Below are 144,179 nucleotides of genomic sequence, written 5' to 3' on the forward strand. Positions count from 1 at the left end.
TTACCTGGGACTTCATGTTCTCCTTCTCTTTTGCTCTCCTATAGCTCAGTGGTGGTCTTGGATACCTTTCCCTGGCTCTTCCTCTATGCCAACCCTCTCCTTAAGATTGGGACCCCTCTAAGTTTAGGGCCCCATGACTAGCTCAGTGAGCCTCATTTCCTTGGTTTTCGTCTCCTGATGCATACCTACAAATCTGCAGGGCTCCAGTTGCATTTTATGATTAACATACATATTTATAAATAAAAATATTTTCCCCACAGTATATTGTAAACTCCTTTGAGACAGGAAATACAACTTCTACAAGATGCGTTATATCATGTACTGTGCAAACAGGGGACAATTTTAAAATGTTAACCGAATGACATCTATTCTTCTCTACTCTAATGGGAATGTTCGCAACTCTGTCCTCAGTGTCACAGGTGAAAATGTGAAACAGCACTAGATGTTCCAAACTTGTTTGTTTTTCTTTCCCAAGAGGACTGTCTTGCGCTTCTCTAAGCAGTTTCATCTCATGGCTCACCAAACTGTAACCTTAAACAATGAAGTTGCCTGGCCAATGACGTCATAGAGCTGAAGTTAATAACAGGACAAACCAGGGCTTCCAGCCTCACCTGTTAGCCTAGAGAATACCAAGTTCTCGTCATGTTTTCTTGGCTTTATTCCACATTCATTTTTATTAAACACTTTTTTGTCATTGATAACTTGGCAAAACAATGATGTTTAATGAGAAATACATGTAAAGTACTTAACACAGCAAACTGTGGTGGGATGGATTCTTTTTATATGGCCTTTCTAGCCATGGTCTTGTAACCCTCACCAAAAGATTGAGTGGGACTATGCAAATATTATGGAGCCCTGGTGGCATGGTGGTTAAGCACTCAGCTACTCACCAAATGGTTGGCATTTCCAATCCACCAGCTGCTCCTTGAAAACCCTATGGGGAAGTTCTACTCTATCTTATAGGGTTGCTGTGAGTCAGAATTGACCCAATGGCAACAGGTTTGGGGTTTTTTGTGCAAATAAGGTGCTTGTGGCCCACCAAGGGGATTGAACGGCTTGCTAATAATACAATAAGATGCATGGCAAGCTTGGGGGGTGGGGCCATGCAAATAAAGAGTATTGAACCCTAATGAGGGGATTGGTCAGTTTTGCCACCCCACTAGCCTTAAAATGAGCCATCCCAGAGGTGGAAAGGGGGACCTCACTACCATCAAGAATGCACAGGAGCGGAGCGCTTTCTTTGGAACTGGGGTTCTTGTGCTGAGAACCTCGTAGACCCAGGAGAAAGAGAGCGCTGTAACACCAGAGATGGCGCAAGATGGTGAGAAGTGGCAACAGAGAAATAGTGGCAACAGAAGCAGGAGACTGGCATGAGATGACACACTGGGATTTCTGGTCCACAGAGCAAGGTGGATACCATGGGTGTGCTGACTTATAGAGCAAGAGAACAGAGCACCTTCAAGCAGGAGGCTTGCTGGTGAAGTGGGGTGCCTCTGGGTACTTTGGTGGTGTTAGGCTTGCTAACCCATGAATGAGAGAGCTGAGCACCTTCAGGTGGAGGCTTTCTGGGGAAGTGGGGTGACTCTGGGCACTTACTGACGGAGCTAAAGAGCGTTGTAACACTTGCCTGAGCAGGGCAGAGGCTGGGCCGAGGGTCTGAAGGCATGGCTAAGAAGAGGCTGCCCTGATTGAAGAATTATATCCTGAGTCATTCTTGATGCAGAGTGAGAAGGCTTGGTTATCCAGGTATGGCCAAACCCCCAGAGAGAACCTGGGTAAAACCTGACATGGCCTGCACAAGGCTAGTAACCTGGGACGTCATGTTCTCCTTCTCTTTTGCTCTCCTATAGCTCAGCGGAGGTCTTGGATACCTTTATCTGAGGTATATTGAATATACCATGGACCTGTTATAATTGACTCAACTGAATGTGGAAATTATCAAACATTATCATTAAATCCCATGATGTAAAATTTTGCTAAAGATCATTCAAAAGCGGTTGCAGCAGCACATTGACAGGGAACTGCCAGAAATTCAAACCAGACTCAGAAGAGGAAGTGGAAGCAGGGGTATCATTGCTGATGTCAGATGTATCCTGGCTGAAAGTAGAGAATACCACAAAGATATTTATCTGTGTATTATTGACTATGCAAAGATGTTTGTCTGTGTGGATCATAACACATTATGGATAACATTGTAAAGAAAGGGAATTCCAGAACACTTAATTGTGCTCATGAGGAAAGTGTACATAGATCAAGAGGCAGTAGTTCTAACATAACAAGGGGATAGTGTGTGGTTTAAAGTCAGGAAAGATGTGTCTCAGGGTTGTATCCTTTGACCATACTTACTTGATCTGAACGCTGAGCAAATAATCCCAGAAGCTGGACTACAAGAAGAAGAACAGGGCACCAGGATTGAAGGAAGACTCTTTAACAATCTGAGATATGCAGATGATACAACTTTGCTTGCTGAAAGCTAAAAGGGCTTGAAGCACTTACTGATGATTGAAGACTACTACCTTCAGTATGGATTACACCTCAACATAAAGAAAGCAAAAATCCTTACAACTGGACCAATAAGCAACATCATGATAAATGGAGAAAAGATGGAAGTTGCCAAGGATTTCATTTTACTTGGATCCACAATCAACACTCACGGAAGCAACAGTAAAGAAATTAAATGATACATTGCATTGGATGAATCTTGCAAAAGACCTCTTCAAAGTGTTAAAAAGCAATTGATGTCAACTTGAAGACTAAGGTGTGCCTGACCCAAGCCATGGTGTTTTCGATTGCCTCATAAGCATGCGAAAGCTGGACAATAAATAAGGAAGACCCAAGAAGAAATGATGCTTTTGAATTATGGTGTTGGCAAAGAATATTGAATATACCAGGGACTGCCAAAAGAATGTACAAATCTGTTTTGAAGAAATATAGCCAGAATGTTCCTTAGAAGCCAGGATGGGAAGACTACCACTCACATACTTTGGGCAGGGTATCAGGAGGGATGAGTCCCTGGAGAAGGACATCATGCTTAGTAAAGTAGAGGGTCAGTGAAGAAGAGGAAGACCCTCAATGAGATGGAGTGACACAGTAGCTGCAGCAATGGTCTCAAGCATAACAATGATTGTGAGGATGGCTCAGGACCATCTGTTGTATGCAAGGCTGCTATGAGTCAGAACTGATTTGATGGCTCCTAACAACAGTATGACTTCCTTAATAAGCCCCATAACTGTGAGTATGGTCTGTGTGTTCTGTGTGACCATTGTGACAAATTACCAAACCCAGCAGAGAAGTAGAGAGTGCCTTAGGAAAGATGGCTGGTGTCAGAATTGGTAAAAAGGTTGAGGGTGAAGGTGTGTCTGACCACCTCATGGCAATCAACCTTGGACTGTTGTTGCAGATAATGAGTCTCCTCCGACCTTGTGAAGTTAGATGAGGAGGCCTGATGCCCCCACACCACCATTTTCACACGAACCTTCTGAGTGTGGGCTATTCTTATCAAAATCACTTGATCTTTGGAGAAGTAGGTTTTCTTCATCATTCCCTGATGTAATCATAAAACACTCTGTAAGAAAAAGTAATGACTGATTTGTTGAACATGCTAGGCTTGATATTTTTATTCATTTTTCAGGTATGCCTTCTCTTGTTTTCCCTGCATTTTCTACTTTCTAACGTGGTTGCAAATATTAGCACGGTAAGAAGTACATGAAAAGAGAAAGTATTTTCTGTGCGTTATTCATGGCCTCCATTACTAGAAAAGACTGGCCTAGTTTTCTGTTTCCACAGTGACATTTTGCATGGCCCATGTTCAGTCTGACTGTTAAAAGCCATGGCATGTAATATTTTATTCATCCAAATTCATGTGACCCTAAAACTTGGCGAGGAAGCTGAAGCCCCTCTTGGGAAATAGAATTCCAAGAAGTTTGTAGTCTGTTTGGGTAGTATGCCCATTCCATTATGCGATGGATCTCAAAAGTCCCTGTGATGGAATCTGAGGCAGTAAGATGTGGACATTTTCCTGTATTAAACTTGCTTATCCTTCAGTCAAGGAAATAACATTACCTTTTCCTATTCAACCAGAAACCAACTGCATCAAGTCAATCCTGACTGTGTCAGAGTAGAACTGTGCACCCTAATGTTTTCAGTGGCTGATTTTTCAGAAGTAGATCTCAGGCCTTTTTTCTGAAGAACTTCTGGGTGGAACTGAACCTCCAACCTTTTGGTTAGCAGCCCAGAGCATTAACTGTTTGCATTACCCAGGGACTCCCCTAGGAGCTTTAAATGAGGACTAGCAACGCCAACGTCAACCTAGTCCAGTGGTTCTCAAATTTTCATCTGCATCCAAATCACATGGCAAGTTTCAGACAAAGGCAGAAGCCAGGTCCTCTCTACTCTCCCTGTTGCACACTGATTCTAATTCACTAGGTCAAGGGAGGGAGATGTCCCAGAATCTACCTTTTCAACTAGTGCCCCAGGCGACATGGAATCAAAACTGGTAGAATCCAGTCATAGACTTTCATTCAATAAGGATTTACTGAGCATACAGGAAAAAATTACGTATCCTGGGGAATCAATTAAAAAATAAACAAAAATGAGTGTATGCTCTGTATGAGAAAGAAAATACTAAACACCAACAGAATAACAACATCTTCCATTTGTCTAGCGCTGACAGTTTTCAAAGTATGTTCACATCCATTGCTTCCTAACAGCAGCAGCTATGTGAGAGGGGCAGGGCAGCGATTAGTATTTCCACTTCACAAAATGGGAAAACTGAAGTAATTTCCCCAAGTTTCCACAGCTACTAGATGATAGATGTATATAATACCTAGAACTTTTTTTTTTTTAGTTTTTTCTTTTTTTTTGAGCTATAGGTGAAGGTCTACAGAGAAAATAAGTTTTTCATTAGACAATTAATCCATATACTGTTTTGTGACATTGGTTGCCAATCCTACAACATGTCAACACTCTCCCTTTCTCGACCTGGGCTCTCCATTTCCATTCTTCCAGTTTTCCTGTCCCTTCCTTTCTTCTCATCCTTGTTCCTGGGCTGGTGTGTCCATTTAGTCTCAAATATGTGGTTGAGCTATGTGTATTATTGTTCATTTTATGGGCCTGTCCAATCCTTGGCTGAACCTTAGGAGTGACTTCAGTACTGAGTTAAAAGGGTGTCCAGGGGCAATACTCTCAGGGTTTCTCCAGTCTCTGTCAGACCAGTAAGTCTGGACTTTTTTTGTGAGTTTGAATTTTGTTCTACATTTTTCTCCAGCTCTCTTTTGGACCCTTTATTTTGATTCCTGTCAGAACAGTCAGTGGTGGTAGCCAGACACCATCTAATTGGCTGGACTCAGACTGGTAGAGGCTATGTTAATTGTTGCCCATTAGTCCTTTAGACTAATCTTTCCCTTGTGTCTTTGGTTTCCTTCATTCTCCTTTGCTCCAGATGGAGTGGGACCAATGGAGTATCATAGATGGCCACTCACAAACTATTAAGACCCTAGCCATTACTCACCAAAGTAGGATGTAGAACATTTTTATAAACTATGTTATGCCAATTGAGCTAAATGTTCCCAGAGACCATGGTCCCCAGCCCTCAGCCAAGTAACTCAGTCCCTCAGGAGTTTGGATGTGTGTTTGAAGTTTCTATGACTTTGCCTAGGTTAAGTTGTGCTGATTTCCCAGTATTGTGTAGTCTTACCCTTCACCAAAGTCATCACCTATGTATTGTCTAGTTAGTGTTTTCCCTTACCCACCCCTTCCCTCCCTTGTATTCATCAAAGATTGTTCCTTTCTCTGTATATTTTCATGTGTTTTTATAATAGTCTCACACTGTATTTGTCCTTTTGTGATTGATTTCTTTCACTCAGCATAATGCCCTCCAGATTCATCCACCTTGTGAAATGCTTCACACATGCATCACTGTTCTTTATTGTCCATTGTATGTATGTACCATACTTTGTTTATCCATTCACCTGTTGATGGGCATTAGGTTGTTTCCATCTTTTTGCTATTATGAATCATGCTGCAATGAACATGGGTGTGCATATGTCTGTTAGTGTGACAGCTCTGATTCCTCTAATATACATTCCTAGGAATGGGATTTCTGGATCCTATGGTATTTCTATTTTTAGCTTTTTAAAGAAGTGCCATATCATTTTCCAAAATGGTTGTATATTTTGCATGCCCACCAGCAGTGCTTAAGAGTTCCAATCTCCCTGAAACCTCTCCAACAACTGTTATTTTCTGTGTTTTTTTTTTTTTTCGTGCCAGTAATATCTCATCGTAGTAACAGCTAGAACTTTTGACTGCTGGGGCTAAGGTAGGAAACTATAGTGATAGGTATGCTAATCCTTTGAAAGACAAGGGCCTGAAGCTGTACTTACAAGGATGCTGATTGCTATGTTTATCACAGGGAAAGAATGAAAACAATGTAAATGTTCATCAACAGGGGAGTGGTTTAAAAAAACACAAAACAACTATAATATATTCATACAATGGAACACTCCATAGTTTTTCAAAAAGATAAAGAATTTCTTTTTTTTTAACATAGAAAAATATTTATGATATATCGTCAAGTTAAAAATAAAAAAGTCATGGGAGTCTATGCAGAGAATGGTTCCATTTAAGGGAAAATTTCCACACATCTACAGAGAGAGATAAAAAGAAAGAGAGAACTACAAGAGGCATAGATTGCCACTGTTTTACTTGCTGCCCCAGTGCATAGGTGCTGCTGGGCTAACATTAATCAATAGGATCTTGGCTGGACCCTCTATGGAACAGAAAAAAAAAAAAAAAAACCCTTGCTTTGGAGTTGATTCCGACTCATAGTGACCCTACAGTGCAGAGTAGAGCTGTCCTATTAGGGTTTCCAAGGAGCGGCTGGTGGATTTGAACTGCTGATCTTTTGGTTAGCAGCCAAATGATTACCACTGCGCCACTGGGGCTCCCTATGGAACAGAGTGCTCACACTGTGCCACCAGGGCTCCCTATGGAACAGAGTGTTCAGGAAATAATTTCTCTAAATTAAGTTTTGTATGAATTTGAGAAGTGCCTGGAATAGAAAAAAACAACTGTATTGGGGGGATGGCTTTTGGTAGGGGTTCTTCTCAAGACCATCACAATTCTGTTCTTAACCGTGATTATGACACTTACTATTTCCCTTCACCTGACATACCAGTATAACACTCACGTGTGTATCCAACACAGTATTATGATTTTTTTAATCAGTTTATAAGAGCCAGACATTATTTTCAAAAATGTAACCTCTTAAATGAATAGAATATTTTTTAAAGTAATCATTGTTATATACTTGTTAAAAGGGGGTACATTAGCAAGAGAATTCTGTTTTGGAGAAGATGAATCTTTGGGTCTCAAAGGGCAGGAATTGGCTGGGTGGAAGGAAAAAAAATAAAAGCGCATTATTTCTTTGAAAAAATAATGATAAAAAAACCTTTGTAAACTCTTCATAGCAGGATAAAGATGATACTTCAATGATATATCTTGTATGCTTTTTCAGAATTCAGTAATGTGTATTATCGATTTCATTCAACTTTCAATGAATCATTGTGTGCCTCTTCTGAGCAAGGCCTGAGTGTGTGAGATGACAAGACCCAGGAGATCAACAAGAATGCAGTCCATCTTGTTGTTGTTGTTAGGTGCCGTCAAGTCGGTTCCAACTCATAGGGACCCTACGCACAACAGAATGAAACACTGCCCGGTCCTGCACCATCCTCACTATTGTTGTTTTGCTTGAGCTCATTTTTGCAGCCACTGTGTCAATCCACCTCGTTGAGGGTGTTCCTCTTTTCCACTGACCCTGTACTCTGCCAAGCATGATGTCCTTCTCCAGGGACTGATCCCTCGTGACAACATGTCCAAAGTATGTAAGACACAGTCTCGCCATCCTTGCCTCTAAGGAGCTTTCTGGCTGCACTTCTTCCAAGAGAGATTTGTTTGTTCTTTTGGCAGTCCATGGTATATTCAATATTCTTCACCAACACCACAATTCAAAGGCGTCAACTCTTCTTTGGTCTTCCTTATTCATTGTCCAGCTTTCACATGCACACGATGCGATCGAAAATACCATGGCTTGGGTCAGACGCACCTTAGTCCTCAGGGTGACATCTTTGCTCTTCAACACGTTGAAGAGGTCCTTTGCAGCAGATTTGCCCAATGCAATGTGTCTTTTGATTTCTTGACTGCTGCTTCCATGGCTGTTGATTGTGGATCCAAGTAAAATGAAATCCTTGACAACTTTGATCTTTTCTCTGTTTATGATGATGATGTTGCTCATTGTTCCAGTTGTGAGGATTTTTGTTTTCTTTATATTGAGGTGTAATCCATACTGAAGGCTGTGGTCTTTGATCTTCATTAGTAAGTGCTTCAAGTCCTCTTCACAGTAAAGAGGACTTGAAGCATTGCATCTAGGAATCGTCAATTAAATCTTTTTCAGATTTCATGTATATATGTATGTATGGTGGCATAAAGTGAATACTTTAAAAATGTATGAATCGTTCATCTATACCTGTGTGTGAGCTGTAGTCTTCACAGCAACAGACCCACAGAGCTCAGTTAAATATAAACGCAAGGAGGTTACTATAAGGTGTTTAAGATAAAATTACTAGTCAGTTTTTCTCTTAATATAAGTGCCTGTTTGAGTTTACCTGTTTGTTTAATAAAGTTTGTATGCTGCATTTTAAAAATCAGCTGGCAGTCTTACCTTTTATTTTTCAAACTGCAATACTGTTCAAAGTAAACTGAGTATAAATGCATTCCTCAACGATAGACCTTGGTTTGCAGAAAGGCTCTGAGGTGAAAAGGCTAGGGTTTTTGGTGACAGAGTTATTATTTTTAACAAAATGAAATGCGGTTAATGCTGAAATTTATGTTTTTGGAAAAATAAAAAAAAGGCTGAAGACTCTTTTTCCACTCTGTTAATGAAGACAAGGATTTCCTGGGTGGCATACACTCAAGTGCTTGACTACTAGCCAAAAGGTTGGTGGTTTGAACCCACCCAGATGCACTGTGGGAGACAGGCCTGGCGATCTGCTTCCAAAAGGTCACAGCCTTGAGAACCCTATGGAGCAGTTCTACTCTGCGCCTAAGAGTCAGAATTGACTTGACTACAAGTAACAACAATGAAAACAAAAGCCTAAAGAAAAAACATTTAATTCCTATAAGAGTTGATTGTAACATTTTTATGTATGGACTCCCTGAAGAATCTAATCAAAGGAAAAGTCTGTCCCTTGGAAGGTGTATATATGTTCATATCAGGTACTATTGTAGACGATTTCGGGAAGCAAGAACCTCCAAAGCTCATCCATAAAACCAAAAAACCAAACCTGCTGCCACTGAGTCAGTTCTGCTCATCCATGAGTACTGGTCAATAAACCCTGTTCTAGAAGTTTATTCTTTTCAAGCACAAATCTGGAAATATGTTTCGGCAAATAATTTTAGAGCATATGCAAAAGCATTAGGTTAGATGTGGGGGAGGGGCAGCGACCTGTGTTTTAACAAGTCCTCCAGGAGGTTCTGATGCAAGCTAAAGTTCGGGATACACTGGCCTAAACCAATAGTTCTCAACCTTGGCTACCGAGGAGAAATATTTCAAGAAGTTTTAAAAAACGCCGTGCTCTGGCCCTAACCAGGAGGCTCTGATTTATTTGGTCTTATGTAGGAACTCAATTATTGGTGTTTTAAAAAGCTCTCCAGGAAATTTTTACATGCAGGGATGGTTAGGACCCACTGGCTTAAACACTAGAAATGTGCTTTCTGGTTCCTGATAAACATTTATAGCTCTGAAAGGAAGAACATCAGTTACCCACGTGCATGTATCTATGGCTCCCAGCATGCATAGTGGCACTAACTAGGCTAGGGCTTTAAAGTTGTCCAGACTGAAGAAGCAGCCCTGACACTGGGGGCTATGTTCTAACTGCCTCCATACCTGCAACTTATTTATTGCTCAAGAGCAGAAGTCTCAAATCCTGCTCTCTAGTTGATGAACATCAATTTCTTTTAGAGTTTTTGTTGTTGTTGTTGTTGTTTTAGGTGAAAATTACAAAGTATAATTTCTGAATGGTTTGGATGAAACGAGAGGATAGGAAATCCATTCTTGGGGTGGAGGTTTTAAACTTCTAATTTTGTCCTTAGTAACAAATAGATTTTTTTTTTTTAACAAATAGATCAATTTTTGTTACTGATCAGCTGCTCTGCTAACAGTTTCTGAAAGACACATCTATTTCACAACTAATGGAGAAATCTTTGCTTTGAAGTGTTTCGAGGCTTCAATTCCCATGAGAAACAATTTTTTGCAAGTCACTGTCCTCGGGGGTATTTTCACAGAATCACTCAAGTTAGATCAAAGACACTGCCCAGCCCAACAGAATGATTTTTATTAAATGACTGAATATATAACTGTTATTTAAAAGAGAATAATAATAGCCATCATTTTATGGAGCATTTATTATAGCTGATCACTGGACATATTACATGTATTAGTCAACATATACTTCACAGAACCATTCAAATTTGTAATTATTATTCACACTTTATAGTTGATTGTCCAAGGTCACGTACTGAGGGTTCATACCTAGATCTTTCTGATTCTAGCATCTATGGACTTTTCAGCATATTACACTATCTTGTATCCTATTATGACACATAAAATCCTGATATTCATATCATGCTTCCATAAATGGAGAAAGACTCATACCACAGAACTGCAAACTCCCCTTACAACTAAGCATATAAAATGTTTGAGAAACTAGCTGCAAAGAGGTCATCTTCCTGTCTCTAGTACCTATGAAAGCTGCTTCTCTTTTCAGCAGGTAAAATGCTCTCATCCAATATTGGATTTATCTTGGCTGTTGCATGAGAGCCTGTAGAATGGGCTAACACATCCATACTATCATCTAGTACTGTATCCAAGTAACAGAGTAAAATACTGATCTGAGTTATCTGCTTTCTTTGGTAAGTGGAAGAAAAATTCACCACATATTAGGCATGAAACTATCCACTTAGGGCCTGATTAATGTGATATGTCTTTGCGTTGATAGGAATAAAGAGACATTTGCCAAATCTTTGCTCAGTGATATGAACCTGGCATGACAATGGCCTGTAGGAAGAGAGAGTTCTGGAACCCACTTGTTACTTCACAACACCAGGAGTCTTAAAGTATTGCCCATTTCTAAGGGTTTATTTGGTTTATAAGGAGCCTTGGTGGCATGGTGGTTAAAGTGCTCAGCTGTGAACCAAAAGGTAGGCTGTTTGAAGCCACCGGCTACTTCCCAGGAGAAAGATGTGGCAGTCTGCTTCTGTCTGTAACAGTTTACAGCCTTGGAAATCGTATGAGGCAGTTTTACTCTGTCCTTTATAAAGTCACTATGAGTCAGAATCAGCTCGATGGTAGTGGGTTTTGTTTGGTTTGGGTTATTTGGCTTATAATGAAATAGTCATAATGTGATCCCTAGGTATAAACAAATAGATGTAAAGCCTTTATTCTAAAGAGCTTCCACATCTATCCACTTAATCTCTTAGAAGCCTAAAGAAACACTCTACAAGCTCCTAAGGAAGACATAAAGTTCTTTGGCCCTATGTGGTTAATTGGCTTGTTCAGGTTTACATGTGACAGACACACAACTAAACAGTTCTGCATTCTATTTATAATCCTGTTTCTCCTCCTCACATTGTAAATGATCATTTCTGTATCTGTCATGACACATAGCTGACATTTGCCTAAACACCTAATGCTCCTTTTTGTAAACTTTCAGCTTTATCCTGGTGGAGTATAGAAATGCATTTCATCATAAGAAAAAAAATAGAAAAAACAAACAAATAAATAAAATGACCAGTTTAGGGAAAAGAAAAAAATGTTAAGCAAAAACAATATAATAATCTTGGCCCACATTGTTGTTTTCTCACCATATCCATGCCCTTTAAATGTTGGGTTTATGCTTCATGCTATTGTGGAAGTGACAGGATGTTTAAGAAAGAGGTTATATTACTTGTTAAAAATACTGCTTTCTCCACCCACAAATAAAGGTTAGCTTGTTATTACCAGGTGCCTTTGAAGAAGGTTAGAGTTTTTAAACCCTACAATATCCATTCATTCTGGAATTCAAGTTCTTAGTACAAATAAAAAGAAAGATCCCTGAATTCAGCAGCTGTTGTATCAAATGCCAATGACATTCACTTGCATATTGTTTGTGCAGTTCTGGGAAATCGGATGTTGAAATAACTTTTGAAGTCTAACAGTATTTTTAATAAAATGAGTGGTGAAACATTCTAAATATTCATCATTCAAATTAATCATGGTACTATCACTTGATAAAATATTGGTATCTCTTTTGAAACATTTTTCAAAGAATTTTTATAATATGGGAAATGTTCACAAAATAATTCTAAGAGAAAAAGCAAGATATAATATTGTGATACAGTATCATTCCAATGAACCAAATACGTAAATATGTAAAATATTAGAAGGTAATTTAGCAGAATATTAGCAGTATTTATGTGTGGAAGGTAGGGTTCTGAGTAATGTTCATTGTCTTCTTTATTTTTTTGATATTTTTTAATATTTTACAATTGACACATCCATTTTTAATCAGAAGAAAATATTATTTTGGTCTATCAATTGGAAGAAAAAGAAAAATTATAAGGAAACTGATGAATCATCCAACGAATAACCAAATGTTGACTAATTAAAATGATAAATGTCCCCAGTCACTCTCATTGGAGATAATCATGCCTGGATGTACAACTTCTGTGAAAGTATGCCTGTTTTATAAAACACCACAGGTTCCTAACACCTTCTTTTGGCATTTGGTGTAATAAGCTATTGGTTTATATGTATCCATTGTCTTTCCTGCTGGAAATAGGGTAGAAGATGCCTGATACAAAGTGTGTACTCAATATATATGTGTTGAATGAGTGAATGAATGAATAGGAGATGATTCCTCAAGTTGTAATGAGTAAAGAGGTCACTGCTTGCCCACTTTCTTTTACCCTTTTCATCTTGGATTCCTTTAGAAAAACCAACCAGCAGTACATTTATAAGCATCTACTATATAAATGTTTTAAGTATAATTTTCCTTAAGCCTTCTCTAGGAGGATTAGCTTTAATAAACTTAAAACAGCTTTTAACTAATACTAAAACAATATATGTCTTACTCAGTGGGGCTTACTTATTTCTGTCCATACAGAATAGTAAGCATCAGACCTCGGACTTGCAGACAATTGTCTAAAAACACTGAAGACAATAGCCACTCCTCCCAGTAGCATAAGCCTTCCTTGGTGTAATAGAGTTTGACAGTCAAGTCTATGGACATTACACAGTAGATACTGTTCACAGCACTGCTTCCAACTTCCTTGTTGGCAAAAAATCTGGAACTCTGGAAGAACCATGCTCAGAAGCAAGACCTCAGTGAAAAGGGAAAGCAGTGGCGAGCAAGGGACACTCCTAAATCTGAAAAGAGTAGTGACCAGATCCATCCACTTGAGAAAAAAACTTATCCTTAACAAAAGTTGTATTTTTATATCCTTGGGGCTTTGAGGCTATTCCTTAGTCCCTATTTTTCATAGTCTCTTATGAGTAATTCAGGATCTCTTTTTTCAACAGATGTAAATAAGTCAGCCATGGTATTTCAAGAAAAAGTATATTAATATATTTTAAATTTACTCTTTAATTGCTTATTTACTTTTTGCCATGGTTTGAGACTACAAAGAATATTACGATGCACTCTTGGAAACTCTATGGGGGCAGTTCTACTTTGTCCTATAGGCTTGCTATGAGTCAGAATCGACTTGATGGCAACGGGTTTGGTTTTTGGGTTTTTTTTTTTTTTTCATAAAACGCATAAAATATAATAGCAAAAAATAAATTAAAAACCAGGACAAGATAAAAATAAAGTGGAGTATATACACAGACACACAGACACACAAATACAGCCTCCCACACACATACACACACACACACACACACTGCCCCTAAAAATACTCAGGCAATACCGTGCAACATTCAACTATAGGTGGGACACGAATTTGCCTTTGAGTTTCCTGGAAACCATGGCCCAAAAGAAAAGTCAGTTACATAGTATTCATTGCCTAAAAGAAGAAAATTAAAAAGTTTCTCAGGCAAAGATTTTATAGCACTCAATTTTTTTAAAGAAATTACTCAGTGAATTTTGTATACTAAACCCATTGCTGTCTAATCGATTCTGACTCATAGCGGCCATATAGGACAGAGTAGAACTGCCCCGTAGGGTTTCCAAGGAGTGGCTGGTGGACTCGAACTGCTGACCTTTTTTTGGTTAGCAGCCGTGTTCTTAGCAACTCTGCCACCAGTGCTCCGTATAGGGAACACTTAAAGATAAGGTATACAATGATCTCAATAATATCCCCAAAGAAAATGCAGATTTCATAAGGGTGCTTCTTTTTGTGTCTTTCAAAAAATCAACTTCATAATGCTAAAAAGTAACCCAAGGAGATCAGTCTGCAGTGATTCAAAACAACAGTGCCCAAGGATGTTGCTTTCTTAGATTTTGGCTTGAAACTTTAATAAAGCCTAAAATCAGGATGGGTACATTGTCTAAATTTTGATCTATCATCTATCAATACATGCAGGTATGAAATGTTGCTGATTGAAGGAGGCCCCAGGCAAATCCTTTAAGTTCAACCCAACAAATGGTGGAATTGATATTAATAAAATCAAAGGGTAAACCAAGATTTCAGCCTGATGGGCCATTCTGCCTTGGTTGATAAAGATACCTGCACATAAAATTAGAGTGTTGTTCAAACAACAATCTTCTGGACTACTTTTGGACCAAATTGTTTTTAAATACATGCAGGATTTTAAAAAGGTTCAGCTTGTAACATTTGTGTGGGGGTAAAAGTGTAACCAAATAGGGCAAAATATTTTGACATTATTCAGTGAAATAATAACTGATCAAATTTGACCTTACCAGTTATAATCAGGTCTTGGCAGCATAGCCTTTCTGAATCCATTTCCATTTCGAAAAGTGGAAATATATGACCAAAGATTAAATGACATAAATAACTTGAAATTGCATTGTACACTGTAAAACATCAAGCAAATGACAGAGGTTATTATCATATTTGCTAAAATTTTGTAAATGATTGACCACCAGACCTTTGCTTAGACTAAATGTTCCAAGTACGACTCTAATAATTTCCCCCTAAATTTTTTTTAACCAGTTTAGTTCAGCAAGTATTTATTTGAGCATCTACCAAATGCTCTTGGTGGGGAAAAAAAGAAACAAAAACATGGCACCATAATACAAAGGGGATTAGGATGAAACTTCTAGAACAATGTGCTATCATTAAGTGATATTGTTTTGGACATAAGGGCTCTGCAAGTTTAGAGCAACTGGAGTTGAGAGCATCAAGGGCTGATCGGGAAGCTTCTTGAAGCAGGAGACATCATAGAGTGTTCCTCCTCTTCTTAACAAAGCCCTCTGTGAACTTGTCATATGTTGTCATTAACAAGCTCTTGTAAATGTTCGAAGAATTATTTTTATAAAATTGCTCCAGATTGAAAGATGTATTCCAGTTTCAATGCAAAATTAGATTTTGCTGCCTGACCTCAGATCTTAAAAGATAATAAGGTTTGAAATCCACAAAATGTTTAAGAGTCACATCTACACCGTGAAGTTGAGGAAAATAATTTTCCCTCTTATACCAGAAGCACTGTGTATGACTGTTAGATGTCAAATAGATCAAGGTACTAATTTAACTGGGTGTAAGGATTTGAAAATTCTTGCATTTCTTTTCAATTTGGGCATTGAGAGAGAGAGAGAGAGAGAATTACTTCTGAAACCTAGGTAGATAAGAAATTTGACCAAAATTGGATTCTTATACTCAGAAAATGAGATTGTCTAAGCAGAGCCAATTTAGAGAACAATAAAGCTGCTTATTGCTCAACCCAGTTGAGACGAGCCAAGCCAAGCCAATCAGAAAATCCAACCTGTTATCTTCAAAATAACAGCCAGGGATTATTGTAAGTTCATTTTTATAAAACTATTAAATTTTTGTATTTTAGACTCAGATCTCATTTCAATAACAACAACAACAACAAAAAACCCCAAACCCACTGCCATCGAGTTGATTCCAACTCATAGACACCCTACAGGACAGAGTAGAACTGCCCCCTAGAGTTTCCAAGGAGCACCTGGTAGATTCGAACAGCCAGCCTTTTGGTTAGCAGTCATAGTTCTTAACCATTACACTACCAGGGTTTCTCATTTCAATAATGGTACCTCTAAATTACACTGATCATTTATAAGCAAAATGGCAGGATCATCAAGTAAACCCAAGATTATTGATCTAGGTCCAACAGAGAATCTCAAAGACCCCTCCTGCTGAGCATCCCTACTACTTTCATGTCTCCTTGTGTCTCTCCTTGGTGCAGCTTCCCTCTCCCCTGCCCTTAGCTACACCATTGGCTCCAGAAGAGAATGGAGTTTAGAAGCATCAGTGACTGGCTGATACATAAATTTTCAAATTTTAGCAGAATTCCCTGTTACAGTAAATAGGGAGAATATTTTTTAGATTTCCTTGGGTAGTCCTGATTTTATTTTTTATAATAAAAGTGATTAGTTTTTCTATTAAAAAATAAAATAATTTTCAGCAGTACAGTTTACTATATCAAATTTGCAAAAATATAATTTCCTTTATGTCTCAAGACTCATTTTAATTTCTATGTCATGGCCTCTCTTCTACCTGCCAGGAAACATTTTCAGGTCCTTGCAGTTTTCCTCCCACACCCTTGTCCTGGGTGGGGTCCAGTTTTCAGTGTGAATGAAGCCCCATCTAGTTGGTGGGACATGCAGGTGCCACTGAGATGTCCACAAACCAGTCTGGCAGTCCCTGTAGGCCTGGTGGTCCTCAGTTGCTGCCAGGCCATGACTGGGAGTAGAAGTCTTTCTGAAGTTCCTACCTTCCCATCTATCTGCTGAGACATACCTTACTGCCATGCCCACCAGAACTGTTACATGGGGTATGGGGTAGAGAGAAGAGAAGACCTGTCTTCCCAAGAAGCAAAGATCTTGTCTTTCTGCTCTAGGGACCAACGCCTCCCCTGTTCTGGTGGCCTCCACACCTCAGGATTCGTAGTTTCTTCTCCCTTTTTTTTTTTTTCAGGAGAAAACCCTTTTCCTTTCATGTTTTTGACAAAAAATACTTTATTTAGACCCAAATCCTCATTTCTTCTACCTGCATCCAAAATCCTCTCTTCACTCCAGGACTTTAGGAGTGAATGAAAGACTGAAGTTTCACAACCTTGTCCTACCCTCTGCTCTGCTACTTCTCTCCGCCAAGGCAAAGAGCACCAAGTTGGTTCTCTGTTGAATGGGGTAAAAGGAAATACAAGAAAGTAAGAAATATGGATTGATTGTCTCAAAATATTATTCACTCTCACCAGATTAAAAAAAAAAAAAGTTGCTTTTGGGTCAATTCTGACTCATAAAGACCCAATAAGACTGAGTGGAACTGCCCCATAGGGCTTCAAAGGAGCAGGTGGTGGATTCAAACTACCAACTTTTTGGTTAGTAGCTGAGCTCTTAACCACTGTAGCACCAGGGCTCCACCCTCACCTGTATATAATTATGTTTTCTTCTCATTTGCTTTTTCATAGTGATAAAGCTGGAAAGCTGGCGAACATCAGAGTTCAAATATTACAGGTTTCTCAAGAATGATCTTTTCAAGTATTTTCCAAAGCTACTCTCAGACTATAGATTACTTTGTTGTTGTCAGGCGCCATGGAGTCAGTTCTGACTCAGGGGAACCAACTCAACGGACTTGTAATTATTTTCACATCACTTAGTGCTCCCTTCCCTTGCAGAACACCGGCCTTCCAATCCTGCTAACGCACAGGGCTACGCAAACCAGTTATTTAGAGTTTATCAATTGCTTAATGCTTATTTATGCATTTCACAATCATCTCTTAATTGTTAACATCAAATGAGGTATGTAGGAGTTGTGTCGTAGCCTTATTATTATTATTTTTTTAATTTCCACCCACTTTCTGCAACAAGTTCTCACCTCAACAACATTAAGGGAACAAAACCCCTAACTAACATGTGCAAAGGTCAAATGATAACTATAAAGAATTTTTATATAAGGTCCATCACAACATTTATGACAGACTTTTTTTTATTAATAATTAAAAAACAAAAGTGATGTTAAATAAACTACTTTGAAAAATCCAACTGGCACAACTAAATATACAAATCAGCAATTAGTTGCTTATTTTATACATGTATGTGTGTATTATGCATACATAAAACAGAAGTTTCACAACCTTATCCTACCCTCTGCTCTGCTACTTTTCTCCACCAAGGCAAAGAGCACCAAGTTGGCTCTCTCGTGAATGGGGTAAAAGGAAAAAGGAATGCAAGAAAATAAGAAATATGGATTGATTGTCTCAACATATTATTCACTCTCACCAGGTTTTATATATATAGATATATAAAAAACACGTTTATTTATTTCCCACTTAAGATTTATAGTTATGTTCTGGGCTTGTTTAGAGTTGATCAACTGATAGAAAATATATTAATAGTATAAACAGCATGGTATTTATGAGAATGATTAAGGTAGTTAATATATTTTAAAAAGCTGTAGCACTTTAGCAGCATCGTTTATTTATATTTGATGTATCAATTATACATATTACTTCAAAAAGTCAGCAATCCTAGTTGCTAATTTTTTTTAGATTCTGTAATTAACATTTTACAGTACTTGCTTTGGAGTCCTGGTGGCTCAGTTGTTAAGAGCTCATCTGTTAACCAAAAGGTCAGCAGTTCGAATCCACCAATCACTCACTGGAAAACCTACACAGCAGTTCTCCTCTGTCCTACAGAATCACTACAAGTTGGAATCGATCTCACGGCAGCTTTATCACATATCTATCCATTTATACTTGCTTTATCACATATCTACCCGTTCATTCATTCCTCTAATCATCCATCAATCTTACTTTTTAGAAGACATTTTATTGAAATTTTTGGTGAAAGTTTACACAGCAAATCTGGTTCCCATTTAACAATTTTTATACATATTATTCAATGATATTGGTTGCATTTTTCCACATTTTGTTAACATTCTTATTATTTCCATTCTTGTTGTTCCACTTCCATTAGTCCTGCTTCCCTGCCCGCCTGACTTTCTCATCTTTGTTTCAGGCTGAATATTTACTGTTTGGTCTCATACAAACCTGTTGCTGTCAAGTTGATTCTGACTCGTAGCGACAGACTAGAATTGTCCCACAGGGTTTCCAAGGAGCTGGGCTGGTGGATTCAAACTGCCAACTTTTTGGTTAGTGGATGAGCTCTTAACTACTTTGTCATTAGGGCTCCTGGTCTCATATAGGTAATATATATATTTTTTAATTTTAAAGAGGAGTACAAAACTCATGGGTAATATTGTTTATTTTATGAACCAATCTGTTATTTAGCTGAAAGGTGACCTCTGGGAGTAGTTTCAGCTCAAAATTTAAAGGATATCTCAGGTAATATTCTTGGAGGTTCCTCTAGTCTCTACTGGTCCAATAAACCTGGCTTTTTTATTTTGTTTTGTTTTATTTTGTTTAAGAATTAGAGTTTTGTTCTACAATTTTCTCCTATTCTATCTGGGACTATCCACTGAGTCCCTAGTCAGAACGGTTGGTAATGGTAGCCAGGCACCCTCCAGTTCTTCTGGCCTCTGGATAGATGAGGCCATGGTTTGTGCAGGCAACTGGTTCTGTAGACTAGTTTTTTCTCTGAGCCTACCTTATTTTTTTAAAAAAAAAAGTTGTAAAATTATGGATAACATGACATTTGCAATTTTAACATTTTTCACATGTATGATTCAATAAAACCAATCACATTAATCGTGTTGTACAACCAGCACCAATATCCCTTGCCAAATATTCCATCTCATAGACAAAAACTCGTTGCTACCTAAACAATGATTCTCCACTTTATCCATCCTCTAGTTACTATTCTATCTGAAAATAACAGCAGCATTTTCTTACTAAATGCATTCATAATTTAGATTTTTCAGTCAGATTGGCCTTCCTGCAAGTTAGTGTGGATGATGAGCTGTTTGTTATTGCGTGTGGCTTTTCTCTATTTATATGGCAGCTGCTCCTTCTGAATCAAAGGGAGGAATTGGGCTTACACGTAAAGTGAAATCCATTAAATCCAGTTACTCACAAGCAGGAGGCATTAAGGCGAAGCTGGCCAGTGCTCATTGCTTTCATCCCTTTTCTCCAGTTTATGCTTACTTTTAAGAAAGTAAATGCCCATTGGTGAATTTAATTTCACAACCAAAACTAAGGAAAAAAATATTTTAAGTAAAAAAAGTAAAGAAACACCATACATTTGCAACATATTTGAGCACCAAAGACTAATAGTCTTCATGTAAAGGGATTTCCAAAATCATTAAAAAAAAAAAAAAGAAGAAGAAGAAGATGGATAAAGGACCTGGTGAGGTGTTCATAGAAGAAATACAATCCAAAAAAACCATTGCCATCATGTCAATTCCACCTCATAGAGAAGTGCCCCCACAGGGTGTTCAAGGCTGTAATCTTTACGGAAGCAGATTGCCACATCTTTCCCTCAGAGCAGCTGGTGAGTTTGAACTGGTGACCTCTCGGTTATCAGCAGAGCTCTTACTCACTGTGCTACCAGGGCTCCTTATAGAAGAAATACACATGGCAAATAAATACTGTGTAATGAAAACTAGATTTCTCACTATTAGAGAAAGGTGCTATCAACAAGGAAAGGCGGAAGGTTAGGATGAATCCTGTGCTATTAGATGGGTCAGTAAGAACTTGTGGTTTTTAATATATTTTCAGACAGATAGAAATAGGAAGACATGTGTGTGTTGTTGTTGTTGGACGACATTCAGTTGATTTTGACTCACAGGGACACAGGTGTATTCCCTAGCTCTGTTTGCTGAACGAGCCAAAAGCAATGCTCCCTGAGTGCCAATGAACACATCTGGCGTACAAATCTTGGTTTCCAGATTCAGAACACCTTAGAGAAAAGTCTAGCTCCAGGGCTGGGGCAAAGAAAGTATAAGATGAAAGTACTAGATCAATCTGGGATACCCTGTAGTGCAGGAAAGTAAGGAACTGCTCACTAAATGTGGGACTTACGTAAAAAAGATAGTCAACTTGCAGAAATTATCGAACAATATTATTACTATCACACACATGTAAAATTTTGCTGAAGATCGTTCAATAGCGGCTACAACAGTCTATCCACAGGGAAATGACAGAAATTCAAACAGGATTTAGAGGCGGGAGTAGAATCAGGGATACCATTGCTGATGTCAGATGGATCCTGGCTGAAAGCAGAGAATACCAGAAAGATGTTTACCTATGTTTCATTGGCTATGCAAAGGTATTAGACAGTGTAGATCATAACAAATTATGAACAACATTTTGAAGAACGGGAATTTTAGAACACTTAATTTTGCTCATGAGGCAGTTGTTAGAATAGAACGAGGTGATACTGTGTGGTTTAACATCAGGAAGGGTGTGCGTCAGGGTTGTATCTTTTCACCATACCTATTCAATCTCTATGCTGAGTAAATAATTTGAGAAGCTGGACTGTTTGGAGGAGAACGAGGCATCAGGATTGAAGGAAGACTCATTAACAAACTGCAATATGCAGATAACAGAACATTGTTTGATGAAAGTAGACTTGAAGCATTTACTGACAAAGATCAAAGACTACAGCCTTCAATGTGGATTACACCTCAACATAAAAAAAAAATAAATAAAGAAAACAAAAATCCTCACAACTAGACCAAGAAGCAACATCGCCATAAACGAAGAAAATATTGAAGTTGTTAAGGACTTCATTTTACTTGGATCCTCAATCAACACCCCAGAAGCAGCAGTTAAGAAATCAAAGAACGCATTGCATTGTTCAAATCTGCTGCAAAAGACCTCTTTAAAGTGTTGAAAAACAAAGATGTCACCTTGAGGACTAAGGTGTGTCTGACCCAACCATGGTATTTTCAATCACCTCACATACATGTGATAGCTGGACAATGAATAAGGAAGGCCGAAGGAGAATTGAGGCCTTTGAATTGTGGTGTTGGTGAAGACTATAGAATATACCATAGACTGCCAAAAGAACAAACAAATCTGTCTTGGAAGATGTACAGACAGAACGTTCCTTAGAAGCCAGAATGCTGAGACTATATCTCACATACTTTGGACATGTCATCAGGTGGGATCAGTTCCTAGAGAAGGACATCATGCTTGCTAAAGAAGAGGGTCATCAAAAAAGAAGAAGCCCCTCAGTAAGATGGATTGATACAGCAGCTGCAACAATGGGCTTAAGCATAACAACAATTGTGAAGATGGCACAGGACCGGGCTGTGTTTGGTTCAGTTGTACATAGGGTCACTATGAGTAGGAACCGAATCGATGGCAACTAACAACAACAGTAACGGTTGACTTGAAAGCTTGACCAAATCTGAGACAATCTGAACGACAAAATAAATAATGATAGCAATAACTTATAACTCATAGAGTAAAAAAAAATCCATGAATTCATGGTAAGATGAATAATTGAATAAATAAATAAAAGTTCTTCCTTAGAGTAAAATTCCAACTAACACATGTAAAAAAGATAGACAATCAGCATTTGACAAACACCACGAAACAATTATTTTAGTCAAGAATCATCAATGGATGATGAACTCAGTGGGTCAAAGCATGATAAGAAACAGAATAATTATGTAATATTAATGTATCTACCTACAAAAATATTTCTTAATTACAAAAAAATGGTGACTTTATAGTGGAGAAACCTGGCAGATACTACTTTAACCAAGTGATTAAAATTAACTTTGACAGTGATGGCACAAATCAACATCACAGGCCTCTAATGTGATAAACTGAAATGTGCACAATATAACTTTTGTAGCAGTCTTGCAAAAACTCCAAGTATGAACTTAAAGGAAACACCAGACAAGTCTAAATTGAGAGATTTTTAAAAAGTCTCAAGATCACAGAAGATAAAACTAAGGAACTGTGCCAGATTAGAGGAGCCCTGGTGGTGCAGTGGTTAAACGCTCAACTGTGAACTGAAAGGTTGGGGGTTCGAAGCCACCAGTTGCTCTGTGGGAGAAAGATGTGGCAGTCTGCTTCCACAAAGATTTACAGCCTTGGAAACCCTACAGGGTGGTTCTGCTCTGTCCTACAGGGTCACTATGAGTCTGAATCGACTTGACGACAGTGGATTTTGGGTACCGGATTAAAAGGAGACTAAGAGAACATCAACATCCATGGAAGCAGCAGTCAAGAAATTAAAAGATGCATTACATTGGGTAAATCTGCTGCAAAGGACCTCTTTAAAGTGTTGAAAAGCAAAGATGTCACCTTGAAGACTAAGGTGTGCCTGACTCAAACCATGGTATTTTCAATTGCATTTTATGCATGTGAAAGCTGGACAATGAATAAGGAAGACTGAAGAAGAACTGGCGTCTTTGAATTGCAGTGTTGGAGGGGAATATTGAATATACCATGGACTGCCAGAAGAATGAACTCATCTATCTAGGAAGAAGTACAGCCGAAATGCTCCTTAGAAGTAAGACTGCATCTTACATACTTTGGACATTTTGTCAGGAGGGATCAGTCCCTGGAGAAGGACATCATGCTTGGCAAAGTACAGGGTCAGTGGAAAAGAGGAAAACCCTCAGTGAGGTGGATTAACACAGTTGCTGCAACAGTGGTCTCAAGCATAACAACGATTGTGAGGATGGCACAGGACTGGGCAGTGTTTCATTCTGTTGTAAATAGGGTCACTAGGAGTCAGGGCCGACTCGACGGCACCGAAAAACAACAGCAACAACATGACAAGTGTATGCAGTCTGTGATCTCATATAGCAAAGAGCATAAAAACAAGTATTTAATGTAATGGTTATTTAGTAAATACTTATTGATTGATTATTCACTAAGGAATCTAGATGAGTAGAATAGTTATGTTCCAGACCACCCATAGAGTAGAGGTATGCACTTAAGTACTTCAGAAGAGCTCTATTTTCCCTCCACAGATTTACAGTACATAGGCTAAAAAAAAATTGAATAGCAGCCTTAGAAGTGCTACACTCTGCAAAGTGAAGATATTTCATGGTATCAGAGGTGACGCCAATTTGCTTTTCTTGACTCTGGAGATTAGGGTGCCAGGCCTCCTTGCTAACGTGTCCTCAGCCCACATCTCCGAAGTGTCTGCACATACAGTAGATATCTTGTGGACTCTCTCTTCTGGGAAATGTCACTGGAAAGATCGCAAATTAAACTTCCTTCTGTATTTTACTTGGGAACTTATAAAAATTGATAAAAGACACTAATTGAAAGATTGAAGAAGCCTAACAAATCCAAGAAGGATAAATAGAAACCCACACCTAGATACATCACATTCGAAGTACAGAAGTCCAAAGTCAAAGAGAAGAATCTTAAAAGCACCTAGACAAAAACCCACTTTCCTCCAGAAATGCTTTAATGGAACTTTGACAAATTAGTTCCCAAAGCTTTAATAGCTATAGTAAATTGATACCTAGCAACAATTAAAAAAATCACTGTCATTGAGTCGATTCTGACTCATATATAGATACACCAAAAGTCCTAAGTAAAAAAAGAAAATTTCCTTTTAAATTCATTTTAATTTTCCAGAGAAGTTGAACTTTGAGGGTATCCATTATTTAACAGGCAAATAAAAAGAAATAAAGCACTGAAGAATAAAATATATAAACTTGGTTTGACTTTCTGGGTTTGGGTAGAGAGCACGGTTAGTTTTCTGTGGATTCTTTGATAGTTTTTGGTTTGAGTGTATGGTTCACCACTCACCAGGTTTAGTTTCTGAAAGACTCTGAAAATCCATCCAATCTTTTGAAAGCTAAAGGCTGACTATTTTATTTACAAGAATGAAGAAGCCTTGCTGACTTGGAGAGGTAGCATGAGGAAGTATAGCATCAGAGAGATGCAGGAAATGTGGATTCCATTTCCAGTTCTGGCCTCAGCCGTAGGACTTAGACAAGCCATTCTACCTTGAGGGCCACACACCTATAATCTTGCATCCAGGCCACATTTACCTTGGAGTATAATGGTCATATACAGTATTTCTCTGGCTCCTACCCTCACCCACCAGTGTAAGACATTAAATCCCCACAACTATTTCCAGGAATACCCAGAGGTAATTCATGTTTTCTTAGGAACCTACCCTGTGATTTACACCCTCTTATTTCTCCCCTATTTTTAGACTTCTCTTTGGGTGTCTGTAGCTGCACCTTCAAAATGAGCCTTAAGTATCTCACCCTAACACCAGGTTCAGGGTTCTGCTGGGCACTGAGTAATATCTTTGCAGTTCTCAGGGCACCAAAGTGGATGGAGCTCACCTTTGGGGGGTTACCTTTTGTCACCTGGTCCCAGAGTAGTGCTGTCTCATGCTCCCTATGCTCACAGAAAGATCAATGACACTGCTCTTTGGCACTTTGTTTCTTACAGCTTCCACACTTGAAGTGGGTAAAGAGAGAGATGGGAAAGCAAGAAGAGAGGGCTACAAAGGCATAGCCAGAAAATGACATGAGCCACACTCAGACTGAAGCTTCTTTTTGCAGCTGCTCACTCTGTATGGTTATGAGAGTTCCTGCCTTGACGTATAACTAGATAACATATTCAGAGATCTTTCCAGTTTGAATACATCCATAAATTCACAGTGTCCTAGGAGCAACCTATCCTTACTAACCAAACGAAATTGTTCCCTCAGATCACTCCATTAGAGATTTAGTCCTTTGGATTTTGTGTATTTTTAAGTCATCTATAAAAGTGCTAGAAGTTCTGGGCTTCATCTGAAAAGAGGCTTGTCTGCCAGCTGGCTGATAAAAAGTTACTGCACAAATGGGCATAGTTTGGAGTCTTAGAGAGAGAAACACACCATGTTGTGGTCTTTCTCATCATGCAACTTATTTATTCATCCTCTTGTCATTATTTTAAAAACATTCATTAATATCCTACTATGTAGCATATCTCATTCTAGAGACTTCAGATTAAGGTCAAATAAAATGTGGTCCAGTGCCAGGGAAAAGATCAGATAGGATAGAAAAAAAAAAAAAAACTTAAGAAGCCTGTAGAGTTAAGAGAAGGACTTTTGAAAACTCAGTATATGTCTCCTAAAATAAAGAATTGCATTGCAGAAATTAGAGTGTTGGCCTTTCTTAGGTAGGCTGTCATAAGCAACATACTCTCTATTCCCTTTATTTAGAAGTTCTGAGATGACCATTTTGGAGATTGAAAAGATTACAACAAAAAGGAAGCAGCAAAAACTAGAGCGAGTATGGAGTTCATCGAGAATAGGATCTATTAGGTTCACCCCATCACCTTTGACAGGGATGTTGGACTGGTTGATGACAAAAGTTGGCAAAGTGTAGCTAGATTTTATTGAGACACCTGACAGCTTTCCTTATAAACAAGATGGAGTAGTTGAGTTGGGAACTGTTTCAACAGCTATACCTGGAGGCTGATGATTAATTAATGGAGTTAACTAATCTTGGTTGAAGTTTCCAGTGGAATGTCAAGGAGCTCTCTTCCATGAATGCTGCCCCTGTTCAACTTTTTTTTCAGTGACTTGGAGAAATTGTTCATTACCAAATTTGCATTTGATAGGCCAGATGGCTCTGTCTACATCTGGAGGTATGCATTTGGTTCTGGATGCACCACTCAAAGGGGGCATAGGCAAGATGGTAAATATTTTGAAGAGTGTGACCTGGATAGTGACCTGAAAGAGTTGTTGTTAGCTGCAGTCGAGCTGGCTATGACTCATGGTGACCTTATGTACAACAAAAGGAAATATTGCCTGGTTCTGCACCATCGTCACAATTTTTGGCTTGCTCAAGTCCATTTTGGCCGTCACTGTGTATCTGAGTGCCAAACAACCTAGGGTACTCACCTTCCAGCACTATATTGGACAATATTCTGTTGTGATCCATAGGGTTTTCATTGGCTAATTTTTGGAAGTAAATTATCAGTCCTTTCTTCCTAGTTTTTCTTAGTCTGTTGAAACCTGTCCACCATGGGTGGCTCTGCTGGTATTTGAAATACTGGTAGCACAACTTCTAGCATCATAGCAACATGCAAGCCACGACAGTATGACAAACTGACATATGGTGGTAGTGAAGGAGAGTAGTAACCATGTAATACAAGGAACTGATGAGGTGCTTGGGGATAGTGGGGCTAAACAATACAGGACCCAAGAAAACATGGCAGACAAGAGCCAGACCCAGTTGCCCTTGAGAGTCAATTCTGACTCACGGCAACTGCATGAGTTTCAGAGTAGAACTGTACTCCATAAGGCTTTCAATGGCTATGATCTTTCAGAAGTAGACTGCCAGACCTTTCTTCTGAGGCACCTCTGAATGTATTTGAACTGCCAACCCTTTGGTTAGTAGCTGAGCATTTAACTGCTTATGCTACCCGGGGATTCCTTGACAGCCAGGAGTTAGTATGTTTCATTTGGATCCAAGGTTTGTGACCAATGGGTCAAATGACAGAAAGGCAAACCAAGCTTGGTATAGGAAGAACTTTCAGGATGTTAGACTTTTTCAAAGAAAAAAATGACAAATCTCTATAATCTATAAATTTAGTAAAAATTCTAGCAGGATTGTTTTTATTTTAGGAATTCAACAACTTTTTCTAATATATATATAGAAAAACAGAGGTCCATGTATAGCTAAATCAGTTTTGAAAAAGAATAAAAAATATTACCATTGTCCAATGATGAGATATGACATAAAGTCACAATAATAAAACAGGGTGGCCCTGGTGCAGCCACAGCTAAATAAGACAATGGAACAGAAAAAGGGCTCATCAACAGACCCATGTAAGTAGGGAAACTTGGTATATGATAGTGGTAGCACCTCAAATGGAGTCCCTGGGTGGCACAAACAGTTAAGCACTCAACTACTAGCTGACAGATTGGCAATTCAAACACACCCAGAGGCACTTAGGAAGACAGGCCTGGCAAGCTGCTTCCAAAAAATCACAGCCTTGAAAACCCTATCACACAGTTCTACTCTGCACACATGAGGTCACCATGAGTTGGAACTGACTTGACGGCAACTGATAACAGCACCTCAAATAAATGGCAAGATGTTTGAAATGCTCAAGGGATGTTGTTGAACAAACTTATGAACCACATAGGAAAAAATAAAATTGGGAAACTTACACAACAGGCAAAGATGATCTAGAAATGGGCTAAAGACCTAACTGTTAAGAGATAAGCCCTAAAGCATATAGAAGAAAATGTAGAAATAGGCATTTGTGATTGGTGGGGATGGACTTAAATGAAACTTTCCAAAGCACAAAACTTAAGAGGGAAATTATTCCATTGTCTGTTTCAAAATAAAGTATTTTAAATGATTATATATACAAAGTTATCAAATTACTGACATTTTGGGAAAAGACCTTTGCAATATGAACACCACAAAAACAACAAAAAACAAAAAACCAAACCCAGTGCCGTCGAGTCATTCCAACTCATAGTGACCCTGTAGGACAGAGTAGAACTGCCCCATAGAGTTTCCAAGGAGCGTCTGGTGGATTCAAACTGCCAACTCTTTGGTTTGCAGCCATAGCATTTAACCACTATGCCACCAGGGTTTCCGTGAACACCGTAAGAGGCTAATACCTAGGATGTGCAAGGAATACCACATGTAAATATGTAGGCTATACAAACAAAATCCACAAGTAAAAGATAGGGAGCCTATTTGGAAGGTGAGCCTAAAAATGTACCAGTGAATCTTGGTTTCCTCATTCTTTCATTCAATAAATATTTATTGAGGGCCTTCCACATATGAAGCACTGTTCTAGGCACTTGGGATACAGCAAACAAAATTCTCTGCCCATATAGAATTTATATGCTCCACAATATTCTCTCCCATTGACAGGAGGAAGGCATCTGTTTCTACTAAGTGAATTTTCCTTTTTAATTACAATCATAAAAATTTAAAGTTGGAAGTATCATGATGATAAACAATCTTCAGGGGCACACAATAGCTACACCTCACAGGTGGTGAGACTGTAAAGCACAGTGATGAGGTGGATTCAGAATACCTAAGAATCACACATGTGACCTACAACCTGTGTGTGAACTCTGACAACGTCTCTGAGCTTCAGCTTCTTCATCAGTAAAACGGCGCTAATAACGAGGCTTATCATAAGACGGGTACAAGGATTAAATGAGGCAATAAACATAGAACAGCATCTGGCCAGTGATGAAAACTCTATGAAAGCTATTTTTATTTCCGTACCTTGAGGACGATTCCAAGAACTGGTGTTATCCTGCACACCATATTTCAAAATTGCCATGGCAACACCTCTGGGTTATTAATTAGGCAATTAATTTTTTTCTTCAAGTAATAATTAGAAGAAGAGGTCATATTCTTTCTCTGAGACTCTACCCCGCTGGTGTATGAAATCTCTCTCATGGATTAAACATTTATCCTGGTGTATGAAAACTTCACTCAGGGCTTTAGGACTGGAAGTAAGCCAAGAGACCATCTTGCCAGTCCTAGGTTTTATTTTATACGGAAGGACCCAGACGCCTTGAGGGATTTGTGCCCTGCCCCGTGGTTGCACAGAGTCATGGTACTTCTCAAGAAACAGCATATATTGTTAATGGCCTAAAAAGATTAATGTTGCCCAGCTAGCTTTTGAAAAAAGGTGTGAATTGGCAAAGTGAATAAAAGTGACTTAGAGACTTAGACTGAGAGGAATCACGGTTATTCCCTGTATGAGTAATTTTTCGAGGCTTTCTGTTGACTTGCACCGTTCTTCAGTAGGTGGAGCCAGTCTCCCTTATTAGAATAAAGGTAAACAGATTCAACCCAATTATAAATGGAAAAAAATGTGTGCCTTCTGTCACTGAGAGCTGCAGAGGGTGACAACTGGAGAACTCGGGCGCCGTGAAGAGACGTGCCGGAGCATGAGTTCCAAGTCAAAATCCATAGGGATCATCGGAGCTCCTTTCTCAAAGGGACAGGTGAGGGAAAAGCCAGGCTCTTAGTAATGGGAATGTGTTTGAAAAGTTTGAACTTTAAAATTACTGAGTTGTTATTGTCTTGTTCCTTTAGATCCCAGATACAATTTGGTCCTGTGGGTGGCCGGGGGTGGGGAGGTGGGGGGGGGGGAGCATGAATATGTATATTTAAAGTCCTTTTAACATTTTGCAACATTGCATAATTATAGCCACGAATCCATTTATTCATGCGGCTCTTGATCATGACCAAAACCAATTTTATTTGAATCTCCCAGATTTTTCCTTATGTTTTTTAAGAGAAAGCATTTTTCTCTGAATTGAAATGGAATTCCATGTTGCAGCTACTGCTTTAGATTTCGTTGCTGTTGTTGCTTTTGATGTTGCTGCCTGTGTGTGTGTAGAGGGAGGGAGAATTTTAAGAAAACAATGTTTAGGTATGTCATCATGCCTGGAAAATTTTCATGCATTGGAGGTAACTTTCAGACTTCTTTTGACTTGGATAGCCTAGGTATCATTGCTTCCTACAACTTTGTAAATGACTCAGATTATTTTAAGGTTTTAATGGTTCTATAAAACTGGTAGTTTATGGACTCAGTAGAATCCTTGATGTACTTCTCTTTAAGGAGAAAATAAGAAATACATAGAAAATCCTACTGCCAGCTGGTAACATTGAAAGGATTCATGGGTTTATGAAACTCACGGATTCACCTAGCTGTGAATCAAAACCATGCCAGTGAGGTTTAAATATACAGTCCTTTTTTTTTTTTTAACCCACCTGGACAAATTCACTCTGGGTAAATGTAAAGATTCCAGAAAACTTTAGATATCAATATGGGTCTTGTGCTAAAAATGAAAATAAATAATAAAGCAAACAGAAGACAAAGTGTGAGTTGCAATCCCTGAGATGGATTTTTGCTGTTGTTTCAGCGGAGCGTTCTCTGGGACTGTCAGGGTTCTCTTTGCCCACCTGAGCAGCATTTACCTCTCTAAGTTTTGAACTCTTGCTGTGCAATCTGGCTTTTTATTGCAAAACAAATTGGCAGAGATCAGAGGTTAGAGGCCCAAACTGCATTTGGGCTCAGTAAATAGTGCTTCATTGCTTCAGAAGTCTCTCCCAGGACACAGGACATTTTGATGACACAGAAATGTTTCTTTCAGTGCTGGAGTTAATTGCGAAAACCATAATAATCTCACCTGTTCTTGGAATAAAAAAAAAATAGGTTATAATAAATACAGGATTGAAATAATTGTCAAAAAAAAAAGAAGATAAGGAAATAATTGACAAAGGGAAGAAAGGAAGTGAGGGCATAGACCCAACACGCTCTGGGCCTTGTATCTCAGCACAAGACCTAATGCTGACAGTAACAGCCTCCGTTATTGTTGTTAGCTGCTGTTGAGCCAGTCCCCCAACTCTTGGCACAGAATGAAATGCTGCCCATGATCAGTTTTGGATTAGATCATTGGGATGGTCTCATCTCAGAGTTTTCATTGACTGATTTTTTAGAAGTAGATCCCCAGGTTTTTCTTCCTATTTCATCTTAGTCTGGATGCTCTGCTGAACCTGTTCAGATCAGAGCAACACACAAGCCTCCACCGACAGGCCAGTGGTGGCTGTGGCTGACGTGCATTGCCTGGGAATTGAGCCCAAGTCGCCCACGAGGAAGGTGAGAGTTCTGTCACGGAACCGCCATTGCCCCATAATAACCACTGTAACCCAGTTGCTGTAGTGCCTATTCCAACTCGTGGTGACCACATGTGTTTCAGAGTAGAGCTGTGCTTCATGTGGTTTTCAATGGCTGTGATCTTTCAGAAGTACATAGCCAGGCGTTTCTTCCAAGTCTTCTCTGGGTGGATTCAAACTGCCAAACTTTCAGTTAGTAGCTGAGCACTTAACCGTTTGTACTATCCAGGGACTCCTAACAGTAACTGTAAGGGATAGCATTTTGAAATATAGCCTAATATGCATTTTCCATTCTCACTAATTTTTCTTTTTCTACTTACAGCTCTTCCCCCATTAAAACACGGCCATGAGAATGAAGCCTGTTGTCCCAGAATAGGAAGGACTGGGAGAAATTTTTCTACACTAAGCCATCGTTGTTGTTAGGTGCCATTGAGTGGATTTTTGGCCCATGGCAACCCGATGTGACAGAGCAGAACTGCTCCATAGGATTTTCTAGGCTGTAATCTTTACAGGAGCAGATCGCCAGGTCTTTTTCCCACAGAGCTGCTGAGTGGGTTTGAACCTCCAACCTTTTGGTTAGAAGATGAGTGCTTAACCATTGAACCACCAGGGCTCCTAACACTAAGCCATAGGATAGGGAAAAAATTGCTAACATGCAAGTAGTTCTCCCCATCTAAAATGAGATAAGTGGGCAAGGGGGTGGAGTGCGTGGATAAGAGGGCAGATGGCCAGAAGGTTGATGCTAGTGGTTTCCTGAAAAAGAACTCCATCCCCTGCCTCATCCTTTTGTAAGTCAGTGGGGCTGGGAAACAGTGGTGGCAGCAAACACTGAGGTAGGTATTATTCTTTTATAGTTTAGTTAACTAATGCCCAGAGAGGCTTAATAATTTGCTCAGGGTCACACGGTCAGTAGCAGACCCAGGACTATCTGACTTCAAAGCCTGCGCTCCTAACTCTGATGCTTCTTCAGAGGGCCTGACTCCATAGTGAGCCTTACACTTGTTGCCAGGCAGGAGAGTTAGGGTTTGGAAACCAGTTTAGAATGTCAGTTGAGCTGACAAAGCAACTTCCAAAGTAAGCAGATAAACCAAGCAATGAGAGAAGACCATCACGAGAAGTAGTTTGAAACAATTAAAAAAAAAAAAAAATCGTAGAAAATGTTACTGTGGGAAATTCAAGGACTATGTTAGAGCAAAAATATATTGTCAGTGAGGGGTCATTAAAATTTGTTCTAAAGTTTGAAAGAGAGAGGGTGGAAAGGTCAAGGAGTTTGGTCAAACTGGCAGTTTTGGAATATCTACTAAATGTTAGCCCTACGCTACAAAAATAGTGCTTTAAAGAGGGGGCAGTGGTGGGTCAGTGGTAGAATTCTCACCTTCTATTTGGGAGATGTGGGCTTAATTTCAGGCCAATGCGCCTCATGCATAGCCACCACCCATCTGTCGGTGGAGCCTCCCAAGTAGCTGTGATGCTGAACAGATTTCAGACGGTCTTCCAGATTAGGAGAAAGGGCTGGCCATCTACTTCCAAAACTCAGCCAATGAAACCTTGCAAATCACAATAGTCCAATCCGCAATCAATCACGGGGATGACATAGGACCGGGCAGCGTTTCATTTCCATGCACATGGGGTTGTCATGAGTTGGGGGCTGACACAAGGGCAGTTACCAACAACAACTACACACTTAAAGAACTTAGAAATGTAATCTAATAATGGCAAACAAAACCAAAGGCAGAATATGAGCCAAAGCAGCACCTTACTGGGGCTTAAAGAAGATGCTCTATTTGGGGTAGCAGGGGTTCACGGCAAAAGGGAATCAGTAAAGGAACAAAATGCCTCAGGGAGGGTACAAGGGGGTTCTTTGCTGCCAGGGTTGGAAACGTGAGATCAAAGATTTGCCTGGCACCTGGGGCAAGTTATCCAGTCATTGGAATCGAGAAGAAAGATCTTAGTTGGGTACCACAGCCCCAATCTTAGGGAGGCCTGCATGTGTCTTTTGGAACATCTTCTCATCTGACAACGGCAAGTAACTTTCTGGATCTAAAAGTCTTGTCAGAAATTAGAATCAGAAAGATACACAAAAGAGCTGCTTCTTTAGACCTCCAGTCAGCCAGGAGACTGGAGAAGACTTCCTGCCAGGGTAGATATTTCTCTCCACTGTGAGTAAGCATCTCAAAACTTGAATTTACTGGGTTGGTCTTTGGTTATGGTTTCAGCTTGCTGGTAATGATTTTCCCTGTTGCCCATTTCTTCCCAGGAGCCTGAACTTACTGCCCTGTTGACCTGCACACAGGCCCCTCTTGTGCCATGCTCTTTCTCATGCCTTTGCCCAGGCTGCTTCTTGGCTTGCAATTTTTTTTTTCCGTTACCCATTCCTGTTTTCCTGGTGAATGTTTACTTATGTTGCAAGACTCAGCTCACACGCCGCCTGTTCCATGCAGCCTTGCTTGACACAATCCTGCCCTGACAGAGTGGGAAGCAGCCTGCTCTTGTTACCAGGGCATCTTGTATCTGTACTGAAGCAATTATCAATGTACTCTAGTTTAAATGCCAGGTCCACTATTAGCTTATGCATTAATCAAAGACAGAAGCCCGCTCCTTTCCATCTTTATATCTGCATTTATTATAGTGCTTTCTCACAAAATGTGTGTTAGCTATGTTGACAATGAGGAGCTCTGGTGGTGCAGTGGTTGTTTGGCTGCTAACCGATAGGCTGGTAGTTCTAATCTACAAGTGGCTCTGTGGAAGAAGACGTGGTGATCTGCTCCCGTAAAGATTGTTGCTGTTAGGTGCTATCGAGTCAGTTCTGACTCACAGCGACCCTATGTACAATATAACAAAACACTGCCCGATCCTGCCTCATCCTCACAATCGTTGTTATGCTTGAGCCCATTGTTGCAGCCACTATGCCCATCTATCTCGTTGAGGGTCTTCCTCTTTTTTGCTGACTGCCAAGCATGATGTCCTTTCTCCAGGGACTGATCCTTCCTGATAACATGTCCAAAGTATGTGAGACAATCAGTATCCTTGCTTCTCAGGAGCATTCTGATTGTTCTTGTTTCAAGGCAGATTTGTTCGTTCTTTAGGCAGTACATGGTATATTCAATATTTTTTGCCAACACCACAATTCAAAGGTGTCAATTCTTCTTGGATCTTCACATGCATATGAGGCAGTTGAAAATACCATGACTTGGGTCAGGCACACCTTAGCCTTTAAGGTGACGTCTTTGTTTTTAAAAGCACTTTAAAGAGGTTCTTTGCACCAGATTTGCCCAATGCAGTGCAGCTTTTGATTTCTTGACTGCTGCTTCCATGGCTGTTGATTGTGGATCTAAGTAAAATGAAATCCTTGACAACTTCAGTCTTTTCTCAGTTTATCATGATGTTACTCATTGTTCCAGTTGTGAAGATTTTTGTTTTCTTTATGTTGAGATATAATCCATATTGAAGGCTGTGGTCTCTGATCTTCATCAGTAAGAGCTTCAAGTCCTCTTCACTTTCATCAAGCAAGGTTGTGTCATTTGCGTAAGGCAAGTTGTCAATGAGTCGTCTTTCAATCCTGATGCACCGTTCTTCATATAGTCCAGTTTCTCAGATTATTTGTTCAGCACACGGATTGAATTTAAGTGTGGTGAAAAGATACAAGCCTGACACTTATCTTTCCTGACGTTAAACCACACAGTATACCCTTGTTCTATTTGAACGACTGCCTCTTGATCTATGTACAGATTCCTCACGAGCACAATTAAGCATTCTGGAATTCCCATTCTTTGCAATGTTATTCATAATTTTTATGATGCACACAGCCGAATGCCTTTGCATAGTCAATAAAACACAGGTAAACATCTTTCTGGTATTCTCTGCTTTCAACTAGGATCTATCTGACATCAGCTGTGATATCCCTGGTTCCATTTGGCTTGAATTTCATGTCAATATACTGCTGCAGCCCCTATATCCCATAAAGAGTACAACCTAGAAAACTCTAAAGGGAAGTTCTACTCTGTCATATGCGGTCACTATGAGTTCAAATTGACTAGACGTTACCTAACACAACAACATATTGATAACATGGTGTGATGGGAAGAAGGGAGGCAGACTTTGGAATCTAAAGGGTCCTGCATGTACACTTACACTCTGCCACTTTTTATTGTGTGCCTTTAGAAAAATTACATCAACTTTCTGATTCTAGTTCTTCATGTTTGATATAGGAGTAGTTCAATCTACCTTGCTGTGAAGATTAAATGAGATAATGTAAATTCCTGGCACTGTAGGAGCTCAAAAAATGATACTGACTCTTTGATTAAATAATGAAAAGGGTTTCTGTTGTAGACATATGATAGTCAGGATAACATCTGGATTTTTTTTATTTTTCAGCCACTAGGAGGGGTGGAAGAAGGCCCTACTGTGTTGAGAAAGGCTGGTCTCCTTGAGAAACTTAAAGAACAAGGTAATTTTTTAGTTTAAAGAATCAGCTTGATTTCCTGTGGACTTTGGTGGAAAGGAGCAGGAGCTTACTAAATTGGGGTGGGTCTGGAGTGACATTTACACTAGAGAGTTGCTGCACTGGTAGTAATCTTAGTAACATATTTTATAAAATAAATAACACATGGGGAGAATGCTCAGAAGAAATTTCTGGATGAATATTCCTTGGGATGAGAACAAAGATCCTCACTCAGATATTTTGTTCTCCAGACAAAGTGTCATCTTAGAGAATCTCCGTGTGTAGTGCTGGGGCTGAGGACAGGGAAGCTGAGAGGGAGTGGGGTTGGGGTGGTTGAAAACAGAAGGCAAGGGACTGCAGGAAGTACGCTACTAGCAAGTTGTTTTTTGTTGTCAAGTCGATCTGACTCATGGCCAGGGGTGGATTACCCAATAAGCAAGGCTTACCGTATATCAAATGTGGTGAAAACTTGTGAAATTGTTCACTACAGATTAGTAAGTAAGCACAAGTAAGCCTGTGCTTACCTTGCTTACTGGGCGCTCCATCCCTGTCAGGGATGTAAATTTGAAAAGAGGCTTTGATTCTGTAGGAAGGTGCTGTAGGGTTGGGAGAGAGACAGATGCCAGCCATACCTAGAAGCAGAATCTGTGATGTGGCGAAAAAAAAAAAAAATATGAAATTGTTCACTACAGATTAGTAAGCAAGAACAAGTAAGCCCATGCTTATCTCGCTTATTGGGTAATTCGACACTGCTCATGGCCACCCTATATGTGCAGAGTAGAAAACCGTGAGGTTTTTCAAGGCTGTGACCTTTCAGAAGCAGATTGCCAGGCTTGTCTTCTGAGGTGCCTCTGGGTAGATTTGAACAGCTGAACTTTTGGCTGGTAGTCAAGTGCTCACTCATTTGTGCCACCCGGGATCTCCTACTACTAGTAAAAACCCAAAACCCATTACCATCGAGTCGATTCCGACTCATAGCGACCCTATAGGACAGGGTAGAACTGCCCTTATAGAGTTTTCAACAAGAGCCTGATGGTTTCAAACTGCCAACCTTTCGGTTAGCAGCTGTAGCACTTAACTACTACACCACCAGGGTTTCCACTACTAGTAAAAGGACTCTTATTTGTGAAAGAAAAAAAAGAATTACAGTAATAATAATAATGCCAAGTATTTGCATAGTATTTGCATAAACCTGCAAATGAAATATAACATGTATTTTTAAACTATAAACTTAAGCATACGTTATCTCTCTATATAAAACCCTCTGAAGTGTTGGTGAAGATATGGGACAATTGGAACCTTTGTTTACTGGTGGTAGAAATGCAAAGTGATACAGCCACGTTGGGAAACAGTTTGGCAGTTTCTTAAATAGCTAAACATGCATTTACCTTTTGACCCAGCAATTCTACTCCCAGGTATTTACTCGAGAAGTGAAAACGTAAGTCCACACAAAGGCTTGTACTTGGATGTTTGTAGCAGCATTATTTATAATAGTGAAAAAACGAAAACAACAGGAACTGGCGATAGATAAACAAAGTGCGGTGCATCCTTATGATGGGGTGGTGCTCAGCAATAGAAAGGAACAGACATGCCATGTGGAGAGAGGCTGGACACAAAGGGTTATACACTGTGCGATTCTAGGTGTATGAAGCTCTAGAAAAGACAGAAGTATAGTAACAGAAAGCAAATCAGTGGCTGCCTGGGGCAAGGGTAGAGATGGGGATTTATTGCAAAGCGATAGGAGGAAATTTGGGGGTTAATGGAAGTGTTCTCAAATTTGATTGTAGTGGTGGTTGCAAGATTCTAGCTATTTCCTGTACACTTAAAATCGGTGAATTTTAACGAATAAAAAGTATACCTCAACAAAACACCCAATAGACAACAGAAAGCTTGGTTGAATAAATGGGCTGATTCCCTCAGTTACCAAACATAATTTGATAAAAAACATTTTATATAAGGTTAAATCTCCTGAAAGTGTTACTGAATCACAGACACATAAATATAACACATAATAAAGAGTCAAGTTACCTACAGAACACTGACTTGACCCCATGTCATGGTTTTACACGAAACCGTACTTTTGAAGTCTAATGCAATGCTTTCTAGGAAGCACACCAGGGTCCATAAGAATTTTGGGTGACTTGAATTTTTTTTCCTTATTAAAAAAAAAAGAGCCTTCATATCCTGAGCTCTCTTAAGTGTTAGGCTCAGCGGTAAGCCCATATTCTTATCTAATTCTCTCAACAACACTATGAGGCAGGTACAGTGGACAAAGGGAGGAAGCTGAGCTGCTTCAGCAGGTGACAGACCAGGTTAAAACCAAGGACTGTTATGACAGAGTCAGAAAATTTAGAAAACGCTGGTGTATTTTCTTCTGGGTTTAAGCATATAAATATTCTTATGTACTTATTACAAAAACAAAACACTACTTATAATAGAAAATTAGAAAGCATGTAAGGGGAGAGAGAAAGTAAGCAGGGTAGAGAGAGAAAGAGAGATAGACACTCATTAGGTCCAAATCAGAAGGTCAACGCTGGTACCTCTTAGTGTCTAGCTAACTGAATGGATTCAAGAAGTGTTAGGCACTGTGTGAGGCGCTGGTGGGATGATGGCAGGCAAACACAGACACGGTTTCTACCTTCATGATGTTCACAGTCTTTCCAGACTTCTTCTTTGCTTATATCTTTGAAAATATGTTTATTTTGTGAATTGGAATCATCCTACACACACTGTTTTATAATCTGTATCTTTTAAACTTAGTATCCTGAAACTTTTAATTTTAGAGTATGATGTGAAAGATTATGGGGACCTGATCTTTGCTGATGTCCCTAGTGACAGTCCCTTTCAAACTGTGAAGAATCCAAGGTCGGTGGGAAAAGCTAACGAGCAGCTGGCTAGTGTGGTGGCAGAAGTCAAGAAGAATGGGCGAACCAGCTTGGTACTCGGCGGAGATCACAGGTCTTATTTAATGGTTGTCTGTGGGGTCTGGTACAAACGGTATAAAGGAAGTATGGCAAGACCACGAGAAGAGAGAACATGTGGAAGGAATGGCACCAATCAATATCTTCCATCTTCCGCTTATCTTAGTCCCAAAGGACAAGTTTTTTACCAAATTTTCTGCATTTTTCCTTTTAATTTTATTGAGTATTTCATTATGGAAGTATATACTTAGCTCTATTTGAAGTCTTGCTATATCTTTATTTTAATCTATTATAGCAGAAAATAAAAGAAAATACGGATGAATTTCAGTAAAATACTTGGCACAGTCTTACATTTCTAAATAAATAAGCATTAAGCACCAAGGAAATTCAGAGTTTATTATACCTGATTGCTCATAATATAAACCACTCATTTAGGTCAACAATTTAAAAGTATGTTTTCCATTATAAAAGTAATAATTATAACATTTTTGAAATGTACTTATTTTAAAATCAGAAGGTTATCACCGTTATATCTTACTATACAGCCTAACTCAATTTATTCAAGTATTTGGCACAGGTGTGAGGATATATATGTATAATATCTCTATCTACGTAAATTGTACTTCTCTTAAAACTTTTATAAGCATTTTGGCTCTGGCATATTTCCTTTCTGGCATTTTTTTTTCTTGTTACATGAATGTGTTTAAAATGTCTGTGTGTGTGTGTGTGTGTTATATATGTGTGTATGTATGTGTTATATCGTATGTTTTGCTCTTAATCACAGTACAAATTTCCTTATGTTACTTCTTGGTATGCATAAGGATCATAAGTGTCATTTCTTTATTGCTGTATAATTTTCACAAGAACTAGATCCAGAGAATTGAACAGTGTTTCGTGTGAGGCAATTGCTGACATGACTAGTGTTTTTACACACGCATATTATCATTATTTTGTTTTGGCTAATATTTTATTTAGAAGGCGGGTTGGGGATAAAAATGATTTTTAGTAATTATATCAGTATAACTTGCTAGTAAGTATTAAGTGTAATAAGCTATACTTGGTTGTTAAGATTGTTTAATTGGCATCTCCATTTTCAACCTATCAGAAATAGCGGCCACTTTGACTTAAAGGAAAAAACCAAGCAGCAGATACACTGGATGAGTTAATATGTTGTATGATGTGTGTAGAGACATTGCAAACCCGATGTTCACACAAACTTTTCTTCCTCCCTAGTTTAGCGATTGGAAGCATCTTTGGCCATGCCAAAGTCCACCCTGATCTCTGCGTCATTTGGGTGGATGCCCACACCGATATCAACACTCCACTCACAACCCCAAGTGGGAACTTGCATGGACAACCTGTGTCTTTTCTCCTGAAAGAACTAAAGAGCCAGGTAAAAGGCTGGTTGATTTTTTATTACAAAAGACTAATCTTTAGCAGAAGTTCATGTGGTGGAAGGGAAATAGGAACCCCTATGCCATTTTATTCTTGCTGCAACCTCAAACCGTTTTCTCTTCAGCCAACAAGTAAAGGATAGGCTGATAAAAATGGGCGAGGCTCTCCACCTTTATCTTACTTGGTACTTTACAAACTGAATTTGTATACATCTTCTCTTTTGGTTCTTAGAACGACCCTTTTTAGTAGGTAAAGTCCTACTACTACTACCAATTGCCATCGAATCGACTCCCACTCATGGCAAGCCCACGAATGTCAGAGAACTGTGCTTCATAGGGTTTTCAGTGGCTGATTTTTGGGGAAGTAGATGGCAGCCTTTCTTCTGAGGTGCCTCCAGTTGGACTCAAACCTCCAATCTTTCAGTTAGCAGCCAAGCATGTCAACTGTTTGCACCATGCAGGGACTCAGTGAGAATACTCCTTCATAAAGAAGTTATCCACTCAGAGATTAAGCACTTTGTTGGGATCATACGGCAAGCATATAGCAAGGGAAGACCCAGAACCAGGTCTCCTAACTCCTACCTCTTTACAACATACCCCACAACCTCTTACTCTTACAAATTAATTAAAAATAAATACATATTACACATTATAGGGACTTTTCAAAATGGAGTTTTTAAATGTAGGATTGTAATGATCTATATTTTTATATTATTGTTCTGACTATGAAAAGTGCATCTCTCAGTCATAGGAGGAAGAACTATCTCTTTGATCTCTAGAAACTTCGGAAATATGTAAGATGAAATTCCAGATTAAACTTTAACATTATAGCTCCAAACTTTTATTGTTTTATGTAACAGCTGCAGTGTATTAGCTCTTATGATGATAATTGGGGATTCATATCTCCTTATGTTAAATGCTTAGGAGTAATATTTTTTGCATTGAAGACCAAGTGATGCATTTATAAACTTGGAAAATGTCTACCTAGCACATGAGAACAACTAAACTCAGCTCCAGGACAAAGCAGATATCACATTATGGTGTGAGGAACAGTCAAAGGTCCATCTGGTCATAAATTTCCCTTAGTTACCCTAGATCATTCTTTGGATCAAGTCCCTTACTGAGAAAGACAAGGGAGCTATCAAAGTAATTGAAGCACACTGATTTCTTAAAGAAGAGTCCTGAGACAGCAGGGCTCAGTGGGGCACAGAGCACGTAAACTCCGATAAACGGCTGAGGGTAGGTCAGGGCCCCTGGGTGAGGGTGTGTAAGGCCAAGACAATCGAAGGTACCACATGGGAAGGCAAATATCCCCTTCTTAATTTTGTGACTTTTAAATGATTTCCTCTAAATTTAAGATATATGCACATTCTTACATTCTAAATATAAGATAACGCAACCCAGCCTGTCTTCCTAATTTTAAAAGGTTTACTCTTGTTGTGGTTGGTTGCCGTTGAGTCAATCTCAACTCATGGCAACTCCATGTGTGCAGAGTAGAACCGCTCCAGAAAGTTTTCAAGGAAGCAGATCACCAGGCCTGTCTTCTGAGCCACCTTTGGGAGTGTTCAAACCACCAACCTTTTGGCTTATAGTTGAGTGCTTAACCATTTGTGCTATTCAGGGACTCTCGAAGATTGACTATAGAGGAGCATATATAACCAAATGGAAACATTGCAATTTTAGATTCCTGATGTACCAGGACTCTCCTGGGTGACTCCCTGCATATCTGCTAAAGACATTGTATATATTGGCCTGAGAGATGTGGACCCTGGTGAACAGTAAGTTTATCCCTTGATGTGATTTACTTTCACTTTTTTTCCTTTTATGTGCTAGGTATGTGTTACTGGTCAAACCTAACAGAATAGCAATACACATATAGAATTCATAAAACCTAAATATTTTATATATTTACCACATTGAACTTTTCTTTAAAAGAAATAAGATAGAAAGTTTATTAGTGCTTACAAGGGGCTGGGGGAAGCGGGGAGTTATTGCTGAAGGGGTGCTGAGTTTCTTTTCGAGGTGATGGAACTTTTGGAAATGGATGGTGGTGATCGTAGCACAATGTGATGAATATAATTAATGGCACTTCTCAAGCTGAAAGAACTGAAAAAAAATTCAAGCCTTGAGTTGCAATAGTGAAGGATTCCATGGGGAAAATATTAAATGACACATGAAGCATCAAAAGAAGACGGAAGGAATACACAGAGTCATTATATCAAAAAGAACTGGTCGATATTCAACCATTTCAAGAGGTGGCATATGATCAGGAACCAATGGTACTGAAGGAAGAAGTCCAAGCTACTCTGAAGGCATTGGCGAATAACAAGGCTCCAGGAATTGATGGAATATCAATTGAGATCTTTCAACAAACAGATGCAGCGCTGGAGGTGCTCACTCGTCTATGCCAAGAAATATGGAAGACAGCTTCCTGGCCGCCTATTCCCAAGAAAGGTGACCCAACCGAATGTGGAAATTATAGAACAACATCATTAATACCACACGCAAGCAAAATTTTGCTGAAGATCATTCAAAAACGGCTGCAGCAGTGTATCGACAGGGAACTGTCAGAAATACAAGCCAGTTTCAGAAGAGGACGTGGAACCAGGGATATCATTGCTGATGTCAGACAGATCCTGGCTGAAAGCAGAGAATACCAGAAGGATGTTTACCTGTGTTTTATTGATTATGCAAAGGGATTCGACTGTGTGGATCATAACAAACTATGGATAACACTCCAAAGAATGGGAATTCCAGGACACTTAATTGTGCTCATGAGGAACCTTTACATAGATCAAGAGGCAGTTGTTTGGACAGAACAAGGGGATACTGATTGGTTTAAAGTCAGGAAAGGCATGTGTCAGGGTTGTATTCTTTCACCATACCTATTTAATCTGTATGCTGAACAGATGAATCGAGAAGCTGGACTATATGAAGGAGAACAGGGCATCAGGATTGGAGGAAGACTTATTAACAACCTGTGTTATGCAGATGACACAACCTTGCTTGCTGAAAGTGAAGAGGACTTGAAGCACTTACTAATGAAGATCAAAGACCACAGCCTTCAGTATGGATTACACCTCAACATAAAGAAAATAAAAATCCTCACAACTGGACCAATGAGTAACCATCATGATAAATGGAGAAAAGATTGAAGTTGTCAAGGATTTCATTTTACTTGGATCCACAATCAACAGCCATGGAAGCAGCAGTCAAGAAATCAAAAGACACATTGCATTGGGCAAATCTGCTGCAAAGGACCTCTTCAAAGTGTTGAAGAGCAAAGATGTCATCCTGAAGACTAAGGTGTGCCTGACTCAAGCCATGGTGTTTTCAATCCATTATATGCATGTGAAAGCTGGACAATGAATAAAGAAGACCAAAGAAGAGTTGACGCCTTTGAATTGTGGTGCTGGCGAATATTGAATATACCATGGACTGCCAAAAGGATGAACAAATCTGTCTTGGAAGAAGTGTGGCCAGAATGCTCCTTAGAGGCAAGGATGGCGAGACTGCATCTTACACACTTTGGATATGTCGTCAGGAGGGGTCAGTCTCTGGAGAAGGACATCATGCTTGGCAGAGTACAGGGTCAGTGGAAAAGAGGAAGACCCTCAACGAGGTGGACTGACACAGTGGCTGCAACAATGAGCTCAAGCATAACAATTGTAAGGATGGCGCAGGACCGGGCAGTGTTTCGTTCTGTTGTGCACAGGGTCGCTATGAGTTGGAACCGACTCGACGGCAGCTACCAACAATTTGCACTCTTAAAAATGATTAAAATGACCTACACCAAAAGACAACCTAATCAAAAAATGGGCAAGAGACTTGAATAGACATTTTTATAAAGATATACAAATGATCAATCAGTACATGAAAAGATGTCCCACACCATTAGTCATCAGGGAAATGCAAATTAAAATCACAATGAGAAACCACTTCACTCCCACTAGGATGGCTATTATTGGAAAATAACAAGTGTTGATGAGAATGTGGAGAAATTACAAACTCAGCCTTTGCAGGTGAGATTGTAAAATGGTGCAGCCGCTATGGAAAAGTTTGGCGGTTCCTCAAAAAGTTAAACATAGTATTACTATATGACCAAGAAATTTCACACCTAAGTATATACCCAAAAGAATTGAAAACAGGGACACAAAGAGAAACCTGGTATTCAAATGTTCATTGCAGTGTTATTTACAATAACCAAAAGGTGGAAACCACCTAATGCCCATCAACAGATGAATGGATAAAAAAAAAAATGCAGTACAGGCACAAAATGGAATATTACTCAGTTATAAAAAGAAACGTTGCCCTGGTACATGCTACAACATGGATGAACCTTGAAAACATGCTAAGTAAAATAAGTCAGTCACAAAAGGACACATACTTTGTTACCCTAGTTATATGAAAAATCTAGAATTGGCAAATGCACAGAGACAAAAGTTTATTACTGAGGGTGGGTGAGAGGCGGAAGTGGGGAGCTATTGCTAAAGGGGTACTGAGTTTCTGTCAAGGATGATGAAAAAATCTGGAAACAGTGATGATGGCTGCACAGCATAGCGAAGGTAATTAATGCCACTAAATAGTACAAGTGAAAATGACTGAAATGACAAAATTTTTTGTTATATATATTTTACCACAATAAAAAAATGATTACAATGGCAAATTTTTGTTATATATAAAAATAAAATAAAAACCAAGGGTATAGAGTCAGTCTCCTCGTTAACTGTGTATTATCTTAATGTCTCTTCTTTCATAGCTACATTTTGAAAACCTTGGGTATTAAATACTTTTCAATGAGTGAAGTGGATAAACTGGGAATTGGCAAGGTGATGGAAGAAACACTCAGCTATCTACTAGGAAGGTATGATGTTTGTGTGTGTGTGTGTGTGTGTGTGTGCACGCACACGTGTGTAACATTACGTATTATTGAGTGCTTGCTACTCGCACTAAAAAAAACAAAAAAAAATTTATTAATAAAGGCTTTAAGTAAAATCATGGAACTTCACTGGGTTGTTACTTTTTATAAAACAGGGTAAGAATTATACTTACCTACGAAACGTTAAATCATCACCTTTAAACTGAATTCCTTTCCCACCTCTTAAAAGAAAGAAAAGGCCAATTCATCTGAGTTTTGATGTTGATGGACTGGACCCATTTTTCACACCAGCTACTGGCACACCAGTCCCAGGAGGTCTGTCTTACAGAGAAGGTCTCCACATTACAGAGGAAATTTACAAAACAGGTAGGTAAAATTCTAGAGGAATGAAGCAGAAAGCATTCACTTGACAATATGTATCTCTATCTTCCTGACTTGAAAACCATGTGCCTAATGACACTTCAAAAGCACCCATCATGCAACTCTTGTCTGGAGGGGGGATGGGAGGATAGAGAGAGAGGGAAGCCGGCAAAATTGTCAAGAAAGGAGAGACTGAAAGGGCTGACTCAAGAAGGGGAGAGCAAGTGGGAGTAGGGAGTGAGATGTATGTAAACTTATATGTGACAGACTGATTGGATTTGTAAACGTTCACTTGAAGCTTAATAAAACTTATTAAAAAAAATAAAAAGCAAACAAACTGAACCATAAAAAAAAAAAAAAAAGCACCCATCACATGATGCAGTAACTAAAGCGCTTTCAGTTGGTTACTACATCTTTCCATTCCTGCATAGTCTTTCAAGTCAATGTGTACTGAATGAAAAATGTCAACTATTTTATAAACTACAATGTTACCATTTGTTGTTGTAGGGCTACTCTCAGGATTAGATATAATGGAAGTGAACCCATCCCTGGGGAAGACACCAGAAGAAGTTACTCGAACGGTGAACACAGCAGTAGCAATAACCTTGGCTTGTTTTGGAGTTGCTCGAGAGGGCAATCATAAAGATACTAACTATCTTAGCTCACCTAAGTAGATATGGAAACATCATATAAAAATCTTACAGCTAATGACATAATTAGCCAATGTAATAATTTACTTAAGCCTACAGTTATCCGCCCAAAGACTGTTCTTTTCAGAAAAACGTTTTGCCTTAGGAAATACTATATAATTAGTACAAACTGTATAAACTGACTTGCCCCTTGGTGTGAAATTCAAGATTTGGAAATTCAAACCTTTGTAAAATTATAAAGTTTATAGTGCCCATTTTGGGAAAAGATTTATCTTTGGAAATAAAAGTATATATTAATTTCCAATTGCAAATTTGCAGACACTTATATAAACCCCACAGAGTGAGATTCCTGATATCAAGAGACAAAGCTACCCCACCTGAAAAGGTACCGTATATCCATGTTGTTCAAAAGATGTGACTTTTGCAATAAACTCTTTGTAAGATTCTATTGTGTTTACATGTTATATGTTCCCAATACATGCATATTATATGTATATACATATATACACACATACACACAAGCATATGTACATCCTACTTAAACTACCATGACGATTTAAAAAGCTGCAGTGAAATCATTCCTAAAATGTTGGAAGATCTTAAAGAAGCAATTTAAATTCTCTAGCTCTGGTTTCTTCATCTGCAAAATGGTTGTCTTAGTTATCTAGTGCTGCCATATCAGAAATACCACAAGTGGATGGCTTTAACAAAAAATTTATTCTGGCACAGTTCAGGAGGCTAGAAGTCCGAATTTAGGGCACCAGCTCCAGAGGAAGGTTTTCTCTCTCTGTCGGCTCTGGGGGAAGATCCTTGTCATCAACCTTCCCCTGGTCTAGGAGCTTCTCAGCTCAGGGACCCTGGGTCCAAAGGACACACTCCACTCCTGGCTCTTCTTTCTTGGTGGTATGAGGTCCCATCTCTCTCCTTGCTTCTCTCTCCTTTTGTCTCTTGTAAGATAAAAGGTTATGCAGGCCACACTCCAGTGAAACTCCCCTTACATCAGATCAGGGCTGTAACCTGCATAAGGGTGTTGCATCCCACCCTAATCCTCTTTAACATAACCTAACTTCATTTCATTAAACACAGGCAGAAATTAGGATTTACAACACACAGGAAAATCACATCAGATCACAAAACGGTAGACAACCAATAATACTGGGAATCATGGCCTAGCTAAGTTGATACTCATTTTTGGTGGACACAATTCAACTCATAACACCAAATCATCATAAGATTTGGGTAATCACCAAGCTCATTAATGTTAGATGGCCACATTTTACTATTTTTAAGCTTTAAACAGATATTGGTTGATATTCTAAATGTGGCTGATACTCAGCTTCTTGGGAGCTAGAAGATATCCTCAAAAACCTATTCAAGAGCCAGAGAAACCAAACTGCTATTTTGTTTCCAAGATCTACTAGTTCAGATTAGGATTTCAGCCTAAAATTATCTTTGTCTTCCAAATGTCCTAACCTTTGCTAACTGCAATTTCAGCATCTTTCTTTAGCTCAAATTCTTAAATACCCTAAAAATTAATGTTGGTTCTGGAATATAGTGAGGAAAGTGGAAAAATAAATGAGAGCAAATTACAATCAAAAGGGAAGCAAACTCCACCCCCCAAAACCTAGATAAGAACCCAAGGAAACATGATGAAGTACGCTCCCTGAAATGATTTTTATTGCTATTGTCTAACAGCTATACTATCATCTGATTTTTCACATGTAACCCAGAATGTTAAACCTGTTGCCACTATGGTCTTTGAAAGAGAAATGTTTTATTGAATAACTTTTAGATAAGAGCAATTGTGGTGGATCTTACTCTAGAACTACACTGTCCAGTACTGTAGCCACATGTAGTTATTTAAAGCTTAATAAAGTAAAAAATCCAATCCCTCAGTTGCACTAGCCATACTTCAAGTGCTCAAGAACCACATGTAGCATTGGACATCACACTTACAGAACATTTCCATAACTGCAGAAAGTTCTGTTTGACAGAGCTACTCTAAAGCCGCTATTGATTTTTAAAAAGAAAAAAATTTTTTAGGATAGGATGTAATGAATGTAAAGGGCATTTTTTTTTCTCAGCTGTATCCTAAAACTGAATAAAGTTTGTCTCTATTAATGTCTCTGGCTAATAACTCTTTGAAAAGCTTATTCTAAGAAAATTATATTTCCATTTTTTTAAGCAAGAGGAAAAATTAAATTTTTAATAATTGAAATGTATATAGGAGCCTTGGTGGCACAGCGGTTAGAGTGCTCAGCTGCTAACCAGAAAAAAAAAAAAAAAAAAAAGTGGTTTGAACCCACCAGGTGCCCTGCAGGAGAAAGATGTGGCAGTCATTCAGCTTCCATCAAGATTTACACCATTGAAAACTCTATGAGGGAGTTCTACCCTGTCCTATAGGGTCGCTATGAGTTGGAATCGACTTAATGGCAATGGGTTTAGTTTTTATTCATGAATGCATACATCCCAAGGAAGTGATAGTGTTGATTTCCTATTTGTATATTACCACCACATGTCTGTTTGTCATATTGTGGTGGCTTGCGTGTTGCTGTGATCCTGGAAGGTTTTCCGCTAGTATTTCAAACACCAGCAGGGTCACCCTTGGTGGACAGGTTTCAGCAGAGCTTCCAGACTAAGACAGACTAGGGAGAAGGACCTGGCAGTTTACTCTTGAAAATACTGGCCAGTAAAAACCTTATGAATAGCAGTGAAACACTGTCTGATAAGAGTGCTGAAAGATGAGCCTCTCAGGTTGGAAGACACTCAAAATGTGACTGGGAAAGGGCTGCCTCTTCAAAGTAGAGTAGACCTTAATGATGTGGATGGAGTCAAGCTTTCAGGACCTTTAACTGCTTATGTGGCATGACTCAAAATGAGAAGAAACAGCTGCAAACATCCATTAATAACTGAGTGTGGAATGTACAAGATATGAATCTAGGAAAATTGGAAGTCATCAAAAATGAAACGGAATGCCTAAAGATTGATATCTTCAGCACTAGTGAACTCAAATGGACTAGTATTGGCCATGTTGAATCAGATAATCATATAGTCTACTATGCAGGGAATGACAAATGGAAGAGGAATAGTGTTGCACTCATTATCAAAAAGAACATTTCTATATCTATCCTGAAATACAACACTGTCAGTAACAGGATAATATCCACACACCTACAGGGAAGCCCAGTTGATAGAACTATTATTGAAATTTATGCACCAACCACTAAAGGCAAAGATGAAGAAACTGGAGATTTTTACCAACTTGTGCAGTCTGAAACTGATTAAACATGGAATCAAGACGTTGATAATTACTGGTGGTTGGAATGCAAAAGTTGAAAACAAAGAATTGGTAGTTGGAAAATATGGCCTTAGTGATAGAAACAACACCGGAGATTGCATGATAGAATTTTGTGAGACCGACGACTTCTTCATTACAAATACCTTTTTTCAACAATATAAACAGTGACTATACACGTGGATCTTACCAGATGGAATACACAGGAATCAAGTCAACTATATCTGTGGAAAGAGATGATGGAAAAGGTCAATATCATCAGTCAGAACAAGGCTAGGGACCTAGCATGGAACAGATCAATTGCTCACATGCAAGCTCAAACTGAAGTTCAAGAAAATTAGACCAAGTCCACAAGAGCGAAAGTACAACCTTGAGTATATCCCACCTGAATTTAGAGTCCATCTCAAGAATAGATGTGATGCGTTGAACACTAATGAAAGAAGACCAGATGAGTTCTGGAATGATATCAAAGAGATCATATGTGAAGAAAGCCAGAGGTCGTTAAAAAGACAAGAAAAAAAAAGACCAAAATTGATATCAGAAGACTCTTAAACTTGCCCTTGAACGTAGAGAACCTAAAGTGAAAGGAAGAAATGATGAAATAAAAGAACTGAACAGATTTCGAAGGGTGGCTCGAGAAGACAAACTAAAGTATTATAACGACAGAAACCCTGGTGGCGTAGTGGTTAAGTGCTATGGCTGCTAACCAAAGGGTCGGCAGTTCGAATCCACCAGGCACTCCTTGGAAACTCTATGGGACAGTTCTACTCTGTCCTATAGGGTCGCTATGAGTCAGAAGCTACTAGACGGCACTGGGTTTGGTTTTTGGGTTTTTGGTGCAAAGATCTAGAGAAAGAAAACCAAAAGGGAAGAACATGGTTGAGATTGTGCGCTGATTGGACCTAGTAAGGAAGAAGTGTCAGTGACTCTGCACTTACTGGTAAAACATTTGTGTGCCAGAGGGCGGGAAATTAATCCTACAAAAATTCAGGTGCCTTCCACCTCAGTGGAATTTCTAGGGGTCCAGTGGTTTGGGGCATGTTGAGATATTCCTTCTTAAGTGAAGGATAAATTATTCCTTCCAGCTCCTCCCACAACTAAAAAGGAAGCACAACACCTAGAGGGCCTCTTTGGATTTTAAAAAAAGTTTTAGAGGCAACATATTTCTCATCTGGGTGTGCTACTTCAGCCTATTTATTAAGTGACTTGAAAAGCTGCTAGTTTTGAATGGGGCCCAGGACAAGAGAAGGCTCTGCAACAGGTTCAGGCTGCTGTGCAAGCTGCTCTGCCACTTGGGCCATATGATCCAGCTGATCCAGTGGTGCTTGAAGTGTCCCTGGCAGATAGAAATGCTGTTTGGAGTCTTTGGCAGGCCTCTATTGGTGAATCACAGTGTAGACCCTTAGGATTTTGGAGCAAAGCCCTGCCATCCTCTGCAGATAACTACTCTCCTACTGGCTTGTTACTGGGCCTTAGTAGAGACTGAACACTTAACTATGGGACACCAAATCACCACGCGGCCTGAACTGCCCATCATGAACTGGTTGTTGTCTGACCCAGAGTCATAAAGTTGGACGTGCACAGCAGCACTCCCTCATTAAATGGAAATGGTATATACGAGATCAGGCTCGAGCAGGACCTGAAGGCACAAGTAAGCTGCATGAGGAAGTGGCTCAAATGCCCATGGTATCCACTTCTGTCACATTACCTTCCATCTCCCAGTCAGCACCTATGGCCTCATGGGGAGTTCCTTATGATCAGTTGACTGAGGAAAACTGGTGCCTGGTTTACGGATGGTTCTGTGCGATATGCAGGCACCAGTCGAAAGTGGACAGCAGCAGCACTATAGCCCCTTTCTAGGACTTCCCTGAAAGACAGTGAAGAAAGGAAATCCTTCCAATGGGCAAAACTTCGAGCAGTGTACCTGGTTGCTCACTTTGCTTGGAAGGATAAACGGCCAGATGTGCAACTGTATACTGATTCATGGGCTATAGCCAATGGTTTGGCTGGATGAAGGGAACACGATTGGAAAATTGGAGACAAGGAGGTATGTGGATAGACCTCTCTGAAGTGGAGATATTTGTGTCTCATGTGAATGCTCACCAAAGGATGACCTCAGCAGAGGAGGATTTTACAATCAAATGGATAGGAAGACATTCTGTGAAAACCAGTCATCCTCTTTTCATAGCCACTCCTGTCATTGCTCAATGGGCTCGTGAACAAAGTGGCCATGGTCGCAGGAATGGTGGTTATACATGGGCTCAGCAACATGGACTTCCACTCCAAGGCTGACTTGGCTACAGCCACTGCTGAGTGCCCACTCTGCCAGCAGCAAAGACCAACACTGAGTCCCAGATATGGCACCATCCCTCGAGGTGATCAGCCAGCAACCTGGTGGCAAGTTGATTGTATTGGATATGGAAAGGGCAGCATTTCGCTCTTACTAGAATAGACACTCTGGATATGGATTTGCCTTCCCTGCTTGCTTCTGCCAAAATTACCATCTGTGGATTTACAGAATGCCTTATTCACCGTCATGGTATCCCACATAGCATCGCCTCAGATCAAGTGACTCACTTCACAGCAAATGAGGTATGGCAATGTGTCCATGCTTACGGAATTCACTGGTTTTACCATGTTCCCCATCATCCTGAAGCGGCTGCTTTGATAGAACAATGGAATGGCCTCCTAAAGACACGATTACGGTGCCAGCTAGGTGGCAATACCTTGCAGGGTTGGGGCAATGCTCTCCAGGAGGCTGTATATGCTCTAAACCATTGTCCAATACATGGTGGTGCTTCTCCCACAGCCATGATTCATAGGTCCAGGAATCAAAGGGTGGAAATGGGAGTGGCACCACTCACTATTGAGCTAGCAGCTTACCTGTGGGATTTGTCCATCTTTTCAGTCTGTGAGCAAGAGCCCTGCTCTCTGACCTACCGATCTTGGGTCCACCAGCCCCTACAGCTATGTGGATCACAAGATGCCTCTTTCCTGACTGACAGACTTGGGACATCCCAGCCTCTACAACCACGTGAGCCATTTCCTTGGTATAAATCTATCTCTTTGCATATTTATATGTTTTACTGGTTTTGTTTCTCTAGAGAACTCAGCCTAAGATAAACATGCTTGGCATTTCTCAAGATGAAAGAACTGAAGAAAAAATTCAAGCCTTGAGTTGCAATATTGAAGGATTCTACAGGAAAAATATTAATGCTGCAGGAGCATCAAAAGAAGGTGGAAGGCATACAGACAGTCACTGTACCAAAAAGAATAGATTGACATTCAATTATTTCAGGAGGTAGCATATGATCAAGAACTGATGGTACTGAAGGGAGAGGTCCAAGCTGCACTGAAGGCACTGGTGAAAAACAACATTCCAGGAATTGATGGAATACCAACTGAGATGATTCAACAAATGGATATCTTCCAAGAAACTTGGACGACAGCTACCCGGCTAAATGACTGGAAAAGAGATCCATATTTGTGCCTATTCCAAAGAAGGTGATCCCAACAGAATGCAGAAATTATCAAACAGTATCATTAATATTACACACAAGTAAATTTTGCTGACGATCATTCAAAAGCAGTTGCAGCAGTACATCAACAGAGAACTGCCAGAAATTCAAGGGAGATTCAGAAGAGGACATGGAACAAGGGATATCATTGCTGATGCCAGATGGATCATGGCTAAAAGCAGAGAACATCAGAAAGATGTTTAACTGTATTTTATTAACTATGAAAAGGCATTCGGCTGTGTGGATCATAACAAATCATGGATAATATTGCGAAGAATGGGAATTCCAGAACACTTAACTGTGCTCATGAGGAACCTGTACATAAACCAAGAGGCAGTTGTTCCAATAGGACAAAGGGATACTGTGTGGATTGAAGTCAAGAAAGGTGTGGATTACAGGGTTGTAATCTTTCACCATACTTATTCAATCTGTGTGCTGGGCAAATAATCTAAGAAGGTGGACTATATGAAGAAGAACAGGGCATCAGGATTGGAGGAAGACTCATTAACAACCTGTGATACACAGATGATACAATCTTGCTCGCTGAAATCAAAGAGGACCTGAAGTACTTAACTGATGAAGATCAAAGACCACAGCCTTCAGTATGGACTACACCTCACCATAAAGAAAACAAAAATCTTCACAACTGGACCAATAAGCAACATGATGAAAAACAGAAAATATTAAAGTTGTCAAGGATTTCATTTTACTTGGATCCACAATCAATGCCCATGGGAGCAGCAGTCAAGAAATCAAAAGATGCACTGTATCGGGCAAATGTGTGGCAAAAGACTTCTTTGAAGTGTTGAAAAGCAAAGATGTCATCTTGAAGAGTAAGGTGTGACTGACCCAAGTCATGGTATTTTTAATTGCCTCATAGGTATGTGAAAGCCGGACAATGAATAAGGAAGACAGAAGAAGAATTGATGACTTTGAATTATGCTGTTGGTGAAGAATATTGAAAACACCATGAACTGCCAGAAGAATGAACAACTCTGTCTTGGAAGTACAGCCAGAATGCTCTTTAGAAGCAAGGATGGTGAGGCTTCCTCTCACATACTTTGAAGATGTTACCAGGAGGGGTATGTCCCTGGAGAAGGACATCATGCCTGGTAAAGAAGAGGGTCAGCAAAAAGGAGGAAGACCCTTAATGAGATGGACTAACACAGTGGCTGCGACAATGGGCTTAAGCATGACAATGGCTGTGTAGATGGCGCATGTTTCATTTTGTTGTACAGAAGGCCACTATGAGTCGGAACCGACCAGGTGGCACCTAACAACAACAAATTATCAGTGTCATAATTATTCCCATTCTAGGATTTCAAAGCTATATATTCCTCTTGAGGCACAAGAATATATTGAGACTATGTTGAGAATAATTCTTGAAATCATTTGAAGCATAAAGCTTCTGGAGAATTTTGAGAATATGGTTAGTCTGAAAAAATTACTTATGACATTATATAAATTTCAAGCAGGGCTTGTCTGGCAAATAAAGATTTATCCTGAGTGATTGCAATAATATGACCTATAAAGAAAATAAAGGTCTAGGAGGAATATGGAGCCCTGGTGGCATGGTGTTTAAAGAACTATGGCTGCTAACCGAAAGGTCGGCAGTTCAAATCCACCAGCACCTCCTTAGAAACCCTATGAGGCAGCTCTACTCTATCTTACAGGGTCGCTGTGAGTCACAATCAACTTGATGGCAAAGGGTAAAGGTTTTTAGGAGGAATATATTTGGAAATAATCTGAAGTATAGTTGGTTAAACTTAACTAATTAAAAAAATATATTAACTGCTAAGTCTATGCCTAGTCATCAACTGTGGTGTGTCTGACCTATGGATACAGCACAGTTCTATGTTGTAATCCAGCCAGCAGACACTCATTCAAATTAAGTATGAAAGAAATCATATAGTTTATTCATTCAACGGATGTTTACTATTTTCCAATCTTCCCTAAATTAACAGTATGTCTCTCAAAATCTAATAAACCCTAAAGAACTAAAATGAGCACAATAGTTAAAAATACATTTTTTAAAAGTTTTAAGATTATAAATAGTCAAAAAATCACATTATTTGACAGGTGAAAGTGTCAACCTAGAACAGCAATTAATTTATTTTTAAAAACAGAGATTGAAGATTCAATCATTTAAGCCTGGCTTTATTTAAGTTTATACATTTCCAGAGATGTTATTTTCTTACATGGCCTCCAACTCATTTCCTAAAGTACGTTCAAGTCCACAGCAAAGGCAAAATATTGCCAATCTACCTTGACAGAAACATTAGATCATTTACTTGGAAGGTTACAATAAAAAATTTAAGCCATTTAAGAAAGAATAGGAAACCACATTTGCTCCCACAGTGCAATGAAATCTAGAGTCCTTTATCTGGTAAGCATCCCAGACACACCAAAACAGATTTATATATAAAAGAGTTTTAATAACTAACTGTTGTACATGTTGTGGTACTTTTAAAAAAGGTATTTAAATACTGAATCTGTCATTAATAAAAAAATAAAAACAAAACAATGGCTAAAGTAGGAAGATTAAGAATGCCTAGTAAAAGTGATTTGATCATGGATAACATTATGTAGCTCTAATAAATTGTTACGGATATGAACAGACTGTAGCTGACTTGATCTCTTAGAGACAAAAATACAGCTAGGGAGTTATAAGGTTTCAATAGATTCACTATTGAATCAAAATAAAACAATCTGAACGTCATTGCTGCTTCTGCTACATCATTATGTAGTGTGATCACGTTCAGATTTCATAGATCTAAGTCCACTTGCAAAGATGGGTATATTTCCATTTTCGCCACATTATGCCCCAGCTTCACTGTGTTACAGGTAAAGACACCGGCACCTGATTAGGCTGTGGTGCTGGAGACCCACTATTCAAGCCTTGTGGAGGCACTGCGGCTGGTTCCATCTTGCTAATGTGGGTGATAAATCGAAGACGAAGCTTTAAAGCTGGTTTTAAATTACAGATGATCTTCTCTACCTAAGAAACGAAAACACATTAAAAATATTTTAACCAGAGTATTTCAACTTCCCCCCTTTAAAGAAGTGATTTACACATATCCTGAGACATTAACCGGGGAGTAGAGTAGGGTGGACGAGAAGTTTCTCTACATGTTTTATGTCTTAACAAAAGATACAATTATTTCTCTTTTTCTCTCTTTACATATATCTAGGCATATATATATATATATATATTTCTATGTGTGTGCATATGGATTAGAAACGCTGGTGGCATAGTGGTTAAGTGCTACAGCTGCTACCTAAAAGGCTGGCAGTTCAAATCCACCAGGTGCTCCTTGGAAACTCTACAGGGCAGTTCTATTCTGTCCTATAGGGTTTGTATGTGCGTATATATATGTGCATATGTACTCTTACAAAAACCTATCCTTTTATCTAGTTAATTAGTCATCCCACTACCAAAAACTAATAAACATGTCAAAAATTTTACACATCCGACAAGTTAATCATCCTCTTAAAATGCCATCTTCACAGAGGCATGAGGTATGACTACATTTTAAAGTTCTTTGAATAACTCACATCAGCAACATTTATCTACTAGGCTAAATTTTTTTTGTTTTGATTTAAACCTGAAATTATAGCAAATTAATATTAGATCTAGTCTTATTTAAAGTACTTTAAGGAAATAAGTACCTCAACCAATTTCACAATTTTCTTAGTTTTACTAAAATACTCTTTGACCTTACCAGGAGAGATCAATCCATTAATAGTTTTTCCTTTCTGTTTACCTTTGAGTCAAAATTTCTTAGGCCCAAATGCAATACTAAACAAGTCATTTCTTTATTGGTTCCCATTCAACTCTCTTTGACAATCTTGTTGAAGCATAAAGGAGTCAACATCTTCTCCACCCAATATTCCCAGCTCCAAGGGAAGAACCCAGTAGACTAGGATTGATGTATCAATTTAGCTCCCTTTCCCCTTACATGAAGAAGTAACATAAAATATGAATGGAAGAGGGCACAAAACTTCATCTATCTACCCTGCCCCACCCCTCTGTAACAGCCCAGATTCTGTTTGCTACAGTTAGGAAGCTTGGGTATGATCCAAGGAGATCCTTTCTACTTTCAGACAGCTCTATTAGGAAGTGTCTCTTTATATGCTGAGTCAGAGCGTGCCTCCCTTTAACTTCACCAGAATTCACATGCCCTGTGAGGTGACATAGAGCAAATCTAGTATATTCCATATGGCAACTTTTCAAATAGGGAGGACATGAACAATTCCCTAAAACTTTTCTTCTTCAGAGTAAGCACTTCCTGATTTTTCAAATGCTTTTCATGAGTTACTATCTTGACCATCCTGGTTTCTGTCCTCCAGTCATGCTGCAATTTGTCCACTGTCCCTATAGTCTACCCTAACCACTGAGGGGAAAAGAAGGATCTCCTTTATTCACAACTCGATAGCTCGCTGGTCTTTTTAGTGGCCACACCACAGTGTTTCTTCCTAATGAGATCACTGTCAATTAACTCTGTGGGTCTTTTTCACATGCCTTGCTACAGATACCAAGGGAGAAAAGTATGAGAAATTATAACATGAATTTATTTAAATATTATATCCAGAACAGTATGTCCATGTAGCTAAAAGAGTCTGGTATCAACCATTTCCCCTTACCAAAAAAAAAAAAAAAAAAACAAAAGCTCACCCAAACAAAAAAGTCCATAATCATGTGTTCAAATTTTCTAAATAACACTTAAAAATAGTCAAATAAATTGAACTTACCTGCTCTTTTACGCTGTCACCGGTAAACATATACTTCATATGATACAAGAAGTCACAGATGGGATCCATGTAATTTAAATGGGCGCTACACTGGTCTACATTCAGCAGCATGTCATAAAATGCCACACCAATCTGTTTAACAAATAATGTGAAATTACTTAAATGGTTAAAAATCATTGGATAATTCAGGGTGATGCAGCTAGACTCTGTTACAACACTAGCACAGGGGGATAACAAGTTTGTCAAAGGAACTGTTACAGATCATATGTATCTTTTTGCACACGGAAGATGTGATACGCCCTGCATTTATAATGGAATCCATAGCGCTACACGGTGCTTCTAATAGGGCTTAAATAGAATTTCTCTTCATAATTAGTAATTTCTCTTAAAATTAGGAGCTACATAATCGCCTTTCCAGAAACCATGGTTATAGCTGCACTCTCAAGGATCCTTTGGATTGTACCTTCTTAGTTCCATTTGATAGCTCATGCTGTACGGTTCTATTTCTGGCTCAGTTTCTCCTCTATGACCTTGTTATGGGTGGCTGACTTCATCCATCTCATGATTTTAAGCAACTATTCTGCACTGTAGGCTCCCAAACGCCCTTCTCCATCCTTAAGGTTCTCTCTGAAACCTACACTTGATGAGATATTTTCTCCTGCATCTTCAATTCAAAACCATCCCACACCAACCTCACTATAAGCACACTATGTCCTCTAAAATTTATCTTGGATCTTACTTCACTACTAATGCTTGTGAGCTGTAGTTTGAAAACACACTGGGATAGAAACCGAAACAGATCCTTTAGAACTTAATCTTATCACAAAAGACCCAGAGTATTTTACCTCTATCATACATCGAGTTCTCTCTTGCTGAAATCTTTGTAAAAACGGTCCTACAAGATGGTATACGTAAAGCAACTGGAATTCAGTCTTCACTATAGGAAGAAGTACTTCGGTGAGAAATCTAAAATTTGAATATATTAAAAAAAACTCTTGTGACTTGAAATCAGTTGAATTATTTGAATTTTGTTAGTATAGCCTGCCTAAGTATTTACAAAACTTGTAATAATTTTTCTACAGTTCATTTTGATTTTAGTAACAATAACAATTCTTACATCTTTCACTGGCCCTATTTTAATTGTTTGCTGAGATAAATTACTTTACATTTAGAAGTCATTCTTATCAGTAACTACTAAATGACAAAAAGCGAATTATCTGAAGTAAAAAGAAAATAACTAATACAATATAAATGTCATTCTCAGGAAATTTCAATCTAATTAATATCAATTTTTTGGTCAAGAAAAATAATCAGAAAATAGGTTAATATCAGTTCTTCAAAGCAACTTTTGAGATACATTCTGGAAAAAGCATGCATTTGACTAAGCATCCTGTAACTGTAACAGAAAACTAGATACCAGATTATTACTTGCACATACAAATAAATTTTTTTTTCAAATAATTCTGAAATACAAGAAGCTTTATGATTAACCAGAAAATCTACTAAAACATTCTTACTTTGCAAATTGCTCTAACGAATTGGGGCACATTACTTCATATGTAAATGAGATTAAAAAACAGAAACAAAAGTAAAATTTCTTAAACAAATCATAAAACTTACTTTGGAATGAGAGAAAGTTGCCCAATGCTAGAATGGTGCCACACAGCATGTGCTAGAGCTAACGTATAGCTACAGCTCATCTCGGAGTAGGACTGATGACAAGCAGTGAAATCAAAGAGGCGGAAGGGATAGCCAACCCATTCTGTCTCAGATGTCAAGCTGGGACTGCTGATAACATGCACAATTCGATCATGAAGGACAATCCAATATGGCTCCTTTAAAACCAGAGGAAAGCCTGCTGAAAAATATCACTCATCCAGTATTCAACCCCAAAGCCCCCAAAATTAATGATTTCTCTGTCTTTCAAGTTTTCTACTTATCCAACTTGTGTCTTTGTGGGCACGGAGATTTTGAAATACAGTTGGGCAGTTTCATAATTGGTCAAACCAAGTCAATAATAACCTGGAGAGAACTGTCTGTGAGTTAGAGACTCCATACTTGTATCTGTCCAGATCATTTGGTACCTAATATTTACTATATAATAGACTTTATCAATATTTTCCATACAGATGGTACTTTACACATGTATAATTTAGAAATAAATAATATTTTTTAGGGGTGTGTAAGAGAAAAATTACAAACAGGACTGTGTAATCAAATTTGGAGAACACTGAGTTAGACAAGCAGTATTGAAATTTAAAGATATCACAACAGATAAAACTAATAAGTTAAATTTCATTTTTTACATTAGAATAAAATCTGCTTGATGTTTGTAGAACTGACTTTAACTGGGGAGAAACAATTAGCACGCACCAAACCACAGGTGATAACTAATTTATTAAGCTGTGTGGTGCAGCTATACACAAGAGGAGAGGTCATAGGAGGGAGACTTCAAATGTGTCACAGAAGTCAGGCCCCACGCTGGCAAAGAATGAGTAGGATTTAGAGAAGTTGAGGGAAGAAAGAAGGCTCTGGCATTGTGTCCTCTTCCCTAACATACCAGAAGTGCCTTGAACATGTCTCAATAAGCACTTGCATGAGCACAGGCTCTAAGTACCCAAAAATATATCAGATTAATGATGTAAAAACTAAGGTTGGATAAGTAAGGTGGGACCAGAGGGTGCAGGAATCTGTAAATAAAATATATATATTAAGCTGTAATGCAGAAAGGCAAGAAAATAGGCATTGTAGATTTTCATGCAATAATATTGTGACCCGTAAAAACCCATTCCTGAAGAGTCGATTCCAACTTACTCGTAGCAACCCTTAAGGACAACGTAGAACAGCCAACCTTTTTGCTGGCAGTCAAGCTCTTAACCACTATGCCACCAGGGCTCCAATATTATGACAGACTTTAAAAATATGAAACAGTCATTAATTAGTATGATGTCTTATAGAAAGGTATCCTATATGCATCTTATTCTTTCTGCTTACAGGACACATCTGTATTTCATTACTAAGTACAAAGTACAATTATTAACTCACTGGTAGGGCAGTGATGATCAATCCAATTGCATTCATCCATGCCGTAATGTTCTCTCTTGGCACTAAAGGCTGACTACAAGTGAGGAAAAAAGAATAAAAACGTGAAATTATGAAAATATTTTATATGGTTCACAATGGATCTTATTTTGAGAACATAAGTAATGACTACTGATCTGCTTCAATAAAATTGAAGTGGGTTCTTATTGAATAAAAAGTCAATACACAAAAGTTCAGTAAGTATGTTTGTGTGAATATACATATACATACATACATACACGCATATATACACACATATATCTGAAACCCACTGACTGCCACTGAGTTGATTCCAACTCACAGTGACCCTATATAACAGAGTAGAACTGCCCCACAGGATTTCCAAAGAGCAGCTGGTGAATTCAAACTGCTGACCTTTCTTAACCACTGTGATTGATGTGGTGTTGTTGTAACAGTGCCAACGAGTTGATTTTTGACTCATAGTAACTCCATGAGACAGAGTAGAACTGCTCCATTGGGTTTCAAAGGCTGTAATCTTTATGGAAGCAGATCACAGGTATCCCACAGAGCCACTGCGTGGGTTCAAACCACCAACCTTTCAGTTAGCAGCTGAGCATCTAACCACTGAATCACCAGGGCTCCTATATATATATATAAAATATATTTGGTTATATTCTTTAACAATAGTTTCTAGGCTGAAAAGACTATTTCCGCCCATTTATACTTCCTCCACCATTATCCCCTACTTTATTCTGACATTTACAAAAGGAATCTTGAAAGACTATCTTTAGTGACAAGTTAATATTATTTCTAAATTAAATGTCAGACATCTAATAAAGAGTAGAAGTGGAAACAAACCCAAGCCTTTTGACTCTGCCAGGGCCTATTTACACCTACATTACACCAAGACTAAGTCTAGAACCAGAAGACAGTTACTATACAATGCGTATCGGTCTAGTAGCTCCCCCAAAAATTTCATTCTCTTTACAGGTAATCAGTGAATCTTATTTCATGAAACAGGATACATACCTTTTCAGGACAACATTTAGAAGGGCATTTCCAACATCTTTGCCTGAAACAGCCAAGGCCATGAGCTCCACACAAGTAACATGCAGAGCATGGGCAGCCGGGTTGGGAAACTCGTTGAATCTCCAGTCACAGTTTGGGAATGGGCCAGGAGATTTGCCAGCCATAGGTACACACAATTAAAGCAATAACTAGTTATTTTGAGATTAATGGCTCACATTTGTAAAGTGCTTTATAGTTTTCAAAATATTTCACATGTAAGTATCTGATTTGATTATCACTTTATCTGATTATGAGCCCCAAGGAAGTGATCTGCCTAAGGTCAGACAGATTAAGAGGCAAATAATATAAATCAAATATAAATAAGCTTGACATGACTGAAATGTATTGGTGGCAACCATCTGATCAGTCACAAGTTATAAATGGTGGGCTCTTATAACTGTGGCATTACAATACCTACAGATGCAGTCAAGGTATCCCCAGGCTTCATCAGACTGTTTCTCTTAATAGCTACAGGAAGTTAATAAGAAGACTACTTCATAATGAGCAAGTCTTATATTTCAGGAAATAAATTTCTTTGTCAAGTAAATAGTGGTACGGTGTAGACATTAAGTATAGTGCGCAGATAACATAAAACATGAAATCAAAAATGAAGAAAAGAAAAATACTAGTCACTGTAGCAGTGTTTTTCACTAAAAGAGAAAAATTAAGATTTTTTAATTGTCTATTTTATTAATATTTTTAAAAATAGTCAATAATTTATTCAAAACAAGATTCTATGTTCCCCAGTAGCAAACAAATGCATGTGCTACAAATGAAGAAAGTTCATTTTTAAATATAAATATTAACAGAGTGAATTTCAGCCTATCTGGCATGATGCTGCTAATTAAGATTTCAAAACCTTTACAGAAGTAAATGGCATTCAAGGATACAAACCATAACTAGCAATACACAAACACCAGAAGATAAGCAAGATAACTGGCATCTTCTAAAAATTAAACACTTACGCTCACCAAAACTTCACAAAAAGAGTAAAAAGAGAACCTACAGACTGTGAAAAAAATTTTGGCTATGACAAATCCAACAAAGGTCTAATCTCTACACTCTATACGAAAATCCAATACTTCTACAACCAAAAGACAAGTAATCCAGTTAAAAAATGGGCAAAGGATAAGAACAGACACCTCACCAAAGAAGACATTCAAGTGGCTAACAGATACATAAGGAAATGCTCTTTGAGATCACTAGCCATTACAGAAATGCGAATCAAAACCACAATGAGATACCATCTCGCTCTAGCATTACTTGCACGAATCAAAAAACCAGGAAATAATGTTAGAGAGAACGCGGGGAGACTGGAACTCATGCGTTGCTGGTGGAAATGCAAAATGGTGCAATAATTTTGGAAAACAATATTGTACTTCCTTAAAAAGGTAGAAATAGAAATACCATATGATATAGCAATCCTACTCCTAGGAATATATCCTAGAGAAATAAGAGCTGTCACACAAATAGACGTACACACACCTATGTTCACTGCAGTATTGTTCACAATAGCAAAAAGATGGAAACAAGCTAGGTGCCCATCAACAGGTGAACGGACAAACTATGGCACATACACACAATAGAATGCTACACAATGATTAAAACAAACAATGACGAATCTGTGAAGCCTCTCACAACATGGATGAATCTAGAAGGTATTATGCTGAGTAAAATAAGTCAATCACAAAAGGACAAATACTGTATGAGATTGCTACTATAAAAACTCATGAAACGGTTTACATACAAAAAGAAACAATCTTTGATGGTTATGAGGGAGAGGAGGAGTGGGAGGGAAAAACACTAAATAGGCAATAGATAAGTGGTAACTTTGGTGAAGGGCAGGACAGTACACAATACTGGGGAAGCAGGCACAACTTGATGAAGGCAAGATCATGGAAGCTTAACAGACACATCCAAACTCCCTGAGGGACTAGACTACTGGGCTGACGGGTATGGGAACCATAGTCTCTGGAAAAATCTAGCTCAACTGGCATAACATAGTTTATAAAGAAAATGTTCTACATTTTACTTTGGTGAGTAGCGTGTGGGGTCTTAAAAACCTTGGCAGCAGCCATCTCACAGGTCTCACCCTGTCTAGAGCAAGGAGAATGAAGAAAATCAAAGATACATGGGAAAGATTAGTTCAAAGGACTAATGGACCACAACCAACACAGCCTCCACCAGATTGAGTTTAGCACAACTAGACTGTCCGGATACCACCACCAACTGCTCTGACAGGGACCACAATAGAGGGTCCTGGGCAGAGCTGAAGAAAAATGTAGAACAAAATTCTAACTCACACACACATTAAAAAAAGACCAGACTTACTGGTCTGACAGAAACCCCGTGTGGCCCCCGATACCCTCATAGCTCAGTAATGAAGTCACTCCTGAAGTTCACCCTTCAGCCAAAGATTAGACAGGCCCATAAAACAAAATGAGACTAAATGGGCATGCCAGTCCAGGGGCAAAGACTAGAAGGCAGGAAGGGACAGGAAAGCTGGTAATGGGGAACCCAAGGTCAAGAAGGAGAGAGTGTTGACATGTTGTGTGGTTGGCAATGAATGTCACAAACAATATGTGTATTAGTTGTTTAATGAGAAACTAGTTTCCTCTGTAAGTCCTCATCTAAAGTACAATTAAAGAAAAAAAAAAGAGACCCTAATATATACAAGAAAGAAGATACGATTGAGAGCTCAAATGAGTGAAAAATAGCAAGGGGATTCAATAAATGACACCAGAGAAATAATAGAGTGTGTGGTTAAATGTACAGGCTTTGGTATCAGACACATCTAAGGTTGTGTTGCAGTCCAACCATTTACTAGCTTTCTGACCTTGGCATAAAAACTAACTCATCGAGGAATGTAAAGTGCTTCATATAATGCCTTATACAAAACAAGCACTCAACAAATATAAGCTATTATTATTATTACGAGTTTCTGGGTGGTGCAAATGGTTAATGTGCTGAGCTGCTGCTAACCAAAAGGTTGGAGGTTCTAGTCCACCCAGAGATGCCTAGAAAAAAAGGCCTGGAGATCTGTTTCTGAAAAATCAACATTGAAAACCCTATGGAGCACAGTTCTACTCTGACACACATGGGCTTGCCATGAGTCAGAATTTCCTGGATGGCAACTGGTTACCATTGTCACTGCAGTAGGGGGAATAAAGCTAGATTCTCAATGCCTTATACCATGCACAACAAAATTTTCAGTTAAATTTGGAAAAAAGAAAAAAAAAAAAATAGCATATGTCCATCCAATCTGAGAATGAGGAAAGATTTCTCCAGTTATAAAAACAATGAAAAAATATCTTAAAACACTGATAGTTGTACAATGACAAGGTCAAACATCCATGTCTTAATCATGAAATTAAAAAGCAAACAATGAATTGAAGGAATAAATATCTACCACCACCAACAAAGGATTATATCCTAATACATTAAAAAACTCAGATGAATAGGTAAGGAAGTCACGAATACCCACAGGAAAAATAAAACAAAAAACATGCAGAGATTAAGAACAGCTGGTTCAAAGAAGAAATTTTGAAAAGTTTAAGAAATACTCAAAAAGTTCAACCTCTCTAGTTAGCAAAGAAACAGACACTTAACAAGGGTATTTTCTGCCTATTAATTTGGCAAAGTTGAGGGGGAAAAAAAAAACCTTTACAGATTAAAAATAACCTTTAAAAAAGCTGAAGTCTTGGAACATATAAAAAATACTACCTTGAAAATAACACGTTCTCAAAAAATCAAAATAGTTATTTCTGATGAATATGTGTGGTGTGATGGATCACTTTTGTGTGGCCTTTCTCCCATGATCTTCTAACTTCCACCCAAGTGATTGGGTGGGACTGCGCAGATATGGTAACTTTGACCCACCAAAGGGATTGGTCAGATTTGTTATTCCACTGGGCTTGAAATGATCCACTCAGAGGTGGGAAAGAGAAGAGACCACCACTACCAAGGAAGGAGAGACCTGCAGGAGATGGCACAGTGGGTTCCTGGCCCATGGAGCTAGAAAGCTAAGTACCTTTGGGGAGAGTCTGAAGACCAGGGAGAGGCATACCTATAAGCATGGCATCACCTTTCAAAAGGATGTTCCATCAGGCTGTCCTGATGGAAGAACTGTATCCTTGAGTATTCCTCAGCTTGAATTGTAACGTGTCACATCCCTAATGAACCCCATAATCTTGAGTATGGTCTGTGAGTTCTGTGTGGACATTGCAATAAATTATCGAACCCTGTAGAGAGTGCTATGGAAGGGCTGGTTGGTGTCAGAGTCAGTAAGGATGGCTGAGAGGGAAGGCATGTCTGACCTCCGCCTCAGAGCAATCAGCCTTGGGCTGTTGACTGGTTCTCCTTCCCCCTTGTGAACTTGGAGGTCAGACACTGCCCCATGCTGTTTTTACAGGACGGAAAATAACGAAGAAAGGATATTATCTACTAGTCTCCCAATCAATCTGCAATAGTAAGAGTCATCTGGGATCCAAGGATTGTCTTCTCGTGCATTCATAGCACTCTTCAGGTAAGTGTCACTTAGACACCAGCCCTGTGGTCGATTATCCTTGAGTGACCCAATGATTGCGTGGACAAGTTTACGTTTGAGAGTTGGGCGCTCTCGCAGGTGCATTTCGTAATAGTGCAGTGTATTATACAAATAAGTCACTGGACGATCTGCCAAGAAGAAAATAAATCAGTACAATGTTTATCTGAATACTGACAATTTTGAAAAACTAATCCTCCATTTTCAAGATTACCAAAGAATAACTCAGAAGATTATAAAACTACTTTCACACTCTAGGTAATTGCACACAATGAATATTTTTATCTTAGGATAAGGTATAAAGCTTCTAATAATGTAGACAGGTTGTATTTCACATTTCAAAAGGATGTTCATCATATTTTTTGAACTAGCAATTCCACTTCTGGAAAGTTATTTTACAAAAATGACGTATATGCAAGGAATGTTGCTGCAGCCCTGTTAATACTGGCAAAAGGTTAGAAACAACCTAAATGGTCAAAACCAGGAATGGTTAAGCGAATTATGGTATGTATGAGGCAGCTCTTTATGCACTGATATGATCAACTGTAATACATTATTCAAGTAGAAAACACAACATACAGAATATAACGTGAATATTTTATTTGTTAGAAAAACAACTAAGAATATTGAAGGAAGGATACATGAGAAACTGGTCACACTGGTTGTTCTACAGAGAGAAAAACTGGCTAGCCAGAGGACAGGGATGGGACTGAGTAACTATTCACAGTGCATTATTTTGTAGTGGGTACATATATTATCTAATTCAAAAGGGAAATATTTTTTATAGGAATGCTCACTTGAACTTATCTGTTCTACAGTATCAAAACCCAATTCACAGCACTCCTAAGGTATTTCCCAATAAGTTGAAAACTTACAGCTACACAAAACCTTCACAAGAATGTTTATAGAAGCTTTATTCATAATTGCTAAAAACTGGAAGCAACCAAGATGTTCTTCAGTAGGTGAATGGATAAACTGTGGTACATCTATGCAATGGAGTGCTGAGTATTATTCAGTGATAAAAAGAAATCGGCTATCAAGCTATGAAAAGACACGGAGGATTGTTAAATGCTACTGCTATGTGAAAGAAGGGAGTCTGAAAAGGCTACATACTATGATTCCAACTGTATGACATTTTCAAAAAGGCAAAACTACAGACAGAAATAAATCAGTCATGAGAGGGGTTTGCGGAAATGACAAGATAGGTGATGATAGGTGGAATGTGGTATTTCTGGGGCAGTGAAACTATTTTGTATGCTGCTGTACTGGTGGATACTTGACATTATGCTTCTGTTAGTACCCACAGGCTGTACAACACAGCGTGAACTCTCAGGTGAACTACAGACTTCAGGTGATAATAATGTTAGTATGGTTCATCGATTGTAACAAATGTACCGTGCTAATGCAAGATGTTATTGATAGGTGAAGCTGCGTGCAGTGTGGAGAGGAGGTATATGGGAACTCCATTTTCTGCACAATTTTTCTATAAAGCTAAAACTTCTCTAAAAAATAAACCCTATTAAAAAAGAAAATACAAAACAGTCAATTCATACCTAGGACAGAGACACCGTAGATTAAGGACTGAGAATAAGAACTGCCCACCAGACAAATACCTTTGTCCCCACACAGTGGCTGTTCAGGACTTCCACACTTTCTCACTGACCCCATCATCCTCCCAGTTATCATGCTTAAAACTTTAAAGTTATCTTTGATTTCTTTCTTTCATCATTTTCCCCACAACCAGTCAATCAAGTCTTACCCCTCCTTCCTTGACCATTTGTCCCTTCTTCCTCATTTCCAACGTCACCATGACCTTATTCAATAACTTCCAGTTGACTCCTCATTATCCGCAGGTTAAAAAATAAAAATATCTCAGTCTAGCCTTTGAGGTGATCTTCAGCTAAGTACAATATCCCTTTCTAGCCTTATTTCTAGAACACTCTGTTATGAATTCTTGGCTCAGCCCACCAAGGACACTGCTCTTCAAATATGTCTTGTTTTTTCTTATTTCCATGATTTTCCCAACTGATCCAGTCTGCCTACTATAATCTATTCTCCTTTCTGCTTAAATAAATCACATGCATCACAATTCAACCTACCCCTCCAGGAAGCCTACCCAGGCTCATGTGGTTCACAGTAGTACCACTCTGTTTCGACCTCACACTTTCTTACTTCTATACAGGCAGTACCCAGGTTATGAATGTCCAGCTTATGGACAACTCCTACTTGCCCTTGAATGTTATGTAATTTTGCCTTCATTTTGAAATTACTTGACCAACCCCTATTCACAACAAATTCTTCATCACAATCACTTTCACTCGCTGCACATGCAGCTTTTAAATCACTGAAGGGCTTTAAGCCTTTTCTTGCACTAAAGTAAGATTAAGTAAGAGCCATATGCACCTGTTCCAACTCACCTACAAACTCAACTTATAGAAAGAAACAGTTAGGAATGGATCTCGTTTGTAACCTGGGAACTGCTGTACACATCTGGGAATTAATCACACACAAAGTAAGTTAAAGGAGGCCTGATGGCACAACAATTAAGCTGTCAACATAGGCTGACAGCTCGAACCCACCCAGTGGCTCCTTGGCAGTAAAACCTGGTGCTCTGGTCCCATAAAGATTGCGGTTGTTAGGTGCTACCAAGTCAGCTCCGACCCACATCGACCCTATGTACAACAAAACCAGACACTGCCTGGTCCTTCATCATCCTCATGATCGTTGTTATGGTTGAGTCCATTGTTGCAGCCACTGTGTCAATCCATCTAATTGAAGGTCTTCCATTTTTTTGCTAAAGAGTCCTGGTGGCTCAGTGGTTAAGAGCTTGGCTGCTAACCAAAAGTCAGCAGTTCTACCGTATGCGGAAGTTCTATACTCTGTCCTATAGGGTTGCTATGAGTTGGAATCGACTTGATGGCATTGGTTTGATTTTCTACCTTATCAAGCATGATGTCCTTCTCCAGGGACTGGTCTCTCCTGACAACATGTCCAAAGTCCATGAGATGAAGTCTCACCACCCTTGCTTCTAAGGAGCATTCTAGCTGTACTTATTCCAGGACAGATTTGTTTGTTCTTCTGGAAGTCCATGGTATATTCAATATTCTTTGCCAATGGCATCAATTCTTCTTTGGTCTTCCTTAGTCACTGTCCAACTTTCACATGCATATGAAGCAAGTGAAAATACTACAGCTTGGGTCAGGAACACCTTAGCCCTCAAAGTGACATCTTTGGTTTTTAACACTTTAAAGAGGCCTTTAGCAAATTTGCCCAATACAATACGTCACTTGGCTTCTTGCCTGCTGCCTCCCTGGGCGTTGATTGTGGATCCAAGTAAAATTAAATACTTGACAATTCAATACTTTCTCTGTTTATCATGATGTTGCTTATTGGTCCCACTGTGAAGATTTCTGCAATCCATACTGAAGGCTGCGGTCTTTGATCTTCATCAGTAAGTGCTTCAAGTCCTCTTCACTGTCAGCAAATAAGGTTGTGTCATCTGCATATTGCAGGTTGTTAGTAAGTCTTCCTCCAATCCTGTTGCTATATTCTTATTCATATAGTCTAGCTTCTTGGATCATTTGCTCAGCATACTGATTAAGTATGGCGAAAGGATACAACCCTGACTGACACCTTTCTTGACTTTAAACTATGCAGTATCCCTTTGTCCTATTTGAAAAAACTGCCTCTTAGTCTAAGTACAGGTTTCTCATGAGCACAACTAAATGTTCTGGAATTCCCATTCTTTGCAATGTTATCCACGATTTGTTACATGCCTTTGCATAGTCAAAAAACACAGGTAAACATCTTCCAAATCTCTCTTCAAAGAAGTACAGGCAGAATGCTCCTTAGAAGCCAGGATTGTGAGACTTTGTCTCACATACTTTGGACATGTTATTAGGAGGGATTGTCCCTAGAGAAGGACAGCATGCTTGGTAGAGTAGAGGGTTGGTGAAAAAGAGGAAGGCCTTCAACGAGATGGACTGACACGGTACCTGCAATAATGGGCTCATGCATAACAATCATCATGAAAATGGTACAGGACTGGACAGTGTTTTCTTCTGTTGCTATGAGTCAGAACCGACTCGATGACACCTAACAACAACAACAAATATCTCTTGGGTATTCTCTGCTTTCAGCCAAGATCCGTCTGGCATCAGCAATGACATCCCTTGTTCCACATCCTCTTTTGAATCTGGCTTGAACTGGCAGTCTCCTGTTGATGTACTGCTGCAACTGCTTTTGAATGATTTTCAGTAAAATTTTATTTGCACATGATATTAATTATACTGTTCGATAATTTCTGCATTCGGTTGGATCACCTTTCTTTGGATGGGCACAAGTATGGATCTCTTCCAGTCAGTTGGCCAGGAAGCTGTCTTCCAAATTTCTTGACACAGACAAGTCAGCACCTCCAGCACTGCATCCGCTCATTGAAACATCTCAATTGGTATTCTGTCAATTTCTGGAGCCTTGTTTTTTGCCAATGCCTTCACTGCAGCTTGGACTTCTTCCTTAAATAACATCAGTTCTTGATCATATGCTACCTCTTGAAATGGTTAAATGTTGACCAATTCTTTTTGGTACAGCGACTCTGTGTATTCCTTCCATCTTCTTCTGATGCTTCCTGTATCGTTTCAACATTTTCCCTGTGGAATCCTTCAATAGTGCAACTCGAGGCTTGAATTTTTCTTCAGTTATTTCAGCTTGAGAAATGTTGAGCATCTTCTTCCCTTTTGGTTTTCTAGCTCCAAGTCTTTGCATATTTCATTATAATACTTTGTCTTTTCGAGCCACCCTTGGAAATCTTCTGTTCAGCTCTTCATCATTTTGTCCCTTTGCTTTAGCTACTCTACATTCAAGAGCAAGTTTCAGAGTCTCTTCTGACATCCATTTTGGTCTTTCTTGCCTGTCTTCTTAATGACCTCTTGCCTTCTTCATATATGATTTCTTTGATGTCATCCCACAACTCGTCTGGTCTTCCGTTATCAGTGTTTAGTGGGTCAATCTATTCTTGAAATGGTCTCTAAATTCAGGTGGGGTTTACTCAGGGTCATACTTTGGCTCTTGTGGGCTTGCTTTAATTTTCTTTAGCTTCAGCTTGAACTTGCATATGAGTAACTGATGGTCTGTTCTGCAATTGGTCCATGGCCTTGTTCTGACTGATGATAGAGAGCCTCTCCATCGTCTCTTTCCACAGATGTAATGGATTTGATTCCTGTGTATTCTATCTGGTGAGGTCCATGTGTATAGTTACCATTCATGTTGTTGATAAAAGATATCTGCAATGAAGAAGTCATTGGTCTTGCAAAATTTCTATCATATCATGTGAACTCCGGCATCATTCCTATCACCACGGCCATATTTTTCAACTACTGATCTTTCTCTGTTTCCAACTTGTGCATTCCAATCACCATTAATTATCAATGCATCTTGGTAATTACTTGATTACAGCCTGGAAAACTCTATGAGGCAGTTCTACTTTGTCACATGGGGTCACTACAAGTTGTAAACTTGTTGGTACCTAACAATAACATCATGTAAATTAAGGCATCTCTTGCATAACACTTACTTTTGCTAGTTAGTAGTTTTGCTGCAGTCTATTTATATGTTCATGTTTTGAATTTTATACTTTGCCATGAATCAGACTCCACTCGACAGCAACATAAAATTTATACTTCATGGCATCACCCAACAGCGCTTCCCTTCAAAACACCCTTATTTAAAAAACAAAGCCTTTAGAACCATTACCACCACACAGTTATGCCTAATCTACTTTTGTTTATGAAGTTATTAGATTAAAATTCAAAGAAGCTCACCATGAAATTTATACAAGCCGCCTAGGTGATCCAGTAGAGTTTCCAGTGATTTGGATACTGGAAGCAACTCTAAAAATCTGTGGATAACTATATCAAATACTGGAAGGAATCGGAGACACACATTTCCAAAATAGATGGGCAGATAGGGAGACTGGATCTGTATAGGAGGATCAACCTGTTCCGCCAGGCCCTCAAAATACAGCTTCTCTGGATATTTCTGCGGAAGTAAGGAGATAGCAAATGTTTAAGGCATCTTTTTCCTTCTCTTAAATAAGAACTAAATAAACTTGAAAATATCCTTTACAAATTTAGTTTTCATAAGAAAACGTTTTTAATTATACCTTATTACACTCCCATTTATTTTGCATTATATGTACCCATGTCTACTGAAACTGCAGTTTCAAAATATTCATAACATCAGGGCAACTCTGAAATCTTGAAGAAGTTTAGTGAGTTAATTCACTTCCATACAGACCAGAGAGAAAATAGCAGAACTACAAAATCTACCTATCAATTAGCCAAATACCTAAGTATGGCTTAAAAAGGATTATTTGGAGCACTAACTAGAACGTACCTTGTGATAATTCATGTGCTTGGTATGCCAGTCGTTCTGTAGCCAGTGCTCTGGGGAATTTTCCTTCACAAAGTCACTTACTCGATTTCTGAAATCATTTGGCTTGAGTAACAGCAACTGAATTATGAAATAACAAACTTGGGCTTCATTTCCTTCATGGCTACGCATGGCCTTGGAAGAATGGAAAGATCATATGAAAATGCCCAACCTGAGCAAAAGCATGGCTCAGGCTATTCTCTGCCGCTTTATAGTCTAAATTTTAATACAGTAAAATCCCACTATTATTGTTTCCTTATATGTCTAGTCTATCCCAAACCAACTGTTCAGCAGTCCTCAATCATATCTGGCTCTTTCTTGTCTTTTTCTGGCCCTCAGTATTCCTTCTACCTGGAACATGAGTCTTCATTTTTTTGAAATTTAATCCATCCTTCAAGATCCATCACCAAGATGGATGTGACTTCTCACTGATGTCTGGCAATATTTTCCCTACAACCTTATCTTATTCTTTTGTTTTTTTGGTTTACAGGCTTACTTTATTTCACCTACTAGATTACAATCACCTTTATATTTGTGCTGTACAGCTACAACATTAACCAACTACAACCCCCAAATATCACCACCATAGTTTTAAAAAACATGCAGCATTTTCTAGCCTAGTTGTGTCTTAAAATTTTGCCTGAAATAGACATCGAAGTCAAGAGAAAAAACATTTGGGGGATATTGGGAGGCTATGAGAAACATTCAGTTTATGATTATGGCTACCAAAGTGAACAAAAGGGTTATGCTGGCACTCAAGAAAGAAACACAGTGGCATTTTACTACTGCCTGCCAGGAGCCTTTGAGAATCAACTCAGGGGGTCTAACTGCTCACACTTTTAAAGTCTATCGTATTTACCTCTGTACCTTCTGTGCACAGAACATAGTAGATATTTAATATTTACTGAATAAATGAGTATAAGAAATGGGGAAATATCTAGTTCCTTAGGGAAGTGATAACAATACTTATATAAATCCATTAAATATTCAGAAGCAATATACAGTAGATCAGCACAAGGCCTATCAGTCACACGCTTTGATGCAAAAGAGAAGGACAAAGCTTAAAACTTTATTTATTCTTACCAGGCAGAGAATTAATCTGTCCAATGTAACAATGTTGTACTTCCATACCATGTCATTAAGAATCTCAATGCATTTGTTGAGTTGCTGACCCCCAGCTGACGTAGAGAACTCATATACCAAGAAATCTGCAAACGTTCTCACATGGGCTACCAACGCCCTGGCTCCAATTCTCTCTAATACTCTGAATAGCAGAAAGTAAAAAATAAATTCTATTGCTGTATGAATATAACAATTTACCAAAAAGAATGCAAATCTAGGTTTTTCTGGCTCACCTATAGCCAATCTGATTAATATGATCTGTTTCCAAGAGCATTTTCCAGAGAAGACAAAGGAAGAGGGGTGGTGAGCCTTGCTTAGAAAAGTAGGTAATGATGTCATTTTCATTGCTCATGGACTTCCACTTCCTGTACTCCTCCTCCACATTCTTTTTCAGATTAAAACGGCTTTCCTGAGGTACATTATTCTGTTTGAAGAATGCCTAAAAGGAAAACCAGAATTTTATTTCAATGGTTTAAGAAAAAGAGCACTGGATATAGAGTTAAGAAACCAGTTCTAGACTTGGCTCTGACACTAATAAACTGCAGGTGACCATGAACAGTTAACTCAGCAATCAAGGCATAAGTTTCTTTATCTGGAAAATTATATAGGTTCAACTAAACTATCTCTAAGAGTCCTTTTCCTACATTACCTAGAGAGAAATTTCAAGCAAGCTTATTTCAGTTTCGTCAATAAAATGTTGATACTTTTGCTAACATTAAAGAAAAAAAGTTATGTACCCTTTGGTTAAATATTTTACTATCTCTATGAGGAAAATTCATTACCCTAATCCAGTAGTTCTGAGTGTGGTTGAAGATGAGCAGTGCCCGGGACTTGTTAAGAGTGCAAATTATCAGACTCCACCCCAGACCTACTGAATCAGCAGCTCTGCGACTTGGGCCCAGAAATCTGTATTTTAACAAACTCTCCAGGTGATTCTGATTTAAGTTTTTTTTTTTTTTTAAAGCAAGAATAGTATTTGCAGTAGTTTAACAGCAGAAATAAAATAGGAAGTTTTTTTCTCCTTTTGCTGAGAGGTGATTTCTCTTTTTTTAACTATATTTTATTTCTTTTTTGTTACTGTTGAGAATATACACAGCAAAATGTACACCAATTCAACAGTTCCTACAGGTATAATTTAGTGACATTGATTACATTGTTTGAGTTGTGCAACCATTCTCACTTTCCTTTTCTGAGATGTTCACCCTCATTAACATAATCTCTCAAATTGCTGTTGTCAGTTTGAGCATAATGCTCAGGGCAGACAGACATTTTATACTAGTTACGCTAAACTATTTGGTTTTAAGAAGACTTCAGGCGATATTTTTGGTTTAAGGTTTAAATATAACCTCAGGGTAATAGTTTCTGGGGTTCATCCACCCTCTGTATCTCCAGAATGTCCAGAGTCCATGAGAATTTGAAGTTCCTTTCTGCATTTTTCCCCTTTTCATCAGGATTCTTCTATGGAATCTTTGATCAAAATGTTCAGTAATGGAAGCTAGGCACCATCCAGTTCTTCTGGTCTCATGACAAAGGAAGTAGTTGTACAGAGAGGAAATTAGCCACACATTCCATATATTCCTCCCATTCCTGACTCTACTTTCTCTGTTGGCCTAGGTAAATACAAACCAATTGTTGTGCCCTAGATGGCCGCTTGCAAGCTTTTAAAACCGAAGGCACTACACAATGACCTAGGAGGTACACCAGAAGCATTAAGCATGTTATTAGGCCAGTTAACTGGGATATCCCATGAAACCATGACCCTAAACCTCCAAACCAAGGAACCAAATCCCATGAGGTGTTTGGTTGTATATAAGCAGCCTCAGCAGCTACTTTTTTTTTTTTGTCATTATTGTAAACATATCACATGACTTGCCCACTCAACTTTTTACAGGTATACAACTTGCAGATGGCAATTACAACAATCAGCTCTGCAACCCTACCCTTAATGCGATTTTTCTATCACAGTTCTCCCCATTCCCTCTCCCTTCCACCCCTTGTAATCACTAATAAATTTTGGTCTCCATACATTTGCCTTTTCTTGTCTTTTTATGTAAGTGAGGTCATCCAATATTTGTCCTTTTGTGATTGACTTATTTCACTCAGCATAATGTCTTCAAGCTGCATCCATATTGCAGCACATTTCAAGGCTTCATTTCTGCTACTGGCTGAGTAGTATTCCATTGCATATATGTACCACATTTTGTTTATCCATTTATCTGTTCATGGCCATTTAGGCTGTCTCCACTTTTTGGCTACTGTGAATAGTGCTGCAATGAACATTGGTATGTAAGTCTCTGTTTGAGTCTCTGCTTTCAAGTCTTTTGTGTATTCACCTAGGAGTGGAATTGCTGGGTTATATGGTACTTCTATTTTTATAGTTTTTTGAGGAACTGTCACACTGTTTTCCACTATGGCTATACCATTTTGCATTCCCACCAGCATCGATAAGGGTTTTAATTTCCCCACATCCTCACCAATATTTGTTACTTTCTATTTCCTCTTTTTTTTTTAATCTTAGTCATCCTAGTGGGAGTGAAATGGTATCCCACTGTGGTTTTGATTTGCAGCTCTGTGATATCTAATGACGATGAGCACTTTTTCACATGTTTGGTGGCCATCTGAATTTCATCTTTGGTGGTCTGTCCAAGTCCTTTGCCCATTTTGTGATAAGGTTATTTGCCCTTTTGTTAAGTTGTTGACATTTTGTATATATTTTGGTTATTAGATTCTTATTGGATATATGGTTTCTAAAGATATTCTCCCAGTTGGTAGCTTGTTTTCTCACTTTCTTGGTAAATCTTTTGATGGACAAAGTTTCTAATTTTCATGAAGTCCCATTTCTGGTGTGCCTGAGTTTGATAATCACTGCTCTAGCCCTATCAGAAGTTATGAAAAACAGAGACGCATCATGCCTTACACTTTCTCTGAAATGTAGAATGAGTAAAGAAATGGGGAAATCTCTTGTTTCTTAGGGTAAGTGATAAACTTTCCTAGGGAAGAAGACAAATTAGATTTTCCTTTTTCCATATTATAAAAGCAAAGTTTATAGTCTTTCTCTCTGTGTAACTTTTTGTCTTCAAATATTCAGTTAACTTTAGCATATATATACTCTGAAGTTATATTACCATATTTTTATGCAAACAATGCACGCATTATGCCAGAACTGTTTTACTTCATCATTTCCACACATTATATGTGTAAGCATGTTATTTATACAGGTAGATTAATTGCAAAAAAATATAGTAAATTAGATTTCTCCCTATTTCAGTTCTGTTACAGAGCAAGAGCTTTTCTGGTAATGTGTTAATGTTCACAAGAATCTAACACTGTTAACTATTAAGATGAAGCCATGATAATTAATTATTTAGAAACATATCCAGGCCTAGAGGAGAGCAAGGAACAACTCAAGAGATTTTTAGAATTACATAGATTAAAAAAAAAAAGAAGAAATCAACGCTAATTTTGTTTCAGATGTCACCAAAACTAATTCTCTAGAATAACTGCCACTGTGAATGGACAGAAGGATTTCATATGTAGTATTCAATATATAATGCAAGACCAAATTACCTGTAGTGGGCCTGGAAAGCAGCTTAGGGTGTGTGAAGCCCAATTATGAGGAGTAAAACTCATGATGGTCTGAAGTATGTCTTTACACCAAGTTCCCTGAATTGAATCAGACCCTGTAAAAAAATCTAAACAGAAACAAACAGATGTACTCTAGATACAAATGATCACACCTAAAATTCATAAAAGATATCATAGTGAAAATCACAAACAATTACATACACTCAAGGGAATCTCACTGTGCGTTCATGGCTTAACAGTTTTATTCAGTTTGGGACCTAAGTTTTCTTAATTTAGGAGCGATTTGAATTATCATATTAGTAAATAAATGTAAGCATAATTAGTGAAAAGAAGATAAAAGGCATCTGGAATCTCTCTCTCTCTTTTTTTTTTTAAGGTTACAGAGTACCAGTGACATAACAGTGACACAGGTCCACCACTACTGCTCTTTAAAAGTTTGCTCTGCATATGATTTACTAGGACTTTATTAACCCAAAGGAATAGAGTTACCAAAGTAGATATCTTTTCTGGAATCTGAAAGTACCATAGTCATCACACATCTATAGACTACAAGTATAAATCTAAATCTCTAAATTAAAAAGGCTTATTTATTTAACCCAAAACCAAACCCACTGTCGTCGAGTCGATTCTGACTCATAGCGACCCTACAGAACAGAGTAGAACTGCACCATAGAGTTTTCAAGGAGCGCCTAGCAGATTCGAACTGCTGACCTCTTGGTTAGCAGCCGTAGCACTTAACCGCTACGCCACCAGGGTTTCCACTTATTTATTTAGGTAAAACAAGATAGTTTACACAAATGTATTTGAGATTACTAAATTCGCCTATTTCTTTAAAAGAGAGTTCTCAAAGTGTGGTCTGTGGACCTTTGGGGTTCCCCGGGATCCCCTCAAGGGGTCAGTGAGGTCAAAGCTATTTAAATACTAAGATATCACAGGCGTTTTTACTGTGCTGATATGTGCAGTGATGGTTCAAGAGCAATGGTGGGTTAACCTGCTGGCCCTCAGCACAAATCTAACAGTGGCACCAAACTAAACAGTCATTGTATTCTTCATCGTTTCACTCTCTTGAGGGTTGGGGAAGGGGGGGGGGTGACAATTTCACTTAAGAATGTCCTTGATGCAGTAGTAAAAAATTATCAAATCTCAACCCTTGAGCACATTTCTTTTTAATATTCTGTATGACAAAATGAGAAGCAAGCATTTTAGCTACACACTGAAGTACGTGTCTCGAGGTAAAGAATTTTTGTGATTGTTTAGGTTGTAAACTGAATTAGCTGCTTTTTTCATGAAATTCCAATTTTACTTGAAAGAAAATCTGACAGAAATCTACAATTATTTAGACTGGGTAGTTAGCAAATGTTTTTTGAAAATTAATGTAATGCCTGTCACTTCAAAGAAAACAAATGACGGTATCTGCTACCAATGATAAAATTTGAGCTTCCATGTGAAAATCAGAATTTGGAAAACTGGTATCCATTACGAGCTTGATAGCTTTCCAAAACTTAAAGGCTTTCCAAATGAAACTTGTAATGATATTAAAAAATCCAATTTTCTGATACTGTATAACGAAATATGTGAACATTTGTAAGAGCTACGTAACTCAGTGAACAAATATTTTCCAAATGATCAATTTATGACATTATAAAATTCACACATGGATGAACAATCCATTAAATGTACAACACAGATTGATGGATTTTAATGTAACAGTACAAATGTTCATCGATGAGGTTTCAGATTCCACATTGCAACTAACCTTTAAGAAACTATGACTTGTCTAATTTTGGTGTAAAATAAAAAAATATTCACAATTATCTGAAAAGATTATTAAAATATCCCTTTTTCCAACCTCATATCTGTACAGTCATATTTTCTTACTTCAACTAAAAGAACACATTGCTACAGATTAAACATAGATGCAGATATGAGAATCCAGCTATCTTCTATTAAGACAGACATTAAATAGATGTAAACGTAAAACAGTGGCACCTTTGGCACTAATGTTTCGTTTTGGAAAATATATATCTTTTCATAACAGTATTTATGTTAATATGTAATGATTTGTTATTTTTAAATAAATTAATAAATATTTTAAAAACCTCTTTTTTATAATTTCTGGTACAATAAATATTGATAGATATAACCAATATAAATGAGAACTTTTTGAGAATGCCAAATATATATTTTTTTAAGGATGTAAAGCAGTCCTGAGACCAAAGGTTTGAGAATCACTACTCTAAAGTTACGTAAGATGGCTGAAAACTGATGCTCACATTTAGTCTCCAAGGAGAACCTACATTAACAACTGAAATGGTGAAGGTATCAAAACAGTAACTGGCTTTTTTTGAACAAGTGAAAACTATTTTTTAGCACAGCATCATTTTAGTAATCGGTAGAATTACGGCAAACTTTAATTCATATTTATTTGTTGTTGTAGGCCACATGTTTACGTACCTGTCACATGCGTTGCTCTAGCTAAGGTCAATATCAAGGCTCGGTTCAGTTCTTCAGATTCCGCTGACAGCACTGTTTTGGGATCGCTAAGAAAGCGTGTAAACTGTGGCTGTACCTCCGAGCTACCTAACGCTGTTATAAGCCTGAGTGCAGTGCTCTCGACACTGTAAGGCAGAAGGACAAAAGAAACATGAAAAAGTTAAGCTGCATATAAAATTTCAGAATTACTGAATTAAATTCAATTCCAGGTTAACAATGGAAAAAAAGCAAGCAAACTAAAAAGAAAAAAACAAACCTGCTTCTTTTGTGTGAGAATGAGATTTGTTAACTTGCATTAAAATCCTGAGGTATCAAATATTATAGTGAGATCTGACATTTTACACATTTGAAAAAGGTAAGTTGTAGCCTGAAGAACTCAAAATTTTCACCTGGATATATAAGATTTCAAAAATTTCACTGTTTTATCTGAATATATTTTTACTTAGAGTAAAATTAAAATGAGAGGATACTTAATCATAATCTGACATTTACTGAAATCTAGCAGCTCTGTCAAGGGCTAAGTTAGAATATAATGACAAAGGCCTTGGATGTACTAATTCTCAGTCCAAAGATCTTGAGGCAAGGACTCAACTATCTTAATCAGTTTCTGTTTAAAAAACTGGACTACATTTCTTCTTTACTGGGAAAAGAAGAAAAGAACAACTCCAGAAATACAGGGGTTTGTATGACAAAGAAGCAAATTTTGAGGTAAAAGATTAAGTTCCCCAATGCCAACAGAATTTCTAATAATCTTATGGAGAGGCAGTCTTCAATGGGCTTACCAAAGATGAAGCTGGTTCTGGTTTGTTTGTGCCACTGCAGCCAAAGTATGAAGATGACTCAGGAGCTGAACTCTGTAATGAGGCTGAATGTGATGCATCCGGTAGCTAAACATCTCGAGAAGTGTGTGTAAGATCCCCCATGCGTGAGACTTGAAAACAGTTGGCAAAAGCTGACCTTGAGAAACAAGACAATTTAAAAATTAAAATTATTGAAAGCTATCCATTAAAAGATATTTGAAGAAAAGTCACACTGAGTAAAATGTATGCAGAGATTTAACCGTGAAATACACTCTCCATAATTTCTGCTTTATATATAAGAAAAAAATACAGATTCTAATTATAATGCCAAGTTTGCTCTTTGTTTTTTCATAAAACTTGACAAAGTAATACTCAAGTTCATCTGGAAAAATAAAACAAGAAGGCGAGATATAAAAAAAATTACCTTTCCTCACTTCTCAGTTATCTTTTAAATTATTGTTATACAGTGAATGTTCCCAATTGTTTGAAATATGAGGATCCCTTTTTAACATAAAAAAGTTGCATCACACCTACCCGTGTTCTCTCCTCCCTTCAAAGAAAGTTTTATTCAACTCCCAATTATCCAGGAGACTGAGTAATTGTGGTTAAAATTAAAATTATACTGTATTGGTGAAAAGTAAGAGTTATCATGAATCAGAGAAGCACTTGCATGTTAGAATCCTTTGTTTAAAACTGCAAAATACACAACAGACATTATAATGTGTCTTCTGCAGTGTAGAAATAGTCTTTCTCTACTGCCAGTCAGTACCCACAGAGGAGACCACTGGGGCCCTGGGGTGAACCAGTAGCAGACACACAGCAGAGGAGGCAAACGGGACCACATCTATGCTGCTCACTGCAGCCTCAGAACCTAGCACAGTGCCCTTTTCTTACCCAGAGAACTCACTCCCCTGATTCTCACGCTTCCTACTGCTCTTTTTTGCTTTATTTTTTCTATAACACTTATCACCCTCTGACATACTACATATTTCACTTATTTACTTAGTTTATTGTCTGTCCTCCTCATTAGCACGTAAGTTCCACGCTGGCAGTGATTAGATGAGTACATATTGAATTAATGAACAGGTTAACAGTTACAAACACCAGAAAATTTGTCTTACTGATAAATCCTTTGATGCCCAAAGATTCTATTTCCATATAGACCAATAAACGACTGTAAGTTTCTACTAGGGCTGGAGCCAAGGCCACACTGGACTTTGCATGAGCAAGTTTTATCACCCTAGTTGCAATGCTGTGAATAAGGCTGAGAAGAAATAAAAGGGAGAAAATAAAAATCCATATTTTTAGCATAGATACAGGGGTTACTCTACTTATGGCTAAGTTATTCAGTATAAATCCGAACTTAAATGGCTAAAATGAACCTGATGCAGTTAACGTATTTCAACAGAGCAGTAAACTTGCTGGTGAGGCCCTATACTACCATTATTTTTTCACAAAGAACACGCCCACGTAAACAATACACCCGCACGTATAACGCGCCATCACCTAGGAAAATAATGTGCAAGGCGGTTGTGCAGTTGGCAAAACACATATAATACACATGTTATTTTCATAAAAATATGGTTAATTCTGGTTTTTATGGTACTTTAAATGTGTACCAGGATCTGTCTGCTCATGGAAAAACAAAATGTGAGTACAACTCATAGACATATTTGAGTGATTTTAGTCTTTCTTTTTCATATATGTAACTTAAACCATTTGAGATATTAAATAACTTAAGTCACAGAATTACTTAAATCATTGCAAAGGCATAAATGTTAGGTTCCGACATGGCTTTCCTCAGATCTGTCATGCATGCAAGTAAAGCATACATGTAATTCTCAGTGTTTACCATTTGAAAAGGAGTGTGGCTCTTCTAGAACTGATGCCCTACCTCGAGGCCCAAAGATCCATTCTTTGCCCCACACAGTGTTTTAAAGTTTAAGCCATACTTAAAAGCGGGAAGACTAGAAATAAAATATCTGGATTTCCAGCCTGTCATGGATTGAATTGTGTTCCCCAAAAAATGTGTGTTATCAACTTGGTTAGGCCGTGATTCCCCGTATTGTGTGGTTGTCCTCCATTTTGTGACGGTAATTTTATATTGAGAGGATTAGAGTGGGATTGTATAACACCACTCTTACTCAGGTCACCTCCCTGAGCCAAGGTAAAGGGAATTTCCTCGGGGTGTGGCCTGTACCACCTTTTATCTCTGAAGAGATAAAAAGGAAAGGGAAGCAAGCAGAGAGTTGGGGACCTCATACCACCAAGAAAGCAGCACCAGGAGCAGAGCACATCCTTTGGTCATGGGGTCCCTGCGTCTGAGAAGCTTCCCAACCAGGGGAAGATTGAGGACAACGACCTTCCTCCAGAGCCAAAAGACAGAGAAAGCCTTCCCCTGGAGCTGATGCCCTGAATCTGGACTTGTAACCTACTAGACTGTGAGAGAATAAATTTCTCTGTTAAAGCCATCCACTGGTGGTATTTCTGTTATGGCAGCACTAGATGACTAAGACACAGCCCTTCTTGAAAAAAGTCAGAAGATCTAGCTGCACTAGGCCACATTCCTATGTCACAGAAATGAGCTAAAGCGGCAGCATGAGATGATGAGCCCTGCACGCCCCAGGCGGCCTCAGTCCTCTGTACACACACAGGCTGCCATGGGCATGTGAGCCTGGACCCTCAGTCAGCACCAGGCTTTGTTAATTTATATTACCAGCTTGGTCCCTAGAGGCACTTGAGATTCTAGAATCACACTCAACAGAGCCTTTTTCTTTCTTTTAGAAACCATAATGTTCAAATCTAAAAGTGCCTCCATACGTAAGCAACACAGTATCACAGTGTATGTCTACTTTGGTAAAAATCAAAACAAAACATATATATTTATATACTTACACAAAGGAAAAGATATTCAGGATATAGACGAAAAATTTTACAATCTGTCTCTCATGGAGGGATTATCGCAATTATCACTATAATAATATTCATTTTTATAACAAAATAAACGTAATTATTTCAAAACATGCACCTAGCCATATAATATACATGCAAAATCATGACATCAAGGGCCAGGCTACACTAATACCAACACTAATACCAACTAAGTCAAAAGGACATACCTCATTTTGGCATGAACTGTCAGTGAATCCAGAAGGTTCATTGGTAAGGGAGTAATAGATCCTGAAGCCAAACAGCTCGTTCCAGGGAGAGGTATCCTCATAATTCCATTTCCATAAATAGTTTCTACCAGAGCCCCCATGGGCAATGTAAAACATTCTGAATTTGTGGAATATGCATTACACAACAGGGCAATCTTATAGTCATTCATCTGTAAACTCTTATTTCTCAGGCTCTGCTGTAGGAACCTAAAAATTCCAGTTCATTAAACAGAAAAAATACAAATTATTTCCATAAAGTGAACTCGCATTTTTTAAATTATAAATTTATGCTAATACTATATTAATTCTTAAAGGTATTAATAGTTTCTGCGCAAAATGTAGAGTGGAAACTTATATACAGATGGGGGTAGCATTGCAGAAGAAAGTTAAGACAAGTTAACGGTAATGAGTATTTGGTAAGTATATACTATATATGCAACGTTCTATCAGGTTACTGTTCAGAGAATGAAGAAAAAATTCACAAAAACGTGGACTAGGTTTCTATTTATTATCTATCTCTTTAAGCACAACAATATGCCTTAATTACAGATGTCACTGTGAAAAGATGATCCTAAGTGGGTGTCTCATAAATGAAGGCCAAATGAAATGTGAAGCTATCATTTTCCTTGGGTTTATCTGTATATTCTAGACTCCCTAAAATACACAATATATATATATATATATTTTTAAATAAACGTAAGTATTAAAAAAAAATGCACCTAGCTGTAAAATACACTCTACAGTCTCCCACGAACAGATTTGGCAGTCTTTTTTGGAAGCCTAGAAGGGAAGTTCAACTATTTCCAGCACCTTTGACTGAAGCTTGGGTCTATCTGAGAAGAGCATCTTCTTTGAGTAGTCACAACTTTGTTGTTGTTAGGTGCCATCAAGTCATAGACACCCTATGTACAACAGAACGAGACACTGCCTCGTCCTGAGCCATCCTCACAATTGTTGTTATGCTTGAGCCTATTGTTACAGCCACTGTATCAATCCATCTTGTTGAAGGTCTTCCTCTTTTTCACTGACTGTATACTTTACCAAGCACAATGTCCTCCTCCAGGGACTAGTCCCTCCTGATATGTCCAAAGTATGTGAGTCCAAGTTTCACCATCCTTGGTTCTAAAGAGCATTCTGCTCTACCTCTTCCAAGACAGATTTGTTCGTTCTTCCGGCAGCCCATGGTATAGTCAATATTCTTTGGCAACACCATAATTCAAAGGCATCAATTCTTCTTCGGTCTTCCTTATTCATTGTCCAGCTCTTGCATGCATATGAGGCAACTGAAAACATCATGGCTTGGGTTAGGTGCACCTTAGTCCTTAAAAGGACATTTTTGCTTTTTAACACTTTAAAGAGGTCTTTCGCAGCAAATCTGTTCAATGAAATATGTCATCTAATTTCTTGACTACTACTGAAGGCTGTAGTCTTTGATTTTCATCACTAAGTGCTTTGAGTCCTCTTCACTTTCAGCAAGCAAGGCTGTGTCATCTGCATAACACAGGTTGTTAACGAGACTTCCTCCAATTCTGATGCCCTGTTCCTCCAAAGTCAGAACTTTGGAGGAGATGAAAGGGAATATGCCAGCCAGATCAGCTCAGTCAATTCTGGCAGCCCAAGGAGTAAAAGGTATCTCAGTAAAATCATGCTCAAATCCCAAACACTTAAGAAATTTCAAAACATTTTTACATACTCTTGGGAAGTAATAACTTTAATTAAAGTACAACATGTAAAGATAAAGATCAGCCCTGAAATTAAAAAAAAAAAAAAGATAAACATACACTGGGTTAATCTTCTAGATGTTTTCTGATGCAGGTAATAGTTGGTCAGTTTTCTCTTGCTACAGTATACACATTAAATATTTACCCTCATTCCCAGTGGGAGTAGGGGTATTCTCCAACTTCACACTAATACTATGATCAACATTAGATTACAATTCCTATCTATTGAACAATGAAATTAACTGTGAAGCTATAAATAACTTACTCATGGTGGAGCCTTAAGGAATGAGGTATTGGAATCTGTAGCTTGGAGTTGTCGTTTTGGGCTTTTCTATTGAGATGAATCCAAATACAAGTCATTGCAAAGGCATGAGTTGACTGGGGTTTGTTAATATCAGGAACCGGGATACACTGAAAAATAACAACTTGCATATTATAAAAAACAGAAGAATTATATTAATCTATTTCCGATATATATCTTTTTAAAATATCCTATATTAATTTCATCCCAGCGGTTCTTTGACTATTTAACAATGCATTTTTTTTTTTTTTTATCAGAAGGTCTAACACCCATAAAATATTGATACAATTATAAAGCCATGTTTTTACTTGGAAAGAGACTAAAAGAAATTCACAGGTGCTTAGTCAAGCTTTTCCTGCTATCACAGAGTATTTGCTAACAAAAATAATTTTTTAATGGCAAACTTTTCCAAAATGGTCAATAATGTATATTGAAAAAGACATCATCTTTTATAAAAAATAATGAAGCAATACAGATTTTCAAATATTCATCATATCGAGGAATGCCACGACTCATTTTGCAGAGAAATGCTAAGGTTAAGTCGCTGAGAGTTTTTTACCTAAATTATCCCAGATCAATGATTTATTCTTTTAAATCTCTTGGAAAAAACTAGCAACACTTATTTCAAATTCCTTAATTCAACACCTTCAAAAAATCTTCCTACATAAAAAACCTACTCATCTCTTTTCTACTGATTAGTATTTAAGAATCTGAAGCAACCTGGATTAGGTTTGAAAACAAACAAAAAAAAGGTTACTAATACACAAATTCTGCCATAACTCTTTCATTTAAAAAAAAAAAAAGACAAACTTCCTTCATACTTATGCTATTGTTTTAAAATTAAACACATTATTGGGAAATCTTACTGAATGTGAAAGATGTACTAAAAATTTATGGAATTTCTAAAAGCCTCATACATGCTTTTCAAGAATACATAAAAATTGAAGAAATAGGACTGGTCAGCGGGTGGGAGAGAGACGATGATGAAGAGTGAGCTAATTATATCAGGCGGACACTTGAGATTGTGTTGGCAACTCTTGTCTGGAGGGGGGATGGGAGGATAGAGAGAGAGGGAAGCCGGCAAAATTGTCAAGAAAGGAGAGACTGAAAGGGCTGACTCAAGAGGGGGAGAGCAAGTGGAAGTAGGGAGTGAGATGTATGTTAACTTATATGTGACAGACTGATTGGATTTGTAAACGTTCACTTGAAGCTTAATAAAAGTTATTAAAAAAAAAATTTGAAGAAATATACAATCTAAATAACTATCATTAAGCAAATTGAATATTGATTGGTGAAATGACATGGTGTCTAGAATTTGCATTAAATTGTCCATCATTAATAAAAAAAGATGAGGATGGAAGAAACAAGAACATTTCTTGGTGATGGGTATATGGGGTTTACTATTCTAGTCACTCTTTTTTTATTATGTTTAAAAATTTCCATAATAAAATGTTTGTTAAAAATATCAATTATCAAAACATATCACATTTTACTCAAGCATCTTATACAATGAGAGACTGAGGGGACATGCTGAGACTCAACTGGCAAAAACTGGCAGACACCGTTGTTGTTTGGTCATTCAATGCCATATATAGATTAAAACGGCTTTCATGCTTTTTTTGAAACTGTAGATCTACTTAGAATGCAGAGAAAGAGCTTCTATACAAATGTTCAGTTGTGACTCACGATAAACTTTAGAAACAACCTAGTTCAATTTCCTCATTTTCCATAAAAGGAAACAAATGTCAACAAAGACTGAAAGTCCATCCCCTGACGATGGTTATTTACAGAAGGGAAAAGCACTCAGGTTTCCAGCCTCCAAATCCAGTGCTCTTTTCACAAATTCACAAGAAAACCCTTAAACATAAATTAAACATAATTCACTCAACCCATTGTTCAACTATTCAATAAAACTTACTTCTTTCTCTGGGTACAGAAGGTCAAAAAGCTTCATAACAGGAAGAAAATCAGCCAGTGCATTTTTCTGAATACTTCCAGAAATGAACTGCAGCAGAACCCACATCAGATGATCTCGGCCTTTAATAAGTCCTCGCCCTGCTAACTGTAAAAGATGTTTAAATACACATCTGTATATGGCTAGTCAAAAAAGAAGAATGCAGGAAAGTCAAAAAAGAGAGAAACCCTTGTTTCTGCTCTCAGAAAGTCGACATCTAATTTTGGCATTTAGTTACTACATGGTCTCAATGTGTGTGTGTGTGTATATATATATATATATACTTCCTCTCTGTCCCCCAAAATAGCTATACATATAAAAAATTCAGTGTTTTAGAACATAATTAAATGGATCATGTATGTATGAGAATCAAGTTTAACATGGAATCATTTTTACCAAAAATATTTCATCAAAACACAGGCGATATTTTATTATTCTAAAAGCATTTTTTAAATTCTCAAGCATTGCTTATCATGTCTTCCACTTGTATTCCCTTTTTTGGATTCACCTATCCATTCACTGCCAAAGCAGAAAACTGAGTCACTTCCTCTATAATCGGTCAGTGCCAAGGCCTATATTAACATCTTTGGCATAATTGGTATCTGGCTCCTTCTCATGGCCCTAGTTTAGATCTTCAGCATAATTGGTATCTGGCTCCTTCTCATGGCCCTAGTTTAGATCTTTTTGACCTGGACCATGGCAGTGTCTCCCTTACTAATATCCTTAATATCCTCTGGTGTTGCCTCTATCTGTCTCCACACTGCCATCTTCCCACACACGAGCATTTGCAGTGATTTTTCCAACTTACATATGATGATGTCATCTCTCCTCACTGCCTCCAAAAGAAAATCTAAACTCCTTGGAGCAAACACCTAACAGGAGAAAGTTCTGTCTCTTCCTGCCTTCCTCAGCTCACCAAGGCTCTTCCCTTTATATTTTTTATCCTAGTTGTCACTGACCTCTATTCTTTCCCAAACGATCTTACTGCTAGGAAATGCATTCCTGTTTTTCCCCCTTGGCAAACTTCTATTCGTCCTTCAAATATTAGCTTACAGATCTTTTTGATAAAACCATGCCTGATTTCTTTGTTGTTGTTGTTAGCTGCCCTCAGGTTGATTCCGACTCATGATGACCCCATGTGTTCAGAGTAAAACCACTCCATAGGGTTTTCAAAGCTGTGACCTTTTGGAAGCAGATCACCAGGTCTGTCTTCCAAGGTGCCTCTGGGTAGCTTCAAACTGCCAACATTTCCACTGGTGTCAAGCACTTAAACATCTGCGTCACCCAGAGACTCCCCTGATTTCTTTGATAGAAATTATTTCCCTCTGTTTCTGTTGCAGGGAAATGGACTGCCACTATGGCGACGGTTTTATTTTAATCAAATTGTTTATAAATATATCTTCCCTCTAGTATAGAGTTCCCTGAGGGTACACATAGCGGCTTTTCATCTTGTATCCTCTGGTTCTTGTGCTATGAGTATGCAGAATGAATGAATGAATCCTGTTTTTACAGTGACAAGAGAGTGAAAATATAAGAAACCATAAAAGCACTGAACAGAAATAAAGGATCAGAACCTCTGGCACTGTCAGAATGAAATCAGTAGGCAACGCCCATACCAGTCTAAAACATACTGATCAACAAGGGAAGTGGCTCTGACTAAAAGAGTTAGTACATACCTTCTGATGAAGAGAAAGAACCATATGTGGAAAACTTGCAAACTGGAAAAGCACAAAGAAAATGAGCTGACTCGAGAGATGCTGCCACAGGAGCTGGCTTGTTCCCCCATCGTCGAACTTCTCCTCAGTCTCCGATCGCTCCATAGCATAAACCACCAGATCCACCAGCTGGTCCTCCAGCACAGGGCAGCGCTGCTTGTGCTGTAAGGCAGAGATTAAATACAGTATTCCAAAAGCCTCCCGGTTAGTTTCAGAAGTTACCAGTTAATGAGTATTCATTGTAACAAGAGGCTGGGAAGCATGGAATGAAGTTGAACTTAAGAAGTTAAAGTTGGGCTTAGTCCATTAAAGCTGCATCATGTTACATTATCATGGAGGATGAGTTTCATTAAAAAAATTATTTTTTCAGCTCTCTCACAAAACAAACTTTCCATTACTTTTGACTTCCACTCCAGATATTATTGTATCACTTTGACAAAGGGCAATGCACAGTAGAAAATTTTGTTATTTATCCTTTGAAAAACGGTAACATTTTAAAAGGTATATAAAACAAATCTGGCAGTATTAATTTTTGCAATCTAACTCAAAACATGAAAACCTTGGATTTCCAGGGATCAAATACTGTGATAGGAGAGCAAATAAAAGAGTGTGTGAATCTATTTATTTTACAGTAAACACAACAAGCTTACACTAACTTTACATACAGAGTTATTCCTAGACAGCCGCCAGATTATTCCACTTTGTTTTTCAATCTGTGGTATCGACCATAATACTCCCAATTCTGAAATGAAAACTTCCTTTGGGTGGGTGGGTGGATGGGGGGACTGATCTCCCAGTGAACCTCTACTCTTCCCTCTTGGAGGCCAAACATAATGCAGCTTTAATTTAAAATTAGACTATTTTCAAATCTAAAACAAGAAAAAGAATTGAGTTTAAACACTAAAAATGAAAATGCAACTTCCCTTTCTAGAGGCAAAAAGATCTGTGCTTTTTAAAGTGATTTTACAAAGTATATTTTTGACAAAAGAAATATGTTAAGTTGTATTTTAAGCCATTTTCATATTCCCTTTATAAAGCTGTATGACTTAGTAGCCAGGCAGTTGGAAGCCTTTCTAGTGAATACTAATACATTTTCCCCCTAGACTTTATGATTATTTAGTCTTTTGCCATGAAAAAGGGATATGATTTCTCCAAATTTAGGGAAAAAATGCAAAATGGGGACGAATTTTGAAAAATAAAACATAATGAACAGCATCCCCTCTTTTGCATGCTCTTTGCCAGCTTCAAACTTGTAAAGCTTCAATATAGCTGCACTTTATTAATGCATGCAAATAAAACAAACATCTAACCAAAACAGGAAGCATCAATGGTTATTTCATATTTTTTTCCAAAAACACAATGCCATGATCACAGTTCAACCACATTACAGGTTTACAGATAGCAATATTAACACCGCCAGTTGAGAGACTACATTTTTTTTTCCTCCAAATGTAATTATCATTATGAAGCAGAGCAAAGTGCAACAGACAACACTACAGACTATTTCTTAAATCAGCATGCGAAACTACTTTGTACAGGGCTTGAAATTCACTAGTTCTGCCAACCACCAGCAACCTAAGAAATGTGTCAGACAACACAAATTGAGAGTGAGATCATTCAAAGTATACAAGAGTCAGAAAAATTTGTGAAAAGAAGTAAAGCCAGGATTTCCAGTAGGAATTTTTCACTAGTGATGGCTATTTGTTTCTAGTTTGGAAACTAACGAATCTGCCATCTATTCCTCCATCCACAATGGTCTTCTATCAATCTGCTTCAGGAAAAAAGAGCAAACTAAATAAAATTGGTTTTTAGCACCTGAGTCACTTTGGAGTTTCCCTTTTTAGTGTCAGTTATTATTATTTTAAATGGATTTTCACCTACATTTTTTCAGGGGTGTAATGACGAAGAGGTAAGCCAAAATATGTTGAGATTTTTACAAAGCACGCACCAGGAAATTTACAGTTAAAGCCGATGAACTTTCAATATATGCAATGACTCAAAATTACTCCCAAATTTTCTACAAAGTATTAAATCAGCCAGGATGCTCTATGGTGCCTAATGCCTTCATGTCTGAGGGCAGCAGAACATTTATCAGAATTAATTCCAAATTTCTGAGGTGACTTTGGTTAAAGCCAAGGTTAGTTCTCCAACCAACTTTACAGATAGCTTAAATATGTTGCTTTGTCGCCAATTATCATAGTACCAAGAGAGAAAGAAAAGTCTTAAATATAAAATATCTGTGTTGCTAACTATTTTACTCTAAGTTTTGCTTTAGTTTTCAATTTGTAAAAGACAGGGACATTAAAATTTAGACTCCCTCCACATAAGATTATTTTACAAGGTGGAACAAATGAAAATCTGTAAAGCAGTTTAGTGATCTGAAATAAAGGTTAATAAATAAGCAATCACTAGGCTAACTCCATAAGCCAATGGGTACTGTCTCTGTGGCTATTCACATTTAGGTTTCTGAGAGATTTAGTAAATTTAAGGCTACAAAATACAGGCATACATAGACAAATTTGTTAGTTTACATCACATATAAATGTATCCTTAGTTAGGCATATATAGTCGAATTTGTTAGTCTACATCATTTAGACGTATCTTTAGTTAAAACTTGTTTTAACAATAAAAATATCTAAATATGATATTTTAATAATTCAATTCCTACATAACGGCAAAAACTGCACTGGAACCTTACCTTAAGTTTTCAGCTTTAATAAAAGCTAAAAATCAGGTACAAGTCATTAATAGGAACATTAGCATTATCCCCACACATACTTCTGAATACTTTCCCTCCACTACTTCAAACAGCAAATGATAATGCTTTTCACTCTTAGTAACCCACATCCTATACTAAGTGACATCAGACACTTTTCACTTATCAGTTCTGGCACTGCTTTTGCAGTGATATTTTAGCACAAGGTACTTAAACCCAAGAAAACCAAACCTACTGCTGCCAAGTCAAACCTACTGATAATTCTGACTCATAGTGAATGACCCTGTAGGACAGAGAAGAATTGCCCCACAGGGTTTCCAAGGCTATACTTCTTTATAGAAGCAGACTGCCACATCTTTCTCCCCATGGAGCAGCTGGCGGGTTCGAACCATTGACCTTTCGGTTAGGAGCCAAGCACTTAACCACTGTGCCACCAGGGCTCCTTATACTGTACTTCCAAACTCGTTGCTGTCAAGTCGATTCCAAGTCACAGCAACCCTAAGGATAGAGGAGAACTGTCCCACAGGATTTCCAAGGAGCAGCTGGTGGATTTGAATTGCCGACTTTTTGGTTAGCAGCCAAGCTCTTAACCACTTTGCCACCAGGGCTCCTATACTGTTCACTTCACCACCAGGGCTCCTATACTGTTTACTTCACCACCAGGGCTCCGTACTAATTTAGGTGGGCTTAAATTCATTTAAATTTTTTATTTCAGTGCTAGAAATCAATTTTAAAGCAATACCCTATTTATGACACACTGGGAAGGAAAATCTCTTTCTCTGTCATTTATTCTATTTTCTGCTTTAGCCGAGAAGGCTGCCAATAAGAACTAAAGCACTAAGCCAGTTAATACCACTTTCAAAGATGCCTTTCAGTGATAAACTGAGTCATCAGCCTAGTACTTTATTGTCTCAGGGTAACCAAAGTTCATCTACTACAAGAGTTCAAGGAGTGTATCTGTTTTGTAATACTTTTACTCAGAAGAAAGAACACAAAATCTGTGTAACAAAATAAGATTTTTTCCCACTGTGTGTTTAAGTCTAACACTCCTCCACCTTACTGGTCACAGAACTGGGCTATTTATGACCTTCTGAATGTGACCAATTATAGGATAAATTACAGCCCAATTCCTACTGGAAAATGTAATATGCACAGCTCTTAAAAAGTTTCAAGCTTTTAAGTAAATTATTGCATTGCTAGAAGAAGTACAGAAAGTATAGTGCAGGATATAGTTCTGTAATGATAAAAGATGTAATAAGATGACTTAGTTATTTTTAATCATATGCTTCTTGTACTGTGTGTTCTCATTTTCTACTCTACATTCCAGGAAATAAAAATAACATATCCAGTCAATCGAGCATATTATCTTTAAACTACAAGGCACTTCACTACAGACTTTGCTATCAAAACAATTACCGATGGAATGTGAATTTTTGACAATGTTTACACTACAGTGGGACCAATATTAATAATGTTCTGTCAGCATTTCCATTATAAACTTTATTTTTTATGGAATTATGTCTTAGTCATAAACTTTTTTTAGGTTGAAACTTGTTATTGAAATGATCAGATCAGATATGCTCTTCTTTGAATTGTTTTGTCAGTTTCTAGTTTGAGTAAAGCTGTCCCCCAAAAGAAAAAAGCTAAAGGTATCTGGGGGAAGGAACATGCAGCTCAGATGACCATGAATACGTTTAGCCACCAAACTGTAAGAACATTGAGTCAAGTATGACTTAAAGTTTAAAGCTCACTGCAAAAACTACTTTTAAGACAGCATGAAGGATTTTTTTCAAACTGAATACTTACCTCTAACTCAAGTGAAAGTTGATCAGAATTAAATGACCTGGCTAAATTGACAGACTGTATGAGGCAACTGTCAGATACTGTAGCATGAAGCAGTTTCAATTTCACATGTACAAAGGCTTGTCCAAACAAGGAAACTTGGTGAACTTTTCAGAAGAAAAAACTTAAAATAATAAGAGATACTGCTACTAGGGTGAGGTTTGGCATGCAAAGTTTCAACACTGAGCAAGTTTTATGGCCAAGCTATATGTCCTTAAAAATAGGGCTTTATAAATGGAAGCACTGGCACAACCTTCACTATAGTATTGCAAACAGTAACGCTATTTATATAACCTAGACAAGAATGTCTTTTTAAAAAAGAAAAGCTGGTTTATTTTAATATGTTGGGCTCAAAAATTTTTAACAAAAATAATTGGAACCATTATTTTGCTTAAAAGCTCAAAGGTGAAAAGTCCTAGAAACAGACTTGGGACTGTATAAGAGTTTGGTTTACAAAGTGCAGCCACAGTGTTTTTCTCCCACCATAGGTGAGCTTCCATGAGAGGAGCTCTATCTAGGAGGAGAACACTTGTGGCAAAGACTGACAAGAAGGGTGTTTGTCAAATAGGTGTGGGGCCACCTAAGAGTGTGACATTTCTTAGTCAATCCCCATGTTTCCAAAAAAGTGTTCCCTGTATAAAGTTTACCACTCCAACTTTTAAAAGCAGCATATCTCTATTCAAGCGTTTTTTTCTTTTTTTTCTCCTTTTTTTAAAACTTGTTCTGTTTTAAGGCAAAGCAACATAAGTATTTTTGTCGTTGTTATTGATTTATTTGTTTTTATAGTCTGGAAAGATAAAAAGGCCACCACAAATCTTTCCATCTCTGAAAATTCCAGCAGGCTAGCTTTAGCCCTAATATATGAAAAACAGAAAATGGAGTGGGGAGGAAAAACAACCCATCAAAAAATGACAGGCTTTATTGAGTGCCAGGTGTTGTCTCTTTGTTCAAAAAAAAAAAAAAAATTAAAAAAAAAAAAAAAACACCAAAAAAATAAAAACAAAAACAATCCAGCAAAAATAACTCTCATATCCCAAGAAGAAATTTGTTTTAGTGGCCTTGGTCTCAGCATGGTCCTGCCAATTTCAAGCCCCGACCATACACGTATTCTCTAAATGGAATCAGTGGCTACAAAGCGGCCAGCGTATCGTTAGTCACAATACAACAGTAAGGTTGTGAACATACCTGAGCAATGTTCAAGGTCTAGAGCATTGGAGGATGGGCAGGACAAGACAGGACAGAACAAAAATAAAGGAAGAAAAAAAGAAAAGACAAAACAGTGACTATGAGGCCAGCCTCAAGGAACCCAGAGTCAGCACAAACCCTCCCACATGTTAAACCACTAAAAACAAACAAACACCAAACAAAAATCAGCAATGAGGCCACGCTGAAGATACCAGGGGTTACAAAAATAGACACCCAAACATACAAACAAAAAAAAGTCAAAAATTATGGTTAAGTCATGTGTAGGTTTCTCTGGCAAAAGGTATTCTTGAAACTGGCCTTATAGAAAAAAAAGCAATGCAAAATAAACCAACTTTTAAAATACTTCCTTTTTAATTTAAATATTTTTAAAGCAATATATAAATGATAGGAACAATACAGTGTTTATAAACCAAATATTAAAAAAAAAAAATCACCCAATAGTTCTTAACTGTTTTGCTCAGTTAGCTATAGCAAAGAAAGGAGAAAGGAAGAGTGCAGATTCTATGCAGAATTCACTAGGTTTCCAGCACAATACAGTACCTGCTTATTTAAACCTAGCATATTGCAGACCATATCCCTGGAATAAGGCTGCTCCAATACATATCTCAACAAAGCAGTCTGTGGTTCAAACAGATCCTTTAAAGAAAATAAAGAAAATTATTGCTTCAAGATCAAGATAAATGTTAATTCAAATTATTTGAAACTGGGATTAAAAAATCCTCTAAAGGCACCTGTTACCTTCACATAGTAGGCAGTATCTAGTGGGGGGAAAAAAAACCATAGGATTTTAGTGCTCAGTTAAATTTGCTCAAACCCCTCATTTAATAAGTGATGAAAATGAGGTGAAGGAGCTTGCCCAAGGTGACACAGAGGGTACCAGTGAAGACGAAGCCAGAGACCTTCCAACCCCCCCATCTCCAGTGTGCTTTCCACTCTACTCTCCTGAAAATACAAAAGATTAAAGTTTTTTTTTTTAACTGTAGAGCCTCATGATGTCAACTTACACAAATTTTGTCCTATGTAATACTGTTTCTTAGACATAAAGAAGCATCATTAACAGGGTCTTTGCTTCCTTTCTGTTATACCTTGACCGTAAATTTTCTAGAAGAGTTTCTAGGCATCTAAGTGTACAATTTCTAGCAAGCAAATTAAGTTTATAATAAATGATACTATAAAGCTGTATTGAAAACCAAAATCTCAGAGTTTACAGCCCTTTTCCAAATGACAGCCTGAAAAGTTATTGAATATGTCCAACAAAAGCACTATTACGTTATAAGCAATTATAAGTCGATAGATCCCCTTTCCCTAGTAAGATTCTCATAAAGAGCTTTTTGGCTCTTGAATATATAAACTTTAAGAGAAGCAGATGAAATCGTCATATGCCTCTTTATATTTGTTAATTTAGTTTGTCCAGATTTTAAATATACTCATTTTAAAATATTAGTATCTAAATACTTACTAAAACATATTTAGAAAGAATTTATTCTAGTTCATTCTAACTCTTATAGGCATTCTAGACAGCTTTTGAATCATCTGAAGTATCCCAGGGCACATCGTTTCACTTCCATCTATGCTGTTGAAGACACACCATGTTGATGTAGTCAATGAAAAGTTTATTTCAAGTACCATTTGCATAATATTAGCTTTTTTTTTTTAATTGCGTCTTATGTCGTAGGGAAAAAAAATTAGGATTTTAGTGCTTACAGTTAATCTGCTCATTCCCCTTAATTACTAAGTAATAAAAGTGACATGAACGGTCTTGCACAAGGTCATACAAAGGTTAACAGTGAAGATGAATCTGGAACCGAGATCTTCCAATTCCCCGTATCTCCAGTGCACTTTCCATAGATATGTACACGCATATACACTAGCAGACACACATATACACATGCACATATGCACATATATGTATATAAAATCACTTAATGTACTGACTTTTGAAATTATAAAAGACAGTACAATTGCAATTGTGAGGTAAAAGCCTTAGGAATAATTAATAACTGTGGTAAATTTCTTTACTGTAAAAACATACACACACAATAAAACACCTGATTTCTATCAGGCTATACCAAAACCCCACTGCCGCTGAGTTGCTTCAGACTCATCGCAACCCTGTAGGGCAGAGCAGAACTGCCCCATACGGTTTCCAAGGCAGAAATCTTTATGCGAGCAGAGTGCCATGTCTGTCTTCTGCACAGTGAGCTGGTGGGTTCGAACTGCCAACCTTTCCATTAGCAGCCAAGTGCTTAACAACTGCACCACCAGTCTCTCTTATTTCATCCCAGTACCAGAACGTCGGCACTAGTATTAAAGTATTCCTTCGGGACATTTTAAAGCAGAGCAACCAAAGTACATGCTGTATGTAGAAATTTTTATAGGTAGAGTTGACTTACTGGGCAGTTGCAACAAGAGAAACTAGGTCAAAAAAAGTTTCAGTCAAATCAGCAAGACTATTACAACAATTTAGAAGTGGTATCCCTTAAAGGGCATATCAGAATTTCAGTGATCTGAAAAAGCAAGCCCTCCTCCCTTCAGAATGAACTGAGAAATGATGTCAGCTACAGTCACACTGAAGTCTTAAGCATCACTGTAAGAAAAGAAAAGAATTTTCTGCTCAGAATTCTAATCAAAGAGGAATGGAGGTAGTTTCCAATCACTCTCATACAGTGTAAACATAAACACTTATTTCCAAATTTAGAGAGGACAGGTGACAAGGGTTAAGAGCATAGATTCTGGAGTTAAAATCCTGGCTCCACCACTTCCTAAATGTGGGACCTCAGTCAAGTTACTACACTACTCTGTGTCTCAGTTCCATCATTTATGTAACAGAGATAATAGACCGTAGTTAAGAATTATTGTAAAATAAAGAGCTTGGAATGGTACCGGGCACATAGTTAGTGCACAATAAGTTAGCTGTTTTCATTATCGTTGCTAACACGGCAAATGCAAATTCCATTCAGTTTCCGACCTTTTTTATATCCTAAAGTTTTGCTGAGTAGCACCCTGAAAGTCCAGAACTGTCACATCAGTTTCACTATCTCACCATTCTCAATTTGGGATGCGTTACCTAATCATTCTGTACATTTTTGCCAAAAAAAAAAAAAAAAAAATTACATGAAAAGTATCTATCATTCTCCATTCCCTGCTCACCAGCCCACTCCCAAGAGAATATCATGAAGCTATCAATTTTCTTTATAGGTTTATGTTTATACCACATTTAATTTTACTGATATTTCAAGATTTTTCCTTTGAGAATTTTCTACTCCACTTTTTAATCCCCTCCCCCACTTTTTTTTTTAATCTACTCTTTCTTCAAATTTTAAGTATACCATATATACATTTTCAGTTCTTGCATGTAAAAAAGGAAGCACAAAAACAAGGAATTAATTTAAAAATTCAGTTTTCTATCTCCGAGTGCTTTGCCAGAGGTGAACTAGCTACTGGGGCGTAAACACCTGCCATATCACAAACTACTGGGTATACCTGAATACTGGAATAACATGATAAACTGTAAACTACCATTCATTAAATATTAAATATTTACAGCCAATTATTATAATCGATGTCAATAAGTTGTATACTATAAAAAGCTGACTTGGTAAAAGTTGTGCGATAGATATATTTACAACGACAAAAAAAAAAAAGGAATAGCTGCTGAGACTGCTTACATACAAATAAAAACCTCACGGTATTTAGTTCTTTGGTTTGGAGATTTAGGGTCATGGTTTCATGGGACAACCCAGTTAAATGACCTAATAACATGTTTAGTGCCTCTGTTCTACCTCTTAGTTCCTTGCAAACTGCCTGGGCTCTTAAAAGCTTGCAAGTGGCCATCCAAGGCATGGCAAATAGTCTCTTTGCCTGGTACAACAGAGGAAGGAGAGTCAATACGAGGAGGATATGGAATGTGTGGCTAACTGCCTCCACGAACAACTGCCTCCTTTGCCATAAGACCAGAACTGGATGGTGCCTGGCTACCATTACTGAACATTTTGACCAAAGTTTCCATAGAAAAATCCTGATCAAAAAGGAGAAAATACAGAAGAGAATTTCAAATTCTCATGGACTCCAGACTTTCTGGAGATTTGGGACTGGGTGAACCCCTGGAACTACTCCCCTGAGATAATCTTTAAAATTTAAACCAAAAATATCCCCTTAAGTCTTCTTAAAACAATAGTTTAGTGTAACTAGTGTAAAATGTCTGCGTGCCTTGAGCATTACGCTCTTTTAAGAACTATCTATCTGGGACCAAAGTGACGACAGTAACTTAAAAGATTAGACAGGAACCTTAGTGGGCAGTCAGTCTACATTAATGGAAGAGAACAACTCTGAAAAGGAGGGTGAGAATGGTTGTACAACTCAAAAAATGTAATCAATGTCAATGAATTGTACATGTGGAAATGGCTGGATCGGTGTATGTTTTGCTGTGTATATTTTCAACAATAATAACAAAATAAATAAAAAAAAAATTGGTTAAGGACTTAAAAAAAAAATTTACTTCCTTAGACTATGAAGATAAAATTTGGCATCACACATTTTATAATTCAGAGTGAATACTGTCAGATGAACTAAATTGTTGTTGTTATTAGCAATATACCTTATCATATGGCAAAAGGCCTTTCAAAGGAAAACGAAGAGTTGCAGGGTCCAATTTCCATGAGTTACAAATGGCGCCTGAGTTATTTACAACTGGCAGAAGACTGCAGCGACCTGTATGCATTAAAAAAAAATAAAAATTTTTAAATAAATATGAACACAGTGAACACATCATGCCTGTTTCAGCATGGATAGTCTTTGAATATTTGTAGAGTGAATGATGAGGTAGACACAAGACGGAAGACTGGGAGTTTTCTTTGATTATTTTTAGTTCAGATGGTTAGGGACCAATTTACATAGGCCTTTCAAACTCAAAAATGTTTCCATTTTGTCCAAGTATCTAGGGCAGGGGTCAGTAAACTGTAATCTGTGGGCAAAATCCAGCCAACCACCTGTTTTTGTAAAGTTTTATTGGAACACAACTGTTTTTGCACTAAACAGCTGAGCTGAGTAGTTACAAAAGACTGTATACCCACAAAGCCGAAAATATTTACAATATGGCCCTTTACAGAAAAAGTATGCAGACCCCTGGTCTAGGGTCAAGATGATTAACTACAGGCAGGATCCCCCTAGATGCCTTAGATGTAGCCTATGAGGATCAGCTCACATATCCAATTGCCTAACAAATATTACTACTTGGGATGTCTCATAAGCCAAAAAAAAAAAAAAAAACAAAAACCTCATTGCTGTCGAGTCTATTCCGACTCATAGCGATCCTATAAGAGAGAGTAGAACTGCCCCCTAGGGTTTCCAAGGAGTGCACGGTGGATTCACACTGCTGACCTTTTGGTTAGTAGCTGTAGCTCTTAACCACTACGCCACCAGAGTTTCCTGGACATCCCATAAGCATCTCAAATTCAACATGTCTCAAATTGAACTCATCATCTTTCTTCTTAAACCTGCTTCACTTCCACAATCCATTAAATGACATCATATCTACACAGTTACAAAAGCTAGAAGCCTGAGAATTCTGTCTAGCTTATTTTTGTATTTCCAGTATCTAGAACAGCACCTGGTTCATAAGGCACTCAACATCTGATCAATGAATAAATAATGGTCTATATTTTCAGACAGTTCTGAGGCCACCATGACTTTTAGAAATAATTCATGAGTACGTGTGGGCATTGTAAAAACTGCCAAATTACATGCTTATTTTTCCAAGAAAATTTAGAGAATCTAATAAACCATGACAAAATGGAAAACAAAATAAATGAAAAAAAGAACAAAGGTGTCAATTAAAATGGGCTGAAGGAGCCTGGTACTCTCATGCACCATGGCCACAAAGAGACAGGTTTGTTGAGACTTCGATTAACTAGAGATTCCATGGTTGTTTACCAACTGCATTAAATGGTCTTCCTAATGACCAGGAACAGCACTTTCTAGAATGCTTCTACTTGAAGCCCAGACACAATCCAGACAGCTAATTTTCCCTCCCTATACTCACCACACAAGGTACCTAAAAACAAGGGAAAAGGCTATTATTAAGCTCCTAGAAAGTTACTAAAATGACAAGCCACCAAGACTTTAAGAGACCATCCTTCATCTTTAATAGATCGCTGCTGTGCAATCCCATTATTTTTGTGTGTGGCCTTTCTAGCCATGGTCTTGTAACTCCCACCTAGATGACTGTGTGATGGGGTAATTGTGGCCTACAAAGGCGATTGGTCAGTTTTGCCTTCAAAGAGCCAATTCCAGCGCAGAGAGGAAGAGCCTGCCACCACCAAGGAATGAGAAACCAGAAGGAAAGACCCTGCAGCAGAGACCTGGCAGCAGAAGACAGCACGGTGGGCTAACCTGGCCAAGGGGCAGAGAAAGCTGAGTGCCTTTGTGCAGAGTCTGAGGGCCAGGGAGAGGTATGCCTGCAAGCATGGTTGGGAAAAGGCTGTCCTGATGGAAGAACTGTATCCTTGAGTATTGTGAGCCTGAATTATAATCTGTTACTTCTCTAATAAGCCCCATACTTGTCAGTATGGTCTGTGAGTTCTGTGTGGCCACTGCAATGAATTATCGATCCCAGCAGAGAAGCAGAGTGCTCTGGGAGGGACAGCTGGTGTCAGAGTTGTTAAAGATGGCCAAGAGAGGAGGCATGTCTGACCTTCGCCTCATAGGAATCAGCCTTGGGCTGTTGATCTTGGTTTTCTCCTTTGTGGGGCTGCAGGAGGTCGGACACCAATAGCAAGCCATTTCTACAACCGTTAAAAATCAGGTACCATTTAGTATATTTTAAATTATAATCCTACCACAAATGGAGTTTATTCTTGCTGTGGGCCTGAAGGTATCCACAAAGTCTGATACCAGGTTTCCAAGTAACTAAAAAAAAGACAAGCAAATAAATATAAAAATAAACTCAAGATTTCTAGGAACACAATAACCATTTACATAAAATTAGATAATACATGTAAAGATTTTAGTACAGTACCTAACACTTGATAACTATTCAAAGATTTGTTCCCTTTTGCTTTTTTTCAAACAATTTCTTACCAGTTCAGCCATCCCTGAATTAAACCAAGCTATGCCATCATATCCTTAGCTATTTGATGAAGCTATGTGTATTTTATTACATGCTATATAAACTGTTTCAGTGGGACAGCAGAGGAATTAAAGAAATACATCATAATGATTAAAAAATATATATTTAAGGAAAATAGTGACCATGACTTAAAAATCACACAAAAATAAATTACTCTAACTATTTTTGATTAAATTTCAATTAAAAATTTTAGAAAATACAAAATTTACCCAATGTGGAAGCTTTCCTTCAGGATATAGTTTCCTAATCTCAGTGACTGCAAAATAAGCTGGTAACAAACAGGCATTTCTTTCCAAGATATATGCTATAACCTATGAAAAAATAAAAGGGCAACATTATCATTCTTGACTGGTCCTGTATATGGAGCCCTGTAGTGCAGTGGTTAAGAGTTCAGTTCCGCTGGTAATCAAAAGTTCGGCAGTTCAAATCCACCAGCCACTTCTTGGAAACTCCATGGGGCAGTTCTACTCTGTCTTATAGTGTTGCTATGATTCGGGACTAACTCGATGGCAACGAGTTTTGGTTTTTTTTTTTTCATCTTGTATATAAGTCCTTTAAATACAACAACAGCTACAACCAAAGGGCTACTAAAAAGTACAGACATTATTTCACGGATGCACTGATCTTAAAATATGGCATAAGGCAATTCATTCATATGTAAAGAACCTCTAAAAATTAATATTAATAAACAGTGGAATGGATTACTGATGGTTAGTAAAGAGCCTTGAAATACATGTTAAAAATTGGTAGACCTGTGAGGAGAGTAACAGCCCAGAGTAACTATTCTTGCAGCATGAGCTACAAAGCATGAAGATCTTTCATGTGGTCCATTGGCTGCTGTCTTGTAATGGTTTAAAATATTTCAATACCTATACTGCTGTTTTCATATTTAAAAACTATAATCAGTTTAAAATTCCCTACAAAAGTGACTTTTGTAGAAATAAACAGACCATTCCATAAACTACCCGAAATTTAAACACAGAACTAAACAAAACTAGAGTTTTTTAAAGATCAATGAATATCAGACATGTTTAAATTACCTCTCTTGCTGCCAGAAGCTGCTGTACAACAGCTGAGCTCACCGTATTAGGAATCGTCAAGATTTTCTCCAAAATCACCTTTAAGAGATCTCGAACACCCTGATGTAAGAAGAAAGACATAGATTAAAACTAAGTAACATCCCTGTGCTGGTTTTAACATCAAGATATGCCCTAATACTGAAAATATGATTTATCTGTTCTGCTGTTGTTAGCTGCAGTCAAGTCGGCTCCCAATCATGTCAGCCCCTTGCACAACGGGATGAAACACTTCTCGATCCTATGCTTTCCCTGTGTTCTGTTGCAGACAAGGCTGTTGTGATCTATAGGATTTACACTGGCTGATTTTAGGAAGTAGATTGCTAGGCCCTTTTTCTACTCTGTCTTAGTCTGGAAGCTCTGCTGAAACCTGCTCAGCATCACAGCAACATGCAGTCCACCAACAATAGGTGGGCAGTGGCTGCACATGAGGTGTACTGGCCAGGAATTAACCCTGGGTGTCCCACATGGAAGGCGAGAATTCTACCACTGAACCAACAATGCTTTTTGGTTAGCAGATGTAGTTCTTAACCCATTACACCACCAGGGTTTCCATTTACTTCCTAGTTGTGCATAATCAAAAGGTTTTTGGGTTATGCACTTAGGCAAAAAAGTTACCTTCAAGATCGCCCCTTTAATTTTTTCTGAATCAGAGTTAATACTTAAGTCTGTAACATTAACCCATGCAAAGAGCCACGTTCCAAAACAGAATTCTAAAGAATGTTACATAATATGGATGAACAAAGTCATTTAAAAGTGAAAAGTAAGCTTTCTACACTCTTTGTTACTTTTCTAATGTTACAAGGATCAAAAAAAGCTTAACTTCTGCTTAAGGACAGGAATATATTTGAACAAGACTTAAAAATGCTCTGAAAACATGCATAATCATAAAAAAACAAAAAACTTTCTGGCAGATGATCCTTTCTGTTCACGCCCTTTGGCATGTTTTAATTTTATCCCCCCCTTCGCAAGATTATCCAACAAAGCTATTCAGTTAGTGGAGTACCTACTACCAGTTGCATTACATCAGAGCAGAATCTGACATATACAGACAAAATTTCATTCAATATGAATTTAATGACTATAAACTGCAACCAGTTTTATAAAAAAGACAGACAAAACATACATGGAAGAAATGAGGAAGAATCATAAATAACCATACAAGTAAATGAGAAGGTAAAGATTGCATAGTAAACTGCTAAGAAATTAAAGTATGATAAAGAAAAAACAATTAGAAAACGCTTCTTAGGATTAATTTTGTGTTAAATCATGATTCAAATCAATAATTGTCTATTAGTGCATTATCTGTTAAGTCGTTTCAGATTACAGAGAATGCAGAAGACATAAAGCACAGAGGCTCTGCAGCACTGAGCTGCTAAGCTGTTTCATAAGACACTAGAGAACACACGTTGTTTTTGTTGGAGAGCAGAGTGCAAAAGACACTTGTTAAGGCTGGCCCAATCCAAGGAAGATCAAGGTAGGTGTGAGGCAGGACTTAGTTCCCTTCATCAGTTGACGCCTACATCCCTTCTCAGTTTCCACGTACCCCTGCCCTGTGCTCTTTCATGTGTCATATAGAAGGGATCCCACCATCATAACACCCGTGGCATGAAGGAACACAGATTCTGCTTTGTGCTTCCCCTATTCATCATAAAAATACATTAGCTACCTGCATTTTTACGAAAGAGGGAAGGGAAGAGAAGTTGTGGGAACCTCTTTTAAGTCCCCTTAAGAAATATAAAACAAAAACACAAGTTTTCAAATTGCTTCCACTTCATTTCTCTTACCTGAAAATACGATATATACACTGAAATATTAATCATGTCTGAAAGAGATCACTTTTTATAATTAGAAAAAAATACCTTGTAATCCACTCCCCCAATTATTTTCCGAACCAGTTTAAATGTTAACGCCCAAAGCTGTGTTCTTTCCCATTCAAGAGTATCAGAGTTTATCAGGGATTCACACACCATCCTAGAAAAAAGGAATACCCAATCCAATTATGAAGAGAATTTTAATACTCTGGGTGCTATATTCGTCATAGCAAGTATTTTTCATGAAAGTACATTATTACTCAAAGATAATTTTAAAACTGTATGCATAGCATTTTATATTATCTACATGAAAGATTAAACACAAAGTAGAGCTATGTAATATTCATTATATTTTTACTAGAAGGAAGCCTACCAAAGGCTACTGGTTAAATGTTTACCAAGTACGTCAGTTTGTGGCAGACTGTATATTTCTAAAACAGTGACACAAAGATTTTTCATCCCACATGCTCTTCTGAAATGTGACATTGGCACTACTCCCACAGGGGGTGGGGGTGGGGTGTCAATGTTCTTTCCTTTTAAATCTGGGCAGGCCTAAGACTGGTAAAATAACACTCTAGGACTTCCAGGGCAAAGTAATAAAAGGTGATACAGCTTCTGCCTAGCCTTCTTCTGAATACCTGCTCTTGGAATCCACCGTGCTATGAGGAAGTCCAGGCCAGCTGGAGTCCCAGATGACAACCAGGCATCACCAGATGTATAAGTGGGGACGCCTTTATCACAACTCCAGCCACAGCCACCATTTGCTTGCAATCAATAAGACATCCTGACAAAAAACTGCCTACTAAGCCCAGTCAACCACCGTAACCATCAAAGATAATAATAAAGTGACTGTTATTGTTTAAAGCCAGGAAGAGTTGGGGTAATTCATTATGCAGCTGAAATAACTGGAACAAGCTCATCAAAATGAGTGATCTCAGCCCCTCAGCTGAAAGGCTGAGCCTACCTGGTTTTCAGCTTATAAGTACACAATTCTAAGAATATTGCACCCTAGGAACTACAACCTAAACTATTATGAAGAAATAACTGATGAGCCTAACTTCCTTCCTCATTTCTTTATCCTTTTATAACTGCCACCTCAATCAATTTGAAACATTCATATAAAGGAAAACTCTTTGGGTTGCTCGGATCCACCATTAAACATACCTGGGTGGAAGAAGACCAGTCTCAACTGCCATTGCTAAGCAGTCATAAAGAAAAGAAATTCTTTTAGGACTATGTTGGCCATGAACAAATTTAACAATCCACTGGATGCACTGTTCATGAGACTCCTGGAAAATTAGAAAATGATTATATTTGGGATTTACTGTGATACTTGGATTTAACAAATGGCTAATACTATACCTGAGAGCACATAAAGACTATAAATTAAATGTTCCATCAAAAGCATCAGTGGGTGAAAATAAAAGGCAAAACAAAAAATTCAGACTTGGTATTTCAGTTATACAATTATACAGATCAAAACTGCACCATTTTTATTACATAGGACCTTGAGACTCCTTACAAGGAGTAAGATTTTATTAACATACTCAAAGCCAATAGAAAACTATAACACATATTGTATAAACAAGAAGGAAGAAAATGCAGTGAAAAACTTTTTCAAAAGTTCCTTAATTTTTTTTAATATGCTCCTTTCTTGGATAGTACTGGAATTTGTTGGACTATGTGAATGACATAACACACCCTGTGAAAAGTATATAGGAAGCTAAAGTAAAGTGCTCTAGAATAGGGAAGGCTGCCTTCCAAAAGTCAAAATTGGTAAAAACGCATACAACGGATGAGAGTACTTACCTGCAGGTAATACTTTTGGAAGGAGCCACTTGGAAATTAAATCAAGCTTTGAATGTGAGAGCAAACTGGAACTTAACTAGTAGTACCAATAAAATCTGCATGAACTGAAAGTGGTGGCCTTATGGGGAGAAAGAATTCAACTGAATGATGGGAGCAAGCAGGAAATGACTCAAATCACAAAGATCCATATTGTAGGAGGAAGGAAACTCAAAAGCATCTCAAGCTTTCTGAGCTAGTCAACACTGATTGTAAATTTGGTTTTCTATAAAGCAGCAGTCTTAATGGCAGGTATAAATATTCCCGTCACTGGGGAAAAATATCCATCAGAGGTTGGTACAACAGCCTCATGAGGACTTACAGTGAATCTGATTCCTAAGAGCCCAATCAGTTACGAATCCAATGACATATCAAATGTTTAGACTTGCAAAGCTTTAAATCTACTCCAAAATATTACCTGCCCGTATCAACACTTGTTTCCTGGGATGCTCCCAGGAGGAGCCTGTAGATCCTGCTCTGTGCACTGCCACTGTCCCTCAGATGTACCTGTACTACTGCATGCTAACACTGATTTCAAAATATTTACCTACTTCTCGGCTCCTCCTTTAGAAGGCAAATTTCTTGAAAACAACAGCCATACTTTAACTCACAGAATGTTCTTGTGTGTATGTTTTATATATATATATTTTTACATAATTTGTGTGTGTGCGTGCGAGTGCTTTAGGTGAAAGTTTACAGAGCAAATTAGTTTCTTATTCAACAATTTATACACAAATTGATGTGACATTGGTTGCAAGCCCTGTGATGCGTCAACACCCTCCCCTTCTCCACTCCGGGTTCCCCGTTTCCATTCATCCTGTTTTTCTATCTCTTCCTACATTCTTGTCTTTGCTTTTGGGCAAGTGTTGCCCATTTGGTCTCAATTACATGACTGAGCTAAGAAGCATATTCCTCATACGTGTTCTTTGTTTTCTAGACCTGTGTAACCTTTGGCTGAAGGGTGAACTTTGGGCGTGACTTCGGTTCTGAGTTAAAAGGGTGTCTGGGGGCAATAGTCTCAGGGTTCCTCCAGCCTCTGTCAGACCCGTAAGTCTGGTCTTTTTTTTGTGAATTTGATTTTTGTTCTACATTTTTTTCCCGCACTGCCTAGAACCCTCTATTGTGATCCCTGTCAGAGAGATCAGAGGTGGTAGCCTGGCACCATCTAGTTGTGCTGGACTTAGTCTGGTGGAGGCTGTGGTAGTTGGATATATCAGTCCTTTAGACTAATCTTTACCTTGTATCTTTGGTTTTCTTCATTCTCCCCTGCTCCAGATGGGGTGGAACCAGCGGAGTATCTTAGACGGCTGCTCACAAGTTTTCACAATCCTAGATGCTACTCACCAAAGCAGGATGTAGAACATTTTCTTTATAAACTATATAACGCCGGTTGAGCCAGATATCCCCCAAGACTGTGGTCCCCAGCTCGTGGCCCCACAGTTCAGTCCCTCAAGGAGTTTGCATTTGTCTGTGAAGCTTCTGTGACCTTGTCTTGATCAAGTTGTGCTGTACATTGTCCAAATAGTTTTAATAACTGCTGAAGGCAGTTATTATTAACTGCACTTCAGGGCTTCAAAATGGTTCATTCTGGTTTAAACCCCTTCTGTGAATTTGTTATTTCCACTCCAGATATACTGAATAAGAACTTACGTTCTTAACAAGATTCCCAGTGATTCTTACATATGATACATTTTAAGAATTACTGCTCTACTAGTGGTTCTCAGAATTTGTCTCTACTGAATTGCTGGGCTGAGGGCTCTCGTGCATTGCTAAACTTGTTGCTGTCAAGTCCACTCCAACTCATACTGACCCTATAGGATAGAGTAGAACTGCCCCATAGGGTTTCCAAGGCTGTAATCTTCACAGAAGCAGAGTGCCACATCTTTCTACCTCAGAGTGGCTGGTAAGTTCGAACTGCCAGGCCTTCTAGTTAGCAGCCGAGCACTTAACCACTGCATCATCAGGGCTCCTCAGACATTGTTAACCAGGTAGAAACTGGTATTTGGCAATTTCCATAAAAATTATAAACAGACATAACCTTTAAGCCAGCAATACCACTTCCAGAAATTTATCCTATGTCCTGTGCATACTATCATTCATTCTAGCATTGTTTAAAGTGGAAAAAGAAAGAAGCAACCTAAATGTCAGTCTGTAGGAGACCAGTTAAATAAAGGTGCAGACATACAATGGAATATTAAGCCTTGGCAAAAAGAGAATTTACTGTCATTATTAAAAGTTATTTGTTAATAACAATGAATATTATTAAATATCTATTAATAATAAACATTAATTTATCATTAAAGGGGGAAGCCAAGCTGGTAATTAGCAGTGTGCACAGTATATGACCACCCTATAAAATGATTCTATATTCATAAATTATTAAACTGGGGACAATGACTGCAGACAGGAAAAAGAACAGGGGATCAATCTAAAAGAGATGCGAAGAAACTATTCTTTGGATCTACTCCTTTGTATTTTGAACCACATGCTTGTATTATCTATAAGAAGACAATTAAAACAAACAAAAAGTTAATGTACGGCCACTGCGTGATCTATGTCTGAGTGGCATGTTTTACCAGCAGCAGCTCAACTGCAAACAGTTCTCATCTCCCTACCTGTAATGCACTACTCCAACATGACCTCTTTAAGTATCAAACATTTTGTCTTTTTCATGGATACATTTTCTGGTGATTGTTAACTAAGTTTTACTGCTCTTCTGCCCATTTTTTATTATACTATGCATGTATCCCTATTATAATTTCTTTGTATCTATATTGTGGTATCTTTGTATCTTTACTATAGGATTATTGTATCTTCATGATAGTCTTTGTTTCAATACTGTGCCAGTTCCTCTTATCCATAAATGAGTGAAAGTTATATTCTTTACAATGCCTAACACAGCTGTTTGCAAGTCACCAAATAAATCAGAATAGGATGAAAACGTCTTACATAATCTAACATAGGAACTTTTTAAAAAGCATCATAAAGACATCCCACACTGTGCTATCATCATGACTTCTCAATACAGATTTCCACTGGGAAGTACACAAATTAAAACAAATGGAAACCAAAAGAGACAAATAAGAGAAAAAATATAACGATTTGATCTCTCCTTTTCCAGAAAAAAACTTAACAATACCATCAAAGTAAATGTAAAAAATAAAACGGGGGAGGGAACCCCCAAATCATCAGCTGAATATATTAAAAATGCAGTGCTCACCTGAGAAAGACCAGCCCAAAACTGTCTGAAGGCCCCCAAACAGCTTATAAGTTTTGTTTTTTCATCTTCAGGGGTATCCATAAACATGCTAAACAAACAAAAAACCCAAAATTATATTATTTGCCACTAGCTTTAAAAAGTCAATCCATCATAACTAGAACAGTCGATTTTACAGAACCCAAGAAAAACCTGTCTTACAAAGACACCCTCACGTAAAAACATAAAAATCTGCCATGCATTATACTCACCCAGGGAACGCCTCTTCTATAATTTCCGTTTTCTGTAAAACAATTAAAAAAAAAAAAGACACACGTAAACAAATAAAAAACGGAGGGGGGTGGTACCCCTAACGACACAGTACAAGCATCTCAATGGGCAACGTGCAGAAACTACCGGCACCCGCCGCCTGTCACCAGAGAGCTGGGGATTTCAAAGGCGACCCTGAGCGTGACACCAGCCTGAGAACCACCAACGCCTGCACACTCACACCGCGTCGCAACGAGGACGGAGGAGGCGGCTGCCCAGGCCGACCTAATTGATCCGCTGCCCCCGCCTCTCCCGCTGCATCGCCCGGGACCCCGACTAGTTCCACTCACCACCACCTCCTCAAAAATGCTCTGCAGTTGTGTCTCCATCTGCACCATCGCCCCACCTTCCTGTGGGTCCCAGCGCGGCCGGGGTCTGGCCCGAGCCTCGGGAACGGAGGGCCAAAGGGGCGGAGACGCCCGGAAAAAACCGCGGCTCTCACCCGCGTCACTTTCCTCTCCAAGCACCGAGCCGGAAACGTCTTCTCCAGGGCCCCGCACACAACTGGAGGCTGCACGGAAGCCCGGAGAGGTGGGTACGCGCCGATTACAGAACCCCCCCCAAACCAGGAGGCCCGCCAGATAGTTCCGCTTGTGCAGAAGGGCTGCTCGCGAGCGCGCCCTCAAGCGGATACTCAAGCCCAAGACACCCAGAAGCGTTGTCGGCTGCAGGCCGCCACCCTCTGGCTGGAATAGGAGTTGCTTCCTAAAACTCTTAGACTGGGGAGAAGGTATAGAGCCTAGGGGCTGCAGCCTGCAGAAAACAACTTCTGCCACGGCCTGGACCAACCAGCTTTCTGTGAGCACCTGGCCTTCTGGTGCAGCCTAGAGCCCTGAGGTGAAACAACACTTCTCTTCACAGGTACCATGACTTTTTAAGTATGGTGACCGAGGTGGCCTAGCAGAGTGCCAGACAAAAAGGACATATGAATGCATCACTACTGAATTTTAATTCGAACCATCAAAGAATAAAATCTACCTTTTTAGGTATAGTCATCTAATAATAAAAATATTTACCATTTTTTAAGTACTAATAACACTATACCAGAAAGAATTGGTTGACTTTAAACGATATCGGGAGGTAGCATATAATCAGGAACCTATGGTATGAAGGAAGAGATCCAAGTTGCACTGAAGGCATTGGTGAAAAACAAGCCTCCAGGAATGGACAGAATACCAACTGAGATGTTTCAACAAATGGATGGAGAACTGGAAGTGCTCACTTGTCTAAGCCAAGAAATTTGGAAGACCGCTACCTGGCCAACTTACTGGGAGAGATCCATATTTATGCCGATTTCAAAGAAAGATGATCCAACAGAATGCAGAAATTATCAAACAACAGCGTTAATTTCACCCGTAAAAAACCCATTGCTGTCGAGTTGATTCTGAGTCATAGCAACCCTATAGTACAGATTAGAGCTGCCCCAGAGACTTTCCAAGGAGCACCTGGTGGATTCGAAATGCCAACCTTTTGGTTAGCAGCCAAACTCAACTACTACACCACCAGGGTTTCCATTTATCATACAAGTAAAATTTTGCTGAAGAGCATTCAAAAGTGGCTGAAGCAGCACATCCACAGGAAACTGCCAGGGAATTCAAGACAGATTCAGAAGAGGACATGGAACTAAGGATATCATTGCTGACGTCAGGCAGATCATGACTGAAAGTAGAGAATATCAGAAAGATATTTACTTGTGTTTTATTGACTATGCAAAGGCATTCGACTGTATGGATTGTAACAAATTATGGAGAACATTGCAAAGAATGGGAGCTCCAGAGCACTTAATTGTGCTCATGTAGAACCTGTACATACACCCAGAGGCAGTAGTTTGAACAAAACAAGGGGATACCGAATGGTTTAAAAGTCAGGAAAGGTGAGTGTCAGAGTTATATCTTTTCTCCATACTTAGTCGACCTGTAAACTGAGCAAATAATCTGAGAACCTGGACTATATGAAGAAGAAAGGGGCATCAGAATTGGAGGAAGACTCATTAACAATCTGCATTACACAGATGACACAACCGTGTTTGCTGAAAGTAAAGAGGACTTAAAGCCCTTACTGATGAAGATCAAAGACCACAGCGTTTAGTATGGATTACACCTCAACATAAAGAAAACTGAAATTCTGACAATAGGACTGTCATGGATTAAATTGTGTCCCCCCAAAATATGTGCCAACTTGGTTAGGCCATGATTCCCAGTATTGTGTGGTTGTCTTCCATTTTGTGATTGTAATTTTATGTTAAAGAGGGTTAGGGTGGGATTGCAACACCCTTACCCAAGTCACATCCCTGATCCAATGTAAAGGGAGTTTCCCTGGGGTGTGGCCTGCACCACCTTTTATTTCTCAAGAGACAAAAAGGAAAGGGAAGCGAGCAGGGGCGGGGGACCTCACATCACCAAGAAAGCAGTGCCGGGAGCAGAGCACATCCTTTGGACCTGGGGTCCCTGCTCGGAGAAGGTCCTTGTCTGGGGCAAGATTGATGAGAAGGCCAACGGAGAGACAAAGCCGTCGCCTGGAGCTGAAGCCCTGAATTTGGACTTTTAGCCTACTTTACTGTGAAGAAATAAATTTCTTTTTGTAAAAGCCATCCACTTGTGGTATATCTCTTATAACAGTACTAGATAACTAAGACAAGGACTAATAAGCAACATCATGATAAATGGAGAACATATTCAAGTTGCCAAGGATTTCATTTTACTTGGATCCACAATCAACACCTATGGAAGCATCAGTCAAGAAATCACACGATACATTGCATTGGGCAAACCTGGGCAAAAGACCTCTTTAAAGCGTTAAAAAGCAAAGATGTCACCTTGAAGACTAAAGTCCACCTGACCCAAGCCATGGTGTTTTTAATTGCCTCATATGCATGCAAAAGTTGGACAATACATAAGGAAGACCAAAGAAGAATTGACACCTCTGAATTATGGTGTTGGCAAAGAAAATTGAATATATCATGGGCTGCCAAAAGAATGAACAAATCTGTCTTAGAAGAAGTACAGCCAGAATGCTCCTTAAAAGCCAGGATGGCGAGATTATGTCTCACATACTGTCTTAGTTATATAATGCTGCTATAACAGAAATACCACAAGTGGATGGCTTTAACAAAGAGAAATTTATTCTCTCACAGTCTATGAGGCTAGTAGACCAAATTCAGGGTGCTACCTCCAGAGGAAGGCTTTCTGTCTCTGTCAGCTCTGGAGGAAGGTCCTTGTCATCAGTCTTCTCCTGGTCCAGGAGCTTCTTTGCACAGGAACCACTGGTCCAAAGAATGCACTCTGCCTCCGATGCTGCGTTCTTGGTGATACAAGGTTCCCCTCTCTGCTCACTTCCCTCTCCTTTTATTTCTTGTAAGATAAAAGGTGGTGCAGTCCACATCCCAGGGAATCTCAACTTACATTGCATCAGGGATGTGACCTGAGCAAGGGTGTTATATCCTACCCTAATCCTCCTTAACATAATCTAATCTTGCCTCATTAACCACAGGCAGAGATTAGGATCTGCAACACATAGGAAAGTCACATCAGATGACAAAATGATGGACAATCACACAATACTGGGAATCATGGCCTAGCCAAATTGATACACATATTTTTGGGGGACACAATTCAATCCATGGCACATACTTTGGACATGTTATCAGGAGGGATCAGTCCCTGAAGGACAGCATGCTTAGTAAAGTAGAGGGTAAGCAAAGAAGAGGAAGATCCTCGATGAGATGGATTGACAGTGGCTGCCAACAATGGGCTCAAGCATAAGAACCATTGTGAGAATGGTGTAGGACTGGGCTAAAAACTGCTAAGTCACTGTGATTCTACATTTCAAATTGTCTTTCTTAGTAATCTTTGGCACAGGTTTCAGTAAGGGCAGTCAGGAGGATCCTCACTGGTCTAACAAATCTTACTATTCACTAAATGTTAATAGAAAAAGATAAGAGTGGAAAGTGTTTTTGTGCTCTGTTTTATGAGGTTATTTGAAAAGTTCTCTACAAGATGTTTTCCAAGATTGTCCTCAGTGTTGTCTTTATACCTCAGGGCCCAATTGATTGTGGACCCTCATGAATCCAGCTCCAGTTGGGTCATATTCTTATGCGTAAAGACAGGGAATAATGGCATAGATATAGATATAGATATAGATATAGATATAGATATAGATATAGATATAGATATAGATATAGATATAGATATAGATATAGATATAGATATAGATATAGATATAGATATAGATATAGATATAGATATAGATATAGATATAGATATAGATATAGATATAGATATAGATATAGATATAGATATAGATATAGATATAGATATAGATATAGATAGATATAGATGGATGTATTTTATTGTCCTTTAAGTGAAAGTTTACAGTTCAGGTTAGTTTCTCAAGCAAAAATTTATACACGCATTGTTATATGACCCTAGTTGCTCTCCGTATAATGTGACAGCACACTCCTCCCTTCAACCTCGGATTTCCTGTGTCCATTCAACCAGCTCCCATCCCCTTCTGCCTTCTCATCTCCCCTCTGGACAGTAGCTGCCCATTTAGTCTCATGTAATACTTGAGCTAAGAAGCACTCTCTTCACGAGCATCATTTTATGTCTTATAATAGTCAGGTCTAATCTTTGTCTGAAGAGTTGGTTTCAGGAATGGTTTCAGTTTGGGGCTAACAGTCTGGGGGCCGTGTCTTCTGGGGTCCCTCCAGACTCAGTCAGGCCATTAAGTCTGGTGTTTTTACTAGAATTTGAGTTCTGCACCCTACTTTCCTCCTGCTCCATCAGGGACTCTCTGTTGTGTTCCCTGTCAGGGCAGTCATTGGTGGTAGCCAGGCACCATCTAGTTTTTCTGGTCTCAGGCTGATGGAGTCTCTGGTTTATGTGGTCCTTTCTGTCTCTTGGGCATATATTTTCTTAGTGTCTTTGGTGTTCTTCATTCTCCTTTGCTCCAGGTAGATTGGGACCAATTGATGCATCTTAGATGGCTGCTTCCTAGCTTTTAAGAACCCAGATGCCACTCACCAAAGTGAGATGCAGAACATTTTCTTAATTAACTTATGCCAGTTGACGTAGATGTCCCCTGAAACCATGGTCCCCAGACCCCCACCCCTGCTGCTCTGTCCCTCGAAGTGTTTGGTTGTATTTAGGAAACTTCTTAGCTTTCGGTTTAGTCGAGTTGTGCTGACTTCCCCTGTAATGTGTGTTGTCCTTCCCTTCACCTAAGATAATTCTTGTCTACTATTTTTTTTTTTTATCTAGTTGGTGAATACCCCTCACCCTCCCTCCCCACCCTCGTAACCATTAAAGAATGTTGTCATGGATGGAATTGTGTCTCCCCCAAAATATGTGTCAACTTGGTTAGGCCATGGTTCCCAGTATTGTGTGGTTGTCCTCCATTTTGTGATTGTAAAGTTATGTTGTGAGGATTAGGGTGGGATTGTAACATCACCCTTACTCAGGTCACCTCCCTGATCCAAGGTAAAGGGAGTTTCCCTGGGGTGTGGCCTATACCACCTTTTATTTCTCAAGAGATGAGAAGAAAGAGAAGCAAGCAGAAAGTGGGGGGACCTCATAACACCAAGAAAGCAGCACCAGGAGCAGAGTGCGTCCTTTGGGCACGGGGGTCCCTGTGCCTGAGAAGCTGCTTGACCAGGGGAAGATTGATGACAAGGACCTTCCTCCAGAGCCAGCAGACAGAGAAAGCCTTCCCCTGGAGCTGACGTCCTGAATTTGGACTTGTAACCTACTAGACTGTGAGAAAATAAATTTCTACTTGTGCTATTTCTGTTACGGCAGCACTAGATGACTGAGACAAATGTTTTCTTCTGAGTTTAAACCTTTTTATGAGTTCTTGTAGTAATGATCCTATACAATATTTGTCCTGTTGTGACTGACTAATTTCACTCAGCATAATACCTTCCAGATTCATCCATGTTATGAGATGTCTCCTGGATTCATCATTGCTCTTTATCATTGTGTAGCATTCCATTGTGTGAATATACCATAATTTGTTTATCCATTCATCTGTTGATGGGCACCAAGGTTGTTTCCACCTTTTTACTATTGTAAACAGTGCTGCAGTGAACATGGGTGTGCATATATCTATTCGTGTGACACCACTTATTCTCTAGGATATATTCCAAGGAGTGGAATTGCTGAATTGTATGGAACATCTATTTCTAACTTTTTAAGGAAGCACCAAATCGATTTCCAAAGTTGTTGTACCATTTTATGTTCCCACCAGCAGTGTATAAGTATTCCAGTCTCTCCACAAACTCTCCAACATTTATTATTTTGTGTTTTTTTGATTAATGCCAGCCTTGTTGTGGTGAGATGGTATCACACTGTGGTTTTTATTTGTATTTCTGTAATGGCTAATGATCATGAGCATTTCCTCATGTATCTGTTAGCTGCCTGAATGTCTTCTTTGGTGAAGTGCCTGTTCATATCCTTTGCCCATTTTTTAATTGGGTTATTTGTCTTTTTGTTGTTGAGGTTTTACAATATCTTGTAGATTTTAGAGATTAGGCCCTGTTCAGATTTGTTGCGGTCAAAATTTTTTCCCAGTCCGTAGGTTGTCATTTTACTCTTTTGATGAAGCCTTTTGTTGAGCATAAGTGTTTGATTTTTAGGAGCTCCCAGTTGCCTAGTTTCTCTTCTGGTGTTTATGCATTGTTAGTAATGTTTTATATTCTGTTTATGCCACATATTAGCGCTCCTATCCTTATCCCTATTTTTTCTTCCATGATCTTTATTGTTTTAGATTTTATATACAGGTCTTTGATCCATTTTGAGTTAGTTTTTGTGCGGGGTGTGAGGTATGGAACTTGTTTCATTTTTTTGCAGATGGATATCCAATAATGCCAGCACCATTTGTTAAAGAGACCGTCTTTTCCCCAATTAACAGACTTTGGGCCTTTGTCAAGTATCAGCTGCTCATAAGTAGATGAACCTACGTCTGGATACTCAATTCTGCTCCATGGGTCTATGTATCTGTTGTTATACCAGTACCAGGCTGTTTTGACTACTGTGGTGGTATTTAAAAAAAAAAACCAAACCCAGTGCCGTTGAGTTGATTCCGGCTCATAGCGACCCTATAGGACAGGGTAGAACTGTCCCATAATGTTTCCAAGGAGTGCCTGGCGGATTCAAACTGCTGACCCTTTGGTTAGCAGCCGTAGCACTTAACCACTACGCCACCAGGGTTTCCTGTGGTGGTAGAGGAGGTTCTAAAATCAGGTACTGTGAGGCCTGCCACTTTGTTCTTCTTCTTCGGTAATGTTTTACTTATGCCGGGCCTCTTCCCTTTCCATATAAAGTTGGTGATTTATTTCTCCATCTCATTAAAAAATGTCATTGGAATTTGGATCAGGATTGCACTGTATCTGTAGATTGCTTTGGGTAGAATAGACTTTTTCACAATATTGAGTCTTCCTATCCATGAGCAAGATATGTTTTTCTACTTATACAGGTCTCTTTTGGTTTCTTGCGGTAGTGTCTTGTAGTTTCCTTTGTATAGGTCTTTTATGTCTCTGGTTAGATTTATTCCTAAGTATTTTATCTTCTTGGGGGCTATTGTAAATGGTATTGATTTGGTGATTTCCTCTTCAAAGTTTTCTTTGTTGGTGTAGAGGAATCCACCTGATTTTTGTATGTTTATCTTGTATCCTGATACTTTGATGAAATCTTCTATTAGTTCCAGTAGTTGTCTTGTGTATTCTTTAGGGTTTTCTGAATATAAGATCATATCATCTGCAAATTGAAGATACTTCTTCCTTACCAATTTGGGTGCCTTTTATTTCTTTTTCTAGCCTAATTGCTCTGGCTAGGACCTCCATCACAATGTTGAATAAGAGTGGTGATAAAGGACATTCTTGTCTGGTTCCCTTTCTCAAGGGGAATGCTTTCAGACTCTGTCCATTTAGGATGATGATGGCTGTTGGCTTTGTATAAATGTCCTTAATTATGTTGAGTAATTTCTCTTCTATTCCTATTTTGCTGAGAGTTTTTATCATGAGGGGGTGTTGAACTTTGTCAAATGCCTTCTCTGCATCAAACTGATAGATCATGAGGTTCTTGCCTTCTGTTTCATTTATGTGATGGATTAAATTGATTGTTTTTGTAACACTGAACCATCTCTGCATACATGGTATGAATCCCACTTGGCCATGGTGAATTGTTTTTTTGATATGTTGTTGAACTCTATTGGCTAGAATTTTGTTGAGGATTGTTGCCTTTATGTTCTTGAGGGATACTGGTCTGTAATTTTCATTTTTAGTATCTTTACCTGGTTTTGGTATCAGGGTTATGCTTGCTTCATAGAATGAGTTTGGGAGTGTTCCAACCTTCTCTATGCTCTGAAATACCTTTAGTAGTAGTGGTGTTAATTCTTCTCTGAAAGTTTGGTAGAATTCTCCCATGAAACTGTCAGGGCTGGGGCTTTTTTGTGTTGGGAGTTTTTAATTTACCTTTTCAATCTGTTCTTTTGTTATAGGTTTATTTAGTTGTTCTACCTCTGTTTGTGTTAGTTTAGGTAGGTAGTGTGTTTCTAGAAATTTGTCCATTTCCTCTAGGTTTTCAAATTTGTTACAATACAATATTTCGTAGTATCCTGTTATGATTCTTCTAATTTCAGTTGGGTCTGTTGTGATATCACCCGTCTTGTTTCCTATTCAGGTTATTTGCTTCCTCTTCTGTTTTTCTTTTGTCAGTTTGGCCAGTGGTTTATCGATTTTGTTGATCTTTTCAAAGAACCAGGTTTTGGTCTTTTAATTCTTTCAGTTGTTTTTCTAGTTTCTATTTCATTTATTTCTGCTCTAATTTTTATTATTTGCTTTCTTTTGGTGCCTGAGGGCTTCTTTTGCTGCTCTTTTTCTATTTTGTTTGAGTTGTAGAGTTAATGTTTTGATTTTGGCCCTTTCTTCTTTTTGGATGTGTGCATTTATTGCTATAAATTGACCTCTGAACACTGCCTTTGCTGTGTCCCAAAAGTTCTGGTAGGATGTGTTTTCATTCTCATTTGATTATGTAAGTCCTTAATTTCTTCTCTAACACAGTAGTTTTTGAGCCAGGTATTGTTCAGTTTCCATGTGTTTGATTTTTTTTCCTTGCTTTTTCTGTTATTGATATCTACTTTTATGGGTTTATGGTCAGAAAAGATACTTTGTAATATTTCGATGCTTTGGATTCTGTTAAGGCTTGCTTTGTGGCCTAATATGTGGTCTTAATGGCTCTGAATATTGCTAAGAATATGCTATTTCTTGCAATAGTGATCTAGCCCATGTACTTATTCCTGGTGGTAACCAAGCAAATAAATTTGGTGTTTGAAGGAGTGTTACAGTGTGTAACCAAGTAGCTTGCTCTCTAATTTTATGTATATTCTGTTCTACTTCTCCTGTGTTATGTATCCAAATGTAACAAGAGATATTTGCTACAGCATAGACTATCTTCTTGGGCTAATAAAAAAATCTAAGGCTATTCTGTTACCTCATGTTGCCTTGGCTTAAGGAGGTCAGAGACCACTGTTGTGCTTCCGTCCCACTAGCAACTTCATCTACTATTTGTCCCATAGTGTCTGACAAATTTCTTAAATATTTCTCTAATTCAACTATACCATAAGTGGGAATTAAAGCTCTTAGAAATGACCAACCCCACCCTGAGTGTTGGACCAATGAGCCTTCTTCTGACTCTTGTTTTGCAATGTGTAATGAGTTAACATTATCTTTCCAATATTTGGAAACCATGGTGGTGTAGTGGTTAACTGCTATGGCTGCTAACCAAAACGTCTGAAGTTCGAATCCACCAGGCACCTTGGAAACTCTATGAGGCAGTTCTACTCTGTGCTACACAGTTGCTATGAGTCAGAATTAACTTGATGGCAATGGGTTTGGTTTTTTTGGTTCCAGTATTTAGTAGCATCATTACTATGAATATTTAAAGATAATCCTAAATTTCCCAAAGTGCACTGCCCATGCATTCACCAGGAATCTAAACAAAAGATTGCTCATGTAAATTCACCATCAGTTGGAAAGGGATCAATTAAACTAGTATAGTTGGATCCACCACACAAAAACATAAGGAGCACACAAAGTTTGTCTAGAGAAAAGAGAAGCTATAGAAAAATTTACATGTGACAACCAAGTTTCCATTAGAAAATTTATGATTAGCAGAATAACACAGGATGGACCTTTCCTGTTGGAAGTCTTCAGTTAATCTTTTTAAAACATATTAAGTGTTCTTTTGTAGACAAGCTGCCCCTCCCCCACCCCAGTTTACCTATTAACAGTCATGGGTCACTTTCTCAGAAGCAGAAGTAGAAACTAAAACAAAAAGGAATCTGATCCATGAGGTTGATCTCCTCTAAGAACCTGATTTCTTTGATATACATGTTTCCTCATAGCAAGGATGACGGCTTGGTTACAAACATTAGACAAGGTATTTAATGTGATACTGTCTTGAAGACTAATTAAACTAATTACTTGTTTACCCTAAACATAGCTCTCAGTCTGATCTTTAGAGACTGTTAAACAGACTGAATTCTTCAAAAAAAGCACAATGCCCAGAGCAAAATGGTCTTACTATTTTCTCAGACCATTCTTTGACTCAAAAGTGGCTTCAGGAACCAGTTTTTTTTTTTTTTTTTTCCCACTCCTCAAAACTTGAGGTTCAAAAGGACACACAAAGACAATAGCCTGTGTGGGTTACCCTAGCCTTCATGGAAGTCAGAAGTCTGGATTCTAGGAGAATTACAACTGTTTTGTCATTACCTCCTTTAGATCATGATCCTGCTATAGAGCCTTTGATCAAAAACATTTAATAATGGTAGCTGGGCACCATCTTGTTTTTAAGATTCCAGGCACCATACTTTGAAGTAGTAGGTATAATAGAAACACTAACAATAATATTAGGCCAATTGTCTGAGATAACCATTGAAACCATGACTCTAAGATCTTTGAACCAAGGAAACAAATCTCATGAGGTGTTTGCACATAAGCAGCACCAGTAACTGCTTTTCACATGCCTCAACAGCAACTACATTCTGCAAAATCTCAGATTGTGTATTAATATAAAACACAGCAACATTTATTTATTAAGGTACAAACTGTCCCTTGAGAGACTAACAGGAAATTTAATGCTATTCCATTTTGTAAAATCATGGCTTGAACTTCAGACACTTATCCAGTTATGATAGTTACAATTTTGCTACACTTATGAATAGCAACTTCTAATTTGAGAGTTAAAATTATTCCCACATAAAGCCCATAGTAATGCTTTAGTTTACTCAGTCTTATGTAATTAATTTTTTTCCCATGTGACTCTGGATCAGCCACAGTCTGTGAGCCCATCAGCTTCTACATAAGAGTTATGGAAATCTTGATTCAGTCTAGTCACCATCCTTTTCATAAGTCCAATATAGTCCATCTTTTTGTTGAGATATTTTGGTCAAACATTTTCAGCAAATCAGCAAAGTAAAAAACTGCAGATGACAAAGTTAATAGGGTCATGATTAATTATAAAAATAATACACTTAAAAGTAAAAGACCTTATAGAAATTAATTACAAGCATAAAATAAAGTCAAATAAATTCAGTACAAAAAAAACTTCAGGCAAAAATATTTTTAAATATAATGATTAACCTTTTTTTCAAAAAGCTTCAGATCTAATACATAAACAATCTTGAAACATAATATCATATACTCAGAATATACCAAGAACATACCAGATTAACAAGTCTCTAAATTCCTGACGAGTACTTAAAAAAAAACTTGCCCAAAATACTCCACAAGAAAACTACTGAAACTGATGGAAAGATTTATCAGAGTAGCAGGATACAAGATAAACACACAAAAATCAGTTGGATTCCTATACATCAATAAAGAGAATGAAGAAAAGGAAATCAAGAAAACAATACCATTTATAATAGCCCCTAAAATAATAAAACACTTAGGAATAAGTCTAACCAGGGATTAAAGGACCTATACAAAGAAAACTGCAAAAAACTACTGCAAGAAACCAAAAAAGATCTACATAAATGGAAAAACATACCATGCTCATGGATAGGTAGACTCAATGTTGTGAAAATGACAATTCTACCCAAAGCAATCTACAAATACAATGCAGTCCTGATCCAAATACCAACAGCATTCTTTAATTAGATGGAAAGACTAATCATTAATTTTACATGGAAAGAGAAGAGGCCCTGAATAAGTAAAGCACTATTGAAGAAGAAGGATAAAGTAGGAGGCCTCACACTACCTCATCCCAGAACCTACTATACAGCTACAATAGTCAAAACAGCCTGGTACTGGTACAATGACAGACACATTGACCAGCGGAACAGAATTGGGAACCCAGATGTAAATCCACCCACCTATGGTCACCTGCTCTTTGACAAGGGCCCAAAGTCCATCAAATGGGAAAAAGTCAGTCTTTTTAACAAATGGTGCTGGCAAAGCTGGATGTCTATCTGCAAAAAAAAAAGAAACAGGACCCATAAATCACACCATACACAAAAACTAATTCAAATGGAATACCTAAATATAAAACCAAAAACTATAAAGATTGTAGAAGAAAAAATAGGATTAATGTTAGAGGCCTTAATACATGGCAATAATAGGATACAAACCATAACTAACAACAAACAAACTTCAGAAGATAAGCTAGATAGCTGGGATCTTCTAAAAATTAAACACTTACGCTATCCAAAAGACTTCACCAAAAGAGTAAGAAGAGAACCTACAGACTAGGAAAAAAAATTTTGGCTATGACAAATCAAACAAAGTTCTAATCTCTAGAATCTACAGGAAAATACAACAAAAATACAAATAATCCAATTTAAAAAATGGGCAAAAGAAATGAACAGACACTTCACCAAAGAAGACATTCAAGTGGCTAACAGACACATGAGAAAATGCTTGCAATCATTAGTCATTAGAAAACTAAACCAAACCCATTGCCGTTGAGTCAATTCCAATTCATAGTGTCCGTATAGAACAGAGTAGAACCAACCCATAGAGTTTCCAAGGAGCTCCTGGTGGATTTGAACTGCTGACCTTTTGGTTAGCAGCCATAGCACTTAACCACTACACCACCAGGGTTTCCAAACATTAGAGAAATGCAAATCAAAACCACAATAAGATACCATCTCACCCTGGCATTACTGGCAGGTATCAAAACACAGAAAATAAATGTTTAAGAGGGTATGGGGAGAATGGAACTCTTATGCACTGCTGGTAGGAATGCAAAATGGTGCAACAGTTTTTTGGAAAACAATATTGCAGTTTCTTAAAAAGCTAGAAATAGAAATACCATATTATCCAGCAATCCCACTTCTAGGAATATATCCTAGAGAAATAAGAGCTGTCACACAAATAGACATGTGCACACCCATGATCGTTGCAGCATTGTTCACAATAGCAAAAAAGATGGAAACAACCTAGATGCCTATCAACTGGTGAGTGTATAAACAAACTGTGGTATATACACACGATGGAGTACGATGCAAAAATAAAGAGCAATGATGAATCCACAACACATCTAACAACATGGATGAAGCTGGAGGGCATTATGCTGAGTGAATAAATCAATCACAAAAGGTCAGATATTGTATGAGACTTTAAAAATTCATGAAAATGTTTACACACGAAAAGAAACAATCTTTGATGGTTAAGAGGGAGGGGAGCAGGTGGAAAAACATTAAATAGACAAAAGATAAGTGGTAACTTTGGTGAAGGGTAAGATGGTACACAATATTGGGAAAGCCAGCACAACATGCCAAAGCAAGGTAATGAAAGCTCCACAGACACATCCAAACTCCCTGAGGGACTGAATTACTGGGCTGAGGACTATGGGAACCATAGTCTCGGAAAATATCTAGCTCTATTGGCGTAACCGTTTATAAAGAAAATGTTCTACATTCTACTTTGGTGAGTAGCATCCTGGGTCTTACAAGCTTGTGAGCGGCCATCTAAGTATACTCTGCTGGTCTCACCCAGTCGGGAATAAGGAAGAATGAAGAAAACTAAACACACAAGGGAAAGATTAGTCCAAAAGACCTATGGACAACAACTACCACAGCCTCCACCAAACTGAATCCAGTACAACTAGATGGTACCTAGCTACCGTCATTGACTGCTCTGATGGGGATCACAATAGAGGGTCCGGGATAGAGTGGGAGAAAAATGTAGAACAAAATTCTAACTCACAAAAAAGACTAGACTTACTGACCTGACAGAGACTGGAGAAACCCCAAGAGTGTGGTCCCTGGACACAGCGTCTTAGCTCAGTACTGAAGTCACTTCTGAGGTTCACCCTTCGGCCAAAGATTAAACAGGCCCATAAAACAAAATGAGACTAAAGGGGCACACCAGCCCAGGGCCAAGGAGGGGATAGGAAAGCTGGTAATACGGAACCAAATATCGAGAAGGGAGAATGTTGACACGTCACAGGGTTGGTAACCAATGTCGCAAAACAACATGTGTATCAACTGTTCAATGAGAAAGTAGTTTGTTTTGTAAACCTTCATCTAAAGTAGAATAATGAAAGTAAGTAATTAAAAAAAAAAAACTTCATAGGTGAATAATGTGAATTCCCCTGTCAAAGCACTGGCTGTGATAATGCTAGATTTCAAAAAATAAAGTTGCAACCAAGTTAGAAAGAAATAATAAAATTATGACATAATATTATGTGTTTGTTGTCTAATGTTATGCAAAAACATAAGAGGAAACACTAACATACATTTTAACCCAAAGAGAATCAAGTGCTTCTCTTGATTTTGACATGTTCCATATAACTTGTAACATATTACATAAACCTTTTTAGCACTTTTCCTTTATAAAAATTTTGTGCCTTTCCATGAAGTTTCAAAGTTGCCAGGAGTTAGGTATAGGTCATCGTTGTTGTAGGGTAAAAAACATCCAAAATTTAGTGAAGCAAAAAGAAAATTTTATTCGGCATATATTCAAAAAGGCAAAAGTAGGAAGCAGACAAGCCTGCTGCCAGAGCTAATGTCTGCCTGAGTTCAAGGAAACTACGGAATAAGCAAGAATGGGAAAACTGGACAGACATGCTGCCACAGCCATGTCTGCCCGAGTCGAAAGATTATTACAGAATCATCAGTATGTACTAACAGTGCAAAACTACTGAAAGCTTCACCTTTTCACAGATTGGCTAGAAACTGGGATCCTACATTTTGAATTGACTTTCTTAACAATCATTGGTACAGGTTTCAGTAGGGTTTTCATTGGTCCAACAAATTTTGTATTCACTAAATGCTAATAGAAAAAGATAAGAGTGGAAAGTCTTTTGTGTTCTCTTTTATGTGAAAGATTCCCTAAATCCCTAAAAGGTATTTTCTAAGACTATCCTCCCTATTGTCTTTATACCTCAGGGCCCAGTTGATGTGTCCTTGTGAGTCCTCGTGAGCCCAGCTCCAGCTGGGTTGCAGTGTCTATGCCCAACGACAGAGAATAATGATTCCAATGTTATTATCTAAATCACCCTGAAACGATGCTTAAGTTATTTAACCAAATATCTTAAAGGTAAGAATCTTAGTTTTTACTAAGATTGGTTTTGGTTTTAGACTCAGGAACCTTATTCTGAGAGAGCAAACCTTTGTCTTCGAGGCAGGTTACACAAAGAATAAATTAAGTCATCAACTCAGTAATCAAAGAAAATTTTGCTATTTTTACAAGGAGAAACCCATTTCTTTTTTATATAAGCTATTTCACATTAAAGCTCCTAGAAATCTCATAGATTAAACCATAAAACTTTAGTCAGACAGATGAGACTCTTGGCCATTTCAAATAAATTTCTTTTTAATAAACCTCTTAAACTTTATTTTTGTTCCATATCTCTTATAGTACACCCTTTAAATGGCAAAAATGAACACACTCATTTACAGACCCAAATATATACGTATAGATCTCCTTAATCTGTGCCATAAAAAGCAAAAGTATATAAACAAATTATGATGAATATCTACTTACTGAATTTAATTAATAAGTTATCTAGAAGATCTCAGAAATTATTTTAAGCCTGTGTACCATAAAACACAACTGTTGAAATAAAGTTTGCTTAAACATTCCAAGTTTTCATTCAACTTTTGCTATTTCTTGTATCTTCCCTAATTTAATTTTAGCCCTTAAAGATTTTATCAACTAGCTTTGGAAGTTACAAAGTCTCTGTTCAGCTGACAAGTTCATTGCTATGGCTATAGCCTTAAGTCTCTGGCTAGGGTTGGAAACATTTTTTCCAGCTCATTTCAGGTGTGTCTCATTGTGATTCCTATTTTTTGTCTTCTGTTTCCCAGCAGTAGAGAGAACTTGTTTACAGATCTTTTATGAGTGGGATCCACCCAAATTTCTGGTAACTATAGTAAAGCAGCAATTTTTTTTTTGTCTTAGAAAGGTCTCCACCTAGTTGGAAGGGGTCTTTCAAAAGATTCCCTGGAGCTATAGACCTGAGACTGGAGGCCAGGGAGGTCTGATGCTACCCCACCCTCACTCTCTTGAAGACAAGATTAGGTCATTCCAATTCCTTTACATATGTTTAAATTGACCTAAGAATTTTAAAAGGCAAAAGATAACTAATTTCTTTCCCTTTTACTATTCTCCTAGTAAGCAATTTTGCTTTCTCTTTTATCTACCTAGTAAATACCAAAGCTCTTCAGTAATTTTGTAAATGAATCCATCAATTCTTGGCTAGCCTCTTTTTCTTTCCCCCTAGACTTGTCCTATGGCTCCCTTTTTCATAATCTGGAGCTGCTAGCTTTACTTTAAGACAAAATTATTCTTTTTTCTTAAATAAAACCCATTTACATAGAAAAGTTTAGCTTTTAAGATTGACAGTACAGAATATAAAGTTCTTCAATATGTATAGTATAGCGCTATCGAGTCAAAGTAGCTACTAAAAGTCACATGCACAAAATACACAACAACACACAGACACTTCGATACACAGACGCAACACATGCGTGCACACACACAAACAATACACAGGACCCTCAGAGGTGCAGACATAGACAGACTCAGGCACACAGGATAGAATTGTTCCATAAGGTTTCCAAGGAGCACCTGGTGGATTTGAAATGCCAACCTTTTGGTTAGTAACTGTTGTTTTTAACAACTATGCCACTAGGGTTTCCATTATATCACACAAGTATTAGAGCACTTCACATATAGACTATTTATCCACTGTCTACTCTGTGCCAGACACAGTGTTAAGATATTTAAGAAGCTGTGTTGCAATCATTCCACCATTTATCAGTTTGTCATACTGTGGTCTCTAGCATGTTGCTGTGATGCTGAAAGCTATGTCACCAGTGTTTAAAATATCAGCAGGGTCACCCATGCTGGTCAGGTTTCAGCAGAATTTCCAGACTAAGAACAAAGACCTGGCGATCTACTTCCAAAAATCAGCCAGTGAGAACCTAATGGATCACAACTGAACATTGTAGAACTTGGCTTGCTTTGGACACATCATCAGGAGGGATCAGTGGCTAGAGGAGGTCATCTCGTTTGGTGAAGTAGAGGGTCAACCAGTGAGGGCATGGGAAATGCTCGGTGAGATGAATTAGCACAGGAGCCAAACGATTGAGTGGAACATGCTGGGGATTGTGAGGATAGCACAGGGTCAGGAAATACTTTGTTCTGTTGTACAAAGGTCACCATGAGTCCCAGTGGACTTGGCAGGAACTAACAACAACAACATTGCGGTCATTGATTTTGCAGAATGTCCAAACTGTGTGGATGACAGAACCCAGGCACCCTAACAATCTATTGTTCTTTTGTAACTGAGCGAGGGCTCTTGTTCTGTCCTATTGGCCAAAGGAAATAAGACAGACGCCATACCACCAGTTGCAAGGGAAATGGAAAGTGGAAATTTATTGTCCTTGCAGACAAGGAGCAACACAGGGTCTAGCAGCCATAAGGCCATGTGCTCGCTGTCTGAGGGGGTTGGGGAGCTTTTTATTTCCAATGGCATCTGGGGGTTGGGTTTGGTGCCCAGAACTCTCTGCCTTTAGCCCGCCCATGTCCACATTTGGAAAGCCGGATATTGAATCATGTTAGTGATATCCAGGTCCAAGGTCAGGCTAAGGACACAGTTTTTCAGGTCTTGTGCATGTTCCAAAATCTTGGTTTACACAAGCACAGTATCTTGGCACCAAATTCAAATTGTGGTTAGGGCCACAGGATGGTCGGGCCAAACCACAGTTAGAAGCCATGACTTGGCGGGCTGTGAGGGGGTTGGGGAACCATGGTGGGGGGGAGGGGGAAGGAAGTCTCGGCAGAGGCTTCACTTTTACTCCACTCATTGAATAAAATTGACCTCATTTCCAGACTTTCTTAATGTGTTTTTCCCCAATACTTTTTTTAGTTGATATATAACTTACATACAATGAACCGAATAGATTTTAAATATACAGATTCATGATTTTTGACAAATGTCCACACTTGTATAATTGCCACTTCAGTCAAGCTATAGAATATTTCTGTCACCTCATACAGTTCCTGGTATCCCTTTGTAGTCAACCCCACCTCCCCTTCCCAGAGGCTAAAATTGTTTTAATTTATATAACCATTGATTAATTTTGCATGTTTTTGACATATCATTGGAATCATGCACTACGTACTCTTTTGTATCTGGCTTCTTTTGCCCATTGTATTTTGAGATCCATCTGCGTGTATCATTGCTGAGTAATATCCATTGTATGAATATACTACAAATTATCAGGTCACCTGTTGATGAATATTTAGGTTATACTTTTTTTTTTTTTACTATTATGAATGAAATTGCTACAAACATCCTCTTACAAGTTTTCTTTGGATGTGTTTTCTGTTGGTTAAACACTAGGAACAAAATTTCTGGGTCATATGATAAGTGTATGTTTTTTATGAGAAATTGATAAACAGTTCTCCAAAATGGTTCTACCATTTTACACTCTACTACTAATGTAGGAGAGTCCCAATTGCTCTACATCATTGTGAGTATTTGGTCCCTTTTTTCATTTTAGCCACTCTATTGGGTGAAATTGTCAAGGATTTCATTTTACTTGAATCCACAGTCAACACCCATGGAAGCAGCAATCAAATCAAACAACACATTGCATTGGACAAATCTGCTGCAAAAGATCTCTTTAAAGTGTTAAATACAAAGATGTCACTTTAAACACTAAAGTGCACCATGGTGTTTTCAATCGTCTCATATGCCTGTGAAAGCTGGACAATGAATAAGGAAAACTGTCTTAGTCATATAGTGCTGCTATAACAGGAATACCACAAGTGGATGGCTTTAACAAAGAGAAGTTTATTCTCTCACAGTCGAGTAGGCTACAAGTCCAAATTCAAGGTATCAGCTCCAGGGGAAGCCTTTCTCTCTCTGTTGGCTTTAGAGGAAGGTCCTTGTGATCCTTCAGTCTTCCCTTGGTCTGGGAGCATCTCTGCACAGGAACCTCAGGTTCAAATGGTGCTGCTCCAGGCACAGCTTTCTTAGTGGAATGAGTTCCCCACTCTCTGCTTGCTTCCCTTTCCTTTTGTCTCTTTTAAGATAAAAGGTGGTGCAAGCCACACCTCAAGTAAACTCCATTTATATTGGACCAGGGATATGACCTGAGCAAGAGTGTTACATCCCACCCTATCCTTTCAACCATGGGCAGAGATTATAATTTATAACACATAGGAAAATTTCAAAATGGAGGACAACCACACATGGCATAACCAAGTTGACACACATTTTTTGGAGGACACAATTCAATCCATGACAAAGACCAAAGAAGAATTGATGCCTTTGAATTACAACGTTAGTGGAGAATATTGACAATATCATGGACTGCCAGAAGAATGAACAAATCTGTCTTGGAAGAAGTACAGCCAGAGTGCTCAAGGATGGTAAGATTTCTTCTCACATTCTTTGGACATGTTATCAGGAGGGACCGGCCCCTGGAGAAGGACATCATGCTTGAGAAAGTAAAGTGTCAGTGAAAAAGAGGAAGACCATCAAAGAGATGGATTGACATAGTAGCTGCAACAATGTGCTCAAACATAGCAACGATTGCAAGGATGGCGCAGTATCTGACAGTGCTTTGTTCTGTTCTACATAGGGTCACTATGAGTCGAAATCGACTGGAGGATGCCTAACAACAACAACAACATTGAGTGTAATGTGGTATTTCATAATGGATTTTTAATTCTCATTTCCCACATGAATAATGAGGTTGAATATTTTTACACGTATATCTTTTTGGCCAGCCATATATATTTTGTGAGGGATCAGTTCAAGTGTTTTGACTACTATTAATCAGGTAGTTTCACTTATTGTTATTTATTTGTAGGAGTTCTTGTATATTCTGTATACAAGTATTATTATCAGATATATGTATGATGAATGTTTTCTCCCAGTCTTGGCTTGCCTTTTCATTTTTTAAATGGTATCTTTGGATTAGCAGAAAGTTATAATTTTGGTGAAGTCTAATAATATCCATTTTTTAATTTTATTTTAGTGGCCTAAGAAATCTTTGTCTATCCTTGGGTCATGAAGATATCCTCTAAGATTTTATTGTAAAAGCTTTACAGTTGTAACTTGAATGTTAAGGTCCCTGATACATGTTGAGTTAATTTTTGTGAATGGTCTTAAGTAGGAGTTTCGATTCAGTTTTTCCCCATGCGCTTATGCATTTGTTCCAGCAACCTTTGCTGAAACAATTTTCCTTTCTCTATTGAATTGCCCTGTGTTAGTATGGGTCTATTTCTGGACTCTATTTGTTCTAGTGACCTATTTGCCTATCCTTATGCCCATTTACCCTGTATGACACACTATGCTTATTAGTAAAAGCTGAAATAGGGTAATGTAAGTTCTGCAGATTTATTATTTTTCCAGTATTTCTTGACTATTCTAGGTCCTTTACATTTCCATATAAATTTTAGAATCAGCTTGTCAATTTTGACCAAAAAATACACACTGTGATTTGAGTTGAGATTGGACTAAATCTGCAGAGTGTCTGTCATGCCTTTTGAATGATCTGTTTTAACTCACTAACTCATAAAGAAAATTGCTGGTGGGAGTCATTGGCTTTCAAAGGCCCTTTAACTTCTTTGGGGACTGTGGAATACCATATACTACCAGGCATGTGTTGCTACCTTGTTTAGCTGCTAGGCAATGAGATGAAGACTTTTCCAGTCCTAGTTTTGTTATAGAAGTCTTTGACCTGGCAGAAACTTAGTTCCCTAAGTACTGCAATATACACATACAACCATCGTATGTCACTGTTATCACGCAATAGCTAATAAAAACTGAGATAGAAGAATCCAAGCTCCCTGCTGGAGAATAACTTCAAGAATTAAGCTTAAATATTCTATTTTGACATTTCCCTTAATATGCTCTTGATAATTTCTTAAAACTTAAGCTTAAAAACGTTGTAAGAGCTCGTGAGTTTAAAAGTGCTGTAAGAGCTGGTGGTGGTGGAATGGAACAGAACTCTTTGTTTCAAATGAAATTGTTTTGTGACTTGATTAATTTAAATTATTAAAATTAAAATACTTAACTAATTTAAAATTGATTTAACTCTAAAACAAATGTTAGAAGACTGCAGGAAATAATTAATTCTGGTCTTTTGGAGGGAACCTATGGTGGGAATTATCCTATAAATTCACCTGTGAAATTCACCCTTGATGAAATAACAGTTTCTCTGATAATGTTAAGAGCCCTGTTTTTATATCTTTTCTTTCTAATTAAATTTATTACCAATCATAATCTTTAAGGCTGCCACAACTGTTTCTTAATCTCTAGAGCCTTTCCTGAATTTTTGCAACTGCTCATTCACTTGTTCATTTCATATATAATTGCTGGGGGTATATGTGGTCAAGTAGCGTTGTGGCGGACAAATGAGCAATCTCCTTCCTAATTTTAAGGAATCTACATTCCTACTGAGGAGGCAACACAAAGTGATTAGAGAAAATGCAAACCAAAGTATCATCAAGCGTGAAAATGTGTAGTGCAGGTCATATGGGATGTGGAAAGTTTTCAATGGTTGGGTCCGCTGCATGGGCAGAATTTTAACTATGAAAAGAAGAGTCAGCAAAGGTATTCAATTTAAGGAGCAAAGCATATGCAAAGGCATGGAGGTAGAAATGAATACAGACTGTGCTATAAACAATAAGGGATCTGACTTCGTTGGAACTGAGTGAATATAAACACTCAGCAAATCAGAACTAAGAAGTAAAGAGAAGATTGAACTCCAATCGACACTTTATATGAAACACTCAAATGATATTGGAGCATATCAGGTAATATAAAAGCAAAAGAAATATGATCTATAAGTTCTTAAATTGTTGTTGTTAGGTGCCAACTCATAGCGACCGTATGTACAACAGAATGAAACACTGCCCAGTCCTGCACCATCCTCACCATCGTGGTTATGCTTAAGCAAGCCCATTGTTACAGCCACTGTGTCAATCCATCTTGTTGAGGGTCTTCCTGTTTTTCACTGACCCTCTACTTTACCAAGCATGATGTCCTTCTCCAGGGAATGACCCCTCCTGACAACACGTCCAAAGTATGTGAGACGTAGTCTTGCCATCCTTGCTTCTAAGGAACATTCTGGTTGTACTTCTTCCAAGACAGATATGTTGGTTCTTTTGGCAGTCTATGGCATAAAAAAAAAAAAATTTTTTTTTTCATACGCAATAATAATTCTCCAACACCACAATTCAAAGGCATCAATTCTTCTTCGGTCTTCCATATTCATTGTCCAGCTTTCATATGCATATGATATGATTGAAAACACCATGTCTTGGGTCAGGAGCACCTTAGTCTTCAAGGTGACATCTTTGCTTTTCAACACTTTAAAGAGGTCCTTTGCAGCAGATTTACCCAATGCAATGCGGTGTTTGATTTCTTGACTTCTGCTTCCATGGCTGTTGATTGTGCATCCAAGTAAAATGAAATCCTTGACAACTTCAATCTTTCCTCTGTCTATCATGATGATGCTTATTGGTTGAACTTTGAGGATTTTTGTTTTCTTTTTGTTGAGGTGTAATCCATACTGAAGGCTGTGGTCTTTGATCTTTATCCGTAAGTGCTTCAAGTCCTGTTCACTTTCAGCAAGCAAAGTTGTGTCATCTGCATATTGCAGGTTGTTAAAGAGTCTTCCTCCAATCCTGATGCCCCCTTTTTCTTCGTATAGTCCAGCTTCTTGGATTATTTGCTCAGCATACAGACTGAATAGGTATGGTGAAAGGATAAAACGCTGATACACACCTTTCCTGACTTTAAACCAAATAGTGTCCCCTTGCTCTTTTCGAACAACTGCCTCTTGATCTATGTAAAGGTTCCTCATGAGCACAATTAAGTGTTCTAGAATTCTTATTCTTCACAATGTTAACCATAATTCGTTATGATCCACACAGTCAAATACCTTTCCATAGTCAATAAAACACATGTAAACATCTTTCTGGTGTTCTCTGCTTTCAGCCAGGATCCACCTGACATCAGCAATGATAGCCCTGGTTCTGCATTCTGTTCTGAATCCAGCTTGAATTTTACTTGCATGTGATATTAATGGTATTGTTTGATAATTTCTGCATTTGGTGGTATCACCTTTCTTGGGAATAGGCATAAATATGGATCTCTTCCAGTCAGTTGGCCAGGTAGCTATCTTCCAAATTTCTTGGCATAGACGAGTGAGTACTTTCAGGGCTACATCTGTTCATTTAAACATCTCAACTGGTATTCCGTTAATTCCTGGAGACTTGTTTTTCACCAATGCATTCAGTGCAGCTTGGACTTCTTCCTTCAGTACCATTGGTTCCTGCTCATATGGTACCTCCTGAAATGGTTGAACGTCAACCAACTCTTTTTGGTACAATGACTCCATGTATTCCTTCCATCTTCTTTTGATGCTTCCTGAGTCATTTAATATTTTCCCCATAGACTCCTTCAATATTGCAACTCAAGGTTTGAATTTTTTCTTCAGTTATTTCAGTTTGAGAAGTGCAGAGCATGTTCTTCTCTTTTGGTTTTTCATCTCCAGGTCTTTGCACATGTCATTATATTACTTTGTCTTCTCAAACCACCCTTTGAAATCTTCTGTTCAACTTTTTTACAGCATAATTAAAAAGACAGAAAAGAAAGAAAAGACCAAAATGTATGTCAGAAAAGACTCTTGAATGTCGAGTAGCTAAAGTGAAAGGAAGAAATGATGAAGTAAAAGTTCCTAAATTTAGGAGGTGGATATTTTAGCAAAATGGGAGCTGGATATTCCAGCAGATGTACATTAAAAAGTGATAGTAAGAGTTCAACTACCAAAATAAATTTTAGGAATGTTTCAATGAAAATAAGCTATTAATTTGACATTTATTAAATTTCTTCTTCCGTGCTCTGTACTAAGCTCTGCAGATTAAAGATGAGTATGGGAATCAAGTAACTAGGTCATAATAGCAATATGAATACATTGTTTTGGGACACACCAGAGAAAATCATTAATGAATGGTACTGATTCCTTAAAACGCTTACATATAGTTATCCAAATACACAAAGAAGCAAGATAGGCATACAAAAATTATACCAAAGCACAACTAAAATGTTAGTTTTGTTAAGGTCTTTTTGAAATTGAGGACTTTTTATTCAACTAAACACAATAATCTATGTTATATATTCCCCAGTACCAAAATTCAGGAGGCATTTGATTCTATATATTCAGGGAAAAGATATCAAAGAGATAAGTTATGGTTCAATCATCAGCAAAGGATGGGAAGACGATGAGTATTTTTGCATTAAGGGTGCAAAAGAAAGGACACCGGACAGTTGAGGCAAAAGAGGAATCAGAGACATATTCCTGTCCTTTTTCGTCACCTTCCCCTCTTGAACAATTCCTAACACCATTAGGTGAGGCAGATCAAGGTCGGTGCCCAAGCTGGCTGTGGAGGAGAGGGAACAGGAAGGGGGGTAGGTGATCCAGAGTGGGATGTCAGAGGCCAACAAGAGTGAAGAGGGCTTCCACAAGCGCAACCTGGCAGAGGTTATGAATTCCTGAATGGAATGAGGTAGGCATCTATGTTGGGATGAAGTGGTGGCAAGGATGGGAGGCTGGTTACATACAGGGGGATTGATCAAATAATTACATCAATAAGTTCAATGAGAGCCAGGTTTCTCCCTGTTGGAGACAGGAGATACAAATGTGGAAAGGCAGAAAACTGGAATGAATCCTATAGTCCTTGCTTGGATTTGGAAGTATTCGTATGAAATCATAGTTTTTGATAGGTAGATAGATACACAGCCAGCCAGCCAGCCAGTTTTAGAAATACATACAGATGTAAAGTATATACACATACACATGCAAATACACACACACATGCAAATACACACTTATACAAATATTTTCTAGCTCTATCAGTTAAAGGAACCACGGCTTTTGAAATAATGCCTGCAGGACTGGGGCAGGCAAAGTACAGAATGAGCCTGAAGCACTTAGTTTTACCAGAAAGCAAGGAAATTCTCAAAGAATGATCAGAAGCTTGAAGGTATTCCCATTGGCCAAATCAAGGACAATATGACCACCAAAATAAATAATAATAGTAATGGATTTCAATCTACTGAATAAAATAGGAATCCATGAGTCTGTAAAAATGTAAGTAAATTGGCGAATAAATTAAAATTTTGGTGAGAAACTATTTACATAGTTTTAAGGTAATTTCATATAGAATACTTATTAATAACAAAAGGACAAAGAATAACTTCACAGTGGAAAAATTTAGCAGACAGCACCTTAATAGAGTGATCAAAGTGAACACCACCAGTAATGGACAAATTGATATCATTTGCCACGCAGATAGATGGTGATGAAAAGAACACAGCATCGCTTCTGGTATTTTCCTGCCAAATTTATATAACCTGAATCTAATCATTATAAACCCATATGGAGGAATGTTCTTCAAAACAACTTGCCTATAATATTTAAAACTGTCAATGTTAAGAATGTCAAACGGTAACAGAAATTGTTTCAGTATGAAGGAATTGATCCGTGACAATTAAATGCAAAACATGCTTTTGAACAGAATCCTTTTTATTTTCAAGGACAATTGACAAAACTTGAACGGAGTCTGAGGATTAGAAATGGATCAATGTTAATTTCCTAATTTTTATGACTATCTTCTGCTTGCCATTGAGTCAATTCCAACTCATAGGGACCCTATAGGAAAGAGCAGAACTCCCTGATAGAGTTTCCAAGGCTGTAATATAGCAGATTGCTACAGCTTTCTCCTGTGGAGCGGCTGGGGGTTGGAACCATCGACCTTTTGAATAGCAGGTGTAGCTATTAGCCACTGTGCTGCCCTAGTAGCACAGTGATTAAGAGCTATGCATGTTAACCAAGAGGCTGACAGTTTGAATTTACCAGCTGCTCCTCAGAAACCCTATGGGGCAGTTCTGCTATGAGTTGGAATTGCAGTGGGGTTTTTTTTTGTATGTTGTGATTATATAGGAGATTCCTGTTTATAGGATATGAACATGCTAACATACTTGGAGAAGATAGGAGACCAGGTCAGCAACTTACTCTAAAATAGTTCAGGGGGAAAAAATATTCTTTACAAGGGTACAGTCAACTTTTCTGACATTGTTTTTGTTGTTAGGTGCTGTTAAGTAGGTTCTGACTCATAGTGACACTATGTATAACAGAACGAAACACTGCCTGGTCCTGTGCCACCTTCATAATCATTGTTATGCTTGAGCCCAATGTTGCAGCCACTGTGTCATTCCACAAAAGAGGGTCTTCCTCTTTTTCACTGACACTTTACTTTCTCAAGCATGATGTCCTTCTCCAGGGGCTGGTCCCTCCTGATAACGTGTCCAAAGTATGTGAGATGAAGTCTCATCATCCTTGCTTCTAAGGAGCATTCTGGTTGTACTTCTTCCAAGACAGATTCATTCTTTTGGCAGCACATGGCATATTCAATATTCTTCACTAACACAATAATTCAAAGGCATCAATTCTTTGATCTTCTTTATTCATTGTCAAGCTTTTACATGCATATTAGGAGACTGAAAACACCATGGCTTGAGTCAGGTGCACCTTAGTCCTTAAAGTGACATCTTTGCTTTTTAACACTTTAAAGAGGTCTTTTGCAGTAGATTTGCCCAAAGAAATACATTCTTTGATTTCTTGACTGCGGCTTCCATGGGCGTTAATTGTGAGTTCAAGTAAAATGAAATCCTTAACACCTTCAGTCTAGCACAACTAGATTGTGCCTGGCTACCACCACTGACTGCTCTGACAGGGATCGTAATACAGGGTCTCAGACAAAGCTGGAGAAAAATTTAGAACAAAATTCAAACGTACAATAAAAGATCAGACTTACTGGTCTGACAGATGCTGGAGAAACCCTGAGAGTATAGTCTCTAGACACCCTTTTAACTCAGTACTGAAGTCACTCCTGAGGTTTACCCTTCAGCCAAAGATTAGGCAGGCCTATAAAACAAAAAATAATACACATAGCTCAAACATGCATATGAAAATAAATGGCCATATCAGCACAGGGACAAGGATGAGAAGGAGAGAAGGCACAGGAAAGCTGGACGAATGGAAATGGGAACCCAAAATCGAGAAGGTGAGAGTGTTGACATGTTACAGGGTTGGCAACCAATGTCACAAAACAATATGTGTATTATTTGTTTACTGAGAAACTAATTTGCTCTGTAAACCTTCATCAAAAGCACCAAAAAAAAAAAAAAAAAAAAAAAAAAAAAGCCTTTACAGCACAATAAACATATTACCTTGCCTGGCTTCATTAAAAAAAAAAAAAAAAAAAAAGAAAGAAAGACAACACAAAATAATCTTGATTTAGAAAATATACTGAGAGTCAGGGAATATACCTACTTCCATAAGAAATAAGGTACAATGACTCTAATGGGAGGCTGAAAATCCCACATGCTTAGGATGGAGATGAATCAATTTAGGAGCCCTGGTGGCACAATGGTTCAGCTTTCACTGCTAGCCAAAAAGTTGGTGGTTTGAACATACCTAGTGGCTCTGAGGGAGAAAGGTCTGGCAATCTGCTCGTGTAAAGATTATGGCCAAGAAAACTCTATGGGACAGTTCTACTCTGTCACATTGAGTTGCTATGGATGGCACCTAACAGCAACAACAACAAAGGGAATTTATCAGATGATAATAGAGAGCCAGGAAGAACTCTACATATACCATCAGCACGTAAGCAACTTAAGGGCATCTTCTGTATCATTATGGTTTCTATTCCAAACTCTAATACAATGCCTGATATGTGGTGGTTGTTGTTAGTTGCTGTCTAGTTGTCTCCAAGTCATGGCAACCTCATGTACAACAGATTGAAACTTTGCCCAGTCTTGTGCCATTTCCACTATCATTAGTATGCTCAAGTTCATTGTTGTGGCCAGTGACTTTCCACTTAGGGGGCTCATCTTACAGCACAGTGTCAGACAATATTCTGTTGTGATCCATAGAGTTTTCATTGATCTATTTTTGGAAGTACATCACCAGGCTTTCCTCCTAGTCTGTCTTAGTAATTGCCACTGAAACATGTACACCATGGTTTACCCTGCTGGTATTTGAAGTACTGGTGGCATAGCTTCCAGCATTATAGTAACAGCAAGCCACCATAGTGTGACAAACTGATAGACCAGCGGTAGTGAGACATGGTGTGAGCTTATAAATATTATTGGAATGAACAGATAAATAAATGAAGACTATTGAGATCGAAAAGGAAGCTGAGGAGAGTGGGCTGGGTTCCATGCTCCAAGTAGATAAGAAGTTAATTCTTGAAAATTCCACTGCCTGAAATCATAACAAATCCCATTGGCGAAGGGATCAGGGTTCAGCGATTTTGAGAAGTGTAACTTTGACCTTGGCTTGGGAAATGAACCACTGTCCAGGGCTGGCTGGGGGTGGAAATGGTAGCTGGGTGGTAGGTCATGCTTCACCAGAGTCCAGGAATGCTGGAAGCCAGTTCTTTTTGGATTTTAGAATGGAAAGTAAGATAAGCTAACTTGAGAAAAAATCAGCCCAAGCTCAAGGTTAGAGATGGGGTCAGTAACTGGAATGGAGATGATATAAAGACCTGGGAGATTCCGACAAGCACCTGCGTCAAGCTTGCCAAATGACCTGTCTGTGTATGTGGTTGTATTACCACACACGCACACACACACACACATACACACACTCATACACCAGGGCAGTGGTGGTTCGGTGGTAGAATTCTCACCTTCAGTGGTAGAATTCTGCAGGAGATCCTTGTTCACTTCCTGGCCAATGTCCCTCAAGTGCAGCCTCCACCCCTCTGCTAAAAGATGGAGCAGCATTTGTTTCTGTTATGCATGGGGTTTCCATGAGTCGGGGCCATTCCATGGCAGCTGACAACAACATACCCACACACTAACAAATAACTCTAGTGTTATAAATAGCCTCAGATTCACATCCTCACACTACCATTTAACTAACATGCCAAACTCATTAACCTCTCTCTCTTTTTTAACCTATCTAAAGTAAGTTATTTATTTACTGGTCATCACTTGATAGAAGTAAAAGTGAGTTTATGGTCCAAACCAGTGCTGTTTGAGTTCCCCAGTGGCTAGGTGGTGTCCAGATTCTCTTCGTCTTCATAGCCAGTTGGAAGTGGATTCATATTAGGGTTAAGGAATAGAGTATGGTTACCATCTCCCCAGAAAAAGGGCTTATACCTGTTGTAGTGATGCAGAGAGGCAATGAAATCGGGTCTCTTGTGCTCTCCAGTTGCAAGTTCAGGAAAGAGGTCAGCATGTTCACTCCTACAATGGGGAGCACGACTAAGTAGGTGAAACAAGGATCTTCCACATGAGCCCTCCTTACCACAGGAGCTGATCGACATAGGCCGACCCAGCTGTGGCAGAGATCAAACCAGCAGCCCAGGATCCTGGGACCCATCTTCCACCACCATTTTTGACCTGAATCCCACCTTCATCTCTTGAAGCTTTATTTACCATCTGAAAAACAGCTAATTTCTATGAGAAGGAAAAATGAATGTGTTTAAAGAATTCAATGTAACACCTGGCATAGAGTAAGAGATCTTTGGTAGCTCCAGCTAACTTGTATGCTTTTTTACGGCTTCATCCCTCTCTAAGAAAGCTGGGCCCTTTTATTTATGTTGTAGGAGAACTACAACATAAAGAGGTTGAAAATCCTTATCACAGGGATATATCCTCTGGAGAAGAAATTCCACCTTTTTTAATGTGTGGGTAGTTAATTATCCTCATAGCTACCAGCATGGGAGGATATTTTGGGAAGGCTCTTCTAGGAAACACTGTAAAAGGAGGTCATCTAACCAGATAAGTGTTTGTCCATGTGGGAGGAAGTGAGGGCAGGGACACGGAAGGTTGTCCAGTAATGAGTACTGTGTAACCTCCATATAGAAAAGATTTAATCTTCCCTAAAGAGAGGGCTTGTTTTTTGCTCTTGGTTTCTGGGAAGTAATCACTTATATCTGGAATGCCATGCTGATAGGAGTGTTATCCTCTACCTGGGGCCTAGTTTACAAAAGCTGAGCAGCAAGCACAAGCCTGTGTGCGTTACCCTCAAGCATGCCTCACTTGCTCTAGCCTTAGGACACTTGCCTCAGGTCTTTTCTTGGCCAGAATGTTCTTTCCTACTTGTCTGTAGAGCCCAATTCATCACTTTCTTTAGGTCTCCACCAAAGGTCACTTTCTTTCTGTGTCCTTCCCTTATTTAAAACTACAGCTCTAATTCTGTTCTTCCTATCTCACTTCACTTTTATTTCTCTATAGCATGTATCATCTGACTTTGATGTACTTTATATTTATTTTATATTTTACTTTCTGTTTATTGTCTGTGTCCACCCACTAGAATATAAGATCTGTGAAGGCAGGAATCTGGGTCTATTTTGTTCACTTCTCTGATATATAGTAAGCTCTCATAAATAGTCATTGAATAAATGACCTAGAAGAAGCCCCCATCCCTGCAACTTTGATCTGCTCTTCAGAAAGTCCTATGTGGATGTGCATCCACAGGTTTTCCATGAACCAAGACATTACAACCGAAACCAAACACAATGCCATCAAGTTGATTCTTACTCATGGCAACCCCATGTGTTACAGAATAGAATTGCTCTACAGGATTGTCTTAGCTTTAATCTTTGATGGAAGCAGATCGCCAGGCCTTTCCTTCAGGGCCACTGAGTGGGTTCAAACCATATTACAAGACCTCCCCAAAAGAGTGAATGAGGTCTGAGCCACCTGGAAGGCCAGCATGATGTGGAATGGAACGTTCCAGTGCCCATTTGTGTGGGGCTAGACAGTGTTGTTTAATCTACTCTTATAAAACGTTCCAGGTAAAAGCTCTGTTTTTCACTTGAAAGTTTTTCTGCTTGTGGGAAGAAGATCTTGAAATTTGCCCTGCACTTTTGAACATCTCTCATAACTATTAGCCTCTCAAGGGAGTGCCAGTTTTCTTATTTGTCTGGCCTCCACCCCCAATCAATCCTTCAAAAGCAGCAGTGGCTATGAAATAAGAATAGAGTCCAGAGTATATGTGGTGGAGGATTAATAAGAGAGTCGTTAAAGGCTCCAAATGAGGGGGTAAAATTCTTGCCTTCTGTATGGGAGACTCAGGTTCAATTCCCAGTCAATGCACGCTACTTTAGGACTGTGTCAAAGACTTTCAGCAATCAAGTGTGTGCATTTAGCTGGTTGCCTCTGTGTTCAGGACTTTGTCAGAAGTGACAGGCTTGGAGGATCTGATTCCAAAATGAGTTCTGCAGACAGATTCTATCTTTTTCTTTCTCATCACCCATATAATGCTAACACTCCTCCCACTCCCCTGTGTTTCAAAACTACTTTCTGATGGCATTGGTTGCAGATTTTCTTCCACTAAAGGATTAACTTTTGTCTGGGAGCTGACTCATGGAAGCTATTTGCTCCAATATTTGTGTTAATCTCTTTTCTTCCTTTTCTTTCTGTCTCTCCCTCTTTCCTTCCTTCCTCCACCTATAAAACTAACTTAGGAATCCCACAAATTTTAACTGAATTGTTAATGTATGACCTTGAAACAATTTAACTATTAAAACCTACATGTTTTTCATCTAGATACAAGTAGTTTGGAAAGTTGGTGAATATATAATATATAATACGTCATATATAGTATTCTTTTAATTGATTTGGAAGAATATATTAGCGTTGTCATTTTGAGTTTACTCCTGGGCTCTTTGAGCCTTTCAAATGGGCGCCAGTGTGTATTTGATGAGAATCTGCCCACTAACAAAATATTGCTTGTATTACTAGCCTATTGGCATATATGTTGAACACTTACCATGCACTGTGGTAGGTGGTGTGTTCATAACTTTACTTGAGACTGTTCCAGGATTTTCATTTTCAACGTATATTGCCCCTCACAGTAAAAATTCCAGTAGTTTGTTGAATGTAGAATACTACAGAAAACTTGTTCCCATTTATCCTACAATTGCATTCTCCAGGTTTCAGAACTGCATTTCCTACTTAAATATTCTAAGACATGTTGAGTGGTTCAATGTATGATATGTACATTCATAATTTTATAAACTAGCTATGTTTCCATTCAGTCTTCATTTTTACTAATGATGATGAATATGACAAAATGGTAACTGTAAGGCTTTAGGACTTCCCAGAGGCTTTTTATTTGCTATTTTCACTTGGCCTCCTGAGAGTCAGACAAGGAAAACTCACCTGAATATTCTCATGTAGACTCACAAGCAGGGGTGGATTATCCAATAGGCAAGGTAAACGCAGTCCTCATCCTGCTTACCAGATCATCTGTAGTGAACAATTTCACTTTTTTTTACTATATGAAAGATTCTGCTTCTAGGTATGGCTGGTATCTGCCTCTCTCCCAACCCCATTGCACCTTCCTATAGAATCAAAGCCTCTTTTGAAATTTACAATCCTTCACAGAGATGGATGACCACAGTAAGCAAGGTAAACACAGGCTTACTTGTGGCTACTTACTAATCTGCAGTAAACAATTATCCTATTAGATAATCTGCCCCTGCCAAGGAAATCAGTCCCATAAAACTGGCCCACCTACCTTCTTCTAGGCAGAAACTTCCATGGCATAAACAATTAGGGTAGTAAAATCTGCCTCTTTGTCTTTTAGGGTTTTAAAGAATTGGATGTG

The 144,179-nt window shown here is 38.3% G+C and overlaps 2 protein-coding genes across 4 annotated transcripts; one reads left to right on the forward strand and one right to left on the reverse strand.

The window, feature by feature from the left end:
* Nucleotides 1-29,993: 29,993 nt before the first annotated feature.
* Nucleotides 29,994-46,397, forward strand: ARG1 (arginase 1). Of its 3 annotated transcripts, XM_049900890.1 has the most exons (9): nucleotides 29,994-30,050; nucleotides 36,103-36,175; nucleotides 38,090-38,101; nucleotides 38,941-39,127; nucleotides 40,324-40,483; nucleotides 42,168-42,262; nucleotides 45,244-45,348; nucleotides 45,593-45,729; nucleotides 46,231-46,397. In XM_049900890.1, the coding sequence occupies exons 1-9, from the start codon at nucleotides 29,994-29,996 to the stop codon at nucleotides 46,395-46,397; spliced, it is 993 nt and encodes a 330-aa protein (XP_049756847.1). The 3 variants fall into 3 exon arrangements, with proteins under 3 accessions (XP_049756847.1, XP_049756857.1, XP_049756866.1); XM_049900900.1 differs by lacking the exon at nucleotides 38,090-38,101 and having other exon boundaries at nucleotides 38,953-39,127; XM_049900909.1 differs by lacking the exons at nucleotides 38,090-38,101; nucleotides 40,324-40,483; nucleotides 42,168-42,262 and having other exon boundaries at nucleotides 38,953-39,127.
* An 8,754-nt stretch (nucleotides 46,398-55,151) lies between these two features.
* On the reverse strand, nucleotides 55,152-111,537 carry MED23 (mediator complex subunit 23). Its single transcript, XM_049900671.1, has 29 exons — nucleotides 111,311-111,537; nucleotides 110,963-110,994; nucleotides 110,715-110,802; nucleotides 106,814-106,938; nucleotides 105,698-105,809; nucleotides 103,800-103,898; nucleotides 102,969-103,070; nucleotides 102,470-102,539; nucleotides 100,231-100,343; nucleotides 96,174-96,269; nucleotides 89,831-90,031; nucleotides 88,119-88,262; nucleotides 86,165-86,310; nucleotides 84,140-84,385; nucleotides 82,142-82,284; nucleotides 81,003-81,177; nucleotides 80,182-80,345; nucleotides 77,710-77,834; nucleotides 74,376-74,581; nucleotides 74,104-74,284; nucleotides 72,985-73,155; nucleotides 72,411-72,627; nucleotides 66,486-66,722; nucleotides 62,010-62,175; nucleotides 60,984-61,056; nucleotides 59,559-59,773; nucleotides 58,784-58,904; nucleotides 57,939-58,070; nucleotides 55,152-56,184 (listed from the first exon to the last, which is right to left on the reverse strand). Exons 1-29 carry the CDS (start codon nucleotides 111,356-111,358, stop codon nucleotides 56,017-56,019), a joined length of 4,116 nt encoding a protein of 1,371 aa, XP_049756628.1. The 5' UTR covers nucleotides 111,359-111,537; the 3' UTR covers nucleotides 55,152-56,016.
* Between the last annotated feature and the right edge of the window lie 32,642 nt (nucleotides 111,538-144,179).

The sequence above is a fragment of the Elephas maximus genome, chromosome 1, assembly GCF_024166365.1.
Source record: "Elephas maximus indicus isolate mEleMax1 chromosome 1, mEleMax1 primary haplotype, whole genome shotgun sequence".
In the NCBI taxonomy this organism is placed as follows: domain Eukaryota; kingdom Metazoa; phylum Chordata; class Mammalia; order Proboscidea; family Elephantidae; genus Elephas; species Elephas maximus.

Coding starts and splice junctions, on each gene's coding strand:
- MED23 (XM_049900671.1), bottom strand. CDS start 111,358: ATGGTGCAGATGGAGACACAACTGCAGAGCATTTTTGAGGAGGTGGTG. Junction 74,582..77,709: donor GCTTTCCAGGCCCACTACAG/GTAATTTGGTCT, acceptor TTTTCCTTTTAG/GCATTCTTCAAACAGAATAA. Junction 58,071..58,783: donor GAACTCGATGTATGATAGAG/GTAAAATACTCT, acceptor TTTGTTAAACAG/ATTGGTGTGGCATTTTATGA.
- ARG1 (XM_049900890.1), top strand. CDS start 29,994: ATGAGTTCCAAGTCAAAATCCATAGGGATCATCGGAGCTCCTTTCTCA. Junction 40,484..42,167: donor TGAAAGAACTAAAGAGCCAG/GTAAAAGGCTGG, acceptor TTGCAATTTTAG/ATTCCTGATGTACCAGGACT. Junction 45,730..46,230: donor AGAGGAAATTTACAAAACAG/GTAGGTAAAATT, acceptor TTGTTGTTGTAG/GGCTACTCTCAGGATTAGAT.